This window comes from Phocoena sinus, chromosome 1 (genome assembly GCF_008692025.1).
Source record: "Phocoena sinus isolate mPhoSin1 chromosome 1, mPhoSin1.pri, whole genome shotgun sequence".
Taxonomy (NCBI): domain Eukaryota; kingdom Metazoa; phylum Chordata; class Mammalia; order Artiodactyla; family Phocoenidae; genus Phocoena; species Phocoena sinus.
The window spans coordinates 118,144,650-118,265,344 of NC_045763.1; the positions used below are offsets into that span (position 1 = coordinate 118,144,650).

Genomic DNA, 120,695 nt, shown 5'->3' on the forward strand with positions numbered 1-120,695 from the left:
TTTGCTGTGGGTTTGTCATATATGGCTGTTATTATGTTGAGGTCGGTTCCCTCTATGCCCACTTTCTGGAGAGTTTTTATCATAAATTGTTGTTGAGTTTTGTCCAAAGCTTTTTCTGTATCTATTGAGATGCTCATAGGGTTTTTATTCTTCAATTTGTTAATATGGTGTATCACATTGATTGATTTGCGTATACTGAAAAATCCTTGCATCCCTGGGATAAATCCCACTTGATCATAGCATATGATCCTTTTAATGCGTTGCTGGATTCTGTTTGCTAGTATTTTGTTGAGGATTTTTGCGTCTATGTCCATCAGGGATATTGGTCTATAATTTTCTTTTTTTGTGATATCTTTGTCTGGTTTTGCTATCAGGGTGATGGTAGCCTCATAGAATGAGTTTGGGAGTGTTCCTCCCTCCACAGTTCTTTGGAAGAGTTTGAGAAGGATAGGTGTTAACTCTTCTCTAAATGTTTGATAGAATTCACCTGTGAAACCATCTGGAACTGGACATTTGTTTGTTGGAAGGTTTTTAATTACAGTTTCAACTTCATTACTTGTGATTGGTCTGTTTATATTTTCTAATTCTTCCTGGTTCAATCTTGGAAAGTTGTACTTTTCCAAGAATTTGTCCATTTCTTCCAGGTTGTCCAATTTATTGGCATAAAGTTGCTTATAGTAGTCTCTTATGATCTTTTGTATTTCTGCAGGGTCAATTGTAATCTCTCCTTTTTCATTTCTAATTTTATTGAGTTTAGTCCTCTCCCTTTTTTTCTTGATGAGTCTGGCTAAAGGTTTATTGATTTTGTTTATCTTCTCAAAGAACGAACTTTTAGTTTTATTGATCTTTGCTATTGTTTTCTTTGTTTCTATTTCATTTATCTCTGCTCTGATCTTTATGATTTCTTTCCTTCTACTAACTTTGGGTTTTCTTTGTTCTTCATTTTCTAGTTGCTTCAGGTGTAAAGTTAGATTGTTTTTTGGAGATTTTTCTTGTTTCTTGAGGTGAGCTTGAATTGCTATGAACTTCCTTCTTAGAACTGCTTTTGCTGTGTCCCATAGGTTTTGGATCATCGTGTTTTCATTGTCATTTGTTTCTAGGTATTTTTTTATTTCTTCTTTGATTTCTTCAGTAATCTCTTAGTCATTTAGCAGTGCACTGTTTAGCCTCCATGTATTTGTGTTTTTTACTGTTTTTTTCCTCTAATTGGTTTCTAATTTCATATCTTTTTGGTCAGAAAAGATGCTTGATATGATTTCAGTTTTCTTAAATTTTCCAAGGTTTGATTTGTGACCCAAGATGTGATCTATTCTGGAGAACATTCCGTGAGCACTTGAGAAGAAAGTGTATTCTTCTGCTTTTGGGTGGAATGTCCTAAAAATACCAATTAAGTCTATCTGGCCTATTGTGTCATTTAAAACCTGTGTTTCCTTATTTATTTTCTCTCTGGATGATCTGTCTATTGGTGTAATTGGGGTGTTAAAGTCCCCCACTATTATTGTGTTACTGTTGATTTCTCCTTTTATGGTTGTTAGCACTTGCCTTATGTATTGAGGTGTTCCTATGTTGGGTGCATAAATATTTGTAATTGTTATGTTTTCTTCTTGGATTGATCTCTTGATCATTATGTAGTGTCCTTCCTTATCTCTTGTAACAGTCTTTATTTTAAAGTCTATTTTATCTGATATGAGTATTGCTACTCCAACTTTCTTGTGATTTCCATTTGCATGGAATATCTTTTTCTATCCTCTCACTTTCTGTCTGTATGTGTCCCTAAGTCAGAAGTGGGTCTCTTGTAGACAGCATATATAAGAGTCTTGTTTTTGTATCCATTCAGCCAGTCTGTGTCTTTTGGTTGGAGCATTTAATCATTTTACCTTCAAGGTGATAATCGATATGTATGTTCCTATTACCATTTTCTCAATTGATTTGGGTTTGTTTTTGTGGGTCTTTTTCTTCTCTTGTGTTCCCCACTTAGGGAAGTTCCTTCAGCATTTGTTGTAAAGGTGGTTTGTTGGTGCTGAATTCTCGTAGCTTTCACTTGTATGTAAATCTTTTGTCTTCTCCATCAAATCTGCATGAGATATTTTCTGGGTAGAGTAATCTTGGTTGTAGGTTTTTCCCTTTCATCACTTTAAATATGTCCCACCTCCCCTTTCTAGCTCACAGAGTTTCTGCTGAAAGATCAGTTGTTAACCTTCTGGGGATTCCCTTGTATGTTATTTGTTGCTTTCCCTTGCTGCTTTTAATATTTTTTCCTTTGTATTTAATATTTGAAAGTTTGATTAATATGTGCCTCAGTGTGTTTCTCTTTGGGTTTATACTGTATGGGACTCTCTGTGTTTCCTGGACCTGATTGACTATTTCCTTTCCCATATTAGGGAAGTTTTCAACTCTAATCTCTTCCAATATTTTCTCAGACCCTTTCTCTTTCTGTTCTTCTCCTGGACCCCTATAATATGAATGTTGGTGCATTTAATGTTGTCCCAGAGGTCTCTGAGGCTGTCCTCAATTCTTTCATTCTTTTTTCTTTATTCTGCTCCACGGCAGTTATTTCCATCATTTTATCTTCCAGGTCACTTATCCTTTCTTCTGCCTCAGTTATTCTGCTATTGATTCCTTGTAGAGTATTTTTAATTTCAGTTATTGTGTTGTTCATCACTGTTTGTTTGCTCTTTAGTTCTTCTAGATCCTTGTTAAACGTTTCTTGTATTTTCTCCATTCTGTTTCTGAGATTTTGGATCATCTTTACTATCATTACTCTGAATTCTTTTTCAGGTAGACTGCCTATTTCATCTTCACTTATTTGGTCTTGTAGGTTTTTACCTTGCTCCTTCATTGTAACATATGTTTTTGTTGTTCATTTTTTTTTTTTTTCAATGGGTGGGGCTGTATTTCTCTCTTACTGGTCATTTGGCCTACCAGCCCACTGGCAGGCAGAGCCAGATCCTGGAATTTCTGACTGCAGGGCTCTGGGGGTCCTAGGGTTACTGCCTATGCCCTGGTGTGGGGGGCAGGGTCCTGGACCCTCTGGTGGACAGGCCATGTCATAAGGAAGGTGTCAGTTCAGGGAGTCTTAAGGCAGCCTGCCTACTGGTGGGTGAGACTGTGTCCCCACCAATTAGTTGCGTGGCCTGAGGCATCACAGTATTGGTGGGTGGGGCAGGTTCCAGTGCTAATAAGCTAGACAGAGGATTACAAAATGGTGCTTGCCAGCACCAGTGCCCAGGTAGTAGGACAAGTTCCCAAAAATGGCTGCTACCAATGTCTATGTCACCAGGGTGAGCTCCAGTTACCTCCTACCTCTCCATGAGGCTTCCCAAGATAGGCAGGTGGCTATGAGTTATAAGCTCCTTTCAGATTACTGTTTCTGCCCTGGGTCCTGGAGTGTGTGAGATCCTGTGTGCCCCCTTTAAGAGTGGAGTCTCTGTTTCCCACGGCCCTCTGGCTCCCCCAAAAGTAAGCCCTGCCGACCTTCAAAGTCAAACGTTCTGGGAGCTCATCGTCCCAGTGCAGGGCCCCCAGTCTGGAGAGCCTGATGTGGGGCTCAGAGCACTCACTCCTCAGGAAGAGCTTCTGCAATTGTAATTATGTTCCCATTTATGGGTCATCCACCCAAGGGTATGGGTCTTGATATATCAAGACTCCACCCCTCCTACCTAACTCCTTGAGATTCCTTCTCTATATCTTTAGTTGTAGAAGATCTTTTCTGTTAGATTCCAATCTTTCTCATCAATAGTTACTCTGTTTTAATTTTGTTGTGCCTATGAAAGGAAGTAGAGCTCAAGCCACAGTCTTGGCCCAAGTAAGTCTACACAACAGAATGATAAACACAAATTCAGACAATGGCAATGTAGAGGAGCACATGGGTAGGTATAGGTTATTAATAACATTCCAGTTTTGAGGTTGGGTAGTGGTTTATAAGTGTCTAAGTCATTATGAAAAAAAAGGAAAGGGGGAGGGAGGGGTGGAGGAAAGGAAGGAGAGAGAGGGAAGGAGTTACAGAAAGAGGACCGACCTGTCTCACATGCATCTCTGCTGTTTCTTACAGCCATAAGGAAATGATCACTAATGTCACTTCATCAGGAAAACTTTCAGGTAATCATTAGTGTTGTTCACTCTGATTCAATTCACTTCTTTTTAGAGCCACATGGAAGACTGCACCTCTTATCTGTGAAGTTAAAAAGGGCCATGGGACTTGTTGTAGCCAAGGAATGTAAGCAGAAAAGGTTATTTTCAGGCTGAAGCCTTTACCAGGCAGGGCACAAGTCAACATTGCCCTTTTCCCAGCCTCAGGAAATAACTCAAATATGTAGCCCTGGCTTGGTGGCATGCTTATAGCTGATGAAGAAACTAATCTTGGAGGTTAAAGGATGGAGTTCTGTGTTCTGTTGTAGGGAAAATGTTACATGTGTTGCCTGTGGTATCTCAGGAGGTATGTGATGTACCAACTGCACTGGAGCTTTAAGGGAAGACCTCTGGGAAACAATGTGAGCACTGCATGTCAGCTGCCTTGGTTCTATATTACAAAGGACAGGACCTCAGGGAGAAAAGGTGGTCTGTTTTGCAAGCAGGAGCAAAAGGAATAACTGATTCTGGGTCTTCAACAGGCAAACAGTATGGAAAATTTTCCTTGATAAATCGTCTTCAATCAGGACACACACAGACACACAGACACATATGCAGGCACTATATGTACACAAAAATATCACTCCCAAAATCTTTGTCACCATCCACCTCAGTCAAGAGCATGTATTTGCTATGTGGTATCTCATGTGCAATATGGTAACTAGTGACACAGACCCAACCTAGCAGCTGAGGGAGCTGAGCAATATTGTTTCTACATGATATATAAAACTTCTAAAGTTTGCTTAGTAAAATTTGGGCGAGTAAAACAATACATTTTTAATTACATTCGGATTTAGTAATCTTCCAGATGTTCATTCTTTGATCATCAACATATGGGTTTATTCTCTGCTGAATACTGTTTCTAACAAAGGACTATTGAGAATATGAGGACAAATGTGTATTCAGTGACCTCTACCAGAAAAGTGTGTAACTGCTGGGTAAGACCTCAAGCAGCCTGAAAACCTGGGCCTGGTGGGGAGTTTGTGATTGCAGTACAGGTTTGGCATACGCTGACATTCTGAAATACAGAGCTCTTAAGTTCCAAAATCCCAGTATTTGGGGTATAATAAAATATGTTAGTGTTTTTCAAAAATATGAAATCTGAATGTGTATCTTAATATATATCTTGAGAAACACTTTGCATTAAAATTTCAAATTGAATAAAACTACATTCCTCTAAAAAAATGTCACTATATCCATTCCTTGCTTAAAAACCCATCCTGGTTTTACCCCAGTAAGTACACTAACATTTCAATCTTACAGGATATCACAGTGTACAGGAGTACTGAAAGCTTGTTTTGTAGTCACAACATCCTGGTGGCAGACACCGGTTTTAGGCCTGGTTATAGTCTATTCCTGCAATTTTTTTTTGTTGTTTTTTTAAAACTTTGTAACGCTAGACATCTGAGAACTCATTTCTTGCTTTAATTCATCCGAACCCTTTGAGTAATTCATTTCCTTGATGTTCTCAAAATAGAAAATATTAGCTTAGCAAACATGGGAAATCACCATCTCTCTTAATAATTGCTAAGAGAGGCAAATAAATATTTGAATGCAATGTTATCAGTTGCATAATAAAAGCTTGCCTCAGAATTATGAAAATACATAGGAAGAAGTGGTTGATTCTGTCACTGAGAAAGGGAGGTAAATATATTTTCTCAGAGAACTCATTGATCTGGGGTATGAATGATGTCAAAAGTTTTGATCATGAGAGGAGTTTTTACTAAGTCAGAGATTCACAAATTGCCCTCTAAAGATTGTGGCAGGTCATGACAGTTTCCAGGGGTTGGCATACATCATAAAATATATAAGAACAAAAATGTGGATTTTCCATGCAATTAGATGTATTCAAGGTAAAGAACTATATTTACTCTGTGATTATGTCCTTTCTATTTTGTTGTTATTAAAATACCTTTCATGTAAAATGATATTAATAATAGATGTTAATTGAATCTTAAAAACTATATCTTACTTTTCTAGCAATTCATTTATTTTTCTTCAAACTTTCTATGTAGACTTGTAGTTTCTGGTTGCCTGTACATACTTTTGAGCATATTGTGGAAATAATATGATGGTTTTATAATTTGTTTTGATCCAATGAATGGAGTGTAAATCTATGTTGAGACTAATCTTCTCATATATATATTTTTTTTTTTTTTTTTCTCTTTCCTTCTCTGTTGAGCAGCAAAGCGGCCTTTTCTACAGCTCCCTGACATTGGGAGAAGGGATAGCGATTAGTTCTGATTGCTCTTACCTCAGATATTTAGTCAATGTGGAGGGAGTCTCTTATAACTTTTCCCCACCTTGAAAATCCTGGATTTTTTTTTTTCTTACTGTGAAGTCATTTAGAAAACACACTTTGTCTTGTATCAGTGGCCTCTTGCATCAAGGTAAACCAGATTCTGCCCCTGGCATCAGCTGTTTGAGATGAAGCGGAGACCTTGATATCTTGCACGAATGGAAATTACATTTGGTTTTTTTTATGCGCTGCCTGAATTGTCATAGAACTCATACTGTATTTGCTTCACTTACTGTTCCTTAGAAACAAGAGCTTTGCAGGCTTAGTGTGGGTTCTGTTGGAGATGCAGGTAGGGCTCCAAGTAAATCCTTCAAGTAAAGTGTTGAAGTCCACCCATTTCTGGACCAAAGATTATTTTATATCTTTCTCACAGAAGCTGCTCTTGAGGTTTGGTTTTGTTTTGTTTTTAAATATCTGGGAGACTACTGTCTTCAAAGCTTCCTGAAATGTCAAAGCCTGAAATTTTTCCTTTTTTATTGATGTTTTTGACTTTTGTTTTTGTTTTTGCGGTACACGGGCCTCTCACTGTTGTGGCCTCTCCCGTTGCGGAGCACAGGCTCCGGACGCGCAGGCTCAGCGGCCATGGCTCACGGGCCCAGCCACTCCGCAGCATGTGGGATCCTCCCGGACCGGGGCACGAACCCGTGTCCCCTGCATCGGCAGGCGGACCCTCAACCGCTGCGCCACCAGGGAAGCCCTGATTTTGACTTTTATATTTAGTAAAATGTGCTCTACAAATATGTGCTCTAAATATTTAAAATATTATATATTTATAGTAAATAATAATAATGTTAAATTTTTGCTTTTTAATCTTTAATTAGCAAAATTTTAAATTTTGTAACATTATATTTTTCCCATTGAAGTAAATGAACTTTATGACAAGTTCTAAGTCTGTGATTCTCTGCTTAGCCTGAGAAAACCAAAATCCTCATCTCCATTGGGCAAAGTATGTGGGCAGAAGCAACACGGGTTTTCCACCTAAAGGACACAGCAGCAATCCCCAGAGAGTCTGCAAGACAATCACAGGATCCCAATTTAGCAGGAAAATCTGCATTCCAAGCAGCTGGTGGAAGAAGGGAGAGAGTAAGAGAAAGCTCCTCCAGCCCTTGGAAGGAAAATTCATGGGCTGTTCTTGGTTGATCATTAAGTCTCCCATCCCTTTCCCTTTGTGGTTTCATGCCTAGAAAAGAGAAAGGGAAATAAAAGTGATCACTAGGACACTTTCTGCACCTTGGTTATATTTTTTCAATGGCAATGACCAGAATCTCTTTTCTGTTGTTTTCTTCATTGCCAGGAGAGGGGTCAGTGTCCATGAGTTACTTTCTTAGGAGCAATAATTCCTTCAAGTTAGTGGTTCAATGGAGTGGAGGTAACAGAGCTGTGCTAAGATGTTCTTGGCAGCAGGGTCTACCCTGCATCAGAGTGGATGTCTCTGAGCTTCAGAGAACCTTCAGCACACTGCAGACTCCAAAACTGGGGAGATGATTTCTGGGCCTTTGCTGGAGTCTCTTTTTCTTACCCATTTTAAATGGTCTTCCTGCCAGCCCAAAGGAGAACCCAGTTTTGTGAAATTCCCTTACTTCCAGCCTGGATTTCCGTGGATAGGACACTCTAAGGACATGAAGATGTGGAGGGAAAATAAGTGGAGAAAGCAAGTGGGCACCAAACCACCCATCGGGAAAGTGCAAAGAAGTGGGGAAAATAACAGTAAATCAATCACAGGGGTACTGGGACAATTTGAAATCAAAATGGAAAAGAAAATTAAGCAACTCCTACCTCTCAATAAAGAAAAAAGTCAATTACAGCTCAACTGTAGATTTTTATGTGAAACATAAAACAACAGTGCTTTTAGAATATTACACAGGTAAAGATACCTGTGAAGATACCCCACAGGTATCTTCATGACCTAGGAATAAGGAAAAATTTATTAAATAAGACACAAAAGGAACAGGAACAGTAAATTGCAATTCATTACAATTAAGAACCTCTGTTTATCAAAAATCCATAAAGTGAAAAGGCAAGGCACAGAATGGGAAAAGAATTTGTAACACACATAATTAATAAAAGGCTTTATCTAGAGCATATAAAGAATTCCTAAAAATCCCACATGGCATTATCATTGTTATATGCACTTGAGTGGGTTATCAAAGGAAACAGTTTCAGAAGACTTGGTTATTTTAACTGTGGAGATCATGACAGGTTGGCTCCGTGTAACATCTGTCAGTATGATTTGTTGGCACCTTCACCCTACTTATTCCAGGACTGAGCCATTTTCCTCCTCAAAATATCTTGGTGTTTATAGTTTCATCATCTAGATCTCACACATTACTAGTTAAATTTATCCCCAAATTTTTTATTGTTATTGTATTGATAAATGGGATCTTTTCTTCCATTATGTCTTCTAACTTGTTACTTAAATAAAGGGGAGAGTTATTGGTTTCTGTACATACAGTTTTGTCTCATGGTCCCACTGTGATGGGTTGTAGTTTGTTCTTAGTGCTAAAGGAGCAGAAATAATGTACAAAGAAGGGAGTATTCCTCCCCTAAAATGCCAAGAGAGTGGAACCAGAAGCCCAACTCTGTTGCAAGCCTAACATATAAAGGAAGACAAAGGCATCCTACAATTAAAAAGCAGCTGAGGCCAGGACAGGATTGCAGGAAGGGAAAGGATAGAATTGCCTATGATAAGGCTTAATGTGCTGCTGAGTGAATTGTTCAGCCATATGGAGACCAAAATATATAAGGGACCTGTTATGGGTTGAATTGTGTCCCCCCAAAAGATGTTGATGTACCAATCCCCAGTACCTCAGCATAGGACCTTAATTTGAAATAGGGTCTTTGGAGAAAATCACATTAAGATATGTCATTAGGGTAAGCCCTAATCCAAGATGACTGGTGTCCTTATGAAAAAGGAAAATTTGGACACAGAGACAGACACATCACGTGCAGTTGAAGGCAGAATTCCGGTGATGCATCTACAAGTCAAGGAACGTCAAAGATTGGCGGCAAACAACCGAAAGCTAGGGGAGAGGCATGGGACAGATTCTCCCTCACAGCCTTCAGGAGGAACCAGCCCTTCTGACACCTTGATCTCAGACTTTCAGCCTCCGGAACTATGAAACAATAAATATCTGTTGGTTAAGCCACCCAGTTTGTGGTGTTTTGCTACAGCAGCTCTAACAATCTGACATAGGACCCTAACTAGGGAAAAGAAATTCTAGGACAGTGGTTCTCAAAGTGTCATTCCCAGACCAGCAGCATCAGAATCACCTAGGAGCTTGATAGAAATGCAAATTCCTGGGTCTTCCTCACTTGTTATTTTCTGTTTATTATTTTTTTCTATAAAGGCCATCCTAAGGGTGTAAAGTGGTATCTCATAGTTTTGATTAGCATTTCCCTAGTGATTAGTGGTGTGGGACATCTTTTCATGTGCTTGTTGGCTGGTTCTATATCTTCTTTAGAAAAATGTCTACTCAAGTCCTATGCCCATCTTTTTTTCCCGTTGCGGAGCACAGGCTCCGGATGCACAGGCTCAGCGGCCATGGCACACGGGCCCAGCCGCTCCGCGGCATGTGGGATCTTCCCAGACCAGGGCACGAACCCGTGTCCCCTGCATCATCAGGCGGATTCTCAACCACTGCGCCACCAGGGAAGCCCTGGAAATACTTTTTAAACACAACATAAAAGTACTAATCATACATGAGGATACAGATAAATTGCACTTCAATACAGGAAATTATGTCCAGTGGTCAAAAGGTACAAACTTTCAGTTATAAAATTAGTCCTGTGGATATAAAGTACAGACTGGTGACTATAGTTAACAATACTGTATTGTACATTGAAAAGTTACTAAGAGAGTAGATATTAAAAGTTCTCATCGGGCTTCCCTGGTGGCGCAGTGCTTGAGAGTCCGCCTGCCGATGCAGGGGACGTGGGTTCGTGCCCCGGTCCGGGAGGATCCCACATGCCGCGGAGCGGCTGGGCCCGTGAGTCATGGCCACAGAGCCTGCGCGTCCGGAGCCTATGCTCCGCAACGGAAGAGACCACAACAGTGAGCGACCCGCGTACCATAAAAAAAAAAAAAAAAAAAAAGTTCTCATCACAAGAAAAAAGAATTTGTAACTATGTGTGGTGGTGGGTGCTGACAAGACTTATTATGGTGATCATTTCACAATATATAAAAATATAGAATCATTATGTTATACATCTGAAACTTATATAATGTTATATGTCGATTACATCTCAATTAAAAAATAATAGTAACAATTTAAAAATTATGTCCACAAAATACCAGCAAAAAAGTAAAAATGCAAGCCATGGAGAAACACATCAACATACTCCATAGGGTGGGTGCGTACACAAACACACCAGGCCGTATGTAGTCTCAAAAATCACATGCTTGGGACTTCCCTGTGGCGCAGTGGTTAAGAATCCGCCTGCCAATGCAGGGGACACGGGTTTGAGCCCTGGCCCGGGAAGATCCCACATGCCGCGAAGCAACTAAGCCCGTGCGCCACAACTACTGAGCGTGCGCTCTAGAGCCTGCGAGCCACAGCTGCTGAGCCCACATGCCACAACTACTGAAGCCCGCACACCTAGAGCCTGTGCTCCAAAACAAAGAGAAGCCACCGCAATGAGAAGCCCACACACCGCCACAAAGAGTAGCCCCTGCTCGCCGCAACTAGAGAAAGCCCCTGCCTGCAGCAACGAAGACCTAACGCAGCCAATAAATAAATAAAGTCACGTGCTCAGTGTTGCAGCCAGTGACTCTCATCCCAGCACACAGGGCATTGGGCTGCTCTCTCATTATTAAACACCCTGAACTGGACAAATCCTGCAACAAATTCCCCTGGAAAAGAAGAGGCAGAAAAGGGTCAAGTATTCAAAGGAAGAACTGGAAACAGCTTCCCTTTCACCAGCACAGGGATTCCCTACACCAACAAATGGATATGTGCGGGAGCCTCTAGGATACATTTCTGACTTCCCAGGGCGTTTCTGGTTTTGGAGCCTGAAATGGACCCTGTACTCACAGACACGGGCTCTCTAGGCTGGTTCTGTCCGCAGATGGCCTGTATTTCCTCTTACACCGAGAATGGCGTCATCTACCAGACCTTCTGTGACATGACCTCTGGGGATGGCGGCTGGACCCTAGTGGCCAGTGTGCACGAGAACCCCATTCCTGAGAAATGCACGGTAGGTGATCGCTGGTCGAGTCAGCAGGGCAGCACGGCAGACTGCCCAGAGGGGGACGGCAACTGGGCCAACACGTTTGGGTCTGTAGAGGCGTCCACCAGTGATACAAGGTTGGTGGCACTGACCACCCAGCTGGGAAAGGGTGGAGAGCTGAGTGTGGCTGGAGCAGAGCATGTGGAAGGGAGGGTGGGAGATGGGGATGAGGAGGTAGGGCTGGAGAAGAAGAAGGAAAAAAGTCCATGTCTTGAATCACGACTTTCTCCCACCGGGTCTTTTTGGGCGGTGGGGCCTTATCGTCTGCTGGCGATGGCAGGTGTCTGAGCGTTGCTGCCACCTGGCCCCCTGGAGCCCAGAGCTCTCAGCTCAACTGAGAACTGCATGCGTGGGTCTTTGGTTAGTGGGACCTCCTGGGCTGTTCAGGATCAGTGTGTGTGTTGCTCTGCAGAGCCCTGGTTACTATGACATCCAGGCCCAGGACCTGGGCATGTGGCATGTGCCCCAAAAGCGCCCCCTGCAGCACTGGAGGAACAGCTCCCTGCTGAGGTACCGCACCAACACTAGCTTCTTCCCGAATCTGGGACACAATCTGTTCGGACTCTACCAGGTGTATGGGGCTGCAGGCTGTTCACACTTCTTTTGGTGAACAGAGAGCCAAGTGTCTGGGGTGAAGAGTAAGTCTTCTCTGGGTTCCGTGTCATTAGCAGGTGCCTGTGCTTGGCTGTTTCTTCCACCTGTGGGTCAGGTGAACTCATGTGCTACCTCTTTCAGGAATCTGAGCTGAGCACAGGATGAGGCCTATGGAGGAGGAGAGAGGGGGTAGAGAGGGAGAAGGACAAGGGGCTTGAAGCTCGTTAGGAACCTAGCTATGGGGTGGGGGGAGTGGGAAGGAGTCACTATTATTTAGACTGATTTCTGCATATTGACACCTGAAGGCTCTAAATCCCCAAATTCCCAATGTGGCAGCTTCTCTACTGTCCTCACACGACCTGTATCTTGGGTCCCTGCAGAAATACCCAGTGAAGTACGGATCAGGGAGCTGTCAGACCGACAATGGCCCAGCTATTCCTCTGGTCTATGACTTTGGCGATGCTGAGAAAACTGCGTCTTACTACTCACCAGTTGGTCAGCGTGAGTATCTGCTTCCAAAGCCCAGTCATCAATCCTTCCCTGCACTCTTGGGGAAAGTGTAAATAACAACAATTAACAACTGTTAGCATTTGTTGAACACGTACAATGTGCCAAACTCTTTTCTAGGAACTTGACATGGTTTTGTGTCATTTAATCATTAGAACACTATGAAGTTAAAATTACTATCCTCTCCAATTTATAGGATATAAAGCCAGGCTTCTTAACCAATACCCTGTGTGGCTCTTAAAATAGTAAAAACTAGGCTAATGTCCACAGGTGAGAACAACTTGCAAAGTGGCGAGAAATTCTCTGCGGGTCCTCTCTGAACAGGGACACTGACAGCCTTTGTTCCATGCTACATATTCAAAGACTTTGTAGCACTAACATCCTCAGAAGCCAGAGATATTAACTCTCAATGGATTGTGCTTCCTTGTGGCCTGGAGAGGCCAGAAATCAGCACCCAACCACATCTCAAGTCTACATCAGGATGTAGCCTCTGGAACTAAGAGTAAAGGGCAGGCATGGTCTCAGCCCTTTATATAAGATTCAGATTCTCTAAGCACAGAGTTCCTCCTCGTACTCAGCCCCAAGGAGAATAAACTATACTCTCTGAAAAGGTTTGTAGTTGCTTGACGAGCCCAATTTACGAGCTGCTTGGCAAACAGACTAAATCTGCAAATGTTTCCTGGCCCTCTTCACGTCACCCTGTGGCGATGGGACTCAGGGAACCAGCACAAGAAAATGCTGGTACTCTGGCTACTGCTATGAATGTGAATAATACATTTCTTTGTCTCACTGTCAGGAGTTTCATATTTTCTGCCAGCATCTATGAAACTGTGGCAGGCTAGCTCTTCAGCTTACAAGAAGGGGAAAATCTTAGACTCATCACTGCTCTGGCCGCCACCTTAAGAGTCACCAGGAACACTGCATTCTCTCTGTGTTCAGAAGATCATGTCTGCTGTGCCTGGGTGGGACCGAAAAGCCTCAAAATTCTCACTGGAAATCTCCTTGGCTGTAGCTGGAGTCAGAGCAGACAGGAGTGATGGGCACACTCCTCTTGCTGTCCATGACTGGGGTCCATTTAGCTTAAAAGTGACTCAGATGAGAGGATGCTGGGTTGGTTTATAACTCACCACTTGCTTCACCACAACTTTCTTTGATTTCCTTGATGCTTCTAGGCAGGAAAGACAGGAAAGGAGCACAGGTTTTTCTCTCCCAAAATGTCTCAGGAGAATGGGTCGCTGCTAGGGGATGTGAAGATAATTCTTATTAATAGTCTGGTACAGCTGACAGCAGCCTTCCTAGCCATCAGATCCCAGCCCCTGCCCACTTCACCAGTTCAGCACTGCGCTATGAGGCCCCAGAGGTCAGGATCCTCTCTGCTATGACTAGCTGACCCACAATCTAGTACAGGCTTAACACTTGCATTCATCTGCTCAATTAATTAAAAGTGAAAACTATCACTACACCTACTGTGAGGATGGAATTGTGAGGATGGGGACTAAAGAAGGATATTCCCTGGACGCAGCTCTGACCACCCAGCTCCCTCTGGGAATCCCCGGGCCAAGGCCATAGCAGTAGGAGTAGCTAGAAGAGAGCACAGTCTTTATCACGGCTCCCTGAGCCTCCTAAGCCACATAGAGGCACAGAGTGCGGCCCCAAGACATGCCTTAGCTTCAGACCAGAGAGGCCAGCAGTCAGCACCCAGGCCACATCTCAAGTCGGCTGCAAAGTGTGGCTTCTCTGCATCTACATAACTCCCCTCTGGCCCAGGACCTCAGCCCAGCTCTACTCCTTCTGCTCCACTGCACACCTCAGGTGAGCTGAAGAAACTGCGGCTCCTGAGTGACTGACCTGCGCTCGGCCCTCTGCTGGCCAAAGAGAGGAACAGCAGGAGGCAGAATCTGGCCCCCCGGCCCCTAAGGGGAAAGAAGAGGCACAAGGTCATTGGCTTGTCCATCTTTTCCTTCCATCATTGCTCTTTGAACTTTCTGAGTAAGGAAACCTCAAATGGAGAGTGATGGGCTTATGAGCATTCTGGAACCTCCTGGAATAGCCCCCACCTCTATCCAATGTTACAAATCCTTAAGGGGCCATGGGCTCCTTTCTCTGAAACTCCCCATCTCTGAGACCAAGACCAGACCTGAGCTGGCATCATGGCTCCCCACACACTCGGATCTTGTCTCAGACTCAGAAACATCTTCCTCACAGCACGGAGAGCTCCCTCCTTCCTTCTTCACAGATGCCAGGACCTGAGCATTCCCAGCCAAGTGGAGACTCAGAGCTACTGCCTCTGCAGAGAGTCCTGAGGTGGGTGAAGTGCTGAGCCTTTATGGGGAGAGCAAACCACGAGGGCCCTGCTGAGCCCTGCTCACTTCAGGCTGCAGGTCCCTCCCTCGGGAGTCCTTCCCTTGAAGGTCCCCGGGCCTTGAACCCTGGCAATGAGAAGGAATGTGTGACTGGCTGGAGGGGCAGGGAGCAGTGCTCTTGGTCACAGTGGTGACACTCACCGGCTGAGGAGGGGGAACCCTGCTGGGTCAGAGCACATATAGTGTTACATTCTGTAACAGACTTTCAGGATGGATGGGACCTTACAGTTCTTCCCTGCAACCTGTCCTGCTCCCACCTCAGTCAGATGCTCCAGTGTCTCACACATCTCTGTCAAGACGGCATCCTTCAAGTCTCTCCTGAAACTTCTCTGTGAAGCCTTCCCTGACACACCCACCCACAGGCAAAGCTGATGGATTTTTCCCCTGTCCTACTACTGGACTTTGTCCCAACCCAGATTGTGACATGTTTCACACTGTCATGTCATCTTTTATTTACTTTTTGGTTAGAAATAATTGAAAATTTACAGAACATTGCAAAAATAAAAATACCACAAAAACTCATATATAGCTTTTACCTAGATTCACCTATTGTTAGTGTTTTACCCCATTTGCTTTATCATGTATGCCCTCTCTCTTTATGCATTCACAAACACACTTTTTTCTGAACAAGTTGAGGTAAGTTACATACATGAAGACCCTTTCCCCTAGATAAGTGTGCATTTGTCCAATAGCGATATCCTCATATATAACCACATGCAATTATCAACTTAATACTGATAACAGATGTTCTATTTTTGCTCCTTAATCTTCAATTGGCAATTTTTTTTAATTTTGTAACTTTATATTGTTTCCCATGGAAGTAAATGAACTTCATGATAAACTCTAAGTCTATGATTCTGTGCTGAGCCTAGGCTGGCCCTGAGAAAACCGAAGTCCTTGTCTCCACTGAGCAAAATATGTGGGCAGTGGCATCACTGGGCTTTCCTCCTAAAGGACTCAACAGCAATCCCCAGGGAGTTAACAAAACAAGCACAGGATCCCAACTTAGCAGGGAAGTCCTCATTCCAAGAAGCTCATCGAGGGAGAGAGACAGTAAGGAAAAGTTCCTCCAGCCCTTGGAAGGAGAACTCAGGGGCTGTTCCGGTCTAATGATTAAGCCTCCCACCCCTTTCCCTTTGGGGCTGCAAGCCTATTGTAGAACTATCTCTCCTTTCAATCATGTCCATCTTTGCTTTATATATTTTAATGGTCTATTATTAATTGCATAAATGTTTATAATTGCTATGTCTTCTTGCTGTGTTGAAACTTTATTAGTATATAACGTCCTTTGTCTCTTGCAACTTTTTTAAATTTAAAGTCTATTTTGTCTGATGTTAGTGTACCGACCCTGCCCTCTTTTTGTTAATATTTGCATGGAATATCTTTTTCCCTCCTTTCACTTTTATTTACTTTCAACACATTTGCATCTTCAGATCTAAAGTGAGTTTCCTGGAGACAGTATAAACTTGGATCATGATTTTTTAATCCATTCTGCCAAGCTCTATCTTTTCATTGGAGAATTTAATCCATTTAACATTTCAAGTAATTACTGATAAGGAGGGACTTACTTCTGTCATTTTGCTTTGTTTTCTATATGCCTTATAGATTTTCATTTCTCTTCTCCTGCATTACTGTCTTCTTTATTTTTTTTTTAATTTTTTATTTATTTTTATTTTTGGTTGCGTTGGGTCTTTGCTGCTGCACAGGGACTCTCCCTAGTTGCGGCGAGTGGGGGCCACTCCTCACTGCAGCGCGCGGGCTTCTCATTGCCGTGGCCTCTCTCGTGGAGCAAGGGCTCTAGGCACGTGGGCTCAGCAGTTGTGTCTTGCAGACTCTAGAGCGCAGCCTCAGTAGTTGTGGCACACAGGCTTAGTTGCTCCGAGGCATGTGAGATCTTCCTGGACCAGGCCTCGAACCCGTGTCCCCTGCATTGACAGGCAGATTCTCAACCAGTGCCCCACCAGGGAAGCCCTACTGTCTTCTTTTGAGTTTAGTTTGTAAATTTTTTTGTAGTGAAACATTCAAGTTCTTTTCTCATTTCCTTTTGTGTATATCCTATGGCTATTTTATTTGTGCCTAACATGGAGGTTACATGTAACATATTGAAGTTATAACATCATATTTGAATTTATACCAGCTTAACTTCACTATCATATAAAAACTCTGTTCCTGTATAGCTTTCCACCCCTCAGTTGTTGTCACAAAATTACATCTAACATTGTGTGTCCAAAAACATAAACTAATAATGTTTTTAATGCATTAGTCTCTTAAATTATGTTTTAAAAAAGTGTACTCATAGTGTTTGAATTATTTGCTTACATGGATGTCTCTCCCTGCCATTCCCCTGACTTTGCCCTCTTTCCCACTGCACTCTACAACTCAATGAACATGTCTTTGTTTTCTTTACATCTGTTTCAGAGTTTGCCACAATGCATGGCACAATGATTCTTCAGCAGCAAAAAGGCCCAAACATGTCTTTTTAATGAGTGAGTGAAATTGAATTGAAGTAGACTTTTCAAAACTCTCAAGAATAAAATATAATAATAGCTAGTATGTATCAAGCAGTTAGCATAAGCTGGGCACTCTTATAAGGGGTGTAATGTTATTCCATTTAATTTTTAAAAAACAGTATGTGAGGACTTTACCATTATTATCTGTATTTTATTATTATCTGTATGATCTGTATTCAGTTAAAGAAACTGACCTCAGATATATGGATAACTTTCCAAGGACCAGGTGAATTTAGGGAGCCAAGATTTAGACTAAAGACATCTATAAACATTTTTGAAGTTATCTATATTGTCTGTCTGATAACTTTGTGTCAATTTTTATTCCTACCAGTAGAGATTTAAGGGGTCCATTTCTTTCTTTTTCTTTTATTGAGGTGTAATTGACATACAATATTATATTACTTTTAGGGGTACAACATATTGATTCAGCATTTATGTACATTGCAAAACGGTCACCACAATAAGTCTAATTACCATCTGTTACCTTACAAAGTTAATACAATATTATTGACTATATAACCCATGTGATACATTACAACCCCATGTCTTGCTTTTTTTTTTTTTTTTTTTTTTTTTTTTGCGGTGCACAGGCCTCTCAATGTTGTGGCCTCTCCCTTTGCGAAGCACAGGTTCCGGACGCGCAGGCTCAGTGGTCATGGCTCACGGGCCCAGCCGCTCCGCAGCATGTGGGATCTTCCTGGACCAGGGCACAAACCCATGTCCCCTGCATCAGCAGGTGGACTCTCAACCACTGCGCCACCAGGGAAGCCCTTTCTTTTTTTATAACTGGAAATTTGTACTTAATCTTCTTCACCTACTTTGCTCCCCCAAGCCCCCTCCCCTCTGGCAACCACTAATCTGTCCTAAAAGAGTCCATTTCTTGAACCCCTAGTCAAGGATTATATTTGGCTACAAATAATAGAAAAACTTATAGCAGCTTAAATAGTTCAGGGGGTTATTTATCACAAAACAAAATTTCCAGGGGTAGGCAATGGAGGACTGATGTGAGACACAACGGTCTAAAGAGGGTACTTGACTTCTTTGATGTTCCTGCTTCACCATCCTTTGTATATATATTTTTTTCAGCCTCATGAACACAGAATGGTTACTGTCTCTCCAATCATCATATCTGTATTCCAGGGAGAAAGAAGAAAAAATAATGCACAAAGAGCAATTAGACTTCTGTGAGGGGATGCAGAAAAAAGGAAAAGCAGTCAAGCAAGAAAAGTAATGATTGCTTAACAATATTTCAGCCACAGAACAGTGTTCTATTTCCTCCTCAAGGGAGTAGATAACAATCTGATGCATATCTTTGAGTTGTTCTGCAGAAACTAGGACGCCCCCCCCCCCGCCCCCGCCCCCAGGTATAGGATGGTGACTACATGCTGACTACAAGCACATAGACCCCAGACTGGTTGGAACCAGAAGGTTGGTGATTAAGATTCCTGAAACATCAGGAATTCCCTGGCAGGCCAGGAGTTAGGACTCTGCGCTTCCACTGCAGGGGACACAGGTTCGATTCCCTGGTCAGGGAACTAGGATCCTGCAAGCCACATAGAGTGGGAAAAAAAAAAAAAAAAGATTCCTGAAACATCACCCTGTTACCTCACCACCAACCAGTCAGAAGAAATTCCATGAGCTGCAATCCTCACCCCAAATGTTGCCTTTAAAAACCCTTTCCTGAAAGACATCGGGAGTTCGGGTCTTTTGACCACGGGCTGCCCATTCTCCTTGCTTGGTGCCCTGCAATAAATGCTGTACTTTTCTCCACCACAACCTGATATCAGTAGATTGGCTTTGCTGCATGGCAGGTGAGTGGACCTGAGTTTGGTTTGGTAACATGATGGCCAGATCAAATTTTAAATGTATATGTACTTTTGTTACAATATTGACAAATTGCCCTACCTTTTGGTTTGTGTGTGTGTGTGTGTGTGTGTCTGTGTGTCTGTGTGTTTTTAAATATTTATTTATTTATTTGGCGCGTCAGCTCAGTAGTTGCAGTGCGTGGGTGCCCTGAGGCATGTGGGATCTTAGTTCCCCGATTAGGGATCAAACTGTGTCCCCCGCATTGGAAGGTGGATTCTTAACCACTGGACCACCAGGGAAGTCCCGCCTCCCCTTTGTATTCACACCAACAACATACGAGTGTCTGTTTCCCCCACAGCCTTGATGATCAAGTGTATTATCAAGTGAAGGGGAGAAGAAAATGCCACCCCAAAATATGCCTTTTTGGTATTGAGGAGGAAGAAGTTTTCCTCTACCCAACTAGGTTTTTCTGGCTGGTCTAAGAAATAAATTGACATGAGACAGATTAACAGGAGAAAATCAAACAAATTTAATTAATAACATGTATACAGGGCAGAGACACAGGAAAACTGAGTAACTCACCAAAATGGCCAAAGCCCTCACCTTAAATACCATCCTCAGCTAAAGTCAAAAGAGAACGTTTAGGACGGGGGCTGTCAGTTATGGGACGTTACCGGGAACAGCACAGTAAACAAGGGTGATTGTGATGCAGATTTAAGTCATTGCCTTCTCCATTGCTAAGAGTTTCCAGAGATTTGATCCTCTTCCTGTTCCTAGTACAGAGAGGATACACCCTTACAAATGGAGATTTCCCTCACAAATGTAAATGTTTCTTACAAAAGGGCAACTCCTACTTGGTTTTCAGAGCCCTTCCCATGTCTGCTGTTCCTCAGAAAATAACCAGCTCCAAACAATAAATATGCCAATGAGACATATTTTAAAGTGGCAAATTCTGCTCCCCTACATTGACATAAGGATTATCTTGAGTTGCTTACTTTTTAAAAACAGCAGACACAGGAAAACTCTGAAAACCAAGTAGAAGTTACCCTTTGTAAGAGAAATTTGCATGTTGAAGGGAAATCTCCATCTGTAAGAGTGTCTCCCTTTCTGTACCAGGAAGAGGAGCATGACCAAGTCTCTAGAAACCTCTTATCAATGGAGATAGCACAGACTTAAATCTGCATAACAAACCTTACTCTTTTTACTGTGTTTTGCCTGAAAACCTCCCATAACTAGCTCTGCGTCCCCAACACCCCCAATTTGTATCTTTAGCTAGAGATAGTATTTAAGGTGAGAGCTTCAGCCATTTTGGTGAGTTTTCCTGGAACTCCCCCATGTGTACTGGAGGTATATATGCTATTAAACTTCTGTTTTTTCTCCCGTTAATCTTTTTAATGTTGGAGGGAGGGGGGTTCCTCAACCAAGAACTTGGAAGGGTAGAGGTAAAGTATTCTTTCCTCCCCCAAGCTTTTTAAATTTTTCCGGGGCTTCCCTGCTGAAGCAGTGGTTAAAAATCCGCCTGCCAGTGCATGGGACACCAGTTCAAGCCCTAGCCCGGGAAGATCCCACATGGTGCAGAGCAGCTAAGCCTGTGTGCCACAACTACTGAGACTGTACTTTAAGGCCCGCGTGCCACAATTACTCAAGCCCGTGCACCTAGAGCCCGTGCTCCACAACAAGAGAAGCCACCACAGTGAGAAGCCCACGCACCGCAACGAAGACCCAACGCAGCCAATAATAAATTAATTAATTAATTAATAATAAATTTTGCCAATCTGATAAGTGAAGTTAACTATCTTTATTTCATTCTTTTTTTTTTTTTTTTTTTTTTTTTTTTGTGGTACGCGGGTCTAGCTCACTGTTGTGGCCTCTCCCGTTGTGAAGCAGAGGCTCCGGACGCGCAGGGTCAGCGGCCATGGCTCATGAGCCTAGCCGCACGACGTGGCATGTGTAACCTTCGCGGACAGAGGCACGAACCCACGTCCCCTGCACCCGCAAGTGGACTCTCAACCACTGCGCCACCAGGGAAACCCAAGTTAACTATTTTTAATTCCTCATACTTAACTCTATGTCCAGGAAATCATGCTTGTAACATAGCATCACGTTTGGAAGAATAGCCTTGCCATAAGGGTCTAGCTCCACCTGGTGGTTACATATCTAGTTGCAGGAAAAGTACTGTACCTTTACTTCAGGGATATTTGTGCCTTTGCACATTTGCTTACCTCTTAAATCTCCTGCCCCTTCTTCCCTAATGAAAAAAACTTGTATTTTAACCCCTTTCCTATCGGCTACAGCATGTGCCATATGCCAAACTTTGTGAGTTAAATGACCACTAAAATAATCCACACCCACAGTTTGCTGTTTACATTAACCTGACTTCACTATGTGAAGGTCTGCATTAACAAGACCTTACTAACCCAGGAAACTCTTGCCCAGGAACTAGACATCCCGACAAAGTGTCCTTAGCGTAAAATTACTTATCAAACAAGAGTAGCTAGGAAACCCTTCCCTAGCAAATATTTCTCACCAATCCCAAATTATTTTGCCGGAGTATGCCTAATCTCAATTCAGCAACCCCTGCCTCCCCCCACAGTGAAATACCTCCTGTAAACCAGACTCCAGAATTCCCATCAATACCCTGCCTTTGCACCCCCATTCTGAGACTCTACTAAGACTTTATCAATGGCGTTCTCTCTGTTACTCCAATAAGCAAGAAACTCGGTTTTGCCTTACCAACAGATTATTTTGTGGTATTTTGGGAGAGTCAGCTTTCAATTTAAGAGAGAGAGTAGTACCTTTATCACCAAGTTCCAGACAGGGGAAAGGTAAGGGATTGGCCTTTGTCATGCCAGACATTGGGCTTCACCCTCTTACCAACCTCATTTCACAAGTACACCTGTAGTTTAGTCCTTTTGTCCATTAGACTCTTTAAAATATTAGAGGGTGCCTTGGTCCATTTAGGCTGCTATAACAAAATATCATAGACTGGGTAGCTTATGAACAACAGTCATTTATTCCTCATAGTTCTAAAGGCTGGAAGTCTGAGATTGTCACTGAGTCCAAGCTCACTCTGCCCACCTCACGACAGACCAGTAAATCAGGAGACGAGGTGTTGAGGCAAGGAATAGTGACTTTATTAGGAAAGCCACAGACTGAGAAGATGGCAGACTAGTGTCCCCAGAGAACCATCTTATCGGGGTCTGAATGTCAGTTTCTTTTATAGAGCAGAGAGGGAGAGGAGGTGAGGAAGTAAAGTAAAAAGGCCGTTAGTTTTGCCTGGCTTGGCCAGCATATGGGAGGGGATGTGTTAGTTTCTTTTCTGCAGCCATTCACAGGTAGGTAGGGTTCCCTGAGGCAGGCCATTATGTATGATTATAAATAACAAAAGTAACGAAAAGCAAATGTTAAAGTCAAAGAAACATATCCAACATGGAGTCAGATTTTGCTCTTGCCTGTTACAAGATCAGGGTGCCAGTGTGGTTGAACGAGGACTCTTCCTCATTGCAGACTTTCCTTGTATCCTGCATGGTGCAAGGGGCCAGGGAGCGCTGTGGAGCCTGTTTTATAAGAGCACGAATCCCATTCTTGAAGGCTCCACCCTCATGACTTAAGCATCTGCTAAAGGCCCCACGTCCTAATACCATCACCTTTGGGGGGTTGGCTTTCAGCATATGAATTTGGGTGGAGCACAAACCTTCAGACCATAGCGGAGGGCAACTTTAGACCACCTGGACCTTAGGCTCTTTTCTAATGTTGGAGACTAGGATTGTCAGCACCTGCTTCCCCCACTAGCCAGCTTCTTTCCCCCCAACCTATTTTCCTTTTATTTCTTCTTTTCTTTTTTTCCTTCTCTCTTCTACATGCCCAAGGCCTAAAGGTGACACTATAAGGCCCTATCTCAGGACTAAACAAGTTTTCAGTGAATAGGAAATTTGACCTGCATCCGTAAAAAATGCTTTCTTGAAACAGACTTCAGATCCAGCCCTGGATTCTGCAGGCACCACAGGGAGCCACAGGCAAGAGCCCCAAGTTGTGTCCTCCTGGTATCACTCACATTGAATTCTATGAGAGTGGCACCTCTGGCCTGCAATGCCTCCTAACATGACATCTCTTACCCGTGAATTTTCCAAAAAGCCTCTGGAGTTGTGTACTGAGTGACAGTGCTGGGGTGGTTTAGGGAAGCTTTCCAATAGCTCTTTTCCATATAGATAATTATGTTTCTGTAACCTTGGTAGAGGCAGAATAGTGAGTCTTTAGAATTTGGGCTCTTGGAGCCTGTCTGTCTGGGTTGGCATTCTGGCTCTACTACTTACCCCTATATGACCTTGGGCAAGGCACTAACTTCTTCCTGCCTCAATTCCTCATCTGAAAATGGGGATGATAACAGTACCTTTCTTTTAGGTGTGAGGATTAAATGAGTTAGTACATTGAAAGGAATAGAACAATGCCTGGCACTAATGAGAATTCCAGGCCAACTATTATTATGTAAAGCACTACACAGCTTCAGCTCCTGCCCTCCAACCAGATTGCTGCGCCCTAGGGAACAGCTTCAGCTAATTCACCTCTTCTGTGGTTCCTAAATGTGTAGCCCCATGAGGGAAAATATAAGCCTGTTTTTCACCTAAATCTGCTTATCTAGAGCTCTAAAGAATGTTCATGTTTCTCACATCTTTTTTTTTTTTTTTTTTTTTTTTTTTTTTTTTTTTGCGTTACGCGGGCCTCTCAATGCTGCGGCCTCTCCCGCCGCGGAGCACAGGCTCCGGACGCGCAGGCCCAGCGGCCATGGCTCACGGGCCCAGCCGCTCCGCAGCATGTGGGATCTTCCCGGACCGGGGCACGAACCCGCGTCCCCTGCATTGGCAGGCGGACTCTCAACCACTGCGCCACCAGGGAAGCCCTCTCACATCTTTTTTAATCTGTGATGGTTTTACCCAACAATGACATCTCTTTTCAGCCTGGACATCTTTAAGGATTTCGACCTGTGTTTTGTGGAGTACTCCTCTCCAAATATAGACATTGAAGGGTAGCAGAAAATGCCACCCCAAAATATGCCACTTTGGTATATTGATCATTTCGAGCTGAAGGGAATGAGAAGTGGATACAAGAAAAGCCCTCTGCCCTTCCCCTAGTTGCCTAAAAGCAGAACAGAAATTTGTAAAGGTGCCCACCTACCTTCTTCTCTACCAGGAAGGACAGAAGTTAATCACCAGAGACAACTCTAGACCTTTAGCCCAGAGATGGCACCAGAAGAAATCCACATAACAAACCTAACACTTATCTCGCATTAGTTTTTCCCATATACTTACTTTCCTACAATTTGCCAGCCTAGAAAGTCCTTTTCCTTTTGTCTCGTCACTTCTTTAAAAATGTATTATTCTTTTGTTATGATGCTGTATATGCCCAAGTTCTAACGACTCCTTTGAGTCACTCATCTGAGTTCTCCCTGTGTATGCATGACACACGTTAATAAAGTCTGTTTCTTTGTCTCTTGTTAATCTGTCTTGTCAGTCTAATGACGGGGCCCCAACTGGAGAACCTAGGAGGGTAGTGGGAAAAAGATATGTTTTTCTTCCCCTTCAGCATAGACTTCAGGTGTTCTGAGTGCAAACAGAATTGGAAGTCACAAGCCTTTTAGGAATGTTGCCAAAACATTGGTGGAAAAGGGTGAGAGAGAGGGGGCCGAGGCTTTAGTTGTCCTTGCTCCTCCTTTATCCCTCTGGCCACACTGCTCTTGCCAGGCTCCTTCCACAGCAGGATAAAGGGACCTCATTCTCAGCACTCAGCCTTTCCTATATGGGTTGATGTCTCCCCGAGGAAGGTTTCGATGTGTTCCTTATTGGCCACCTCAACACCTTAAACCGTGAGCTGGTCTCAGGGGTAGGAAGAGCAGTTCTGAAAATCCAGGAGCCCAGCCCACTTGGAAGGACTCAGCACACCAGAGGGAGGGAATGAGGCCACTTCGTTCGCTTCTTGGCCCAGTACCCTGTTCCACTGTCTCCACTGCCTATACACCAAGAACAAAATGCATGTTTAAAAATTCAGGGCCCAGGGTCTTCTGTCCCCCAGCTCCATTCAGCTTATTTTCATTTGGATTCCACACACAAAAAAAAGAGGTAATAATGCTGGTGACAGGGCTTCCCTGGTGGCGCAGTGGTTGAGAGTCCGCCTGCCGATTCAGGGGACACAGGTTTGTGCCCCGGTCCGGGAAGATCCCACATGCCACGGAGCGGCTGGGCCCGTGAGCCATGGCCGCTGAGCCTGCGCGTCCGGAGCCTGTGCTCCGCAACATGGGAGGCCACAACAGTGAGAGGCCCGCGTAGCACAAAAAAAAAAAATAATAATAATAATGCTGGTGACAGCCAACATAGCAGCTCCTCAGTTATCTTGACTCATTTAGATCTGGGGACACGATACTCATTCATTCACCATTTATCGATTGGCATGATGTGCCAGACACTGGGCACGTACCCTGACAAGCTCCCTGCCCTCAAGGAAGTTGGTGACATCAAACAAGGAGCTATAAATAATAATTTATTACTGAAAATGACTGTAGTATTATTTCCACATAGTTTAAGAACCAACTAGAAACAGAAACTGGATTTAAGTGTTGTTCTAAAATAGTGGGGATGAGTCTCCCTGCTAGTTAAAACACCCTCCTCCCACATCACTTCTCACTGACGTATTGGTTTTCCATTCACTCCTTTCTCTCCTGCATGCTCCAATGATTTAGCTCTTATTCTTATCCAGCTGCTCCCACTCACTCTGTTGTCTGAGTTTCTTTCTCCCCAGGGACGTTACAGACCCGGGCCAAAGAAATCTTAAAGTCTGCATTCAAAACCAAGTGAGCAGGGACTTCCCTGGTGGCGCAGTGGTTAAGAATCCGCCTGCCAATGCAGGGGAGACGGGTTCGAGCCCTGGTCCGGGAAGATGTCGCGGAGCAACTAAGCCTGTGCGCCACAACTACTGAGCCTGCGCTCTAGAGCCCGTGTGCCACAACTACTGAAGCCCGCGCACCATGCTCTGCAACAAGAGAAGCCACCGCAGTGAGAAGCCCGCACACTGCGACAAAGAGTAGCCCCAGCTCGCTGCAACTAGACAAAGCCCACGCAGCAACGAAGACCCAACACGGCCATAAATAAATAATTTTTTTTTAAGGGGATTAGTTGCTTTAACTTCAACTATGAATAAAATACCAACGGCCCTATCAGTACGTGAAAAAGTGATCTCAAATTTATGTGGAAGGGAAAGTAGACTGTGGTGAATACATGGATAAAAATAATGTGAGGTGACAAGCAACAACGGTTATAACTGATAACGTATTTCTGAGTAACCAGACAAAAGAGAAGGCATAGAGTGGATGATTCTTCTCTGGCCATTGTTTGGTACAGACTCATTTCCAAATGGTGTATAGTCTTTACAGTTTCTAAAGACACGAATTAAAATATTCTTATATATAAACATATATACACACACACACACACCCCAATTGCCAGCCCATCACCTGTTTTTGTGCAGCCGGGGACCTAAGAATGGCTTTTACATTTTCAAACAATTGAAAAAGATCTGTTACTCGTGTCACAACATGTGAAAATCGTGAAATTCACATTTCAGTGTCGACAAATGAAGTTTTAGTTGAACACAGCCACACTCATTCATTGTCTATGGATGCTTCCTTGCTACAACTGCAAAGTTGTGTAGAGACTGTGTGGCTCACAAAACCTAAAAAGTTATCCTGTAGAGGCAATTTTGAGCCGCTGGGCAGATACCATGAGCCAAGCTCACCCTCCCTATTTGAAAAAAAATTTATGGGGAATTCCCTGGTGGTCCAGTGGTTAGGGCTCTGTGCTTCCACTGTAGGTGGCAGGGGTTCGATCCCTGGTAGAACTAAGATCCTGCAAGCCGCACTGCGTGGCCAATAAAAAGAAAAAAATTTATAGAAAAGAAGTTGTCATTGAAATTAAACTGTGGCAGACATGTCTGAGGAATACTGTGGAGATCTGATCCCTTTATGAGCCCTGTGGTAGATGAATGTGTGGAGGTGTGAACAGGAAAATACCAGAATGGTGGTAATACAAATAGTATCATCATGTTAGAAGACTTCCAGCGTTTATAACCAACGGCTGTGTTCACCAGAGGAATCAATTGCTTCTACACATCCCCCATCCAGAGCAACTGTTTTCCTGATATAAAAATCGGGTTGTATATATTTTCTTATCAAACTTTCTTTTTAAAAACACCTTCCCGTTGAGGTCTATCCTGACGGGGCTTTTTCTGTAAACCTACACCATTGGAAATGCCTCATAGAGTAATGGTGTGGTTTCCTTTACTCATAGAACTACCTGTTAGATCTGTGGGAAAGAACTACAAGACAGAGCTGCCAAGTAAACTATGAAAAACCTAACAAACGTTTTTAATCTTAGGTATTGGCATATCCCAATGGTCTGTACTATTCTAGAGTGTGATGGCTTAGGAGTGAATATGATTTGAACCTAATACATTTCTAGAGGATGTCAAATTCAGAACCAGGCAGATCCATCTCCTGACTCTAAACATGGTCCTAAAGTAAATCGCTTGAGGAAATTGGATCCCAAAGATTACAGGTCGGGAATTTTGAAGTGTGTCCATATTCCACGGGAGATCAAAGAAGCCTAACGAAAAGAACTGTGGGCTGACTCACATGACAACTTCTTTTTGAAAGGGCTATTTTATGGTGAAGATTATGAGTTTGAAGGAACTAAGGTGATTGGCAGTGGAAAGAATCAGACCATGTGAAATTCCTTAAAAATTTATTGACAAATAACTTTGTCTATGTTACACATACGTTTTTAAAAAACCTTTTAAAAAATAAATAAAAAATAAAAACACCTTAGTAGGGGACTTCCCTGGTGGTGCAGTGGTTAAGAATCTGCCTGCCAATGCAGGGAACACGGGTTCAAGCCCTGGTCCGGGAAGATCCCAAATGCCATGGAGCAACAAAGCCCGTGTGCCACAACTACTGAGCCTGTGCTCTAGAACCCACAAGCCACAACTACTGAGCCTGTGCACCACAACTCCTGAAGCCCGCGTGCCTAGAGCCCATGTTCTGCAACAAGAAGGCACTGCAATGAGAAGCCCATGCACCGCAACGAAGAGTAGCCCCCACTCGCCACAACTAGAGAAAGCCCACGTGCAGCCACGAAGACCCAAGGCAGCCAAAAAAAAAAAAAAAAAAAACCTTTGTAAGTCAAAAAAAAAAAAATTATCTAGCCATTTATTAAAAGTTTGTCAACTCCTGGCCTAGAATATCCAGTTTGGAAGCAATTATGGACAGCTTTTATAATGTGAGGTACTGTAAAGTGCTTTACAGATCTTGTCTCATTTAATTCTAAAAATTTCATAGGGTGGGTATTATCACCAATTTTTTAGATGACAAAACTGAGACCCAGAGAGAAAAATTTGCCAACATCGCAGAAGGTGGAATCAAACAAGGTCTGCCTGACTCCAAAACTGATATTCTTTCTTCCACACAGCACTTCCTCCTTGAAGCTCTGAAGGGCACATTCTGAATTATAACCAGTCTTCTTAGACATCATCCATTGGTCCTAATTTTCTGCCTTGGGACCATCCACCCAGTAATCTTCAAATATCTAATTTTGTCTTGTCTGAGACTTTGATTCTCTGGGCTTGACATTGATTCTTTTATTAAGCTTCTAGATGGCTTCTAGTTTTAAGTCCCTTCACCACCCAGATCACTTTCTGTGGACATATTCTAGTTTGTCTATAATCATCTTAAAGTTTGACATCTAAAACAGAACTTGATACAGGGGTTTAGTACCATTAGCAAAGAGTATCCCTCTGGTTCTAGACATTCTACATCCTTCCAAATTTATACATGAAGAATTGGTCGTGGGAGCCCAAAGGCAGAATCTTAACACTTATTACCACTGAACTTCACCTTCTTAAATGGAGTTTATCATTCCTGCCTACTGAGATCTTTTTGACTTCTCATTTTGCAAGCTGATGAAGTTGTTCTATCTCCTTGCCATCCACAAATATGATATGCATGCCTTGTTTTTCATTTAGGTCACTGGCAAAAATGCAGCGATGTTATCCTTCACTCCAGAAGGTGGCGCTCATAGGCCCTCCATTTTACCAAGAGCTTCATAATTGCTTGTCTCACTGTCCTGTAGATACTGTTGGGGTAGTCACAGTTCAGAGAAAAACCCCAGGTGGACATCACTACTTTCAATGTCCTCTCTCCTAATTCCCACATACCTACCTCTACAGGGAAAGTTAACTTCTATCTCCAGCTCCTCCTCCGGCAGGGTCACTGTGAGCGGGACATATGCTATCCAGTCTCTCCCCAGCTGTCTTGAATCCCAGATCTACTACTTGCCTAGTACTGGTTGTGTGAACGTGGGCAGGTTCCTGAGCATTTCTGTGCCTCTTTTCCCCATCTGTGAAATGGGGATAGTAGTAATACCCAGTAAGGAAGTTAGTGGATGATAGTAATTATTCAACAAGTTACTGGGCAATTCCCTGGTGGTCCAGTAGTTAGGTCTCAGGGTTTTCACTGCCATGGGCCCAGGCAGGGTTCAATCTCTGGTTGGGAAACTAAGATCCCACAAGCTGAGCAGCGCAGCCAAAAGGAAAAGAAAAAAATTACTTCTGTCAAAAAAAGTTCCATTTCGTATTAGATTTTTACAGCTAGTACCAAAGAAGGGATAATAAATTGGAAGAGCTACAGAATTCGAGATTTTTTTTTCTTCAAGTGCAAGTTGTCCTTTTTCTTCATTTATCTCCTTTACTAAGCTGTCCCCATGCCCCCATAGAACATACTGTCCTGTCATTCAGAAATGGACCAACCCCACTTCCCACTTTCCCCTCCCCTGGCCTTGATCTGCAGATCCTGTTGAGACAGGGACAACAAATACATCCTTAATGTCCAATCATTTTATCCCTAATCAGGGTGGGTTCACGTCTAAAACACTAATCTCCATGGATTACCCTGTTCCTCAACCCCTAAGTCTCCTTTTAATGTAGGAAATGTCCATTTGAAGCATTCCCATTCAAGTACAGGCCAATGGTAAGTTAAACTGAAATCTAATTACCAGACTATTTAGAAGGATATCCCTAATCTCTTTCTTAAAAAGACTACAGGAAAAAAAAAAAAAGACTACAGGTAAGATTTTTGAATGTTCGTCACTTTGGGGGTCCCAATTCTTTTAAGCTAAAACTTCAGGACTTAAACAAACTCAATGTGAAAAATAAACATTTATTACAAAAATTAGTTGTAACATTCTAAAATGAAAGCAGACGAGGTGTTTTCCAACTCAAGGGACTGTTGTAAGCTGGAGCAGTAAAGTCCAAGGCTGGTAAATAACTGACTTATACTCCTCACAAGTCGTGACCTAGGGAGTGAAGAGCCATTTGCTTCAGGCTTGCAGGCACAATGATTCACCTCTGCTTCCCTGTGGCCTTTTCTCCACATCCCTCCCACCCTGTCCCCCAGCAATGACACAAAACTGAAACATACTTCAAAAACCTCATTCTTACTGAACCGTTTCACAATCTCTACTTTTATTGCCTAATTAGATTCTATTTCCATCTGGAAAGCTTATTTTTTATTGGTGCGTGACGATACGATTTGGTTTTTGTTTTTCCTTCTGGATCCTTGATGAAAAGAAAACTCAGTTCTGTGATGGATTGTCAGATGAGGGAACAGAACGTGGCAAAGTGGTGTTCAGTATCCTCCACAGAAATTAGCAAAATCAATCCTAGGAGACCCCTTATCTGCCCTCTTGCTAGTTAATAAATAGACTGGGGCTGCTGGGGTAGAGGGAGAAACAGATTTAAGGGCAAAGAAGGGTCAAGACGGTGGGCAGGACTACCCTGCTCGCTCCTGCTCTCCTTACACCTACCCCCTAAATAGAGAAGTAGGACTACTTTGAACTACTACTAAAGAAGTGATTCTGAAAATGATTTGAGGAATCCTGCCTCAGGCTCTGGAGCTGCTTTTCCTGTAGCCTCAGGGAAGTATATTAGTGCATCTGGCTGACAGAGGTGGCAGGGTGGGCATTTCTCCTCTCACTGGGTGGATCAGACCAAGTAGAACCCAGAGTACACCATCACTTCACCCGGGGTGCCCTTCTCCTGCCACAAGAGGACTCTGGAAATGAGGGTCCAACGTCTGCCTTGAAGGCAGGAACCAGGAAGGGGTAGGACAGTGAGCTAGGGACCAGCCCAGGTTGCTAGGAAGCAGGACTTTGGGGATTTTCTTGTTTGTACTAAGAAGGAGCCTAGGTATTTCATTTCTCCCATTCCCACAGTACAATCTCACCAAAGAGCTAAGAAGCCCTCCAACACACACTCAATTTCAGTATAGAATTGATACCACACACACACACACACACACACACACACACGTGCTCAGCAGAGCTGACTACTACACAAATTCCCACAACCCTGCAGACACATCTTAAAAGTGTGGGTCCAGTTGTTCCAGCCAAGGAAAGGGTGATGGCTTGAGCTACCAGCTCCAGCTTTCTTTTCTGTAGATCAGTGGTTTAAAAACTCTTCTGCTCCATGTGCCCTGAAAGCTTGCTATGATCTCCACAACCAAAGCTCTTGTTTTCTCTACAGACATAGTTGCTGTCAGTCTGCTTGTGTTCAGAAAGGGGACGGTGCAGGAGGATCCCATGGCACTTCCAGCGGGAAGACAGAAGAAAGTGGGCTGCAGAGGCAGAAGAGACTTGACGTCGTCACCAAACCATTTCAGCTTCTCCAGTCTCCAGTCCCCACTCTAGAACAGCTGGTACCGGTCCTCAGTACGGCAAGAAAGCACCAAGGAACCAAGCTCCAGATCCCTCCCTATGTGAGGACCGCTGCAAGCAGGAGGCAGTGAGTGCCCCGCCACCCTCGCAGTCTACTTGGAAGGGAACTAAGCAGGCATCAGTCAGGACTTCTGTCTGATCCCTCGTAGGGATGGGGGATGGGGGAAAAGAGCATTAAACAAGTCCCAGGCCACTCAGCAGTGGTGGGAAAGGAAGGGAGGCAGGAAGGTAGAAGGTGAACATGGCAGACATTATTTAAAAAACACATCCTAAGTAAGATAAAAGTGAGGGCCCCTGTGGGGGCTAGAAGACAAATAAGGCATCCCGTGAAACTACAGACATCAGGGGCCAGAGTCTGGTAGCACCTGAGTAAGGCAAGCACAGAGGACGGGAGATGAGCTGGACCAGGGTCACACCAAGAATGATGAGGTCTGTCTGAATTCCCCCTGGAGAAATAAAACATTCGAGTCAACTCTCTACAGTCTTCTTTAGCTGATAATCCCCTGAATACATATAAACACAGTCTGGAAACCCCTCACTCCAGCCAGGAGGGCCTCCCGATCCCAGGGCAGGCATACTCACATCTCTTCGAGCAGTGGGCTGGCTGTAAATCACCTTCTTATTCGAGGTCCTACGGACAAGTCAGAAGATGGAGACACTCAGTCCCCTAGTCCCTCTCCTTAACCTCTGCTTGTTAACTTTAGAGGCCAGGACTGAGAACTTAACGCGAGCACAGAGTTCTCGGTAGGGAGGTTTGGGTGCAGGGAGAAAGGACAAGCACAGGACCATAGTGGATAGGGCTAGAAATCCAGATGTTTTTTCCCTACCAGGCTAGTTGCCTTCCCCTCCAACCCCTTCCCCCGGGGAATATCTCAGCTTCAAACCATATACATCCATGTACTCAACCTTAGAGAGCTCTAGGACAGCAGCTCACTCACCCTTTCTTTGCTCCTGAAAGACAAGAAATGGGACCATGAGTGTCAGCAGGGTAGAAGACAGCATGGTGCAGGAAGATGGGGGACCTAGCGTGTGGCCCTGAGATACAGGTGACCGGTGCTCCCTGGGAGGTAACCCCAACACACACGGGGCTCAGTATCAGGTCAGAACTCAGGTGGCACCCAAGAACCAGGCCCTGAAATGGGGATGATACAAAGGAGAGTCTCTGAGGTCAAATACCTACTGTCAAAGTAGCCTCGGTTATAGGCGAACCAGATGCCAAAAATCAAGACTCCAAGGAGAATGAGTGTTACAAGGACAGCTGCCACGATGCCCCCTACATTCAGCTCCACTATGGGACACAAATGAGAGGTCAGGCACCTGAAAGCTCGTTCATGGTATTGCCAACATTGCCAAAGCCAGGATGGAAAGCAGACCCCAAACCCCACCCTGGGGCCTGAGCTCAAGCCCCAGCCACGCCCTCACTCACCAGCATCCATGTGCACAGTGTCTGACTTCATGGGTGACCCATACCCATTCTGCGCCTCACAAGTGTAATCTCCAGCATCAGAGGCCGACACGGGGTCAAAGATCTGGAGGGCAGAAGACGAATTGGCTTCCTGCTTGAAGAAGCCAAGTACCTGTCTTTTATGTCTCCTGATCCCAATGCCAAGGTTACCTTCTTGCTTGCCCTTCTTCCCCACTTTTGTGGGTTCTATAACCCTGCGACCCCCTCATATACATCTTTTACCCTGACCCCGTCCGTACCAGCTCCCCTGTCTTATGGTTCAGGCTATAGGAAGAGTTGCTGAAAGCACGGTTGTTCTTGGGTTCCGTAGGCATCAGTACCCCATCCTTGAACCAAAAGTATTCAGAAGGTGGGGAACCGTCTGTCTCTGAGCAGGTCAGCACCACTCGGGTCCCGATGGTAGCAGAGGCGGGGACACTGATTGTAGGCTTGGATGGAGGCACTGGGGAGGGAGAGAAGGTACTTGTCACAAGAGCAGGAGGGCTGCCTGAAGGCCAAGTAGCATGACACTCCCATCCATCAGCTCTAGCCTTCCTTCCTTACTACGCCCTTAGTTTCCCCTAACCAGGGGCTCGTTCTTCTCTGACAGCACCAGGACTCTGAACACCCCCCTCCCCAGCCCCACCGCCATGAGCATTTTCACCATCAGCGAGCTCCAAAGCTTAGCAGAGCCTGCTAAGGGTTTAGGGAAGCAATTGATTGCAAGCCCACACAGAAGACCTGTGGCACGTACCAAGCACAATGAGCTGGACAGTGACTTCCCCATAGGTGTTGCCGCCTTCTTCAGAGACCATACAAGTGTACATCCCCGTGTCTTTCCGGGTCACAGAATGGAAGGTGATGCCACTGTCCGAAAAAGTAACTCGGTCCTCATAGGAAGCTACCAGGACAGAGGAAGCAGGGGCAGAGTGAGCTGGAAAGCTAAGAGAAGCTGGTGACGGTGGCACCCAAGGCACAGGGGGGGCTCTCTTCTTCCCCCAGGAAAGGCGACGGGAAGGCCCTGGGGACTTCAGCCCCAGGGTGTGCCCCCTGCAACCTAGGCAGCCACAAGGAGGTGGAGCGACTCACCTGTGATCTTGTTGTTATAGCAAACGAGGCTGGTGATGTCGCCATGGGCAAACTTCCACTCCACGCGGGGAGAGGAGAAGCCGGAGTAGGAGCAGGACAACTTGGCAGCTGCAGACAGGATCAAAGTGAGTGGGAGGAAGAAACAGCAGTAAATGGAGAAGCTGGGGAAATGGCCCCAAACCACAGTCTGGGCTGGATGTTCCCCAGGGGTCTGCACCGGCTTACCTCTCTTCCCTCCAACTCCCGCCACCCTCCACAGCCCCTCCCAACTCACGTTTATTCTCAGCAACTTGGACTACTGGTTCAGAAGTTTGCACTGCACCCCTGCCCAATGCCAGTGAGCCTGAAAAGAAGAAGAGAGGTGGGTCCATCAGGAGTGGACAGAGGAATGCTGTGGAGAGGGAAGAGCATCTAGGGCTGGGACTCTCCATGCTGAGATTCCAAGGTCAAGGGATTCAAGAGATTCACGTGCCTCTCGGATCTCACACTTTCTCACCAATATTCTAAATATCTTTTAAAAATGCTTTTTGCTATAATTGCAGGCTAATCAATCAATGCAGGCTAATGATTAATGTTTTAATCAATGGAAATAAAAGATTTCCTTCTAATGCAATTTCTTTATTTAAAAAAATTTTTCCCTAGGCTTCCCTGGTGGCGCAGTGGGCGAGAGTCCGCCTGCCGATGCAGGGGACGCGGGTTCGTGCCCCGGTCCGGGAAGATCCCACATGCCGCGGAGAGACTGGGCCCGTGAGCCATGGCCGCTGAGCCTGCGCGTCCGGAGCCTGTGCTCCACAACGGGAAAGGCCACAACAGTGAGAGGCCCGTGTACCGCAAAAAAAAAAAAAAAAAAAAAAATTTCCCTCTGTGACTCCCAATAATCTAATCAGATTCCTCCTAGTCCAAGAGCAGCTTTCTAAGTGACATTTCATGGTTCAGAGAAAGCTTCTCAGCAAATAATTGCAGTCACTTGTCAGACAATCCTGGCAGGAAGCCAGCAAAGCTGGAGGCAAAGGAGGGAAGAAAGGGAGGAGCAATAATAGGATAATAATAATAATACATTTGTAGGGCCTTTTGTGCTTTTTAAAGTGTTTTCACATACAATTATATCATTTGATCCTTGAAACAAGCATGACAGATCAGCAGGACAAATATTATCATCCCAGTGTTACATGAGGAACTAAAGTAAAGAAATGTGCCTAAGATCACACAGAGGGATCTGGACCAGAAGTGGGCTCAGATCATCTCATTAGAATCTCCTTCTGCCCAATGGAGAAGAGAAGGAAAATGTGGTGTGTGGTGGAGGTGGAGAGAGGAGGTGAGGAGAGGCAAGGCTAATTAAATAACATGGTGGGAGAGAGGCAGCAGGGCTCACAGGAGGGGCCCACACATCCCAAAATAAGCACCAGTGCCAGAGGATTCTAGGATGGTGTGATATAGTTACCAACCTGTACATACACAATTACTCTCATTCATGTTTTCAAAGCTCAAACTCATGAACGATGCTTTATTTATAGCTTTAAGTCAAAGTCCTGTCTTCTTTAGATAAATGCAAGTGTACTTTTTCATTATTAAATTACCCAAGTAACTGAATATGGTCTCTTGACCCTGAACCTCCCTTTTCTTATCTGAAACATGATGGGTTTGAACTAGATGTTCTCTGAAATCCTTTAGGTTCATTTTCTTTTTCTTGTTTCTTTCTTTCTTTCTTTTTTTTTTTTAAACCTGAAATATTAAGTGGGGGGCTTCCCTGGTGGCGCAGTGGTTAAGAATCCACTTGCCAATGCAGGGGACATGGGTTCGAGCCCTGGTGTGGGAAGATCCCACATGCCGTGCAGCAACTAAGCCCACGAGCCACAACTACTGAGCCTGCGTGCCACAACTACTGAAGCCTGCGCGCCTACAGCCTGTGCTCCGCAAGAAGAGAAGCCCCCACACCGCAACAAAGACGAGCCCCAGATCGCCGCAATTAGAGAAAAGCCCACAGGCAGCAGTGAAGACCCAACACAGCCATACATACATACATACCTACTTACATAAATAAATAAATAAAATAAAAGATTAAGTGGCTGATCCAAGTTTTCATAGCTAGGAAATGGCAGAGCTGAGATTAGCATACAGGTCTCTCCTATACCTCTTTTTTTCCCTTATTATAGCATACTTTTATACACCATGTTGCTTTTCAGAAAAGCCCCTAGTGTAATGGAGGCAAACTATGTACTAAAATATGATTCTTTTAAAAGTCAGGTCCATTTTATCTAGAAATTATTTCTAATCATATTACTTTGTATCTGTATATTTGGCATTATATTTCAAAGTCAAATCTATAATCAGATGTAATAACAGATACAGAAATTAACCCAAATAGTCTTTACTAAATTGAAAACTGAGGACATGGAAGTCTCTAGCTCTCATCAAGAACGCTGACAATTAAATGCTTTGATTTTTTGCCCAAGTCAACTTTCTCTGCTTTGATGATGGGAACTTTGTTTTTTTAAGATTCTCGAATTTTACAATTTGCTACCTGTGATGTACACCGAGATGTGCAAACCAGATCTCTCTTCAGGAATGAAGGACTTTTTGTCTCAGCTGCTGGGACTGCTGCCAGAAGAAGGCCTGCAGCTATCAGCCCTCTCTGAGGATACCCAGAACACTGCCTTGCCCAGGGCCATGCCTCCTACCAGGCAGCAACAGGGTCAGGGCACAGGCATCCAATGCCTGATCAATGAGAGGGGGGGGTAGTTCCCTGGTGACCTAGTGGTTAGGATTCTGGGCTTTCATTGCCGTGGCCAAGGTTCAATACCTGGCCAGGGAACTGAGATCCAGCAAGTTCCACGGCCAAAAAAAAAAAAAAGGAACCAGCAAGAACTGACTTTTGGAAACTTCCCTGGTGGTTCGGTGGTTAAGACTCCATGCGTGCTTCTACTGCTGGGGGCTCGGGTTCGATCCCTGGTTGGGGAACTAAGATCCAATGTGCCACGTGGGACAAAAAAACAGGGAGGGAGGACACATATAAAGTCCCATCTCAAAAAAAAAAAAAAAAAAAGTCCCATCTCTATCTCCCCAACTCCCCACCTTGGGACAACATGAAGGGCTATTTCTGCTTCAAAGGCCCCTGTGCAGTAAGCTGAGGCCTTGTTGGGACTACAATGCAACTCAACTTTTTCCTCTGCCCAGTCCTGCTTCCATAGGTGTGGATCCCAAGAACACTCCCTAATAAATGTCTTGGTACAATAATTGACATCTCAGAGTCAGTTTCCCAAGAACCCAACCTATGACACCACCCAAACGAAGAACAGCTTGTAATTAAACTAAAAACTAGCCTTTGAAATAAAGGGCCGCCCAAAAGAAAATAAATAAATAAATCGCAGTCTATGAATTTGATGATTGTTTCTGCCTCACTTCTAACTTCAGCTGAAGTTATTTTTTTTTTTTTTTAAAGAAGATGTCAGAGGTAGTAGTTTATTAATTAATTAATTTATTTTTGCTGTGTTGGGTTTTCATTTCTGTGCAAGGGCTTTCTCTAGTTGTGGCAAGCGGGGGACACTCTTCATTGCGGTGCACAGGCTCCAGACGCACAGCCTCAGTAGTTGTGGCTCACGGGCCTAGTTGCTCCGCGGCATGTGGGATCCTCCCAGACCAGGGCTCGAACCCGTGTCCCCTGCATTGGCAGGCAGACTCTCAACCACTGCGCCACCACGGAAGCCCTGAAGTTCTTTTTTGAGTCCTCTCAGATTATCAGATCTAAAACATGTGCAGGAATGACATCACCACATATATATGCAAACATATTGGGCAACTGGCATCTTCCCCTTCTCATTAATTCTGACTGCTATTACCTAGTCCAGGCTTCTCTCCTCTTGCTTAAAATACAGGGCCCTTCACCTCAGGGCCTTCCCACCTTCCTCTGATGCAGGACTGTTGATGTCTGCCTGTGGCCTGACTGCAATACTCAAAACTCTCCTGTGACTGCATCTCACACCATGAGTCAAGTTCAGCCTCCCCACCATGTCCTTCCTTCCTAGTGACCCCAGGACACCTCAGACATCCTGATCCACGTTCCCCTTCTTGTTCCTGAACAAGCCTCTGGATCCAGACTGCCTGCATTCAAATCCCAGCTCTGTTACTTATAATCTGTGTGACCCAGGCAAGCCACTTAGTCACTTTGAACCTCAGTTTGCCCACTTGTAAAATGGGGATAATAAAAGTTTCTATGTCAAAGGGCTGCTGTTGAGAGTTAAACAAGCTAATACAAATAAAGTGCTTACAAGAGTGTCTGACCAAAAAAAAAAAAACAAACAAAAAAAAAAAAGAGTGTCTGACCAACAGGAAGCACCAAATAAGTATTATGTCTGTCTTATTATTATCATCATCTGCCCATAGGTCCTTCTGTACATACTTCTTTTTCTGACTTCAAAGTTTTATTCAGTAAGACATATAAATATATATAAATACTGCCGGAAAAATGCTTACATTCCAGCCCACTAAACCATCTCTCCTCTATCACTGTAATTGCCTTGGAAAGACTTGACTCTTTTCTAGAGCTTGGTGCAGTGGTTAAGAATCTGCCTGCCAGGGCTTCCCTGGTGGCGCCGTGGTTGAGAGTCCGCCTGCCGATGCAGGGTACGCGGGTTCGTGCCCCGGTCCGGGAGGATCCCATGTGCCGCGGAGCGGCTGGGCCCGTGAGCCATGGCCGCTGGGCCTGCGCTCCGCGGCGGGAGAGGCCACAGCAGTGAGAGGCCCGCGTACTGAAAAAAAAAAAAAAAAAAAAGAATCCACCTGCCAATGCAGAGGACATGGGTTCGAGCTCTGGGCCGGGAAGATCCCACATGCCGCAGAGCAACTAAGCCCATGCGCCACAACTACTGAGCCTGCGCTCTACAGCCCGTGCTCTGCAACAAGAGAAGCCACCTGTGCACCGCAAGGAAGAGTAGACCCCTCTCGCCACAACTAAAGAAAGCCCAAGTGCAGCAACGAAGACCCAATGCAGCCAAAATACATAAATAAATAATTTATAATAAAAAAAAAAACTCTTTTCTAGAACCATCATGTATAGAGCAGCAGAGCTGAGGGTTTTCTCTCACAACACCCACAATTTCCCCACCCATTCTCCTCATCTATTTTATATGTTCCCTTACCTCATCACAACCTCCCTTTTGCACTTAACCTTGGACCTATACTTGGCATACTGTACATACCAATGTCCTACTAGTTAACATGGTAAACAAAAACAGAAGGAAATTTCACCTTTTCCATCGTGATGTTTAATTTACTCCACGTTCACAACAAGAAAAACTACAAAGTCAAAGGCATCAATAGATTTTTTGGAAGGTGCGTGGTGAGAGGCTTTGTGGAGCGCGAAGGTGCTGCTATCACTTCCAGTGGGGCTGGCATGACCACTGTGGGCTCGGCAAATGAAGCTCCTGAAATTCCAGACAACGTGGGAGACTAGCTTCGGGGAGTCTACCGCTTTGCCACCGATAGAATTGACTTCTGGAGGAACTTTTCTCTTGTTGTGGAGCACGGGCTCTAGGTGCACAGGCTTCAGTAGTTGTGGCATGTGGGCTCAGTAGTTGTGGCTCGTGGGGCTCTAGAGCACAGGCTCAGTAGCTGTGGCGCACGGGCTTAGTTGCTCCACAGCAGGTGGGCTCTTCCCGGACCAGGGTTTGAACCTGTGTCCTGTGCATTGGCAGGCGGATTCTTAACCACTGGGCCACCAGGGAAGCCTCTTCCAGAGGAACTTGATCCTTAATTTGGGACTCTTTGCTGCCGGAGTTTGGCTGGCCAGGAATTTGAGTGACATTGACTGAATGGCACCTCAGCCTGGGTTGTAGCCGTAAAGATACATGGAACCCCTGTGCTGTACTCGAACCTTCCATAAACAGAGCTTCCAATCTGTGACCATCACAAGACTTGCCCTGATGGCAGCTGAAGTTTGATTCAGATGGGCACCTTTCTTTCCCTGCTTGATTTCCTTTTCTTTGCTGAGTTCACTCAGAACACCCTTTTCTGGTCAGCAGGCAGGCTTCAGCTAAAGTGTTGTCCTCTGTTCTGTAAAGTTCTGTACATAGTTCCAAAGTTTCTGCAGGGGATGATCTTTGCTCTTGTCCTGAGGAAAAATCTAATGGTATTTCAACAAATAAAGACTGTACACAAAGACAAAAAAAAAAATAGACTTTTTGGCCCTTTCATGTACAGAAAACCTTCACTCAATCTTACACCCCTCTCTAGTGACAACCCTTTCCTCCCTTTCTCTCTAAACTTCTTAAAGAAGTAGTCTACACACAGTTTCCAGCCCAACATACACATTCACTGCTCAACCTACTGAAATACGTCTTTGGCTCTCACTTTGAAATTAAAATGGATTTTACTAAGGTCACCAATCGTATTCCTCAATTCTAAGATACCCTGATTATAAGATATAACATCAATTTAATAATAGCTTCTTGGGGGAACATGATATTAAATATGTACATGGGCTGTAAGTCGCATCCCAATTTCCAAAACATTAAAGTAGTTTTATAATTAAAAATATCCAGTATTTGCTTTTTCAGTTACCTCCTGTGGCCTTTGTGAGATGTTTGACCCTACTAAGCACTTGCCTCCTCAAGCCACTCCACCCCCTGGGTTTCTGCGTTCAGCCCTTCTGGTCCTCCCCCCACCTCAGGGTTATCTTATTCACCTCCTTGAACTTTGCTTCTTCCTCTGTCCATCCCTTGATATTAGTAATCCCCAGCATTGCATGCCGTGCCCTTTCTCCTCTCCATATTCTCTCTAGGAAATCTCAAATACACAACATTCCTCTACACCAGTGTATGGCCAGCTCCAGATACTACCTTTTGCCTGAGCTGCAGACTCCTATGGCTGTGCCTCCTGACGGTTCTACTTGGACTTCACACACCCCCTCCTGCAATCTCACACTGCTCATCATTTCCCACTACCTCTCGCTTCCCCTCCTCTCTCCAGGTTGGTGGTATCACCATTTACTTGGTCACTCACTCTAGAACCTTTTAAGCCATCACCATCTTTCCTTCACTCTAGTCCAACACCAAGCATTACAAATGTCATCTCCCAAATCTCCCTCAAACTTGGCCCCTCCTCTCCACAGACCCACTGCCACTTTTTAGTACCACCGCCATCTGAAGAATTGCATTTGGTCTCTCTATAGGTTTCTCTGCCTTGTTTAATTTTGACCCACTCACATCCCTCCCTCCACCTCACTGCTAGAGAAAGAGTTGACATTTATTGAGCACTTACTATATTATATGCCAGGCACTGCTATAAGCACATCACATGGATTTAATTCCTACAACAACCTTAGGAGGTGGGTGATACTGTTATTATCACCTCTGTTTTCTACATGGGGAAACTGAGGCCCAGAGCAGTTAAGTGGTGGTACAGAGTCAAATCAAGGCAGTCCAATTCCAGAGACTGGGCTACACTGTACAGCCTTCTAAAACGTGCAAATCTAACACTTGCTTCAAGCTTCCAATGATTCCACATTACCTGTAAGATAAAATCCAAATTCTTCAGCCAGGCAGGAGTTCTAGCACCAACCGACCCGGTGATAAGTTTATCGTCTTCACCACGCTCCCTATTCTTGCAATTTACCCTCCAGCAATACAAAACTACTTACAATTCCCAGCAAAGACGTGCAGTTTCACAACCTCTGCCTTTGCTTATGCTATTCCTGTTATACGGAACACCCTGTCCCCTCTTTCTCCACCTGGTCAGCAGGTATTCAAACACATTACTTTGCGGGAAATGACTTACCCCACCCCCAATCCTCACCACAGACAAGTTAAGGTCTCTTTCCTAGGCTTCCACTACCCCATGCAAAACACTGTCAAAGCACTTCCCACATTATAATGACATCATCTATGCGCCTATATCTCTCCCTTATCAGGCAGTAAACTACCAAAGGAGCAGGGATAATGTGTCAATCTCTCATTCTGAGTTCTCAGCACTTAGCATAATGCCTGGTACAAACTGACATTGAACAACATAGAGCCTTAACAAATTAGGTCAGAGCAGACCATTCATTGTAACATCTACTTGTTAAGGTTTATCTACAAAGATAAGCCCATTTTTCAAATTGGCAGATGCGCTACACCCAAATAAAGAAAAAATAAACTTGGGACTTCCCTGGTGGTCCAGTGGGTAAGACTCCACGCTCCCAGTGCAGGGGGCCTGGGTTCGATCCCTGGTCGGGGAACTAGATCTCGCATGCGTGCCGCAGCTGAGAGTCTGCATGCTGCAACTAAGAAGTCTGCATGCCACAAGCAAGAAGTCCCCATGTCATAACTAAGACTCGGCACAACCAAAATAAATAAATATTTTTAAAAAGAAGAAGAAAAAACAAACTTGATTCAAACCCAATCTTTAAAATATTTTATTACTAGCATCAGTGTTTTTTTTTTAAAAAAAATGTTTAGTTCTCAGAAGAAAAACAAAGAGCGTTCTGTTAATCTTTTTTTAAATTTAGCTTCACAATTTAAGAATTAAGTGTTTTTAATTTGCTTCATAGTTATGAAACAGAATTAAAGTTCTCTGCACATGAGTGCTTTCCACCTGCCATTTTGCAAAAGGGCCTCATTTCTGCACCTGGGCTGCAGTGTGTCTGTAGGTGTCTGCATGCACAACAGTAGAGTCTGGTTTCTTACAACCAGTAGAAGTGTGCAGAGCCAATGCAAGGTCTGCACACATTTTAGACCTTCTAATGCAAGGTCTAAAATGGGCGGAGGGGGGAAATGGGGAAAAGATGAGAATCCATTTACAACACCCCCATTTCTTTTATGATCACAAGAGCAACCCAAGGAGACACCTGGCTAGATCACTGCTCTTTCTGCAGAATCTTCAAAATGGTTCATGGTTTTTACAGATTGAATTGTATTCCCTCAAAATTCATATATGAAAGCCCTAACCCCCAGTACTTCTGAAAGTGACTGCATTTGGAGACAAGCCCTTTAATGATGTAATTAAGTTACAGTGAGGACCTTAGGACATGTCCTAATCCAATCTGATTGGTGTCCTTCTACAGAGACACCAAGGGTGCTCATGCATAGAGGGGATGACCATGTGAAGAGGCAGCAAGAGGGCTGCCATTGTAAGCCAAGGAGAGGCTTCAGAGGAAACCATCCCTCTAGCACCATGATCTTGGACTTCTGGGCTCCAGAACTGTGAGAAAATAAATTAGTATTGTTCAAGCCACCCAGTCTTTGGTATTTTGTCATGGCATCCCAAGCAGACCAACACAAAGGTTTAAATTGGGCATCAGCTGTGGACATTCTGGTTGAATCTCCAGCCACTACAACCTTGACTCAAGTATGCACAGTGAAAGAATCAATATTCTGCACAGCAAAGGAAATCACCAACAAAATGAAAAGGTAACCTAGAGAATAGGAGAAAATATTTGCAACTCACTTATCTGACAAAGGTTTAATATCCAAAATGTGTAAAGAACTCATACAATTCAATAGCAAAAAAACCTAAACAATCTGTTTTAAAAATGTCAGAGGATCTGCAGACATTTTCCCAAAGATGACATACAGATGGCCAATAGGTACATGAAAAGATGCTCAACATCATTAATTATCAGGGAAATGCAAATCAAAACCACGATGAGATATCACCTCACACCTGTTAGAATGGCTATTATCAAAAAGACAAGAAATAGGGAATTCCCTGGTGGTCCAGTGGTTAGAGCTCCGTGCTTCCACCGCAGGGGGCACGGCTTCAATCCCTGGTCAGAGAACTAAGATCCCATGATGCACAGCACGGCCAAAAAATAAAAAAAGAAAGACAAGAAATAATAATTGTTGGTGAGGATGTGGAGAAAAGGGAACCCTCATGCAAAGCTCATGTTGGTGGGAATGTAAATGGATACAACCACTGTAGAAGACAGTATGGAGGGTCCTTACAAAGTTAAATATAGAACTATCATATGATCCAGCAATTCCACTTATGGGTAGTATTTATCCAAAGAAAATGAAAACACTAACTCAAAATGCTACATGCAGCCCCCTGTTCACTGCAGTATTACTTACAACAGCCAAAATAGGGAAATATCTTGAGTGTCCATCAATAGATGAATGGATAAAGATGTGGTGTGTATATATATATATATATATATATATATATATATATATATATATACACACACACACACACATATACAATGGAATATCATTCAGCCATAAAGAAGAATGAAATCTTGCCATTTGTGACAACAGGGTTGGACCTTAAGGGCATTATGCTAAGTGAATTAAGTCAAACAGAGGAAGTCCAATACCACAGGATCTCACTTATATGTGGGATCAAAAACAAAGAAACAAAAAAAACCCCAAGCTTACAGATACAGAAAACAGATTGGGTGATTGCCAGAGGTGAGGAGTGGGGGGTTGGGAGGCGAAATGGGTGAAGACGATCAAAAGGTACTAATTTCCAGTTATAAAATAGATAAGTCGGGGCTTCCCGGGCTTCCCTGGTGGCGCAGTGGTTGAGAGTCCGCCTGCCGATGCAGGGGACACGGGTTCGTGCCCCGGCCCGGGAAGATCCCACATGCCGCGGAGCGGCTGGGCGCGTGAGCCATGGCCGCTGAGCCTGCACGTCCGGAGCCTGTGCTCCGCAACGGGAGAGGCCACAGCAGTGAGAGGCCCGCGTACCTCAAAAAAAAAAAAAAAAAACAACAAAACAAAAAAAAATAGATAAGTCATGGAGATGTAATGGGCAGCACGGTGAGTATAGTGAATAATATTGTATTGCATATTTAAAAGTTGCTAAGAGAGTAGACCTTAAAAGTTCTCATCACAAGGAAAATAATTCTGTAATCATGTATGGTGATAGATGTATATTTATTGTGGCGATCATTCTTCAATAACTATAAATATTATATTATTATGTTGTACACCTGAAACTAAAATAATGTTGTATGCAAAATATACCTCAATAAAATAATTTTTAAAAAATCAACAGAATTCTTGAAGACTTCTCCAAGGTTTGTCCTATACTTTTAATTAATTATATCCAAATTCTAGACACATGTTACTGAGCATGACCAAATGAATAAAATAATAGCATGAATAAAATAATAGCAGCTAATATTTCTTTTTTCTTTTTTTTTTTTTTGCGGTACGCAGGCCTCTCACTGTTGTGGCCTCTCCCGTTGCGGACCACAGGCTCCGGACGCGCAGGCTCAGCGGCCATGGCTCACGGGCCCAGCCGCTCGGCGGCATGTGGGATCCTCCCGCGAACCCGTGTCCCCTGCATCGGCAGGCGGACTCTCAACCACTGCGCCACCAGGAAGCCCCATCAACTAACATTTCTTGAATACTATGTACCAGATACTCTTCTGAGCCCTTTATAGGTTTAATTCATTTAAGCCTTGTAATAATGCTATGAAATAAATATTATTATTGCTCCCATCTTACATGTGAGTTAATCGGGGCACAGAACTGAAGTAATTTGCTCAAGTTCACAAAGCTAGTAGGAGGCAGAGCTAGGATTCTAACCCAGGTAATCTGGCTCCATGATATGATACATTACACAACTATGTAAAACAAAAACAAATAAAAATAACCATATTGCCATCGCAAAGGTCAAGGTAAATCAATTTGTTCAGGCATAGAAATATGTCCAAAATGTAAAAACAATATGTAGAACATGACCCTAGTTTTACAAATAATAAAAATAACCCGAATATACACATAAAGGAATCTCTAAGAATAGACTCCAAACACTTGACAGTGCAGATTATCTGAGAGATGAGGATACAGGCAGCTTTTCTCTTCTATGTTCTACATTTGTGTAATAAACAAGTATGTATTAAGTGTTTTAATTTAAAGAAAAAAGAGTGGGAAGGGGAATAAAAAGGGGAAAAAAAATAAAGATCACAAGAAGCAAAGGAAAATAAAACAAAGCAGGAAAGGAGAGGCAAAAACAAAGGCAAAAAGAAAGGAAGGATGATAAAGAATAACAGGAAATACCCAAATACTGACACACCAGGAAGCACAGAGTGATTAAATAAGACTTTAAAGGTGAAATGAAGTAACAGATGAGTAAGAAATAGACTATTACACTATCAAGATTCTGTCTGTGAGTCTGATAAATTCCAAGGAGAGAAAAAGGGCAGGAAGAAATTAGAGTACATGCATTGTCTCATTAAAAACCCTGTGAGGAGGGAAAAAAAAGAAAAAAACAAAAACCCTGGGAAGACAAGTACTATTGTTATCATCCCATTTTATAGATGAGAACATTGAGGCTTAGCACAGTTGCCCCAAATCACACAGCTGCAAACAACAAGGTGGGAATCTTAACCCAAGTCTGCCTAACTCTGAGTCTCCAAAACTACTGCACTACACAGCGTCTTCAGCAGAGCAGCAAGGAAACACCATTCACACTTCAAGACCCTGTTCCAGTGTCCCTTGATGCATCACGCCTTCCCCCAATCAAAATTAATCTCTCTCCAACTTCTAGGAATATAGCCTAAGAAAATAAAATAATTAAAGGTAAGCTTAAAGATGTATGTTCAAGGACAATTTAATGTATTTCGTACAGCAAAGAAAAAAAAACCCTAAACGCTCAACAAAAGGTGAACAGTTAATTACAGGATAGCCATACAGTAGAATACTATAGAAGGGATTTTGTTTAAAGTGTACTTTGCTTAAAAAAAAAAAAAAAAAATACAGTCAGGACATGCTACCACCATACCAGGGCACATAGATGTTCCTATCCTCTCTGTCATAGAACGTAGTCACCTACCACATTTAAAACTAGTATTCAGTCATTAACTAATAATCTAAATGAGAAGGGATCTATAACACAGTTTTGTTTTTTCCCACTGTAATTCCTACATAATCTGACAAACCGGCCACAGCTCAAAGTAGCATTAGTACACAGTTTGGTTTAAACATTGATGTCTATGGATTTCTGTTGAGCTGGTGTGACCCTAATCAATTTCTGCCCACAGAGCCAAGACTTAAGGAAAAGTCAGTGACACCAAACGGCCATTTTATTTTTTCTGATATATTTTGCACAGGCCATCTCTACCACACATATTTTCATAGTGGAAAGACTAGAATAAAACCAGCCATCAGTGTTTATCTCTAGATAATAGGATGACATGTGATTTTACTTTCTCTATATCCCTGTTTTCCCATTATTCCACATTGAACATCTATTATTTCTTAATAAAAAATTTATCATTTAAAAAAGTAACTCTTTCCTTCTATGCTCCCCAAACATTTCGTGCTTCGACGACAGCCCCTGACGCACGGTGCTCTGTATTCTACTTAGTCAATATATGTCTGTAGTTCCTTGAGATCAGAGAAGCCAAATTATGTTTGTATCCTCCCCCGTTCTAGCACTGTGTTTTGCTGCTTTGAAGCAATGCTGTGATGAGAAGGTGGTCACAGAGGGTGGAGGCATCCAGACATCTGACAGAACCCACCAACAACCCTCCCTTGTACATGCAGGTCAAACCCACAACAGAAAAGCTACTTCCTTCTGCTGCTTTACTAAGAAATCTTTGTTTTCTCTAGGCATCCTGTTAATTATTAGAATTTTCCTTAAGTTGTTTTCGTGCAATGAGTTTGTTTTGATCCATTTAAAAACAAACAAACAAAGGAAGGAAAAGGAGGGTAGTCAGCCAGCCAGCCAAGCCAGTCTCTGGTTTTCTCTAAGAATTCATCCAAATTTCCCCTCTACACAGATGAGCCTCATAGGACACTCCCACTGTAAGGGAGCTAGAGCCTCGGAATAGGGAAGATAAGCCAAAGCCTTAGAAAGCCCCCAGCTACAGTGTGTTCACAGTTTACCTAACGTGGGCTAATTGTTACAATACCTGACTCCCCTCAGAGCTTCTTGATAGCAGATGTTGTTCATTTTTTATCCCTAATCTCTAGCACAGTGCTCATAACATAGTAAACACCAATGTTTATTGGATTAACAAATGAATTTGACATTGCAATACAATTAGAACTCGGACCCAGGGCTACCACCCCCAGTTTGCACTTTCCTTCCCACCGCTCACCCTGTAGAGACTGAAGTCACTCCTGGGGGTTGGGGTGGGACAGATAAGGAATGCGTGGGCAAGAGGAAGGCTCTGTGAGCCCAAAAACAGGCTGGGCTAAGTCTAAACAGCCAGGCTTGGCTGTACTTTCAGTAACGTCGTTCAACTGGCAAGGCCCTCTGAGGATGGTGGAAAGTGGTGGTGGCAGTGTAGGACAGGAGAGCTTTCACGCCATTGCTCCCTCCTGCCCTCTCTCAGCAGAATTTCCAGTTCTACCTGCTCAGCTCTCCTCCCCCACCCATCTCCCCATTACAAGGGAAGGCTCTGCCTGCCTGCCCGGGGCTCACTCCAGGGGGCCTGGCATCAAACTTCCTGCCAACCAGCTGCTTCCTCCTGTCCTACACATTGTAAAACAAATGACACCAGGCAGACTTTAGACAGAAACTCTGCTTATCAGGGAGTCCCAGGCAGATGAACTCTGAGTTTTCAATGCCTGGAAAACTCCAGTATGTATCCACTCACATTACATCTCACAACCCCCTGACAACACTGAAACCTCTTCCACAATTACGTTTGACAAGTGGCATCCAGATCTTCCCTGAACCTCTAGAGGAAGCAGGTCTGAGTTTAGAGATTCCCCAAGGTCTTTCCTCAATGCTAACAGATGTGAAAAACAAGCCCCATCATTTCCTAATCTCTCACATAAAATGTATATAGCTTTTAAATCTGTCTTTGATCAGGAGTGTCAGCCACTTCTGAGTCGGCAGAACAGATGCCCCTTGACCCAGAGGACTTGGGGAGGAGGGCGGGGGAGGGGTGGAATATTCTAATGGCCAAGGCCACACCACCAATATGAAAAGATCTCCAGGGTATATTAAATGAAATAAACAAGACACAGGATGAGATACAATGAATATAGTGTGCCTCTTTTTGTGTAAGAAAAAGGAAAAGAAAGAAATATATATTTATATATACTGATATTTGTATAACAAAACACTGGAAAGATGTATAGGAAAGTAGGGGAGATATGGAGTGAACAGGAACAGGGTGGGAGTGATAACCCCACTCTTTTATATCATTTTGATTCTCGTACCACACTAATGTATTAACCTCTTCTAAATAAATAAACTTTGGGGCTTCCCTGGTGGCGCAGTGGTTGCGAGTCTGCCTGCCGATGCAGGGGACACGGGTTCGTGCCCCGGTCCGGGAAGATCCCACATGCCACGGAGCGGCTGGGCCCGTGAGCCATGACCGCTGAGCCTGTGCTCCGCAATGGGAGAGGCCACGACAGTGAGAGGCCCGCATACCGCAAAAAAAAATAAATAAATAAACTTTGTTTTTTTAATTACAGCAGCTCCACCCTAAGCCAAAACTGGGTTGGAGACTCCAGGCAAGCCCAGATCACAAAGAAACTGAAGAGAAATATCACAGAGTGAAAAGTGTTCTGGAGCCAGGAGGGAAAGACTAAGACACTGGAATTCCACTACCACTCACTTCCTAGTTCCAACTTGCTGTGTCACTAGTTTCTAGGTTCTGGTTTCGAGGGAACGATTCTTTCCTGGGAGTAATTTCAACCCCCCAGTAGAGAGAGGGGAAAGGAGGAGTGACTCACCAATCTACAGTTTGAGGTAAATCTAACCCTGAACAGCAAAACTAGAAAGGCAGAAACATCAATACAAAAGAAACACCGGGACTCACAGACTGACCCAGACACAGGGCAGCAGTTCCTCCCTCCTGGAATGTTTCAGTGGGGACACTACATGAAGTAAGAGGTGTGTGTGCAAACACCAGGATTCCAACCTAGGTTTCCTCTTTCTCCTCTGCAGTTACACCAAAAAGTCATCCTATGCACACACCACCCTGCTAAGCAGAAATGCCTCTTCCTGCCTGGGAGATAGCTGGAAACTTTTCTAAGCACAGGCTCTCTACGGGGAGGGAGACTAGTACTCTCTGTCACCAGCTTTACTTTTCCCAGGCCCAGTTCTCCCAGTGTTTAGTCTCCAGCCCTGTCTCAGTAGGCTCAGGCCTTCCTCTCCACTAGGTTCCCCAGGCTGGGGTTGGACCTTTGCTTGATCCTTTCTTCTTCCTTCCAGATGGCAGAGCCCACATGAGGAGCAGCCCTGGAGGGAGGAGGGAGAACATGCAGGAATCCTACGTATGCTTCCAGTATCCCAAGGGCAGAAGACAGACTGGACACCCAAGAAAGCCCCTACTTTTTCACTCTCGCCTTTTGGAATCTAGCAGCGTCTCTCCCTGCTTTCTTTGACCTGCTCTACTATAGGCAGCATCCTTTCATCCTCACAAAATCCAAAGGGGATTAAAGCTGCCCGATAATAATCATTTCATGTATATATAATGTAGCTATTATCCCAGTTGATCCTCAGGACAAGATTAGGACAAGTATTATTACTCCCGTTTTACAGATGAAAAGACTGAGTTACTAGCCTAAGATCACAAATAAGGCAGAAAGCCAAGCCAGAACCCAGGTGGGATGGCCTTGCTGCTATCTCCATCCTCATTGTACTAACCAAATTGCTCCCCCCAGGTCTAGCCCTATTTACATGTGACAAGGTCAGTTCCTCCATCTCCTGGACTTGTTAACTTTCTAGGATCCACTGTCCTATCAAGCTAATACAACATCATCTCAAGCTCCCTCTAAACCACTGTTTCTTGATTCCCTGAACAGACTAGAGGACACTCCCAAGCTCAGACGGGTGATATCACAACTCTTTCAGTGTCAGTATGTGATTATTATAGAAAATGAGGGGGAGAGAAAAGAAAAAGGGAAGGGGAGAAGGATGCAGCTCTAGGAAGTTTATAAGCCTGACAAATACTGTCACAAACAGTTACTGACTCAGAAACTTCTAGGTTGGGGGTGGGGAGTACTGGTACAGCACAAGTGTTGGCAAAGTGTTTAGTACTGACTACCACACAGAACCAAAAAATGACCATGGGTGTCACTAGCAGTTCTAAGATACAGACAGAAGTAAATGGGGAAGAAGGGGAGGAAAAGAATGGAAACTGAAGAAAAGAGGGAAATGGAGGAATAGAATGAAAGGGAGAAGTGAGAAAAGAAAGAATCTAGTGGGAAAGAAAAATTGAAAAAGGTAGGTAAGATAGTGGACTCTGGAGCAGTATCCCAAACTGATGTTTTGATATCCTGGTTCCCGTGCCACAGGGTGCCTGAGATGCTGGAGCCAGGAGTGGGAAAAGGAGAAGTCAGTCAGGAGACTTTGGTTCCAGTCCCAGGTCCTTTTGTCAATCTGGAAAAGTCATTTCCCCTCTTTGTACCTGTTTCCTTATCTGTACAATAGGGAGAGGATTCGACCTGTCACTGGTCCCGTCCACCCCAAATGTTAATGTTTTTGTGATAAGGGACAAAGGAGTAGTCAATTCATCTGCCTTAAGACACCCTTCAAACTAAGCAAAGTGAAATTACCTTATAACTGCTAATACTGATCATAATTGTTCATTTCTTTTATTTCCTAAAACATGGATGTTGAGGGGGAAATGGAGAACCTTACAGATCCCCTATTGACACAACTATCCACAGAAGCACACACACAGACACTCAAGAATCAGACAAGTGTGCAGGTGCTGACACAGGTAGACTAAGGCACAAACCACACACTCAGCCGGGCACAAGCATATCTATAGACGGAGGCCTGCCCCAACAAGTGAGTCTCATTGTTCCACAGGAAAGGGAGTTTACAAAGGAAACAAAAACTCTCAAACAAGGCCAGGGGGGAGGGCAGAGTTCTGGCTCTGAGAAGGAACCAGCCAACCAAAAGCCAGGACCTCCCCCTGCGAATAGTCACTCAGTCAACAACATTTATTAAGGACTCTGGAAGTAGTTTTTCTAGAAAGGAACTTTGAATGCCGTGTTCTGAGAAATTTTAGGTTTCAATTTTATTTCCTTTTTTTTTTTTTTTTTTCCAGATTTTGCACCTAGACACTTTTCCCAGAGCAACAATGGCAACCCAAAAATCCGGGGAAAGCTAAAGAAACCCTTCAGCAACAGCCAGGGAAAGAAACTTCCGCCCCACCCCACCTCCATTAGATTTTCTCTGAGGACCCTTAAGTAGCAGAGCATCCAGGGGCCAAGGGAGTCAGGGTACGAGAGGCTTCCGACTTCTCTCGGGTTGTTCTCGGATGTTGGATGCGTGTTGGAGGGGCAGGATGGCCCCCTTCCCAGGTGTGTAATCCCGGCTGGGCAGGGCCCTCGCGCCCACCGGCCCTCACCAGTAAGTGAGGTTGAAGGAAAGGGGAACCAACCTCTCCCCGTTATTTCTGGTGAACGTGCGGAAAGGCAGCTCCCTCCCGGGGGATGTAAGAGGAGGGGTCATTATTCAGCAGTGTGGGGGAGGGGAGCCAGCCACTCACCAGGGTAAAGGGGACGGGAAAGAAGAGGGACGAGCCAGGGGCGGAAAGAGGACTAGGAGGGTGAGGCGGACTGGTTTCTGAACCCCTCCCCTCCCGCGGACAAGAGGTGTGGGGAGCGTCTCCCTCCAACCTCTGACCAGACCCACAGATTCCTCCAAAAGCTCCAGGAACTTACACAGGATCATCGATGTGAAGAGAAGCAACTGTTTCCTCCCGACTTTCGCCTTCGTCCCCAACATGATCAAGATCCCGATACGACAGTAGTCGCCGGAGCCCGGGAACAGACACAGCTTCGCCCAACAGGAGCGCGGGGACTAAACTCCAGCCGCCAGGTTGAACCCAGCCCAGCCCTTCCCTTCACGCCCGATTGGTCGACGCCCCGCCTCTGCACATTCCGATTGGTGGAAGAAGCCGCCGCTCCACTGAGTGATTCACCGTCGCCAGGTGCAACTCCGCCCACTACTCCCCTCTAGGGCTGACTGGCGCCTTTCCAAGACCAAGCCGCCTCTGATTGGGCCAGGAGACTGTCGCGTAAGGAGACCCAGACCTCACCTTCTGCAGGTGAGGACACTGTGATTGGGCGGCGTTCCTGAAGTAGGGACTTTCTGACTGGCTAGGTTTTGAGTTGGAGCTGGAAGATTAGAGGAATACCTTAAAGGAGGTGGTAGGGAAGGTAGTCGTACTGTGGGACTCGAGAGAGACAGGCCTGAGTTCTCTTGTTTGTGTGTTCGAATGTAAATTGCTGGGTGCTGCAGAAACCTTGGTCCCGTCCTTTGGCAAGTGAAAACCACATGTATTAATATGCAAGGGTTGGGGGAGAAGACCAGGAGACAAGTGGGGAATGATATGTTGACACTACCCCCCCCAAACTGTTTCCTCTGTCCACTCCATTCGCAGCATTCAAGGCTGCGCTGAGAGGAGAAAAGGGAAAAGGAGCGCTCAATTCAATAGTGGGAAAAGCAGAATCACATTACCAAACAAACCCAGATAATACAAACTGACCTACAGACGCTCTATAAACATCACTGAGTGACTGTGGATATGTCCTTTACATTTGTTTAATCAGTCAGCAGACCTCTGCATTTCAGAATTACTTATCTTCTCACTAACAGTTGGGTGCTGACTAAACCCTCTTTCTATAGGCTATGTTGATACTCAAGCTTTCTGTTAATATTTATACTGTTACATCATTTTTAATTGAAACTTGTGCTCAACACCTTTACTATTTCTAGTTTCTATGTTATAATGATTTTATTTTGTAATCTTAGTATATCCGCGTTGCCTGTGGGAAAACTTCCTGAGCCTTATCTCACTGCAAGTAAGAGGTCCACGCTTGTATCCAAAACAGTGGTATTCTTTGACCTTTTGCTTCTTTCACCTTTGTTCTCATTCCTTTGGGCCAAAAGTCTACTTCTGGTTTCACGCAACTTAAAGCAATGTTTATCAAGCACCTATTGGGTACTGTGGGGGAATACAAATAAATATAAACCGCAATCCCTGACTTCAAATGGCTTACAATCTACTTCCAAGACTAATACAGGAAACAGGACAAAATGTAACCAAAAGAGAAACTTTGTATTACTAAATTGAAACAAATATTTGGGTGCCTGCCACTTGGAAAGCTCTGTTCTTTACCCTCAAGGGAATTTAAACTCTTGGAGAGAGAGACATATACATGAAATTAAGTCAGAGAGTAAAGAGGAGCAGAGAGAAGAGCTTAGAGAGTCACTCTGGGCTGTGATTGTCAGAGAAAATTTTATGATTGGGGAACTTGAGCAGGGGTTTAAAGAACTCTGAGATCAGTCTTAGAAGGGTAGAAGGGTCATCTTAGAGGTCATTTAAGTCATCCTCTCACCCTTCACAGAAAGGCCAATACAAACACCAAGAGTTTAAACATCCTCTGGCTAAACTCTTTTTTTTTTTTTTTCTACGGTACGCGGGCCTCTCACTGTTGTGGCCTCTCCCGTTGCGGAGCACAGGCTCCGGACGCGCAGGCTCAGCGGCCATGGCTTACGGGCCCAGCCACTCCGCGGCATGTGGGATCTTCCCGGACCCGGGAACAAACCCGCGTCCCCTGCATCGGCAGGCGGACTGTCAACCACTGCGCCACCAGGGAAGCCCTGGTTAAACTCTTTGAATAACTCTCTCTCTCTCTCTCTCTCTCTTTTTTTTTTTTGTCTATGTCGCACGCTTGCGGGATCTCAGTTCCCTGATCAGGGATTGAACCTGGGGCACAACAGTGAAAGTGCTAAATCCTAACCACTAGACCACCAGGAAACTCCCTTTTCTTTAACTGTTAAAATATTCTTTCAACAAAACTGGAATATGTCTCCTGCTTCCAAACACTGCTCTCTGGAGTTACACAAAATGTATCATTATTCTTTACCAATGACAGCCCTTCCTTTAAGTATTTTAAGATTCTTATTATGAGCCTCCTTTCCTTCTCCAAGCTAAACTATCCTTCAAATAGTCTTCATATTGCTACCCAAAAACTGGTTTCACCTCTTGGTGGGTGTCGAGCCAATAGACACAACCAAGCCAAAGATAGGGAAAAGCAAGAATTTATTATTACTAGCAGCAAGTAGGGAGAACACCGGGGATCTTTCCCAAAGCAGCATCTCCCTGAACAGCAAAACTGGGGAACTTTTAAGCTAAGGGTACACGCATATTCATAAAGGGGCTTGAGCAGAGAACTCAGCACAGAATTGGGGCAAAGGTCAACAGAGTCCAAGCTTTAGCTAATTGAAGTCGGGAGGGTCAACATCATCATTCCATCCTCCACCTGGTTGGGGGCCTTAGTTCTTACAGAACTCAAGGATATATTATTATGTATATCCCTTGAGGAGGAACTAGGACTCCGCTTTATCACTGCACTACTGTTTGACGGCCTTTTCTCTGTTCTAGCATTCACATTCCTTTGTTCCCTTAATATCATTAATTACTGAGACCTGTTCAAGGGGCAAGAATTGCGGCCAGGCTTACATCACAAAATGGCTTAGGTCAAAATGGCTTCTCTTATGTCAAGAAAGCCATTCCTGGTCTCTTTCTCCTGGGACCCCCTAAAATAGCACAGATTTACATGCCACCCCCCAATTACTCTCACTCCTCTGGATAACCTCTTGTTTATTACTCTACCAAGAACTGAACCAGGCACTGGAGAAACCATCTCTATGGAATGGACAGGTCTCAGTTCAAACCGAGTTCCCCAATCTAGCTACCTTGGCCAGCTCACATCTGTCTGAAACTTTCTCCAACCTGAAGGTAGTTATGATGATGGTAATATGACTTACCTTATGGCAAAATAAGAATTAAATAATATAATTGATGTACTATGCTTAGCACAGGGCCTGGTACATTTTAAGTACTGAAATGGTAGCTATTTCCATCACTCTTATTATTTACAGTCTAAGAATGCATTTGCAACCCACACACTTATGGTCAATTAATCTATGACAAAGAAGGCAAGAATATACAGTGGAGAGAACACAATCTCTTCAATAAGTGGTGTTGGGAAAACTGGACGGCTACACGTAAAAGAATGAGATTAGAACATTTCCTCACACCATATTCAAAAATAAACTCAAGGGCTTCCCTGTTGGCACAGTAGTTAATAATCCACCTGCCAATGCAGGGGACACGGGTTCGAGCTGGTCCGGGAAGATCCCACATGCTGTGGAGCAACTAAGCCTATGCGCCACAACTATTTAGCCTGCGCTCTAGAGCCCGCGAGCCACAACTACTGAGCCTGCGTGCCTAGAGCCCGTGCTCCCCAACAAGAGAAGCCACCGCAATGAGAAGCCCACGCACCACAACGAAGAGTAGCCCCCGCTCACCACAACTAAAGAAAGCCTGTGTGCAGCAACAAAGACCCAACGCAGCCAAAAATAAAATAAAATAAATAAACTTTTTTAAAAAACTCAAAATGGGGGCCTTCCCTGGTGGCGCAGCGGTTGGGGGTCCGCCTGCCGATGCAGGGGACACGGGTTCGTGCCCCGGTCCGGGAGGATCCCGCATGCCGCGGAGCGGCTGGGCCTCTGAGCCATGGCTGCCGAGCCTGCGCGTCCGCAGCCTGTGCTCAGCAGCGGGAGAGGCCACAGCAGTGAGAGGCCCACGTACCGCAAAAAAAAAAAAAAAAAATGGATTAAAGACCTAGAAGAGAACATAGGCAGAACACTCTTTGACATAAATCGTAGCAATATTTTTTTAGATCTGTCTCCTAAGGCAAAAGAAATAAAAGTAAAAATAAACAAAAGTAAAAATAAACAAATTGGACTTAACTAAACTTAAAAGCTTTTGCACAGCAAAGGAAACCATCAACAAAAGGAAAAGACAATCTGATGAATGGGAGAAAATACTATTTGCAGATGATATGATCAATAAGGTGTTAATATCCAAAATATATAAACAGCTCATACAACTTAATATCAAAAAAAACCCCAATTTTAAAACAGCCCAGATAGACAGTTTTCCAATGAAGACATACAAATGGCTAACAGGCCCATGAGAAGATGCCCGACATCACTAGTTATTAGAGAAATGCAAATCAAAAGCACAATGAGATATCACCTCACACCTGTCAGAATGGTTATTATCAAAACATCTACAAATAACAAATGTTGGCAAGGATGTGAAGAAAAGGGAACCCTTGTACACTGTTGGTGGTAATGTAAATTGGTGCAGCCAGTATGAAAGTTCCTCAAAAAACTAAAATTAGAACTATCATACGATCCAGCAATTCCACTCCTGGGTATATAGCCGAAGAAAACAAAAATGCTAATTTGAAAATATACATGATGCATCCCAATATTCATAGCAGCATTATTTACAATAGCCAACATATGTAAGCAACCTAAGTGTCCACCAGCAGGTGAATGGATAAACAGGATGTGATTGATACACACATTCACACACACACACACACACACACACACACACACACACACACACAATGGAATACAACTCAGCCATGAAAAAGAATGAAATTCTGCCATTTGCAACAACTTGGATGGACATGGAGAGTATTATGCTTAGTGAAATAACTCAGACAGAGAAAGACAAATACTGTATGTTATCATTATATGTGGAATCTGAAAAATAAAACAAACAGATGTATATAACGAAACAGACTCACAGATAGAAAACAAACTAGTGGATACTAGTGGGGAGAGGGAAGGAGGACAAGATAGGGGTATGGGATTAAGAGATATAAACTATTATGTATCAAATAGACAAGCAACAAAAATATATTGTACGGCACCAGGAAATATAGGCTTTATCTTGTAATAACTTTAAATGGAGTATAATCTATAAAAATATTGAATCGCTATGCTGTATATCTAAAATTAATATAATATTATAAATCAACTATACTTCAATTTTTTAATGCATTTGTAAATATGATTATTAATATTATAGATAACAACTAACATTAATATTAAAATAACTACTAAGTTATTTATAGTCAATTTGCCGCAAACCAAAACCCATAAGCCTTTTATTTTCACTTGGACTACTATTAAATCAGGTCTCTCACATACTATATCTATACTACTGGGGGTTTTTTTGTTTTGTTTTAATATTTATTTACTTATTTATTTGGTTGCACAAGGTCTTGGTTGCGGCAGGCAGGGTCCTTAGTTATGGCATGCGAACTCTTAGTTGCAGCATGCATGTGGGATCTAGTTCCCTGACCAGGGAGCAAACCCGGGCCCCCTGCGTTGGGAGCACAGAGTCTTAACCAGTGCGCCACCACGGAAGTCCCTATACTATTGTTTTTAACCAAAGTACATTTTGCATTTATACCCACTCAATTTCATATTTTTTGTTTTGAAAATGAATTAATATACAGAAAAGTATACATGTAATAATGTTAATGATTAAAGTAAATACAAATAACATGTATTCCAGTTATTTCCATATAAAACATTTATGTATATATTAATATTTACAAAGCATGAAAGTAATTTTGGGACATGCAAATAATTTGATATTCACCAGGTTCCTTTTCCCATAAAGTTGATTCAATAAATAATAAATTTTAAAATTTCATTATCATTGACATTTGTTTTCTGTAGTCTTTTTTGAAAGCCAGATTTTGTAAACTTCAGACTGGTGAGTTTGTCTGCAAAGTAGAAAATTCTGGAAGGGACTATTAAATATAAATCTTGATTCTGTCATCCAGTATATTAGTAGTTGCACCTGAATCTGTGTTATATGCAGATTTCATACACAGGCTATCTATGACCCAATTCAATAAGTTAATAAAAATATTGAAGAAAGACAGAGTTGAAAACAGAATCCTTAAGTGACCTCTTTCTGAGCTGGTATAGTACACTAATAGCACTCTAGGTACTGATATTTCCAGAGGTTCCTGTTGAGAGATGGTGTGCTTCTGTCATATGCTGGTCATATGGATGCCTTACATTTTATAATCAATCTGGTTAGTCATTTTGCTTTACTCTCTAGGAAGACCAAGCCCAAATTTGCAATGCAAGTCCAAAAATTGACATGCATTCATTTCACCTGACTTTATCCTGACTTCACCTGACTATGCTATTCAATCTTCCCTTAGCCCTGACATGTTTTTTTTCTTTTATCCTTTTTGGAATGTAGGGTTTTCTGTACATACAAACATACTGTAGTAATGCTGACTCCCTTTCAGAAATGAAGAACAATTTCCCCAGCTGTTGGTCTCTTTGGGAATTGCCTCCACCAAAGAGAGGCACCTAGGCCAAAGACATGCCCCCTCACCTACCCAGGGGAGGAGATTAGATATGTACAGGGATTAGACATATATCTAATGTCTAATCCCTGTAAATTGTTCATGGGTCACCTTGAAAGAAGTGTCAGGGGAACAGCGGAGTAAACAATAAAACCTGTATGGAGTAGGCTGAGGAGAGAATGTAAATCGAAGAAATATAGACTATGGCTACAGGCACTTCAAGAGAGATTTTGCTGAGAAGGGCAGCAGAAAAAAGAAGCGGCAGCTGGAAGGGTGCTGGATGAAGGTAGAGCAGGTATTTTGTTTACGTGGAAATGATGTTTGCTAATGACAATGACCCAGTATAAAGGAAAAAATTAATGCTGTATGAAACAAGAGGGGTTATTTGCGGTACCAAGTTCTTGAGGAGACAGGAGATGGGATCCAGAGCCCAAGTTGAGGGTCAAAAGGGAGCAGAGACAACCATCCACCATGACAAGAGGGAAGTATATGGTACAGTTGGTACATTTGCTGGTGGGAAGATGATGAAAATTTGGTCTGCCTTCTGTTCTCTGGAGCGTGAGGTAAAGCCATTAGCTAAAAGCACAGAGGAAAAAAGGAAGTTTAGGAGATTGAAGAGTGGGGAGAAGCAGAGACAGAAACTGAACATACTAGGGAAGTGTATCAGGCCTGGTGAGCAGTATCAAGTGCCTACTAGATATTTTGGACATAAATTTAAAGAGAGACCAGTCAAGCTGGTATGAATTTTACTCCAGCTGTTTGACTGCAGGAAAAGTGTAAGTGGTTAGTTGGGTGGGACCACAGTTGGGATTTTCCTAATAAGTGGATGGAGAAAGCAGCAGGGATGCTAAAGAGGTGTTCAAGGGAGTGGCATTTTACTAATTCTCTCTGTGTCATTCCAGAGTTTCTTCTTGCTAATATAAGCAATTATAAACACGTATTCATATTATCTTACTTTTTTTTTACACTACATTTCTTTTTTCACTTGAAACATGTCTTGGAGATCCTTCGCAAATGCACTGTTTCCTCATTCTTTTTTACGGCTACATAATATTCTATCGTACGCTTATAATGTTGTTTGTTTAGCCAGTTTTAACTTATAGATACCTGGATTGCTTCCAGTCTTTTGCTAATATAAATAAGGTAATGAGGGCCTTCCCTGGTGGTCCAGTGGCTAAGATTCTGTGTTTCAACTGCAGGGGGCAGAGGTTCAATCCCTGGTCGGGAACTAAGATCCCTGCGTGCTGCGGCCAAAAAATAAATAAATAAATAAATAAAATAAGGTAATGAATAAACACATACATATATCATTTCACACGGATGCAAGGTTATTTGTCCGATAAATCTCCAGAAGTGTGAATGCTGGGTCCAAGGATATATGCGGTTATTTTTTTTTTAATATGTTTTTTCAGGTCATTGTCATTAATCAGCGTTTATTTTATTTTATTTTATTTTTTAAGAAGATGTTGGGGGTAGGAGTTTATTAAGTTATTTTTTATTTACTTTTGCTGTGTTGGGGCTTCGTTTCTGTGCGAGGGCTTTCTCTAGTTGCGGCAAGGGGGGGGAGGCCACTCTCCATCGTGGTGCGCGGGCCTCTCACTGTCACGGCCTCTCTTGTTGCGGAGCACAGGCTCCAGACGTGCAGGCTCAGTAGTTGGGGCTCACGGGCCTAGTTGCTCCGCGGCATGTGGGATCCTCCCAGACCAGGGCTCGAACCCGTGTCCCGTGCATTAGCAGGCAGACTCAACCACTGCGCCACCAGGGAAGCCCGCGGTTATTATTGTAAGGCCAACTGGCCCGAGGCAGTGGAACACAGTCAGATTCACAGGTTGCATCAGACCGAAATTCTCTGGACCACCCAGTTCCAGAAACTGCCCTGGAGACATTCCGGACCACCCAGTTCCAGGAACTGACCTGCGGACTTTGAACCCAGCCCAGCCTTCCCGCCTTTCGAGGGGCGGGACTAACGGTCCCCCAGGATACCCAAAAGACCACCAAATAAGGAATACCCTGCGCCCTCCCAGATTCACCACACCCCTTTCCCTTCTTTCCCTATAAAATCTTGCCCAACCCTCGCCCGGGTGCGACTTCTCTGGCCCCCTTTTTCTCGGACCAGTGAACCTCACCCGGGAGCGCTCCCTAATAAAGCTCACTTGAAGTTTTCCTCTGTTTCGCGGTGCCATTTGTTAAGATCCGACCTTACATTTGGTGCCGAAACCCGGGAGGGGTACCAAGCCCCGCGGGTTACCGCGCGGGCCGCTCCTTCCCTCCCCCAGGAGACAACCAGGGAACCTCTACTCATCCACCCGATCCGGCAGAAAACGGGGTAAGTCCCCCTCCCTTGTTCCCTCCGACCCTCAGAGTCCCTGCCCACCGGACTCCCTGTCCTTAATCGCGGCCGCGTCAGGGATTCCTCCGTCCTCTCCCCGGGCCTCCGGCAACTGTGGAGACGTCCCGATTGCCTGACCGCTCTCCGATGCGCCGGGCCTCGGGTGATTGTGGAGACGTCCCAATCGCCTGACCGCCTTCCGACCTGCCGTGAATTGGAGACTGAGACCAGGGACGCCTCTCTTCCTCTCCATTCACTCAGGGACAGACTGGGGGTCATGGGAACCTCACAATCGAAACCAGATTCTAAGACGCCCCTGGGGTGTCTCCTAGCCAATTTTACAGCCCTCGGCTTCACCCAAGATCTCCGTTGCCGATGGCTTATTTTCTATTCCACTGTGGCCTGGCCACAATATCCTCTAGACAATCAATCCTGAAGGGACTTTCGATTTTAACATCCTCCGTGATCTAGATAATTACTGCCGCAGGACGGGCAAATGGTCCGAGGTCCCCTATGTCCAGGTTTTTTGGTATTTGCGCTCCCGCCCCTCCCTTTGCTTCGATTGTTCCACTTCCCAGATCCTTCTTGCCAAACAGACATCTCCTGCATTCAAGCCCTTAATTTCCTTTGACGATGACCCCTCTCCACTAGCCGACCCACCCGAATCTCTCGCCTCTCCCCGCTCCAGAGCTCCTCTCCAACCTCCACCCTACCCTGAGGCGGTGCCTCCTCCTCCCGAACCCGCTCCGGCCCCTCCAACCGTTCCGCCGCCTCCCTCGACGGTTTCTCCTCCCACGCCCCTTGCTTCGCCAATTAGTGCACATACACGCCCTCACGACTCCCATTCCTAATCTCCTCTGCCCTGTGAGGGAGGTAGCAGGAGCGGAAGGACTGGTCAGAGTCCATGTCCCTTTCTCTCTCCAGGACCTCTCTCAAATTGAAAAACGATTAGGCTCCTTTTCTGCCGACTCTTCCCGCTACATCAAAGAATTTCGCTATCTCTCTCAAGCTTACGATCTAACCTGGCACGATACCTTTGTGATCCTATCTTCTACTCTGACCCCTGACGAGAGGGAAAGAATTCAAACTGCTGCCCGAAACCATGCAGATCAGGTTCACCTTGCCGACAACTCCATGCCTGTCGGAGCGACTGCCGTACCTGGCCACCGATTCAGGCTGGACTTACCAGGATGGCCAAGATGGCCGCCGTAAACGCGACCTCATGATCCAATGCCTCCTGGCTGGCATGCAGGCTGCCGCTCATAAGGTAGTCAATTTTGAAAAACTAAAAGAGATAACCCAAGAACCTAACGAAAATCCAGCTATCTTTCTCAATCGCCTTACAGAGGCCTTACCTCTCTACACCCGGCCGGACCCCGACACCCCGGCAAGGGCAGCGGTCCTAGCCACCCATTTTATCACCCAATCAGCCCCGGACATCCGAAAGAAATTAAAACGGGCAGAAGACGGCCCCCAAACCCCTATTCGAGATCTGGTAAAAATGGCCTTTAAAGTCTATAATGGTCGTGAGGATTTGGCAGAATCCAGCCGACAGGCTCGGATGCACCAGAAGGTGGCCCTCCAAACCCAAGCTCTTGTAGCCGCCCTAAGGCCGGCCATCTCCCATGGATCACAGCATCCACGGGGTCCGCAAAAGGCAACCCCGCCGGGGGCCTGCTTCAAATGCGGAAAAGAAGGCCACTGGGCTCGCCAACGTCCCAATCCCCAACCTCCTTCTAAGGCCCGTCCCAGCTGCGGGGTAACGGGCCACTGGAAGAGTGACTGCCCTACGACTGGCCCTCCCTCAGCGTCTCCACGCGGGGGGCAGGCCGACCCAACGGCATTACCACTCGAACTGCTGCGATTGGCTGACGACTGACGGCGCCCGGACTCGAAGACCCCCATCACCCTCGCCGAGCCCAGGGTAACGCTACAGGTAGCGGCTAAGTCCATCTCGTTTCTGGTGGACACGGGGGCTACCTATTCGGTCCTGCCTACTTATTCCGGGCCAGTTTCTCCTTCCCAGATCTCGGTCATGGGTATTGATGGCAAACCATCCTTCCCACTCCAGACCGGTCCACCCCCGCTGTCTGCTTCACTTACGATCAGACCCGAGACTACTGTCAATGGTGGAATGAGACCTATGGGGGGGTGCCCCTATCACTCATGTAACATCCATGTGGCAAAACTAGATACCAGGAGCTCGCTCCGACAATCCCACCTGCTCACCACAAATGGCAAGTGTCAATTATTCATCAACATCAAAGATCTCTGGGACACAAGATGGGTAAAAGGGGTACAAGGAAAAATCTACCGATGGGCAACTGATGCCTACCCCATGGGCTCTATCAGGGTCTTTCGCTCATATATCAGTTTGATTCCCAAAGTTATCTAACAGTTGAGCGAACAAGCCACTGCCATCCAGGAAACAGAACAAGCCCTAAGACACCAACTACCTCACCCCGAACACAAAGAGGATCATTTTTCTTGGTTGACCCTCGTCCGTCAAGCAGTACAGATACTCAACCACACAGGAATAGGTAACATCTCCGACTGCTTTCTATGTGCCTCGCCTGGCCGGCCACCCTTGGCTGCTGTCCCACTCGACCCGCCCTTCAATTCTACTTCCTACACCTCCCAAAACCCACCTTTTTCCCCGTTAAAATTCCCCATATTCCTTGATTCAAAAAATCTCACCATCTGTTATGGCAGCCGCCCTGATCTAGCTGATACTGGGTTTCTTTGCAACTCATCCCTCACGGTAAGCACATCAATTGAAGCATCACCAGGCACGTTTTTGTGGTGCAATGGTTCCCTCAAAAAAGAGATCAATTCTTCCTCCCCCTTCCCATGTATCCCCGTTACTCTCGTCCCACAACTCACACTGTATAGCCAAGCCGAATTTTCCTCGCTAATCACGCCGCCCTTTACCCGACGAAAAAGAGCTATCTTTCTTCCTCTGGTCGCAGGCATCTCTCTCGCCTCCTCCCTGGTCGCTGCTGGCCTCGGGGGCGGGGTGGGGAGCTCTTAACACATAGTGTTTCAACATCCCTTCGACTTAGAACATAAACTCCAGCTAGTCATTGAAGCCTCCGCCGGCTCCATCTCTCTCCAGCGCCAGATCACCTTAGTAGCCCGAGTTGCCCTCCAAAATCGACGAGCCCTGGATCTCCTGACGGCCGACAAAGGAGGTACCTGCCTCTTCCTACAGGAGGAATGCTGCTGTTACATCAATGAAACAGGACTCGTCGAAGACAACGTAAAAGCCCTCCATCACTTAAGAGAATAACTCCAACGCAAACACCAACAGTCCGCCTCCCCAATTCCCGATTGGTGTTGATCCACCCTCTATACCTGGCTAACACCAATCTTAGGCCCCTTAATTCTCATCTGTATCTTGCTCACGTTTGCTTCCTGTTTTCTTAGGTTCCTTCACAGGCGCATGGAGGAAGTCTCTCGGGTGGCCACAAACCAAATGCTCCTCGATCCTTACACCTTGCTTCCTACAGAACCCCCCACTGGTCTCCCCTAAGCCTCGGACCTCTCTGGTCGCCCAACTCCCCTTTCGATGCCCCCATTCAGCATGAAGTAGCCAGAGATCAGAACGCCGCCCCATTACACCAAAGATGTCGGGATGTAAGGCCAACTGGCCCGAGGCAGGGGAACACAATCAGATTCACAGGTTGCATCAGACCGAAATTCTCTGGACCACCCAGTTCCAGAAACTGCCCTGGAGACATTCCGGACCACCCAGTTCCAGGAACTGACCTGCGGACTTTGAACCCAGCCCAGCCTTCCCGCCTTTCGAGGGGCGGGACTAACGGTCCCCCAGGATACCCAAAAGACCACCAAATAAGGAATACCCTGCGCCCTCCCAGATTCACCACACCCCTTTCCCTTCTTTCCCTATAAAATCTTGCCCAACCCTCGCCCGGGTGCGACTTCTCTGGCCCCCTTTCTCTCGGACCAGTGAACCTCACCCGGGAGCGCTCCCTAATAAAGCTCACTTAAAGCTTTCCTCTGTTTCGCGGTGCCGTTAAGATCCAACCTTACAATTATTTTTATTGATATTGACAAATTGCCCTCCATAGAGGTTGTACCAATTTATATTTACATAATCTATTAGCATATCTATTTTCCCACAGTCTTGCTAAAAGTGTTTTATCAAACATCTGAATTTTTGCTAAAATGATAAATGCAAATTGAAACTTCAGTTTAGTTTTAATTTGTATCTCTTATGAGTAAGCTGAGCATCCCTGTAGGTTTAAGAATCATGTGTATTCTGTGAACTGTCTCTTCATTTGTTTTGCTCACTTTCTTACTGGGATAGTTGTCTTTTTCTTATCCATTTGTAAGGGCTCTTTATATATTCCAGGAATTAGCCCTTTGCGTATGCTATGAGTTGAATTTTTCCCCTAGTTTGCTGTTTGTTTTTGGCCCCGCAGCATGTGGGATCTTAGTTCCCCGACCAGGGATTGAACCCGTGCCCCCTGCATGGAATCTTAACCATTGGACCACCAGGGAAGTCCCCTGTTTGTCTTTTGACTTGACTTGTGTGATGTTTGTCTTTACCACACAGAGGCTTGCTTGTTTTGTATTTTCTCAGTCTTTTCTTTCATGGCTTCTAAATTTTGACTTAAAGTTAGAGATATCTCCCCCACTTTTAGATAATAAAATAATTCTTCTTGATAGTTTCCATTTTTACTTTAAATCTTTGAAAGTTATCTTGGTATACAGTGTGGGGTTTGGAACTCATCTATCTAATTGCTAACTATTATATATTTTAATAGCTGGTAGGGCTTGCTCCCCCTTACTGATGTTCTTTTTCTAGATTTTTCTGGCTATTCTTAATTTCAACTAAACTGATATATTTATGGAACTGAGTCTTCCTATCCAAGAACCTTTTAAGTCTTTTCTTTTGTGCAAGTCTTCTTTTAAGGTCTTTTCATCATGTTTTAACATTTTCTTCATATTGGTTTTGAATTTTCTTGATAAGCTTAGTCCCAGTTATGCAAAGGAACGATGATAATGATGAGCCATGCATGGAATCAACTAGATTAGGAGGAAAATAAAATCATGAGGAAAATAATAGTGAAATTTGGGTAAGGTAAATTAATTGGAGGACTTGATAGGTTGAGGAATATGATTAGGATGGGGAAAACTAGTGGAATAAATGAGCTGGAAGGGCTTCCCACTGGGAAATACTATCAAGTCTAGGTTCTGAAGACTCTCAACTCTGTTGACGCATATTCTCCTTAGAGTCTCGCTATGAAGCTTAACTGATATTTTCTTTTAATTAAAAAAATCTGCTTTTCTTGTGTCTAATTGTGCTTAGTGTTTTCTTCTTTGGTTAATATGAATTCCAGGAGACATGGTCTATTATTACCATGTAAACACTAACCTAAATGAAGCTGGTGTAGTTGTAATAACAGCAAACAAAATAGACTTTAAGGTAGGAAGCATCACCAGAAATAAAGAAGGACATAGTGAGAAAAGGATCCATTCCGGAGGAAGCACAGCAATCCTAAATCTGTAACATATAATAACATAGTCTCCAAATATACAAGTTAAAATGCCAGAAAAAAAAGGCAGAAAAGACAAGTTCAAATCATGATGAAAGATTTAAACATACCTCTATAAGTAGCTAATAGAATAAGCAGATAAAAAAAGTCAGTAGAGCTATAGATTTGAACAAAATAATAAACTGGCCCAAACTGACATATATAGAACACTACACCCCAAAACTATAGAATATACCCTCTTTTCAAGTGTTCATGGAACATATACAAAAATTGACCATACACTTGGCTATAAAGCAAGTCTCAACGTGGTTCAAATGATTCAAATCACAGTGTATGTTTTCTGACCACAGCAGTGGTTAAATGAGTGTGTAAAAAATCAAGCTGAACACTTATACTGTCTGACTGTTCTATTAAATATATTTTCTTTAAAAAACAAACAAAACAAAACAGTTTTGGGGACTTCCCTGGTGGTCCAGTGGTTAAGAATCCGCCTTCCAACGCAGGCGACACGGGTTGGATCCCTGGTAGGGGAACTAAGTTCCCACATGCCACAGGGCAACTAAGCCTGCATGCCGCAACTACTGAACCTGCGCTCTGGGGCCCGTGCACCACAACTAGAGAGAAGCCCGTGCACTGCAACAAAGAGCCAGCATGCCACCATGAAAGAGCCCGCATGCTGCAACTAAGACCTGACGCGGCCAAATAAATAAATAAAACAACCCCCTTGTAAGTTAACATAAATAATATTTTTAAAAAACCACTTTTCCACTGCCAGTCATAAGTTCCCTTCCATCAAGTTTCAATGATATCTATGCTATTTTATTTATCTTCTTGTGTTTACTCATATGTACATCTCTAAATCCACACGTTTTAAATGACGGGCACTTTACATATGTTATCCCAGTAAACTTTCACAACCATCCAAAGAGATAGTCTTTTAACCCCCATTTTATAGATAAGGAAAGTGAGAAGTGGAATAGTTAAAAAGTAACTTGCAGTGACCACTAAGTAGTGCTGAGTCAGAACTGGAACTCAGAACTCTGATTCATAGCCTTTGCTCTTTACATAATAACATGCCATGACACCATTCGTGAGTATTATTCCCAACTTTCTCCCCTTGCATTTTCCCCCCTGGGAATTATTAAACACCACAATAAAAATTCAACATCTATTGAGTACCTCCTTTATGCCAGGTTCTGGTTTCATTGTTGTCCATACAAAAATAAGATAAACAGTCCCTCCCCTTAAAGAGTTCAGTCTAGGGCTTCCCTGGTGGCGCAGTGGTTGAGAGTCCGCCTGCCGATGCAGGGGACACAGGTTCGTGCCCCGGTCCGGGAAGATCCCACATGCCGCAGAGCGGCTGCCCCCGTGAGCCATGGCCGCTGAGCCTGCGCGTCCGGAGCCTGTGCTCCGCAACGGGAGAGGCCACAACAGTGATAGGCCCCCGTACCGCAAAAAAAAAAAAGAGTTCAGTCTAAAGGGGAAGAACCACATAATTTATAATACAGTGTGTTAAGTGCTACATAGAGGTGTGTGCCTTATCCACCATTCTCCTGTTTCTTCTGTCCTTCATGGATCGGTTATACAATCTTATCTGGTTATTTTTTCTCCCTTTTCCTTCAGTTTACAAGCCCTCTAGATGAAGACCGCAAGCGTCCTGCCAAATACATTCTTCTAATTTTTGTGAAATTGAGTGTGGCACAAAAGAGGCTGGCAGCTTCCCAAACAGGGTAAATCTTGAGTAAAGGTCAGGGTCAGAAAGGAGTAGGGTCTACTTTGGGGCCACTAAAGAAACTAGTCTGATGGGAGCTGGCACTGAAAGATATGTTTGAAAAGGCAGGGTGTTGCCAGACCCAGACTAGAGACTGCTCGAAATGCCAGGCCAGGACGTGTGCTTGAGCCACTACGCAACAAGGACCTATTGTAAATTATCAACTCTGACTGATAAGATTAAAATGTTATTTTAAGATTGCGCAGGCAGCAATGTTTCAGAAAGACTGGCATTAGAAGATTCTGAAAGTGGGGAGGCCAGTTATGCTCAACAAACACCTACTGAGAACTCAGATCCCAGGCACTGGAGGTAAGGAAATGAAAGCCAGTTTCTTCCTTTGAGGAGTTCACAATCAACTGAGAGAGATAAACAACAAAAAACGTAATGTAGTAGATATGATGACACAGTCAACACAAACCTACGGTAGATAAAATATGGTGAAAGAGAGGAGTCTGATGTAGCATGGAAAGAGAGAAGGCAGGGGAAAGACAGAGCTGGTAAGCTCTAGCTCTTCATCCTCACCTGCTGAAATAGTTAGCTACGAGGAAAGGGAAAGAGAATGTTAAAGGGCAAGGTAATGGCTTGGCACAGCCTATCAAGATTATGAACCATATAGTCAATGAGGGAGAAAGAGGAATGTTCTCTTAACAATGATCAAGCCGGAGGGCGTGGTCATGTCGTGGGCCAGCTCAGTTTACTTCCAGGATCCTCTCTAACCCTCATCAGCTAAACTGAAGAAAGCAAGTAGTGTAGGTTGGCAGGCCAGTAAGGAAGCTAGAAAACTAGTTTTCTAGTTACAAGATAGAAAATGGTTGCCTAGAAAGAGATTAGGGATGGAACTGACTGGCAAAGCACCCTAAAGAAATGGGGGGGATTTTGGTGTTCTGTATCTTGCTTAGGATGATTGTTACCTGTAAGCATACGATTGTCAAAACTCAATGAACAGAACACTTAAGAACAGTGCATTTTAGGGAATTCCCTGGTGGTGCAGTGGTTGAGACTCTATGCTTCCACTACAAGGGGCACGGGTTCAATCCCTGGTCGGGGAACTAATATCCCACATGCCGTGTGACAAAAAAAAAAAAAACCCAAAAACCAGTGCATTTTATTGTAGGTAAATTATGCCTCAATAAAAAAAGAAATCAAATTACAAAACTTGAGGAGGGAAAAAAGAAAGTTAAGACTCAAAGAGGGAATGGACTTGAGGATATGGGGAAGGGGAAGGGGAAGCTGTGACAAAGCGAGAGAGAGGCATGGACATATATACACTACCAAACACGTAAGGTAGATAGCTAGTGGGAAGCAGCCGCATAGCACAGGGATATCAGCTCGGTGCTTTGTGACCACCTGGAGGGGTGGGATAGGGAGGGTGGGAGGGAGGGAGACGCAAGAGGGAAGAGATATGGGAACATATGTATATGTATAACTGATTCACTTTGTTAAAAAGCAGAAACTAACACACCATTGTAAAGCAATTATACCCCAATAAAGATGTCAAAAAAAAGACTCAAAGAAGGAAATTAGATCCCATGAAAAATTTCCCAACTAGTCTGAGAACCAAAGGAATTTGGGTATTTGGGGAAAGAGTAACTGATACCTATTATTTGCCAGACCCTAGACTACACTGTTTCACATATTTCAACTTCATCTCCGATCCAACAATGTCCATCTAAGCTCAGTATTTTAACAGTATTGTGACTATTTCAGGGAGAGTGAAATAGGTCTGTGAAAGGAGGTGGAGAGCTCAGACGAATGGAAGATTTCGTACAGTGTGCAGTGTAGACTGTGAGATAAAAGAAGTATGAGGGCTGGGTTCAGTCCCCCGAAAGGCAGAAGGGGAAAAGGTGAGAGAAAGGCAAGGAATACAGGAAATGTCTGAAGGAATTTCTCCAGAAACTTGAAAAATCAGAAAATTGGGTCCATCTCTGATTCAACCTTTTCTTCCACAAAAAAAGGAATAAAACTTTGGTAAATCAAATTTAAGAAGTCAAAACTCTGCCATTAAAATATTTAGAAGGGGGGGCTTCCCTGGTGGCGCAGTGGTTGAGAGTCTGCCTGCCGATGCAGGGAACACGGGTTCGTGCCCCGGTCCGGGAAGATCCCACATGCCACGGAGCGGCTGGGCCCATGAGCCATGGCCGCTGAGCCTGCGCGTCCGGAGCCTGTGCTCCGCAACGGGAGAGGCCACAACAGTGAGAGGCCCGCGTACCGCAAAATATATATATATATATATTTAGAAGGTCTGGAACCATATGCATTAAACCAGCGGTCCCCAACCCCCGGGCCACGGACCAACACCGGTCCGTGGCCTGTTAGGAACCAGGCCACACAGCAGGAGGTGAGCGGCAGGCGAGCAAGTGAGTGAATATCATCTGTATTTACAGCCGCTCCCCGTCACTCGCATCACCGCCTGAGCGCCGCCCCCTGTCAGCATTATGGTGAGTTGCAGAATGATTTCATTATATATTACAATGTAACAATAATAGAAACAAAGTGCACAATAAATGCAATGTGTGTGAATTATCCCCAAATCATCTCACCCCCACCCCTGGTCCGTGGAAAGACTGTCTTCCACGAAACCAGTCCCTAGTGCCAAAAAGGTTGGGGACTGCTGCTTTAAACCATGAACTATGCTAGAGGGAAGTTATATACCTACTGTATAGTGTTGCACTTTGTCTCAGTAAACATGTGCTTTTTCTTTTCTTTTTTCTTTTTTTACCAGTTAAATTTTGTTAAATCCACTGTGGGATCAGAGAACGGTGTTGCTAAAAACTGGGACCTCTTTCTGTTGGCACAGGAGGAACTCCTCATACCTGTGGATCTGTGTTTGACACAAGTGTAGGATTTAAGAGTGGCATCCATTCCTTCACACGACTGCCTGGGAGAGCCCTATCATTTTCTCAATCCAGTGACAAAGTCTGAGAGAAGTGAGGTTGGGGCTGGGGACCTGAAGATCTAGAGCAAGCGTGGGCAAACTTTTTCCGTAAAGGACTAGATAGTAAAAATGTTAGGCTTCGAAGAACATACAGTCTCTGTTACAACTATTCTGCCATTTTAGCCAGAAGTAGCCATAGACAATATGTGAGCAAACGGTCATGGCAGCAAGACCAAGTGGGGCCATAGTTTGCCGATCTCTGGTCTAGAGCAGTGGTTCTGGCTCCTGACTGCACATCAGAATCGTTTGAGGGGCTTGTAAAACCACTAATGCCCAGCTCCCGCTGCCGAGACTCCAAATCTGATATGGGGCCCAAGACATTTTTTTTTTTTTTAAACTACCAGGTGGGGACTTCCCTGGTGGTGCAGTCGTTAAGAATCCACCTGCCAATGCAGGGGACACCGGTTCGAGCCCTGGTCCGGGAAGAGCCCACATGCCGCGGAGCTACTAAGCCCATGTGCCACAACTGCTGGGCTCACGCGCCTAAATCCCGTGCTCCGCAACAAGAGAAGCCACTGCAGTAAGAAACCCACGCACCACAACGAAGAGTAGCCCCCACTCGTGGCAACTACAGAAAAGCCGGCGCGCAGCAGCCAAGCCCCAATGCGGCCAATAAATAAATAAACACACTACCAGGTGGTTCTGAATTATAGTCTCTCGGCAAACTGCTGGGCGTTTCCATTTTCGTTTTGGTTTTGGTGTGTGAGGGTGCAGGAGCAGATGAATGCTGGAAGAAGAACCTAGGGCTGAAATGAAGTCTAGATTAAGATTAGAACTGTTTTCAGTCCACCTGACAAATTAGGTGCTTCCAATACTTTAATTAACTGCTCTTTATTTGTTGCTTTTGGTGCACAGCACTATAAGAAGTTGCCTGACCCAGCAAGTCAGCCCCTTCATCACTCCCAGTGAAGGAGGCCATGGGTGGGTGGAGGGAGCATCCAATAAGCCACCCTCTACCTAACCTTCTTTCTGGAACCATTCACTATAGGCCCCTTCGTAGTTCCGAGCCCTGTGGAGAGAAAGAGGGGTGAGGGAAGGACAAGCCCAGGAGGCCGTGCCCAGGAGGCAGTCCCCAGTCACGCCCCAGCTAGCAATTCACACCATCCCCATACCCTTTGTATCCAAGGCCCCGGGCCAACTGTGTGGCCTGAAAGCCCCGCCTGCCCTTCTGACAGAAGAAAATGAGGTTCTCATCTTCCAGCTTTGGTTTCTCGGTGGAGTACAAAGCCTTGAAAGCAGCGGGCTCCATCCTCAGAGCAGTTTCCAACTCTGACACTGGCAGGAGGAGTCGAGAGGACAGAATGGAAAGCCGGCAGTTTGGCAATCTCAGGCTCTGAGGCTGGGCCTGGAAGGACTGGTCCTGCGGTCGAACAAATCTCCAGGGGGCCCCAAAACAACACACGGTGACCACCACCCCCCAACCGCAAGGACAAGATACAGCCTACCTGCACAGGAAGTCAGCCACACAACCTTTGAAGGGAAGCCACTTCCCTAGTTTGTGAGGAGCGGGCAAACTCAGGCATTCAGCCTTGGGGAGATCGAGCGTGTACAGAAGCTGGCCTGCCACTTCCATGTCGCCTGTTATCCCCTCAAACTTGAAGGGCCAGTTCCGCGGCCAGGATCCGCCTCCAATCAACCCTTCTTAAGGGAAGTTTGCGGAGCTACCGAATACCGGAGCCCCGTAACCAGTGCCTTCCCCACACCATCCTAAGTGAGGTCCCATGGGCTGCGACACTCCTGGACGGCCTCTCTACTCCACCACCAGGGCTTCCCCTCTCAATCCCATACCCGGGATGTTGAGCGCCCCAGGGATGGTGCCAGCTGCCGCCTCCTCCCGAGATCTCACGTCGATGAGCCGGGCCCGGCCCGAGGCCAGGAGCGAACGGAGTTCAGGGAGCAAGACCGTGGGCTCTGAGGCAGGGGGCACGAGAGCCTTGAGGGGAGCAGGACTGCTAGGCCCGGCTGCAGCGGCACCCCCTCACCTGGCCGCGCCCCTACCCGGCGGGGGTGAGCGAGGACGCCCTCCGCCACGCCCCTTTGCGCCTCCCTCCGCGTGCACCTCCACCGGGGGTCTCCACGCGCAGCCTATACGAGATTCCAGGTCTCCCCTGCAGGTACCTCCAGCCATTGTGCGCGCCGCAAACGCGAGTTTCAGGAATGCGGCCCCGGCCAGCGCCCTGGGCGCCCGCAGCATCTCCCCCGCCCTCCCAGAGCCGGAGCCGGAGCCAAGCCGAGACCGGAACCGGAAGCGAAGGCACCGCCTCTCGCACAGCCCCCTGCAGCACCGGTTCCCGGTGGCCCTAACACACGCCCGCTAGAGAAATCCTCGCGATTGCCGGGCGTGGGCGGGCAACGACACACCGGTCTGGCCCAGGTAGTAGGACTCAGAGTCCAGGAGCAGCACCCCACCCTAACCTTGGCCCAACCCTTACTGGTCAAAGCACAATGTGCCCCCTCCCTCCAGCCCTGGGGCCCATAAAAGGAGAAAAAACGGAGACAGTTGTGGCTCTGAATATTTTATCTTAAAAAAAAAAAAGGAAAGAAAGAAAAGGGAGGGGGAACCGTCCCCACAAGAGGGTAAGGCCCCCAGTGGGCCCTGCCTGTTGTTCTCCCTGGCTCCAGAGACTTCTGCATAGGCCTTAGCTGCTTGCCGGCCAATCTCCTCTTCCTGGGGCAGCAGCCACTGCTAAGCATCCTATCCCCACTTCTTGCTGAAGCCTGTTCCCCAGAGTCCTCAGGTGCACATCTGAGCTCCAGGGAAAGGAAGAACCAGTGGAAGCACCAGTGTCCTGGGGCAAGCCAGAGCTTTGCTTGTCAGCAGACCCTCTGCTGACACTCTTAAGCAAGCACAGGGCAAGCCCCCCAGTTCAGTGTGTCCAGTGTCCAGCATGGAGACAGCACATGCATTGTGCAAGAGGAGCACAAGGGCCCAGGGGCTGCACGGTGGGGTTGGGCGAGGAGGTCAGCACACATCCACGTGTGTGTTTCACACCACTGCAGGCTGCTATATCACAGGGCCTCAGTTCAAAGACACGCCTTCTGAACTCCCCCCAGTCCCATGCCAGAAGTGGGCAGTGAAGGAAAGGGCACGGGGTTAGCCTGTTGCTCCTGGGCTATCTGCAGTTCTCTGAAAGGGGCTGTAGGGCCCAAAGCCTCTGAATCCCCAGAATTAGTTGCTATCACTCTTGATGACGACCTCTACTCCGTGGTGCCTCAACTGAGCTCGTAGCAGCAGATTCTTGTTTTTAAGATCTTCCACCTACCACGGGAAGGAGGCAGTAAGGAAAATAGGTAGAAAAGTTGGCACAGCCAAGTCCCTGAACTTACCGGGACACCCACCGGTGAGGAGGAGGAGGCCCAAGCTGGGTTAGTGGTTAGGGAGGCTGAGGACAGCTATACTGAGGGTGCGGGGGTCTGACCTGCTGTCGAAGCACATCATTGTCCAACTGCAGCTGGTCAAGCCCCTGCAGTTCTTCAGACAACCTGTGGTTACTCTGCCGAAGTTCCTGGATATAATCACAGGCTTTGGATAGAATTCCACCTTTACTCTGTAAGAAAAAGCCAACAAAATGAGGACTAGGATATAAGATACCTGGCTTGCTTTCCAAAAGCATGTTTACACTTTGGACCTCATTTTCCCTTAAGGATGGTGAAATAACATCTCCCAGGGATTCAGGAACCTCAGAGAGAGATAGGAAAAGACTACTGCCATGTGTGCCCACTCTCTACCATTTCTGGAAACAATACCAGGAGACAGAATTCAGGCATCTTGCCCACTACCAGGGTCTTTCCATGACCTGGCCAGACTTGGTGCTCTCCATGGAGCAGTCTGGGATGATCTTGGACAGCTGTACAATCCAGTTGTTAATCTTGTCTCGGCGGCGGCGCTCCACTGTGGGGCAAAGTAGAGGACAAGGTGACTCAGGGAGAACTCACCAAAGGCCCCAGGGTAAAATTACCTAACCTCTCCCCTCAACATCACGGCTATCCCCCAATCCCACCAGAGAGCTCCAAGCTTCAGACGCAGATCATACCTACCTTCATTATGCTGAGCCCTGCGTTTCTCATCCCGAGTTGTCCGGGGAGCTTCTGACTTCCTAGCAACAGAGCCCAGAGTGGCCAGAGTGAAGGGAGGGTCAAAAAAATGAGATTGGAGTTTGGGGTGAGGAATTACACCAAATCTGGAAAGAATCAAGACCATTTCTGGTAACTGAAAAGAAACCGGGTTACTCACGGGGAATAAGGGTGGGTCCTGGGGGCAATAGAGCGCTGGCTTCCTCCTTGCAACACTTCTTGTGGTGACATCATCACAAAGAACTGACCTATGAAGATGCACGGTAGGTTCTGTCAGGACATAGGCCTAGGAACCTCACCAAGCTCTAAGGCCAAGGCCCTGGGACCCTCCTCTAAGAAGGACATACTGCCTCCTGCTGGAAGGGCAGTCCCAGACTCACTGCCTGCCCACGTCTTTGTGATCATTTAAGGGATCATGAGTGAAGGCCCACTGCCCACCAGCCATGTCCCACAGCCTATCCTAGCCCCTCCAGCCAGCATCCTCACATAATATCTCACCAGTGCCAGGAGGGGTCGCCTGCCCCAGTAGTGCCTCTGAGCCCTGGGTGGTAACAACAGCTGCTGTACTCCCCGATGTGGTACCCCCTGCCCCATCTCCCACTGCAGTGCTGGGGAAGTAAGTATAGTGCGTCTCAGCAGCTGTCCCCTCTGTGTCAACTGCATCATCACTCGTGAACGCACCCTGGATCACAGCCTGGGAAGGGGAGCAAGAGAACAGAGACAAGTGACAGTTAAATACTTCCCATGAGCTACTATGCAGCTTCTATCCCTTGGGAGGAGGGAGGGAGAAACATCCAGAAAGGGAGAGCCTAGTGCTTTGGGTCAAGGCAGCCCTAGATGCTTCCCTATCCCTAGCCACACCTATCCTATTGGTTCCCTTCTTCATGTTACTACTCAGAGCTCTAGTCCCCTCTGCAGCCCATACCCCTGTACCTGGGTCATGGATTGAGTGGCAGGGTAGCCACTGATGGCGCCAGTCCCCTCAGTCTGGCCATCCAGCTGCCCCTCAGACACCTGGATCACCCTGTACATCACCTAGAGGCAGGGAGGAAAGGGGAAGGAGGGGAAGAGGGAACAACAGAGTAAGTGCTAGGGATTCCAGGGGCCCTCATAAAGCTTCTCTTGGTTAGGGCCTCCAAACAAGAATCCTTCAGAGACCCCCATCCCCTTCCCCCCAAACAGTCCACATCTTCACCTCATCCTCCAAACCAGGTTCTACCCATGACAGGTTCAATTACCTCCCTCAATCCCAACCCCAGGTAACACCTGCAGCCACCTGGCCCCCTCCCTTACCTGGCCCCCATTTTCAGTTCGGAAGACGTACTTGACGTTGGGGTCAGGGAAAGTGGCAGCTGACTGGATGCTGGCGATAGCCACACTGGTTGGGTCCTCCCCAGTTGCCACTGCACCTGAATTAGGAAAAGGACAAGTCTGTGAGTTACTGCTGTTCTCCCTCTGTTGCACCTGCGTGTCATTTAAAAGGAGTAGCTTGCACAGGCGATAGGCCCGTGGGGTAGGGGGAGAGGCCACGATGGGCTCTCCGTCTCAGCTCAGTTCCGTTTCTCCCACTCACCTTCCTGAATCTGCACTGCCCCCTCTTCCGTTTCAGCTGTTTTCTGCTGCCTGTTTGTGAAGGGACAAGAGGAAGAATAAGGGAAGAAGTGAATTCAAAGCTCACTGGCCCAGTAACATATGGCTCCCAAACTCACTGGCATTCCCAACAGGTGCTAGGTTAGGTTAGAATAACAAGAGCTAGTATCTACTGAGCACTGAGCTAAGCACTTAACAGGCAATATCTTACTTAATACTAAGAACAGCACTATGAGTAGGTAGCACTACTTGCATTCTATAAACTGGAAACCAGATCACATAGCAGGGTGATGTAGCTGGGACCTAAATCTAGGTCTGCCTGACTCCAGAGCCAGTGCGCTTAGCCATTTTGCATTCTCCCAGGCCTCCCATCTCCCATCCCAGACCCTACCTCTTCTTCACTCACCCCTTCATCTCTCTGTGAGGGGGCACATCCGAGGAATTGGTCCTTCTTTGGAAGTCTTCGTATCTCCTGCCTCACAGGCCTGAGTGCTAAGTCCTGGTAGGAATCAGGGAGTCTAGTGAGTCTAGGAAACTGAAAGCTCCCCTGTTTCTAGAACCTAGGCTCCCTGAAGACACATCCAGGAACATAAACCAGTCATCTGCAGGCGACAATCAGCTTTCTCTATTCTGATACTGAGGGCTGGCTACAGTGATTGAAAAAGCAACTCTACAAATAGTGCTCCGTGTCTCTCCAATTATCACTCCATCTCCTGATGGAGAGGGAATAATTATACTGCAAGACTGAGAAACAACATATTTCTGGATGGATTATTATTAAAGCTATTACGATCTGCCATGACATGGGGATTAGGAAGGGCCATGTTTAGACCACAGCTATCAAAAAACACAGGGCCGGGCTTCCCTGGTGGCGCAGTGGTTGAGAGTCCGCCTGCCGATGCAGGGGACACGGGTTCGTGCCCCGGTCCGGGAGGATCCCACACGCCGCGGAGTGGCTGGGCCCGTGAGCCATGGCCGCTGGGCCTGCGCGTCCGGAGCCTGTGCTCCGCAACGGGAGAGGCCACAACAGTGAGAGGCCCGTGTACCGCCAGAAAAGAAAAAAAAAAAAAAAACAAAACACAGGGCCATGGATGCTGACGCTTCTTCCAGCCTCTCAGGCACATATTGTACACCGAGAAATTCCCGTCCTCAAATCTAGGAAAGGGAAACCTGAAACCCATTGGAAAAACCTCCGGAACCATAAAGACCAGACTTGGCCCTCGGGCCCCTTTCTACTGACAGGGCTCTTGTTTTGGGGAGTCCAGCTTTATGTCATTCATTAAAGACCCTAAAGCCCAAGTGTATCATCTTCAAGCTGCTACAATTTTATTCACCAAGCCTTCCTGTAGAGCAACACAGTTGCTAAAATGTTGCCATGACAACTCCAAATCAACTGAGCCTCAGCAAAAAGGGGCGAAACTCCAGGTTCGGGGTTCGGAAAGAGAAGAGACAATGGGGGAGGAATCCATCTACGAGGTGCCTGCCTTAAGACCGTTGACACCCGTTGCGGGGGGCGGCGCGGACTGGGGAGGCGGGCAGGAAAAACAAAGGGCCAAGCCGACAGATGCCTCCAGGAAAAAAACAGCTACATTGTACAAAGCAATAAAATAATCCCGACAGGAAAGGGGTAAGACTTTTGTAAGTTCTCTACCCATAAGGTCCCCCAGACCTTTATCTTCAGCGAATTAGCCATGGAAAGCTTGTATCCAGTGTTAACCAAAAAAAAAAAAAAAAAAAAAGGAACTGAAAGTGAAACTGTCCGGAGGAAGTAGCGCTGCAAGAAGATCCCAGTCCCTAAGGGAGAAGTAGCACCAGAGTTTCGAGACCACCTACCTCTCCATCCTCAAACCTGCGGAGGAAGTGCCCCTCTGAGGCTTGCAGCGCTGACAGCAGAAGGAAGCAATGAAACAGAGGCCAGGGCACAGGAGGCGTCTCTATGGCCCACAGCTGTCAGACAGGGGCAGCCTCTGAGGACACCCAGCAACGGGATCAGGCTACTTATTCAAATCTTATTTGGACATCGGGAAGCATTTCCTGAGCATTAAGGGTATGCGACACGGAAAGCGGCTAGGATGTTGTTGCGTGCACGCTCAGGGAACGAGGGCCCTGCAAGAGCCCTAAGTCTCGACACAAAGGGAAAAAGAATCAAGTTCGCAAAGAAGTCAGGCGCCTAGACCTTGCCTGAGAATGCGGCGTCTCCCTGCAGGCCCACCAACCAGTAGGCGCTCAGCAGCTGAGCGCCGGCCAGGCGCGCGACCAGGAGCCCGCGCGGTGACCTGGCCAGCCCGGCCGGGCTCACCCCCAGCCTCCGCTGATCCGCAGAGGTAGGAAAGGACACCGGGAGCTCAGCGGGTCCCGCAGTGTCCGGCCCATCGGCTCGCGGATAGCAGCGCGGGAGGGCGGGGACTTGTGCGCCCGGGGGCGGGGAGTGAGTTCGGCCCACAAAAGGGGGAGATAACGAACCAGGCACGGCCCCCTCCCTCAAAACAAAGGCTTCCGCCCCAGGAGTTCCTGAACCTAAAAAACGGAAACAAAATAGAGGCTGCTCTGCCTCGCCGGCGCACCCAGTCTCCAGACTCCCGCCGTGTCCTGCACTCACCGGCCAAGGCAGCTTCAGCCGCCGATCTCCCCCAACCGTGTTCTCCCTCTCCGGACTGGGGTATCTCCAAAGACAGCTGATCATGCGCACTGCCGGCCCGCGCCCATGTTGGTGAGGGGCGGAAGTGTCTCTCTGGACCCGCCCAGCTTACTCAGCCTCTGAGTCGCCCCACTTCCGTTCGCTCCATCTTGATGAGGGCTTGGATGGGGGCGTGTTGTGGGTGTTGCTGGGGCGGGGAAGAAGCAGTGGTCAGGGATCTCGGGAGAATGGCTCTGAAGTCGTAGTCGCTTTCGTCCTAGTCCAAGAACGGGAGAAGGACGACTAACTTGGTGCTACCATTTTTCTGCTGGACAGTGCCTTTTTAGTTCCAGGAGAAGGGAGTGAGAGAGGCCAGCTTAGATCAAGAGAGGGACATCGGATGGAGGCGCCATCTTTAACAAAGGACATCTTTTTTAAGTTTTCTAATTGGAGATTAGGACATATCTGGGCACACATAGAATTTGTATTAGCGTTAGCGGTCACCCAAAGACCCCCAAGGCTTATGGTTTTTGTGAGGCTCAGAGTTTCTGTGAGAGGTATCTTGATTCCCATTCGTTTCAGTCAAGACCTACCCTTAATGGATTTGGAGTAGTGTGGTGTGATAGGAATAGTTCACACTCTGGAGCCAGACAAACTCGGGTCTCAGATCTAACCTCTGCCACTTCTTAGTTCTGAGACTTTTGGCAACGTTTGACTTAACATTGGTTTCCTCATCTGTAAATGGAGATTACAAATACCAACCTTATAGAATTATTAGGTGGACCAAATAAAATCAAGAGCGTAGATTCTGTGCACATAGAATACCTAGCCTTTACTGGCATATAATGAGCATTATGTAAATATAAGTTTCTCTTCCCCATTTCCTGACCACCATGAACCCAGCTCTAGTTTCTAGCTACAGGTCTTCACGACAACAACTGAGGAAGAGCGCCCAAACAATAAAAACAGAAAAACACAACGTTTGGCCAAACGTATCACTCAAGACTTTAATAAGAATAATGAGACACCACAACTACTTATGTGTAAAAATACAACGTTTATTCTGAGACATTGCCCCTTGGGACGTGTGGCCCCAGCCTGTCGGGAGCAGTCCCAGGGCCTGAGTGACGCCATTCCCCTTCCCTAAAATAGGAAGTTATTCCAAAGGAGAAAGGAGAGGCCAGAGAGATCTATACAAGACCTCTCTTCCTTGAGATGGAGGGAGGCAGAGGGTGGGGGAGCTGGGAAGGGAGCCAGTCCCTCCAACAAATACTCCGCATTCAAAGTTTCCTGCACATTTTCCTCCTAATCTGGAGTTAAGAGGAGCAAGAGGTGTCCCAGGGCCCAAGAGTAGAACAAGGATGGGTAACTCTAAAAGTGTTTGTATGTAATAGGCTCTGATCTGGCCCTGACCCCTGGCTGTACTCTGGACTTCCATGAAGAGAAGTTCATTGCCTAAGAGGGCCGGAAACTTGGCTGGAGTTCTGCCTTCATTCTTCACGTTGAGAAATCGTTAAGTTTGCCGCCTACTCTTTGTTCCCTTTGGCCAGTGACCCCACTCTCTGGGAACAGGATCTCGGTGACTTTCTCTGGAATCTTGTAAGGGATAAGTGCTTTGTGTCTGAGACAACCTCAGGTAAACGGACCAAGACGTGCCTTCCACAGTCCTAAAGAGAAGCCGGAGGGCCAAAACCTATAAAGTTGGGCACTAAAGCTGCTCAGGCTGCCAAAGAGACAGCAGAGAGACCCTGGAGACAGCTACTGTCCCCTGTGCCCAGTGGTCTGGTCCGAATCACAGTCCCTCACCTTTCCCAGAGTTAGCCTGTGTTTCAAATGCATACGATCGGCGCTGGGGCGACTCAACAGGGTCAGGGAGCTGGGGTTCTCTCGGGGGCAGACTAAACCGACTCCGGGGTCCAGACCCTTCTGTGCCTTCAGCTGGGAGCTCCAGGCAGCTAAGGGGCCGAGGACAATAGGCAGAGATCATGCTATATGGGGAGGTTTTGGGGATGAGGCTGTAGTCCCCAGCCCCAGTACAGGTCTGGGTCCGCCGAACTGCCTGAGCTTCAGTCCTCTGGCGGTCCCGGGCCAGGGCCACAGCAGCATCGAAGGAAAGACTGCCCCCGTTCCTCCAAGAGGAGCGGGAGGCTCGGGACCCCCAGGCCCGTTCCCCAGGAGTTCCATCAAGCCGGCCAGGCCTTGGGCATGGGTTTGCTGGTGCCACATGGATCTTGCCACACATTGCACCGGGCATCTTGGCAAACTGTGGTTTGGGGGGCACCACAGGCACAGAGCGGACCTGTTGGACCTGAACCAGGGTGGAGGCCAGGCGCATGCCCACACCACCAGCTGAGCCAAGGGGACTGGGCTGCCCCTCTGGATCCATCTCCTCTGGACGGGGTGGCTGTGGGGCTGCGTGTTCTGTCTCAGAGGGCTGGGCATTGCCCTCTTTGGCACTGTCAACCTCCAGGGACTCTACATGTGGCACTTCAGGGAGGGAGCCCTCTTCTACATGGTCACCTCCAGCCCTCTGGTCTCCCTCAGCTTCTCCGTCTCCACACTCCCGTTCCTTGCTGACCTTCCCTGCTCCTCCTTCAGCTGCTGCTTCTGGGATTCTGCTATCTTCACCATCTCCTTGGTCTTCTCTTGCCTCTTGGTTCTCATCCCCCCTCTGCCCTTTGACCTCATCTTCTCTGCCTCCTTCAGCCTCTTGTTTGTGTACAACTTCCCAGCTCTCTTCAGCAATTTGGTTTTCCTGGGCCCCATCCTCTGGGTCTCTCCCGGCTTCTCCCTGGGCTTCATCTCCTTCCTCCTCTTCTTCTCGCTCGGTCTTTCTTTCCTTCCCCTGCTCCCCTCCTGTTTCCTCCACACCCTTAGCTTCCTCTGTACTCTCATCCTCCTGCTGACCTCTGGACTCCTCTCCCTTGGCCTCTGTCTCCTCTCTCTCTTCCCCACATCTTTCGCTCAAACTGTCAATCACCTTTTGGCTTCCCTCAGCCTCCACTCCTTCCTCACTGGCCTCTCCACCCTCCACTCCACTCTCTGGACTCCCCTCAGCCTCCTCCCTGATGTCCCGTCTACTTACAGGCTCAGCCTCCTTGCCCTTCTCAACTTCCCAGAATACCTGTTCTCCCTCCGCCTGTCCTGGAGCCTCCTGTCTTCCAGACCCTGTTCCCTTTTCCTCTAGACTGCCTGAACCCTCCCAGGTCGGGAGTTTGGGCCCCAGAAGGGGACTTAGGTCATCATAGGCACTCAGGAAGACTTCCTCCCCACTTTCCTCCTCTGCTTCAGGCCCGGAGCCAGGAGAGTCCAGGGAACAGCAGCTGGGGGCCAGGACAAACTGAGCCTCATCCAGAGACAGGTCATCCAGGGGTGGCTCCACAGAGAACTCCTCCACCTGTAAGCACAGCATCGTGGCTCAGGACCAGGTGGCCCTGTCCACCCTCTGGATTCCTTAGCACCCCCAAACCCAGCACAGCGCCTCCTTACCTGAGGCCCAACTCCCAGGAGCTCCTCCAGGTAGCCCATCCCAGGGTCGTCCTCCCCAAGGGAGAAGGCTGCTCCTGCTGGTCCTGCCTTGGCCACCTCCCCATCCACCACCCCCACCCACTCAGGCTCTGAGCTGCTTGAGTCCTCTAGGAAGGAGAAGGAATCCTGCACCTCCTGGGACAGGCAGTCCTCCAGGGCAGGGGTCATGTCCGCTGGGCCTGAGTCAGCCAGGGGACCTGGGGCTGGACTTGCCTCCAACTTCTCATCTGTTGGGAGAAAGGTAGTCCCAGGAATACAAAGGTCAAGACCAGCCCTGACCCTTTCCAATGTGAGTCTTCCTAGCATTGCTACAGTATGGGCCCAACATTCCCAGCATAGATCCTCCATGTGGCCGATCCTCTCAGACCCATATCCCTAACCATTGGCTTAGAGCCACCTTTATTGAGCTCCTACCAGGTGCCAAGCACTGCGCTATACATTTTATAATGCATTATCTTATTTTCTCCATAAAACAACCCTATAATGTAGGGTATTTTTCCCCATTTTATATATGAGGAAAGTGAGACTCAGAGAGATTTGTCCATGGTCACACAAACAACGAGTGGCACAGCCAAAATTTGAATCCAAGACTACTTAACTGTGTAGCCCTTATCCTTATCCAGTACCTAGTGCTGCCTCAATACTTCTCATTATTGACACTTCAGGAACTGGAGTCAGAGCAAAGATCAAATCCCAGCTCTGCCACCTCCTACCAAATTGCTTAACCTAAGTCTCAGGTTACACTGCTGTAATATAAGGATAAAAACAATACCTGTGTCAACATTATGAGAAAATGAATGAGCTAATGCCTTCAAAGTCCTTAACAAAGCCCATCATAAACTCTCGACAAATGTTAGCTATTAGTATTAATATTATTATTATTACCATCATCTATGATATATTCCCACTTTGTACTTAGTAATCCCTGCTGTATATATATGACACAGATCCCCATTCTTGGATATATCAGTGATCTAAGCCTGCCAGAGATCCTCTCTGCAAGAATTTCACACAACCTGATAATATTACTGGATTCCCCCCATCTTGAACCCGGGGAGGCAGCTAAAGATAACCAGCCAAAGCCCAGAGCAGATCCCCAGCATCGGAGCCTCAGCCTAGAGTTCCAGTCCCCTCTCCCAGCCCTGGGAAATCCTTGAATCCTCACCTGGGGGACCAGGGCCAAGGCCAGGGCCAGAGCCAGGGCCAGAGGCAGGGCTTGGCCGGGGCTGTAGGGTGGGGTACTCAAGACCACGGGCGAACCCGGCCAAGGAGACGTTAGAGATGATGTTCGGGGATATGTTGAGCATAGAACTGATGTGTGGTGGGAGGTTGACATCGTAGGGCTCTGAGATGTGGACGCCAGCACGGCGCTCTGCATGGCTGCTGCCCCCAGCACGGATTGCTGACCGCCCAGGTCGTGGTGTGCCGGGCTCAGAGCTCGTGCCAGCCAGTGCTTCTGCCTCGGGCTCCTGTTCACCCTCTGCTGCTTCCACAGAATCATTCTCCAAGCTCGCCAGCAACAGTGGGCATGGCCGAGGACTGCTGCGTCCCACCAGCCCCTCTGGCTCTGTGGAGGAGAGAGAGGTAGGCAACAGCCTCTGCAAGGGGCCTGGACACCTCAGAAAGGCTCCAGAGAGTGCTCCCTGTTTTCTCTAGCCTGGAATACACCAGGCCCATCTTCCCTTAGCCGCTACTGCAAACCTTACAGTCAGCAGGTCAGACGTCACCCCACCAACACCTACTTAGGAACCCCCTTCCCTCCCTGGAGGTACAGTCACTAGCCATCACTACCCGCACCCCGCCCCGACACACACACACAGGACTGCACACCTATACTCACCATCACTGACCCCAGCCACAGCACTCAGTGAGTCCATGCTCTTGGCTGGCCGCAGAGTCACCTTATCAGATTTGTCCTCTGCAAGACAGGGATGCGCGTAGAGCCAGGGCCTGGCACACCCTCTGCAGAGCTCCCCCTACATCTCCCAGACTTACCCCTGTCCTCAGCTCCCCGTGGAAGTTTACGCTTGGTCTCATGGCCAGAGCGACCCAGATTGAAGATAGATCTCCACTTCCTGACCTTCAAAGACCCCTTCCTCCTGGAGGGGATGGAGAAATCACTGCAGTTGGAGCCTGGTGGCCAGTGCAGGGGAGGAGGGCCCAGGAAGAAGGCCTTACTTGTGCTCTGCAATCTCTATGATAGTGTGATAAGGCCGCATCTGTGGGGGTCCATCACCAGACTGCAGGATGCTAGGCAGGTGGTAGGGCAGGGATGGGGGCATAACGTCCTCGGGGCCGCCTGACACCCGGACCCCTGGAAGTGATCGCCATCCACTTTCCACCTCACCACCTAGGAAAAGAAGAGGAATTGGCCAGCCAGGAACAGAGAGAGGGCTTTGGGTACGGAGCTCCTCACTGCACCCTCCCACTCACCAACTACCATGCTAGGGATATACCTGGAGGCAGACCCTCTGTGTCTAGCTCCTCAAGAGGGAGTCCTCAGGGACAAAGGGGGCCAGGAGATCCCGGGACATTGGCCCAGTGGGCCGGGGGTGGGAATGATCCTTCACTAGCCTCGAGAACCAGGATGGATGGTGATTCAGAGGCCAAGTTATGCCCTGGACGGAGAGCAGAAGAGGCCTACTCAAGTCCTGACTGCACCATTCTCTCTGCAGGGTCTTCTCCACGTGACCATAAGCAACAATACTTTATGAGACTCAGTTCTGTCATCCACAAAGCAGGGAAACTGAACTAGATGATCTTGGAGGCTCTCTATAACTCTGACATGACTCCCAGACAGAGGATGGTGATTTGGTGAGTTGGAAGGGCACTGACCAGAGAGAGCAGCACCCTCAAAGAGCTGGTCCACATGTGTGAGGATGAACTCGACGACAATGGACTGCACCCGCACCTCCATGAAGGCTGCTGTCCCATTGAAGCCTGAGGCCTCTATGTCCTTAGACCTGTGGAGGTGTGGAGTTATTCTCCCCCAGCCCCACCACACTTCCCCATTCGAATTCTCCCTAAAAAGATCTTACACCCTTTCCCCTGAATGCCATTAACCCCATCTCCACCTCTTAATCTACATGCATGATTCAAGTCTCAAATGGCCACTTCCTCCAGGAAGCCTTCTTGGACACCCTCCTCAGGATTAATGTCTACCTCCTCTGCAGGGCGCCTTGTGTATAGCGAATCTCAGGACTTCTCATAGTCTGCCTTGCACCACAGGGAGTGACATGCAACCCACTTCTCCAAGACATTTGCTCAACAAATCCTTTGACAAGGATCCCCTCAACCCCTTCCTGCTCCAGTCCCTGAGCTAAGTGATGCAGTGTAAGAAAACACAAAGGTCTGGGAATTCCCTGGCAGTCCAGTGGTTAGGACTCCGTCCTTCCACTGCAGGGGGCACGGGTTCGATCTTTGGTCAGGGAACTAAGATCCCGGATGCCCCTCAGTGTGGACAAAAAAGAAAAAGAAAACACAAAGGCCCTGTCCTTAGGGACTTTACTCAAGCTCAGAGAAGGGGCTCACGTGGGTGAGCTCCATCACACTCAATGTGATCCTGAAACTTCCTGTTCTCACTGGGTGAGACCCCTCTTCCAGTGCACCCGCACGGCCACAGTCCCTCCTCGAGCAGCTTCCCAGGGGCTAGGCTCTGCCAGGATCCCCACACATGCACCCACCTCAGCAGGTTGGGGGCCCACACGATGGCCAGGTTGCGGGCGTGCATGTTGGTCTGGGCACTCAATGAGGCCATGTGCACCAGGTGCCGCATGAGGAACTCCAGGGTCCTGCAGAAAGGGGGCGTTGTGGGGTAGAGCTCACAAAGGGAGCGCTCAGGCAGAGGCAGGATTGAGGGGTGGTGCAAGAAGAGAAGTGAGCAGTCAAGGCCCCAGGTGGACAAAGAGCCTGGGCTGAGCGGAGTGAGTCGGGACTCTGGATGGGGAGGAGGCCCACACACCTGTAGTTTGGGACAGGGAGTTCTCGAAGCACCTCTAGGATCTTGACCAAGCGCTCAGGTTCCAGTTGCACTGCCACAGCCTCCTGGTTGAAATCAAGGAGCAGGAGTCACTGACCCAGCGCTGCCCCTGCTTCCTCCCCAGAGTTCTGAGCCAAACTCTCAGAAACAGTCTGTGCTGTACCCCACTCCATCCCCCAGGTTGAATCTTCGAAGTACAATGACGTAGAATCTGGGCACCCCAGGACCTGCAGATGAATCTTGGCTATGCCGCTTACTAGCTTTGTGACCTTGAGCAACTCACGGCCACTCTCTGCCTTAGCGTCCTCATCAGTAGTGCTCTGGCTCTGGAACACATCAGGTTCCACCCTGTGGGCGCCCCAGGGGCCACGGAGTTGATTTCAAGGTGTCCAGGAAGGCCCATGCCCACCCATTCTGGCCTGTATGGGCTGAATGGCATACCCTGGTATTCAGGATCTCTAAATGATGTCATGCTCAATAAAATGCAACTTAATTTAGAAGTGTTACTCAATTCAAGAGAGCACTTTTGTCATGTATTTTCTTATTCAAAAGATGTTCAGCACACGATCACAGTTCATGGAAGGGCGAGCTTGAAAAACAATTGACTTCCTAAAAGGGTTCTCATTCTCTTAAATGTAGGGAAGCTCCCGTCTAGGTGATTTCCAAGGGCTTTCCAGCTTCTGCTCTCTCTCTGGCCTCTACTCTCCCCCAGTCTCACCCTGCACGGTGTGCAGTTTGCAGGGAAAGGAGAGACAAGGAAGAGCAGAAGGACAGGGGAGAGCAGAGGCAGCAGAGCTAGGAGATTTGTAAGGGACGGGGCTTTTCATTTTCATGTGGTCTCTGTCACGCAGGATCCCTAGAACTCGGTCTGCATTGGACACATCTGGGATGTCAAAACCACAGAGGTCACCACCCTCAGCCTTCTCTTCTCCCCCGAGCCCGCTGTCATTCAACTCACAGCAAACTTGTCATAGAGCCGGTAAGTGAGCAGGGGGTCTGGCAGCTCTCTGAAATAGGCCTTGCACAGGGAGGAGACGCAGTGAATGTCCTGAAGGTAAACATCTCGCCGCAGGTCTGGCTTCCGCTCAGCCTCAAACTCCTGCCTGGGGAGGTGCAGAGTGGTCAGGAGTGGTGACAGTCTGAGGAAATGTAGGGACCCTCACCTACATTAAACCTATGATTTGAGGGACCCTCACCTAGGCAGAGCTGTAGAGATGAGCTCCAGGCAGGGTCGAGGGTCAACATGTATGAATCTTGGAAGGAAGAGGTTGGGGCGTGTATATACGTGAGGCAGCAAGTATAAGGCGTTGTATCTGTCAACGTGCAGAGTGGATGTTGAGATGGGTAAGTGGATAGGTAAATGGGTCTATGCATGAACAGGGGTACATATCAGGATGTAGAGTCGGTGTGAGTAGCAATGTAGGGGTATGTAGGAGTCGGTAGAAGTGGGAGGATGAGCCTAAATGTGTGTTTCCGGGTATGTGTAAAGATGGAGGAGTGTAACTTTCAGAAGGAAACATAAGTGTAAATCTTCAGGACCTTGGATTAGGCAACAGTTCCTTGGATATGACGTCAAAAGCACACGCAACCAAAGAAAAAAATAGATAAATTTGACATCAAAATTACAAACTGTTGTGTACCAAAAGATGCTATCAAGGAAATGAAGACAACACACAGAATGGGAGAACATATTTGCAAATCATAGATTTAATAAGTGTCTGATATCCAGAATACATAAAGAACTCTTACAACTCAAAAGACACAAATAACCTAATTATTAAATGAGCAAAGATTTGAATAGACATTTCTCCAAAGATACACAAATGGCTAATAAGCACACAGAAGGTGTTCGACATAATTAGGTATTAGGGAAATGCAAATATAGATGAAATATCACTTCATACACATTAGGGTGGTTATAATCAAAAAGACACACAGTAACAAGTGTTGGCTGGGATGTGGAGAAATTGGAACCCTCACACATTGCTGGTAGGAATGTAAAATGATGCAACTCCTATAGAAAACAGTTTGGACATAGAGTTACCATACGACTCAGAAGTTCCACTCTTAGGTATATACTCAAGAGAACTGAAACCATATGTCCACACAAATACTTGTATACAAACGTTTATAGTAGCATTAATCACAACAGCCGAAAGGTGGAAACAACCCAAGTAGCCATCAACCGATGAATGGGTAAACAAATGTGATAACGCCACACAATGGAATACTATTCAGCCATAAAAAGAAGTGAAGTACTGGTACATGCAACAGTATGCATGAACCCTGAAAACATGCTAAGTAAAAAAAGCCAGACACAGAAATGTACAATTATATGATTCCACTCATGTGACAAGTCCAGAATAGGCAACTCCATAGAGACAGAAAGTAGACTAGCGGTTGCCAGAGGCTGGGGGAGAAGGGCAATGTGGAATGACTGCTAATGGGTATAGGGTTTCTTTTGCGGTTGACGAAATGCTCTGGAATTAGACAGCGCTGGTTGCACAAACTTGTAAATGTACTAAAAACCACTGAATTATACATTTTTTTTGAATTACACATTTTTAAATGGTGAATTTTATGGCATGTGAATTGTATCTAAATTTGTTTTTAAAGCTGGGTGGGTGCATGTGGGAGGGGAGGAGTGTTTGTGTGTGTGTGTGCACGTGTGTGTGTACATGCATGTGGGCACACACATGCCCGCGTGCAGGCTAGCCTGTGGGGAGTGCGGGGCATGGTGTCAACCTTTCCCGAGGAGACTAGAGCTCCTCCCTTGGACAGTATCTATCATCTTTGTTTCCTTCTCCCCACATCCCCTCACCCCTGTGATTCCTGGCCTCCCGGCCACAGAGCTCTCCCCTCACTGCCTGACTCACCGGAGCTTCTGGATGTTGGAAGAGACCCCTGAGAGGCGGTAGATCCCATCCACCACTCCATACTCCTCCACAAACTCTGCACAGCTCCTTAGCACCTGGGGCACTGGGAACACAGATGGGGCAGAGAAAGAGAAATCAGAAGGTCTGGGAGGTCAGAGACTACAGGGGGTCTGAGAAATGGATGCATCAGGGAAGGAGGCTTGGGGAGACTTGAAGGCAAAGCTCGTGGAATAAAAACTTGTCAGGGGGCTTCCCTGGTGGCGCAGTGGTTGAGAGTCCGCCTGCCGATGCAGGGGACACAGGTTCGTGCCCCGGTCCGGGAAGATCCCACATGCCGCGGAGCGGCTGGGCCCGTGAGCCATGGCCGCTGAGACTGCGCGTCCGGAGCCTGTGCTCCGCAACAGGAGAGGCCGCAACAGTGAGAGGCCCGCGTACCGCAAAAAACAAAACAAAACCAAAAAAAACCCCAAACTTGTCAGCAAGATTATTGCAGGACATCAGCTCCAGCCTGCCAACCCATTACAGTCTCTCTGCCCATTGGGCCTAGAGTCTCGGCATAAACTCCCCCAGTAAGGGGGAGCTCACTGCCTCTCCAGACTGCCCATTCCTGTTAGAAAGTTCTGCCTTTGTTGACCTGAAATTCTCTCTCTCTGTAATCACTAGTTGCTATTACAGAAATTTTAAAGGGACAGCAATGCGATTGGAAGAGGACTCAGGGTGAAGGACTGGTCTTGAAAGTGCGTTTACATAACACTCTACATAAGATGAAGGAACATGAGCTCTTGCAACCAAAGTGGAGCAGAGCTGATGGGCATTACTGTGAAGCACCTCCTCTGGTTAGTGAATGCATGGATCTTAGATCTGCCATAGGAAGGTACATGAAGTTGCGACAGACCTTCAGACGGGTCAATTCAGGAGAGAAGCACCTATATGCCAAGCACTATGCATTAGACATGAAAATCGAGGATCATAGAAGTAATGAGTGTGCAGTATCATCCAGCTAGAGCCAGGATTCCAATCCAAGAGTGCAAAAAGCTGTATTCTCTCTCCCTTCTTCGGAGCCCTCCCCAGTTACTAGACCGTAAGCTCCTTAAGAACAAGATCTAAGTGTGACCCATCCTACTGTTCCTCACCTTATCTGTCATGGTGTCTCTGTCATGGTGTCTCAGTCATGGGAAATCCTCAGAAACCATGTGTTGAATCTCATCTCCACAAGGCCACATAGTTACCTCTCTAAAGCACTTCCATGCTTTACTTTTTTTTTTTTTTTTAAGCACTTCCATGCTTTAAATCCTTTGCTATGTACACACTCTGCTCCACCCCAATCTTCAATGCTTAGCTTACAAACACAGAATAAAATAGAAACTCCTCAACATGGTATACTGTATAAGACCTTTCACAAACCAGGTCCAGCTGCCATTCCAGCCTTAGCTCCGGCCAGCTCCTCCAATAAATCCTATGATCCAGCACTTTCCTACCCCCTGAACAAGCCTTGATACTATCACTCATGTTTTCCCTTGCCTGGAAATGCCCTCCTCTCTGTGTCTGCCTGGTGAGTCCCTATGCATTCCTCAAAACACACTTCAGACATCACTTCCAATTCTGAACCCTTTGCTTACATCCGTATTATACTTCCCAAGGTCCTTTGTTTATATCTGTCCATAGCACTTATTGTACTTTTTTATGATTGGTATATTTTGTATCTATACCTTCTGACAAGTAGTGACATCCTCCCCAGCGTCTAGCACAGTGTTGAAACAGAGCAGGTGCTCAACAGATGTTTATTAAATTACTCAATGAATTGGAGCTTTAATAGAGAATATTGCCTAAGACAAAACATTGAGTCCAATTAACTGAGACTCACCAGAGAAATTCCTGTCATGTGTTAGTGTCAGAAAAAGCTGTGCTTCTCCTAAGCCACCTATTTTTTTCTTATGGGCTTTATGAATTTCATACCTGATTACGTTTACCTCTTTAACTACCAGGAAGCTCAGAGCCCATATCTTGGAACCATATAGAACCACCTGAAATGCATTTCTAGGTACTGATTTTACCCCTCCTGTTTTCCCTTCAACTCAATTCCTTCAGTCATTTATTCTTTTTTTTTTTCAGTCATTTATTCTTTTTGTAAAGTTTTGGGTTTTGGAAGTCATCCGTCTCAAGCTCTTTGTGGAATTAAGTAAGTTAGAAATACAGACTGAAGAAAATCAATAAATCCATCAAACACTATTTTAAACCCTCTTTATGTGACCCGGAGTCCATACCCTTTACCCTCCTGCACCCCAGAGCCAGGATTTGGGTGAGACAAGGAGAGCATCAAGGCTGCAAAATTTAAGCACTCACTCTTAGGGTCGTGCACGTGTCAACTGTGTACATGCACGACCTTGAGAGTGAATGCCTCCTTAAGAAAGAAGCACCGGGCTTCCCTGGTGGCGCAGTGGCTGAGAGTCCGCCTGCCGATGCAGGGGATGCAGGTTCGTGCCCCGGTCCGGGAAGATCCCACATGCCGCGGAGCGGCTGGGCCCGTGAGCCATGGCCGCTGAGCCTGCGCATCCGGAGCCTGTGCTCCGCACTGGGAGAGGCCACAACAGCGAGAGGCCCGCATACCACAAAAAAAAAAAAAAAAAAAAAAAAAAAAAAAAAAGAAAGAAGCACCTAGGGCTTCACTTGCCTGGCCCTGAGAGTGAGAGTTTCCTTACATTTTGCACCCTAGTCACCTCTCTTGTCTCAGCTTAGTACAGGCTCTACAGTTCACCATCCACCCCTCCAGGACCTCTGCCCATTTGCCAGGGTCCCCTGACCTCAGGTTCCCAGCACTGAATGCAGAGATGAGGCAGACCCTCCTGGGTCAAGCTGTTGCTCTACTCTTGGGTGAATAATGCTACCCCAACTCTTTCGGCCATCACTCTGTTGACTCATAAATAGTTGGCTGTCACCTGAACCCCAGGTTGTTTTCACAGTAACTGCAATCAGTCCAGGTCTTCTCCATCCCATCCTTCTCTGTTGATTTTGAGTCTCCACGGGAGGCCTTTGAGGAAGGCATACCTTTAAAGAAGGCATTTGAGAGCCTAAGGAGTCAGAGCCATAGAAGAAATGGGTCAAGGAGATGGGGGAAGAGATAATAGGATCAGAGGGATGGAGGAGTCAAGGAGACAGAGATAAGAGAAATGGGGTCAGAGGTAAAAGTTAGAGACATAGTCGGGGTGGTAGAGTCAAAGGGTGGGTCAGGGAGGAGGGCCTGAAGCTTAGGAAGCTGGAGAATCAGAAACCTGAACAAGATCTCAAAGAGATAAATACTAGGAAAAGGAAGAACTCAATTGATATAAGGGCTCGGGAAGGAAGAGACCCACCTAGGGCAAAGAGCTGAGAGAGGGTGCTGAGATGGACCGAAGCTGCAAGGATGGGGGAAACCAAGATAATCAGGGAGGATAAGTTAACCCACAAACACAGCTCTCCTGGCCTGGGCTTTCATTTTTGCTGGATCTTGGCTTAAAGAGAGAAGCCATCACTGGCCTCTCTCTGTCCTTCCACTTTCCACCTGTCTATACTAGGAGGAGCTGGGAGAAGGGGAGAAGGCTGCCACTGCTTCTCTGGTGCCCAAGATACTCCTCCCGCCTTGGACTCAGGTGAGGTTCTTGTGAAGGGCAGGAGGGGCTTCTCTCTCTCTCTCTCTCTCTGGGATTCACTAGGATCAGGACCCAGCAACTAGATGCCTATCCCTTCCAGAGAACATGCCCCTCACCTTCTGGGAATGCTGACAGTTCAGTGTTTCAACAGGAGGTTGGCAGGGGGTCCACAGGGAAGGACAGCGCCAGGATGAGGATGCTGAACTGAGGGTTTGCAGAGAACTGGAAGAACGTCAGCCCCAATTAAATCATGTGGCCCTCACCCAAGAGCCATCATTCTCAAGAGGCATCCCTTGTAAAGGAGTCAACCCCACACTGGCGGCTGGGCTGTGCCCTGTTAGAAAAGAAAGAAAGGCACAGAGAAGCCACTTGGGCTGTTTAACACCCTTCCTTGGGGCCCGGGCTTTCCCTTAACTGAGGCCAGTGGGATGGGGGCCTCTGGGGGAGGAGAAAAGGGGAAGGAGGTGTCTGGGGACACAGGGGCGGGGCTAAGAGCAGGAAATGAGCTGGGAACCACCATCACCCTCCCTCTACTGCAGGCACACAGAGCAGCAGCCCAGAGCAGAGAACAAAGAGGAAATGACAGATTGGGGTGGAGGGGGGGGAGAAATCATGCCCTTCTTTGGGAGGAGGTCGAAGTACCAAAAAACAAGCTGGGCTGGGCAGTCAGGATACCTGCGTTCAATTCCAAATCAAATCAAGAAATGTTTCTGAGTGTCTACTCCACACCAAGCACAGTTGGGAGCCAATGTTGTCCCTGGTCCTGCTCGTTTCCAAGCGCCCTCCAAGGTAACTCAGGGAGGATGCTTTCCACAGACAGTCCTCACCCCCATCCTCCTTTGTACCCTCTACCCCCATCTTCACACCAGGCCTCAGACCATCTCTCTTACTGTTCTGGTGTTCCCATTTTAGCAGCTTCTCCCCTCACCTTCCACTTTGAACCTGTTTCTCCTTTGCACAGGGAAAACCGGAGAATCAGAGAGACTGGGGGAGGAGACTGTCCCCACCCTGCATCTTCACCTGTGGCCCAGCAAGGCTGCAGAGGGATCAGAGCCCCATAACCTCGTCTCCTCCAGCCAGGAAACACCCATCCTCCCCATGTGCCATCCTCAGGCTCTCCAGGGGCCCTTCTCCTGTCTTTTTTCATTCAGACCTAAGGACCATCCATGCCCCTTCAGCCACTCATCTCCTGACCCTGTCCCTTCAGCCTTCCTCTCCTGTCCCCCAGCTGTCGTCTCCTCACCTCTGCTTCTTCTACCTCTCCTGGGTCTCCAGTCTCTCCCTCCTCTCCTCTCAGTGCTCCCTCGGTGCCCCCATTCTCATCACCAGTCTCTTCACCCCCAGGCAGTCACTGAGCCACATTTCCTGCCCTGCCTGCTCATCAGCTGCCTGGGGGTGACCCCAAGCCACTGCCCGTTCTCCATGAGCTCCTGGAAGCTGCTTCTGTACCCTCAGCCTAGATCAGGCTGGAGAAGCTCCACGCCTCCCCCTCCGCCCAGCAGCAGCTCCGGGCTGGCCTCCTTACCCTCCTGGCCCGAGTGCTGAAGGTGGTCCTGCAGGTCGCACCCAAACACCCGCTCCTTCGAGCTGCCCTTCTTCTTCCCTTTCTGCCGAGACTTCATGGCCGGAGCCCCAGGGCTCTGGCCCAGCCACCTCTGTCCCCTAAGACCTTTGCCCTACTAGTCCCCCATGGGATCCCAAGCCAGCCTCTGGGCTTGGCCTGGCCCCAGGGGGGCAGGGCTCAGAACTGGGGGTGGAGGGTGGCCTGGGCAACGGGCAGCAGCTCCTGCCTCTGGGGCCCCGGCCACACGGAAGTGGCTGTGGAAGAGGAAGCTGCCAGGACCCCGGCAAGAAGTTGTGTCTCGTGGCCGGGCCTGGCACTCGCCCTTCTCGCCCTGCTCAGCCCTGGGGGGCAGGAAGCTGTGCAGCTCCTTAAACCCGCTTCCTGTTAGAGCATCTTTGCAACCACAGAGCTGGGGTGGGGGAGGTAGCTGACATTCACATCCTCACCCATTGCTGGGCCTCCACTCATTGGTCAACAGGAGGTGATGTCAGAGCCCTGGGGTGGGTGGTAGCGCCTGGGGCGTGAGCAGGTGACTGACACCCTCGGAGACCAGAATTCTGGGGTCTGAGGTGGAGACCCGAGACTTGCCTAGGAGCAGAGCAACACAGGGCTGTGCAAGGCATACCCAGGAGGGAGGACGGCCAGGCTTTGGCCCTGACCGGCCTGTAGTCTCAGTCAAGTCACATTACTTTGCTGAGCCTCGGTTTCAACACATATAAAAAAATGGAGAGTGGACTAGATGATCTTTAAATCTTTCCAACTCTAACATTCTGTGGAACTCATTTGAATTTTGGGTTCTTTGACTGTAAAAAGTTACACTGTTGTCTACTTTCCAGGCCTGCTGTAGTGAGACTCCAATACAATACAGGATATAAGATACTGACAACTAAGGCACTGCCTATCTTGGAAGGGCTTATAGTTCCACTGCCGACCTCGACTCTCAGAGATGGCTGAAGGTCTTGTGGAGGCTGTTTCTTTTCCCCCGTCCCCCCTAGTTCCAGGCAAACTAACTCCTCCCCTACTTGAGACCACAAGGAGGATGGTGCTGAGACGGAGAGCACTGAGGTTCAGGACTTACACAGTCCAGGGAGCAAGACAGGAACCGGAAAGAACAGGTTTTATCTGTTTATTTAAAAACAGAATATCTTTTTTATGTACAAATATGAACATATTTACACGAAATATACATACTAGAGTTCCATGTCTTCAGGTTCCGCATCCAAAGTCCTGGGCTGGCTGGAGAGCAGGGGATGAGAGTCTCTCCTTTGGTCCAGAAATCCAGCAGAGTTCAGGCTGAGCAGGGTTTGGGCACTAAATCTAGATATTCTGGTTGAATGTATTTGGGTGGGGCAGGCAAAAATGGACCTTATCTAATCCCAACCAGAGAAACGGCTGGAAGTTAGTGATCCAAGTTAGTAACCCTGAGACCCCTGGGGAAAAGGAGACAGTCTTGCTCCCAGCAGCTCCTTCACCTCCCTTGGTCTATAATCACTATTCTCTCTCCCCTACACCACAACCAAACCAGGAGCCCTTTTTCACCAAGTCCTAGCAGCCCCCCACCAAGGGATCACAAACAACTGTGGATACAACTAAGAAAACATGAGGCTAGGGGAAGAGCTAAGGAGCCCCTAGGGTCAAGGACTCTAACTACCCTCCCATAGCCAGTAACTGAGGGGCGCACACCCCTCCTTCAAACTCTGTCAGCTCTTAGGCTCCCTCCCAAGAGCCTGCCTAGATTAAGATGCCTTAGATGGAGCACCTTTCAGAACCACAGGAATTAACCCCCTGGGGTAGGACCTGAGCAAGGTCTAGCTTTGCTGAATTCTTGTGTAGGCTGATGTCACTTTAAGCAGTCCTTGCAATAATTAATGTCCAGATGAATCAAAAGGTTATAAAAAGTCTTTTCTCTTATTAATGCATTTGGGGCAGTAGTCCTTAAAGAAGCTCCACTGTGCAGGTTTATGTACAACAAATATGTACATGCAGCAGGCCCAGAGGCCACCAGAGGGCAGAGGGTTTCTTCTGTAACAGTTTGAGCCTCTGGCCGACCCCTAGGCCCGCTGCTTTACACTTGCCCTGACAGCTCCCAAGTGGTGGGAGCCCGGCTCCCGCACTCAGGAGGCCAGATTCCAGCTCCAACTATGCCCGCACACCTGGACCTGGCCCACAGTCTCCACCTCCCGCCTCCAACCTCTGCATCATTAATACTGCTCTGGGGTCTGAGGAAAACACCTGCGTTTTACAGGCAAAGGTCACACAGCCACACGACACATGCACCGATCCCCTGTGGCGTTCCCCATGCAGCCACTGAACCCAGTGGCACACACACCACGGTTCACTTGGACTCTGACGTGACAACACAACGCACACTGTGGGCACGGTCACCCCTCCACGCACACACAGTGCACACCCAGACAAGCACTAACGCACACACAGTGACCTGCACACACTGTGGGAGGGACTCAACAAGCAGAGCCCTTCCGTCATCCAACAGAAGGACCGGAGGAAAAGGTCGAGCAGTCAGTGGGGTGGGGAGCATCTTCCTCAAGAAATGAGGTGTGTAGGGAGGCTCCCCGGGGATGAGCTGAAATCTTCCATGTCAGCAGAGGGAGCCAGGCTTAGGGGACGGAGGCAAGCCTGGGTCAGACCAGGTGCCCCCGCCCATTGATGTAGATGCCATTGCCCGTGGGCTTGGCCCGCAGGGTCCCATTCTCCTGAACAAAATGGTTCATGGCCTGTTTGATGCCTTCATCCTGATCTTCCTCCTCCTCTGTCCGCCCAGAGCCTGGAGACAGCAGTTCAGTCTGTGTTTCAATCTCCCTCACTGTGGTCAGCGTGGAGTAACTGCGGCCCTCTGCCTCTTCGCTCTGGAGACCAAGGGCGGAGGGCAAGTCAGGAACCAGGGCGGGGCAGCCAGACGTGAGGGGGTCGACTGAGGCACGCTGGGGTCAGGGGTCAGGCACAAGCAGGGGTTATGGTTGCTCAACGGCTCAGAGATGGGGGGCCAGGAATGAATGTTAGGCCTGGAGAAGGGGAGACTAGAGAGCAAAGGTACAGCGGGGCGGGGAGGGGATGGGATGGGGCAGCGTGAGTCTGAGGTATCAGGGACCGGTGAAGGGGCAGCTGACGCACCACATCTGGGACCCGGAGAGGGGCCTGAGGAGAGTGGTAGGGACGCCGGTGGGGCCGGGGGCCTCACCATCACAGAGCAGCTACTGTTGTCCTTGAGACCATCAGGGTGGCCCTCGGCTCTCAGCCCTACACTCTCCTCCGGCTGCAAGGCCCGCACATGGGGGAGGAGTCAGAACAGGGCTCAGCCTCTTCACTTCTGTCCTCCCCCAGCCTCCCCCCAATCACCTCCCCCCCAACCTGACCTGTCCATTCTCTCCTCGATGCAAACATCCTCACTTCCCCCACCCCTGCCCTCATCCCACCCTAATCCCACCCTGAAACCAGTGCTGATGGTGGCTTCCCACAGCAACCTCGAAGGGGGTTGCTGAAGGGGGCCTTCTGAAGGAGCCCAGCAAACCCAGAGCATCTCCAGACCTGCCGGGGCTGAGTCAGCGGCCAGACCTGGGGGCGGCTGCGCGTCTGGTCCGCAGAGGGGCCCCGGCCCCAAGAATGCATCCAACCTTGGCACACACCTGGTTCCTGGGGTCCGAGTGATGGGAATGCAGCCTCCGGATGGAGTTCTCCCTGGTCAGGGTCAGCTCCTCCTCACTGGGAAGACACCCCCTGGTCAGGAGCTGAGGGTAGTGGTAGCCTCCCAAGGTGAACCTAGCCTGGCCAAGCCTATGTGAGCCGGGGCTGGAGGGTGTGGGCGCTGGGTTGTCCCTGCAAGTGCGAGTGAGTGGCTGTAGGTGGCGGTGCGGCTGCAGAGCGTGTGTGTGCCCCTGTGATACACATGCATGCGGATCTGACCCTCACTCAGGCAGTGTGGCTCCCCTCATCCAGCTGCGACCCAGGCCCCAAGGCCCTTCTCACCTCCCAGAAGACTGGCTCTGCCTACCTCTGGTCCACAAGCTCCTCAGATGTCAGGCCGCCCAGTCTCCTCTCGCTCCTCGGTCCTGGCCCACCTCCTGCTTGCCTCCCCTTTGTTCCCTGCTTACCTCTACCCGCCCAGGAGTGGCCAGTACTCACTATTTCTGGGTCATCTGCTGGGCCTTGCGTCGATGGTATCGGGACATGAGCACCACCACCACCACCAGAAGGCAGAACAAGAGTGCGGCGATCACACCCACCACCACCACGGAGGCCGACACCAGATCCACCTGCTTCCCCGTGGTATCCTGGGGGTCTGCTGGAGACAGGCCACTGTCTGAGGCCGATGCCCAGATCCCTGACCGGCCCCCGGACTCCACAGCCCCCCACGCACTGTCCTCCCAAAACACGTCCCAGGACCACCCCCTCAGCCTGGCCCTCTGCAAAATACATGCAGTCCAGCCCCCTCCAAATAAATACTCTCCCAATTCACTCTCTCTGTCTTGCTCCCTGTCCCCCCACCAGGCCCTTGGCCCAGGTCCCAGCCTCTGCCCCAGTGCTTACCAAGTACATCCACATCCACCTGAGAATCCCTTGAGGAGAACTCATTGCTGACGTGGCAGACGTAGGTGCCACTGTGCTCAGTGGTCAGCGGGGGGAAGGCCAGGGTATCTCCTTCTGCTTGTACCCCACTGGGCAGAGGCCCGTCCAGCCTGGAGGACAGGGAAGCTGATGGTTGCTGGCTGGGGAGGGCTGAGACTGCCACGACCCAACGTGCCCGGGCAGCTCTCCACCTCCCTCCCCCATGACGTCACCCAGAGCCACCGGCTGTTCCCACGGTGCCCCTCCTTCCCCTAGGCAGGTCTAAGCAGAGGTCCCTTCTCCCTGCCGCCCAGCCTGACCCAGGCACCCACACACACACTTGGGGAAGATCCACACGCGTGCCGTCCCACAAGCTCCATAGGCATCACGTCATCCCGCACTGGGTACCAGGTCCACACGGTATATAAAGTCCACACAACAGGACTGTCCCTTCCTATCGGGGCTCAGATGTACTTGGACAATGTGACTGCATGCCCCAGCACCCACGATGTTTCATGGCAGGATACATGAACACAGCCCCAGGCACAAGGCCACATGCGTGGCTCATCTTCTCACATGTGAGCCTGTCATGGGCTCACACACATGTGTCCCTGACCCCTCCCTGATTGTCTGGACATCTCAGACCCTGAAAAAAAGTCAAAGAACTGGCAGAGATGGGTGGGTGCTTCTGAACTGGCAGAGATGGGTGGGTGCTTCTGAGGTGCTAGCAACCTGGTAGTGACTATAAGAGTGTTAGTTTCACAACAGTCACAGTCAGCTGTATCTTTTTGTCTTATTCACTTTAGGCACTTACATAAATATATAAAGTATTAACGTTGAAATGCTGTATTATATTTCACAATTTTAAAGTTAAGGAAAAAGAAGCCAAGGACTTATCGGCTAATTTCCTGCCGATTACCATGTATCCTACACTCCTAGGCGCAAGGCAATAACAATGTTTGGTGAGCATGCATATTCTTGTATCGGTTTGAACATGTGCCCTAATTTATTTGGGGTTCAGAATATATTGTCCCAGCCCACGGTGAGTATGTGCTCGTCCTGAGGGAAAGACCCTGGTCCCAAGATAGGCCCTTACCGTGTCCAGTTGTACGAGGGAGGAGGCTGCCCTTCACTCAGGCACTTGAGCGTAGCTCCTTCTCTGCCAACCTGCCACAGCTTTTGGTCTTCAAGGCCCCTCACAGAGGCCTCAGCAAGGACTGGAATGAAAAGTTGGAGGAGAAAGAATGGAAATGATACCTTTGATCACGCTCTTCCTCAAAGGGCCCCCGCCCCAGGCCCCACTTTGCCTGGAATAGCCTCCCCCTGCCCTTCTCCATCTTACTCATCTGCGGCCAAAGCTAGCCCAGCCCCGCCTTACTGACAGCTCCCTCCCCTCTCTAAGTTCAGAGAGTCCACATGGGTTTACCTGTGCAATGAGCCTATAAGTCCCTCTGCACAGCAATGTGGCACACCTTTTCTGAATCCCCCGTGGTCCGTAGCATAGCGCTAGTCACAGAACAGGTGCTCAGCAAACACTCCCTGATTCATCAAAGGCTTAACCATCCTACTAGTTCATTCATTTCTTTTTTTTTTTTTTCTTGGCCGTGTGGCGCAGCTTGTGCGATCTTAATTCCCTGACCAGGGATCGAACCCGGGCCTTTGGCAGCAAAAGCATGGAGTCTTAACCACTGGATCACCAGGGAATTCCGGTTCATTCACTTCTTTCACAGACACTTGTTGAGGACCTACTTTGTGCCAAATGCTGGGTTAGTATGAGTAGAAAACATTGCTATCCTCCAGAGAGGCTCAAAGTCTAATGCCAGGAAAACAGTATCGACTGTCGACCGAGCACCTTCTATGCGCTAAGTGCTATGCGAGAGGCTCAGCATTCGTTCAGAGCCCTGTAAAGTTGACATAATTATACTCCTGCTGATGAAGAAAATGAACCTTAATAAGATTGAATAACAGCTGGTAAACAGCAGAACTAGGGCTCATCCCAAGTCTATCTGTCTTCAAATCCTAAACTGTCTATTTTACAAAATGCTTTTAATTCCATGTTTATATCTGACTCTCCCAACAACCCCTGAAGCAGGGCCAGCTCCTTTGTAAACAGAAGGACACAAGGTCAGAGTGATTTGCCAAGGTCACCTGGGATGCGCTCCAGGTCTTCTACCTTGGACTGGTGCTCTCTCAGCCATACAAGGTGGCCTCCAGGACCCAGGCTGGCCAGACTGGTGTGGCTTAGGGTCTCTCACTATCTCACCAATCCCCTTGGAGCCCATGGGGGCGCCCTACCCAAGATCCAGGTACTCACAGGCCACTTGGAGGATGTGGGTGATCCTTTGGTCCTGGAGCAGGCCAGGGTGCGACACCACGCAGGTAAGTGGCTGTCCATTCATGCTGCGGCTGGGCACCAGATGGAATTCTGAAGTGACAGCAGCTGAGCGAGAGTGCGTGAAAGAGCGGCTGGATGTTGTGCCCTTGACCTCTGTGTCCCAGGTCACGCTGGGGGCCGGGCTACCCTCTGCTGTGCAGGAAGCTGCCAGTGTCAGGCCCTGGCCCTCTTCTAGTGCTGGACCAGGATTCAGTGAGGGCAGGGGAGGCACTGCAGATGGGGGGGAGGCAGAAATCACAACCTTCACAACCCCTGTCAGGAGGCCCTGCCCCATCCCAGTTCAGTCTTGCACAGGTGCAAAGTTTCAGGCCCCTTTTTCTTCTTTTATTTCATCAACAAAGATGCCAGGTGAGTGGTAGCATTTCAGCGGACTTTGTACCTTTCTCCAATGCTTGAATTTTTTACAATGAGTACGGGTCATTTTTTAAATAAAAATAATGAAGTAATTAAAAAACTAACCAGATAACATCTATATAATAATAATAACAGCCATCATTTATTAAGCACTTACTATGTGCCCAGAATTGTGCTAAACACTTTACAAACGTTGTCTCTTTTAATCCTGTCAACAAACATGAAGTAGGTGTTACTATCTGTATTTTACAGCTGAAGAAACTGAAGCTCAGGGAGGTTTAATGATTTATTCCAGATCAGTAGCTATTAGGTGGTGAAGCCAAGAGCCACACCCAGATTTTTCTACCAAGGCTGGTATTACTAACTTCCATGTAGATAAAGGGAAACTATAAAGGCCTTTATTTATTTTTATCTTCATAACATTAACAGTCCAAGCACAGAATGGAAAAGACTTAACTTGACCATAAGTCTAGGGCATCCGTGGAAAGTGGTGGTTTAAAAGGTGATTGTGGTCTCCAACCACATTCACTGAAGGTCCAGATCAGGAAAGGTCTCAGCCCCACTGGTCATAGCTGGGTCTGCATGTCCACATCTAGGCACCACATTCTAAAACCATGGAGCCCAGGGTGGTGAGGGAGGCTCTGAATGAGTGTCTTTAGTAGAACTATTGCAGAAACCTGTAAGTTTAGCTTGGAGAAGAAGAGACTTGGGTGGGGCATGGCAGAGGTCCTCAGCTGGTGGAAAGGCTGTCGTGCAGAAGGGAGAATAAGCTTGTGCCATCTTGCTGGGGTGGGTGAAAGCAACCGAGAGGGAGATTTCAGATCAGCAGAAGGAAGAACAGCCTAATACGTGGATTCTTCCCCAAGCCTGACCAAGCAGTATCAAGCTTTTGGGGTCACTTGGAGAGAATTTCTGGATTGGGGTGAGGGGGGGTGGCTAAATGAAGCTCCCTCACGCCTACAGGACCCCACCTCTTTTTCCTGTTCCGCTTCTGCCCGCTCCATCTCTGCATCCCCCCGCCTCCAGCTTCTGCCCTCCAAGACCCGGGGCCTGAGGACCCGGTGCTTCTGCACACACAGCACCCCCGCCCCCATGCCCAACGGGCCTCACTTACCCAGCACGCGGAGCCGAAGCTGCGCCTGGAAGCTGCCGGCGGGGAAGGTACTGACGCGACACTCGTACTCGCCCTCGTCCGCCTGCACCGCGTTGCGCAGAAGCACCGCACCGTCCAGGGGGTTCCTTGGGGGAGGCGGCTGTTCCACGCGGCCCTCGTAGGCTGAGCTCACGTACAGCCCGTATTTAGAGTTCAGAAGTGCCAGCTCCTGGCCGCCCTCGCCCTCGTGCACACGAGCCCATGCCACTTGCTCCACCTGCTCGCCCGGGTCCCCTCGGTAGAAGCAGGGCAGTTTTGCGTCCTGGCCCAGCACCACGGTCACCAAGTCCGAGGTCTCCAGCTCTCCCGCCGGGCACCGACCTGCAGGGGGGCAGACAGAAGCAGCCAGGATTAGGGGCGCTGCCAGAGCGGGGGGAACACTTAACCACAATGATAATGTCCGCAAAGGCAGCCCGGAACTCCTGGAGCACTTTATGCTTGCAAAGCACGTTCAGTCCGTTACCTCATTAGATTCACAAAACATTCCCAAGAGGCAGGTGTTATTATCGCCGTTTAACAGATGAGAAAACTGAGACCCAGAGACAGGAAGTGACTTGCCTAAGGCCACACAGGTGGTATGTGGAAGAGTCATACCCTCTCTCAGCCCAGGATTGTATCCTGAGCAATTGTAAGGTGGGGGCTATAACAGGAGGAGAGACCCAGCCTCTGCCCTCAGGGAGCTCCGGGAAATGGATTTTGTGCACACAAAGACGGGAAGCCATGGACAAACTTTCACAGAAGGCTCAACCTACCAAGGGGGGGAAAAGTGAATGCTTTCAGAAAGTGTGGCCAGGAACCAAGGCAAGGGTCGAGAATAGTTGGTGTCTGGGATGGGGCATGTAGTGTAGGAAGGGTCCAAACCAGCAGGCCCTTCGGAACAGTCTTTTCATGGCTTTAAGATGAGAGACCTGGATTCCCAGAGAGAAGAAGGTATTCTATGTGGGAGGAAGGGCATGAACCAAGGCTCAGAGATAGGAATGAGAACGTCACCGAAGACAGAAAGGCCCCAGGTCAGAGACCCAGAGATACGAGGTCAGCACAGACACACATGACAGGGTCAGAACCGTGAGCCAGAATCGAGGACCAGAGATAGGGACCAGTGACAAAAGGCGAGTGTTTTGTGCCTCGACAAGGAGCAGTATGAAGCACTCAGGGGTATCTATCATGTAGCCTTATCTGCAAAGAAGGATGCATTTCCTGCACTCACAGAACCTGAGCTCTGTTCTGGAAGAGGAGATACGTGTGGAGACACTTGTGATGGTTTCTGATTTAGCTCTTAGTGGTGTGTTGCAGGTTAGTCGTGGGATGGGACAGTCACAGTGGTCCCGAGTCACACAGGAGGGGCTCATGCATGAGTTGGGTAGAATCAGTAGGGGATGAGACCTGGAAAGGGGTCCCAGGTAAGGGACCAAGGTGGGCGAACCCCAAGGAGGTGGAGAGGCTGGCTGGTTCAGGAAGCAGAGAGGAGAGGACAGAACTAAGGCAGAGCAGGAAGTGGGACATCTGGTCAGAGGAAAATCACCCAGGACCTTTCATACCAGGCAAAGGAATTCAGATTTGGCCAAGATGACACAGGGAGTCCCTAAAGTATGAAGCCAATGGGCATGTGCCCTCAGACTAGAAAGTAGGGAGACTGGGGACAGGAGACCCACTAGGACCCTGCAGCTGCCATCCTGCACCGTGCTGCTGAGAGGACGGGACAGTTCCAGGGGAAGTTTGGCAGGATTTGGTCACTGACCAGAAAGAGAGAGAAAAGTCTCAAAGACAACTCCTGGGTTTCTAGGATAAGTAACTTATGAGGGAGGCGTGGCCGGGCAATCTCATGGCTGGGAAGAAAGAAATTTGGAGTTGTGGAATAAAGCGTGTGAAACACAGGGCTGGGGGCTGAGGCTGCAGACAGAGTGAAGGCTCTCTGGGATGGCAAGAGCTCCTTGCATTGGAATGCATATCCAGCAATTCCCAAAAGTTCAAAGCTCCTGCCTCTGGCCAGCACTTCACACACCCTGCTGGCCCTCACCTTGCTCCCACCTGGAGCTCCTGTTGGAATGCCCTCCTCCCTATGTCTGGCAGTTCCTAGTCATCACTGTCTGGGTAACTCCTACTCATCCTTGAAGACTCTGCTTAGACATCACTTGCTCCTGGAGTCCTCCCTCCCCCCACCCCCACCTCAGGCAGAGTGAGGTGCCCTTCCTCTGTTCTCCTCTAGCACCCTGCTTTGACCCATCGTAGTACTTTATACCACAGATTGTATTTGCTATTTTCTTGTCTGCCTCTTCCACCAGATTGAGAACCTCAAGAGTATAAACTCGGTCTCACATCACATATGGAAACACGGTTTCCGATTTAGTGCTCAGTGGTCTGCATTCCTGGCACATAATTTGTGCTCAGTTAATGTTTATTGACTGACTGACTGAGTGAATGGGTGCGTGAATGAATGAATGCGAGAGACAGGCGGAAGAAGGAAAGGGTAGAATGAGGAGGAATGTGCAGTCTACGGTTGGGCTGGGCAGGGAGGGGGTTGGCATGGCAACCTTAGGCTTGCCTTAGAGACAACCTTAGAGACAGGATAGGCTGGCTACCTGGGTTCTCTGCCAAAGGAAACACCTCCAGACTGGACCTAGGGAGAAGGAAGGGGATGCAGGGCGTCAGGCGTGGAGGGAGAAAGTGAAGCCCCGCTAGAGTGGACCAGAGGGGTCCAGTGAGGCAGAGCGTGGGACAGAGGAAGGGGGTCCCATGGCCCTGCTAGCAAGGGAGGAGGAAGGGAGGATACTCTTGGGAGCTGGGAGGTCCCAAACGGGACAGGACAGACCTGCAGGGCCAGATACCAGGGCCCTGACCTGCCTAAGCTGATGTTGGTCCCACCCAGCCCAGCCTGGGAGTCCAGCTAACCATCTGCACCTCTCCCAGACACCTCCTCCTGGCGCCAGAGGGAGCAGGGCTGCCAAGGAAGGGCTGGAGGTGGGCTTGAGATAGGGGCTTCCCAGTACTTCCTCTGCTTCGAACACTGGTGTCCATGCAGGTCACAGGGAGTCCAAGGCCTGCTCCACTGGAACATTCAAACCCTTTCAAAGACTATTTCTAGGACAATGTCAGATGGCATATTTTCCATCCCCATCCCTACACTTGCTAACCAGCTGGCCCCTCCGCAACACGAATCACTCACATTTCCCCCCCAAAAAAATACCTTTTTTTTTTTTTTTTTTTTTTTTTTTTGCCACACAGCGGCATGCAGGATCTTAGTTCCCCAACCAGGGATCGAACTCACGCCCCCTGCAGTGGAAGCTCGGAGTCCTAACCACTGAATTGCCAGGGAATTCCCAAAAATACCCTCTTAGGGTACAACATGCATCAAGTCCCCAGCACATGTCTGAGTCCAATCTTCCACATCCCTACCTGTGGGTCCAAGATCCCCATGATCCCAAGTGATAAGCCCAAGCTTTGTAGGATGAGGAACCCAGTAAAATCAGAAAGTCCCTTCTGGGTGAGCTCCCCATTGTCCTAAATCCACTGTTTAGTGGGAGCATATCAGCTTGAGCAATGCCTTCCTTCACTTACACACACGTGCGCGCCCACACACACACACACACACACACACACACACACACGCTGCAAGAGAAGGAAAAGAGAACTTGGGCTTTAGAATCCCTGTCCTGGGCTCAGTGGACCCAGAAGCTCATACTCCCAGGGTAAGGTAGGCCAGGACTGCCTCCCACTGCCCTCCCCCACCCAGTGCCCACCCAGCATCAGCATGATGATGTCACCAGAGCAAAGGAGACACGCCGCCTGCCTGGTGAGGTCACCCTGCGGGCATGTAGTAGCCAGGCCAGGCCCACGGACCCTGCTGCTGCAAATTGTTTCCTGAGCCTGGTGGACTCTGCTGGCTGGACACTCCTCCCTCTGACCCTCCCCCCCCTTCCCTCCCCTCCCCTCCCCTCCCCTGCTTCTGGGAGTACCAGGATGCTGATCAGGAGCCTTGGTGATTCAGCCGCTGCTGCACAGCAGGCCCAGCCTCAGTCACCACCAGCCACCACCTTGCGCAAGGGAGAGAACAGGCCCAACTGGCCAGACGGGATCCCTGCCCTCAGCCTCCCCCACCCCGGGCCAAGCCCCCACGGGCCTCTTTGGGGCCCTGCCCTCTGTGTACCCTGCCTGCTCCCAGACAGGCCCTCCATTCCTGGCTTGGGCTGGCTGCCTGCTCCCCACCCTGTGCCTGGGTCCCAACTTTCCTATCTGTGTGAGGCCTGGCCTCTGATCTCCAGAGGGGCAACAGGCTGGCAGCTGCCGATGACAGCATCTCTGGGGAAGGAGGCTTTTCTTTCTGAGGAGACTGTCTCCTTCAGCATCCCCTGCTAGTACATCTAGGGGTACGCAGTGGGGTCCTAGAGATGGGCCCGTGAGTAGGAAGAAGGGAATAAGTGTGAGCCTTTTGCGTCTGAACGTACATCTTTGGGTGAGGGTCTGGTGAGTCTCAGTGCTGGTTAACATGCAGGAGAGGCTGTCTCTTTGCATGAACTGGGGGGCGTTTTGCACATATATGTGTTCGTGTCTTATCTTCAGGAAAGCGTGTGTGCTTGTCTGCATCCAGAGGGGGCTATGAAATGCGTGTGTGTGTGGATGTGCACACATAGTAAATATTTTGATGTCGGTTTCTCTTGGCTTCTGCATGGCTGTCTGTCTCAGCTGCCTTAGGCCAGTGGTGTGTCGCTCGGCGCCTTCGCCTCTGCACCCGTTTGGAGTGTCGCCCAGGCAGCCCTCCCCACCCCACCCCAGACTTGAGGGCAGATGCATCTCAGGTGGGGGGACCCAGAGATGAGGTCACTGTCCCTCCAGGGTGATGGGAAATAGCCATCAAGGACTCCCCAACAGAACAAAACAAAAGCTCTCTCTACCCTTGCTCCTCAGGTTCCTACTAGAAGGACCCCGCCACACTTCTCACCCCCCAGCCACGCCCCCAGGCCCTCCAGCACCTCTGGCCCCCCAAGGAGGCCTCTCCCTGGGAATCTCCGTCAGGCCTCTGCTGCTGCCACCACCAGAAAAACCAGCTCTAGCTCCAGGCCTGGGGTGAGGGTTGTCTGGTGTAGGTTTGGTGGGAAGTGGTGGGGAGAGACCCTGCCTGGGGCTAGGGGGAGGGGTCCAAGCTGTCTAGGGTCTCACTCTCCTTTGTTAACTCTTGCCTCCCCTCACCCCACAGAAGCAGCCTCCACCAGAGACAGGTGGAATATGTGGGTGAGTTTGGGATAAGAAAGGACGTGGGAGGGGAGCCCTGAAGCCCCCCATTCAGGACAGGTGATATACACAACGCAGCACTTTTTTTCTTCCATCCTTCCCCCCATAGCCTTGGCCTTGGAATGCTAAGGAACTTTGAAAACCAGCAAGATTCTCCCTCTGCATTCATCCACCTCCCTCATTCACCCCACATTGTCCTAAGCCCCCCAGCTTAGTGAGAGCTTCCCAACCCGGGCAAAGCGCCCACCACAGATTAGTGGATGGGGAGGGGGGCCACACCAATCACAAAGGGAGGTGAGAACAATGGGGGAGGACAGGCCTTGAGGCAGCCCCGGCTCTGGTCCAGACACAGCTTCCAGCACAGGTAAGTCCCCTAAACCCCCAGGGAGCCAGAGTCTGAGCCCGGCTGAGTCACCAAAACAGCCACACCGTGGGTGGGAGACCCAGAATTCCGCTTCTCCCAAACTCCTGAGATCCTGCCAGCCAACCACAGGACATTTCCCCCTTCTGTCACCCCAGTCCTGCCAGCCAACCACCCCCCTCCCACATCTCTGCAAGTGTGGCCAGCTCTGCTCCACCCCAAATCACAACCTCAACCCAGCTCTCAGGACACGCCAGCCAGTTTTAAAGGCTAGAGGGGAGAAGGGTGGCCTGAGAACTGTGGGTAAACTTCTGAGGCCAGAGGCCTCCTGCCTCAATGAAAGAGTGACCCCGACCCCGTCCTGCACAGCCCTGCTCCAGGGGGCTTTGTGGCTTGCCCCCAGTTCTGAACTTGACCTTCGCATTTTAGATCCTGTTCCCAGATCCAACCCCTAGGTTCCTCTCCTCCCTTCACTCCTGACTCAGCTCCCCACCCCACCCCCATCCCTTCTCTCTGTCCAGACTTTGGTTAGCACCAGGGCAAGTTTGGAAGGCCGGAAAGCCCAGGCGTTCTCTCCTCACTAGGCTGGCTCCCCACGGTGGCTGACCCCCCTTCACTTTGCCTGGAGGACCCCAGGATCCCGAGGCTGGGGTCTAGAGGCTGGGACTGTGGACTCTACTATGAGCCCCTCACTGCCATCTCTGTGGCTGGGGTTCCCTTAGCCCAGCTCCCTGAAACACTGGGGTGGGACCAAGGTCAATGGGACCACAGGGCTTCCCTGGGATTCCCCCTAGTTCTCCCCACCTTGGGCAGGGAAGCTAGCCTGCGTTTCTGCCTTCCCTGGCTTTGGGTAGATCCTACAGGAAAGGGCCTGCCCCCCTCTGTAAACAGGAGTAGAAAAGCAGGGATGGGGCCCTTCCCTTTCTAGGAAACTAACTTCAGACAAAAAGCTGGTCCTAACCCTCAGAGGAGAGACCTCAGAATTCAGAGAACCCCATGCAGGGCTCAGTTGGGCCCCAAAATAGATCTAGGAACTAGGATCCTATTGGAGGGGTATCTGTAGATTTAGGTCCCTCAGCCCCAGGGCAGGAGATGGGGAGGGAGAAGGGAGGGGACCTCACCTGGAAACTCATCCCATTAAGGAGAGACAAAGAGCTGTGGTGTTGAGGTGCCTCCCTAGCCTGGGCTCCTTTCCCCAGTCAGGGGTGGGGCAGGTCCCTGGGGCTCACAGCTCTAATGCCCCAGGACTTGGTGGGGGCACTAATTTGCAGCAGTGCAGGGGCAGAAGGCAATATCCAGGGTAAAGCTACCCTTGGTCTCCACTGAGAAATGGGGTCAGGACATTTCCCCCTTCTGTCACCACAGCCAGACTCACCACCTCTTCCAGCACCCAGCACCCACCTTCAGTTCAGGGCTGGATATTTACGCAGCCACAGGCTTTCAGAGCTGGAAGGCCTATAGGGATCATCTGGTTCTACCTCTTGGTCTGCTGAAGTCTAGTTTCTTAGTTGCCCAAGGTCGTGTAGCAAATTAATTGCAGGAAAGGGACCAGAACCCAAGACTCCTGACTTCCCAGTCCAAGGCTTTTTCAGAGACAAGAAACACTCTAGTTTCCTGGGGGCCATTGAGGAATGCCTACAGAGGAGCCAGAATGGGGGTGGTAGTTAGGTGGACGCATCTGATCCTCAGGCTAGGAACCTGGAGTCTGAGTTCCAGCCTTCAGAGCACCCTCCGGCTCCGTGCAGGTTATTGCAGTAGATCATGGCTCACTGGGCACCAGCTTCCCTGGAGCCGGGTAGCCACAGCACCTGTCCAGGCACTGGGCAAGGTTGGGGTGACGCCCTAACTAGAAGGGGTGTCCTCTACCCTTCCCTGGCTTCTCTGAAAGAAAGCGGGGATTTTGTCTTGTTCACTGCTGCATCTCCAGCATCCAGCACCCTGGCTATCCCTAGTGTGCACTCAGAGGCACTATGCTTTAATGAACTAGGAACTGGGAGACCAAGACGCTAACCCTGGTTACGCTTCTAACACTGAGTAATATTGTTAGCTCACTTGCCTATCTGTTTCTTTCAGTTTTCCCATCTGTAAAATGAGGGAGTTGAATCGATGATCTCTTTGGTAACTTCTGAGTCCTGAGACATCATGGCTCCATTCTTTAGGTGTGGGTAGATCCTACAGGAAAATGACTGCCGAGTTCCCTGGCCCCAGCAACCAGGCCCCACCCTCTTGGCCTAAGCGAGTGAGAGGGTTGTCTGGAAGATGGGAATTAAGATGTAGCGGGTAGGGGGGATGGCAGGGCTTGGAGTTTCAGTAACCTGCGATTGGAGGCTGGGCCAACAGCCTTTCCATTATAAGGTCAGAGCAGAAGCAGCCCCTACCCATCCACACGTCTAGACCTCACTCTCCTCCACACAGCCTTAGCTGGGGATGGAGGTTGGGGGACATCACTGCTAGGCCCTGCTGGACAAACTGAGGCTCCGTCACTACTGATCCTGGGACTGGGAATCAAACTGTCCCATATAGATAAGGCCTTGTCTTTCCAAGGAAGGAGAAAGATTTCTCAGTTGCCCATTATCCTGGGAACAGCCTACAGAATCCTACCTACCGTGGACTCATTATGTACACGCACGCACACACACACATATACTCTCCCCCACTCTGAAGATTATAAATTCCTATAATTTTTATCTTCTGTATATACATTACACGAGAGCAATACAAGGCATCTAGTTGAGAAAATAGGGGGACGGGGATAAACAAAAGAGTGCCCTAGGGTAGGGCACTCTAGAAGGTGCCCTACCCTAGACCCCCCACTCTTCTGCGTAACCTCCTGATTCCCACCCTGGCACCTTATAGTGTGCTCAGGGACAGAGGGGGCCAGAGAGAGAAGAGCTTCCAGCTCCCCTGTAGTCACCCTACAGTATTCTAGGATATCGTGAACAGAGGAGAAGGAGATAGAAAGACCCTGTCTGCTCTCTGGGCATCAGGCTTCCCTCACCCTGATGACTGGGGAAACCAGCTGCAGCCCCAGTCAGCAATTCTGGGGTCCAGGGTGTAGGCGAGGGAACCTCCAGGAAAACCTGGGGTGAAATGATCCCCACCAGTTCTACCCCCCTGGCCACCTGCAACGGGTCACCGTGTCTCTTCCCCAAGAGACAGCTCCAGCCCTTTGGCTGAGGTGGTCAGGGACCCCAGACCCAATGACCTGGCCTGGGGCTGGAAGGGGACATGAAGCAGGAGAGCTACAGTGGCTCTTCTGGGGGCACTACTAACCGCTGGAGGTGGGAGAGAGAGATTGATTCCTCAGTTCAGAGTAAAAGGAAAGGGAATGTGTATGTGTGCGTGCGTGTATATGTGTTTGTGTGTGTGTGTGTGTGTGTGTGTGTGTGTTGGCTTGGGCTCAGAAGCAAGGATCCTGAAGCAAGTCCTACCTGTAAACGATGCCAGGAGCAGTAGTGGCAGCCATGCCTCAGGCCCGCACATTTCGGCTCCCAGGGACAGAGGCATCGGTCAAAATGCAGAGCTGCCTGGTGTTTCTGAAGTTCCACCGAGTTCTCCCTGGGAGCCGGCTCTAGAGCTGGATCGGGCACCGACCCAGAAGACAGGAAGTCACGGAGTCCTCAGGCACTGCCGCGCCTGCCTATCCCACTAGGATCTCCACTCGGGGACCCGGCCCCGTTCCACCCACCCAACCGTAGCTACCCGCAAGTAGCCGTGATCGGGATCACCGAGCTCCCCCAGAGCTGCTTCCCACGCCGCGGCCAACAACGACAGCAGAAACTTGGGAACCTGCTCAGCAGGTCAGAACAGGTGCGTCTTTGGGGGCTGGGCCTGGCGCGGAGACACGGCCGCCGCCACCCCCACAGCCTGTGCTGGCTAATGGGTGCCAGAGAGGGAGGGAAGGAGGGAAGGACCTGGGAGGTGGGATCCCATCGTCAGCTCCAGGCTTTACCTGGCAGTGTGTGGAAGGAGCTGTGACCGGAGAGGAAAGGTGGGGGGGGGGGGGGCGGGGGGGGGGGATAGGGGCTGGGTAGGAGAAGGCCTGGTGTGGCTCAAAGAGGGAGGCGCTAGGCCAGGAGGAACAGGGGCAAGGCCCTTGTGGGTGGAAAGGAACCCAAGCATCCCACACCCCAGCCAGCCTTGCTGCCTTCCCCCCGGCCTTGCCGAGTTCCCCAGTCTCCCAGAAGGGTTCAGCTTGGGAGCCAGAATCAGAGAAGGCCAGAACTGAGCACAGTACTGGCCCAGATACCTCATCCATCAGATGAGAAAACAGAGGCCCAGAGTGAGGAAGGGGCTTGCTGGAGGACACACAGCTTAGGTGGTATCCATACATCCCTATCCCTGAGGCAGGGAGTTAGTTCAAAGACCCCTCAGATGGACCTTAAGCGACCCCCTCCGCTTCACCCCTACCCCACAGAGGATAAGCCAAGGGATTGACCGAGGAATTAACCCCACAGATTCCTGGCCTCCCTAGCAGGACCCTCTCTCAGCATCAACACCTTCTCATTACTGGCCAGAAGTCCCCAAAGTGAGTCAGCACTACCTGAGTGGAAAGGGGTTCCTTTCCACCATCTCCATGGTCATTTTATCCATTTATCCCATGGTCATTGGAGAAGCCACATGTCCGGACTTTGCAAGGACAATCTTTTTTTTTTGCGGTACGTGGGCCTCTCACTGCTGTGGCCTCTCCCGTTGCGGAGCACAGGCTCTGGACGTGCAGGCTCAGCGGCCATGGCTCACGGGCCCAGCCGCTCCGCGGCGTGTGGGATCCTCCCGGACCGGGGCACGAACCCGTGTCCCCTGCATCGGCATGCGGACTGTCAACCACTGCGCCACCAGGGAAGCCCGCAAGGACAATCTTGATTCCAAATACTCTATCCTTATGTCCCTATAGGTGTACTCAGACCTGTAAGACCACACGTTTCCGTGTTGGATGCATATAATGTAACCGCCAAGTTACACAAAAACTTATTGGCCTAGCTGGGATAGCCAGAGGAGGGGGAAGACTCTGAACTCCCTGAAAATTGAGGGATGGGGAGGGGCAAGATTGCTGACATACTGGAGCTAAAAATATATATACAGGTAGACAGGAGAGAAGAGAGGATACATACGGGTTAAAATCTTGCAGTGGGATCCTTTTGTCTGGAGAGGGGCAGGAAGGAGGGGCCGGGAACAGCAAGGTGGGAGGTCATTTCAGGTAGAATATTTTCCACACACACACACGCACCCCCGCCTCTACCTGTCAAAATCTTACTCATCTTTCAAAACTGACCTCAAGTGCCACATCTTCCATGAAGCCTTCTCAGCTCCTCCCACCTAAAATTAATCTTTCTCTCTTCTGTTCTTCCTCAGCCTCTGCTAGTCCCTTTATTATAGTCTGTGTACTCATAATTTGTGCACATCTTATCTCCTTAACTAAATTGTAAGCTTCACTTCAAGAAGCAACAATTGAAGCCTGCTGTGTGCCAAGGATTCGGTAAATGTGTTAAATTGAGGGACAGGACGAGAGCTGTAGTCTGTGAACTCCTGGAAAGTCAGGCTTGTTTTATAATCTTGTCTCAGTCATCCATGCTAGGACAGTCCACAGCACTTAATGGAGACTGAATACATTTTTGTTGAAGGCATGATGTTATGAACGGAAAAGGCGGTCAGATAGAGGAGTGGAGATCCTGACTCTCCTGAATCTGGTTAGTGACCCAGACTTTAACCCTGCCTCTGGACCGTGACCCCAACTCTCTCTCTCTAGATCCCAAATCTCAGCAGTGTCCATGGTAGTGACCTCTTCTTGGAGGGCTGTTTCCCACAGGTCGGGGCCAGGCCGAATGCCAAAACTCCTGTTTCTCTCCACCTCCACTTTGGTGAAACCCTTCCCCTCTTCGGGACTCACATCCCACCTGTGCCAGGGAAGCAGCCCGACCCCTATGCTGCTTTGAGATCCACCGTGGCAGGGGTGGGGTAGAGCAGGGGGGAATGGGAGGGAGGAGCGTCCCGTGTTGTAATTATAATCATCAAACCTTGGATCCTATCGCGTGATTTCAGAGAAACTCCCTTCCTTCCCACAGATTCACCCCTCCTGGTCCAGGAAACCACAGGAGAAACTGAGGCACGATGGTAGGAAAGCAGTTAGATCAAAAGGTGGGTATCCAGTTCCTATATCTCCTTCAGCCTTTTAGCTCAGAATACATCTCAGTACTGCCAGTCAGGAAGTCTGTGAGCCTCTGGCTGGGACCCTCAGTCACCCACCCACAACTCCAGCCATATGGAGCATGGAGGCTGGACGTTCCAGAGGTGTTAAGTCCAGGCTGTGCCAAATATTTTTTCATGGGTATGTTCAGGTCCTATTAGACACCAGAGGTGTCCTTGGAGGGAGGACTATGTGTACCACTGGGCCTGAAAGGGAGCGCTTGGGCCAGGCAGTGATTCCAGCCCTCTGCTCGAGGTAAGGATCTTCCTCCCCCTTATCTAACAAATATCGGTCTCCAAGTCCCCCTGGCCCCTGTGCCCTCAGTCCCGCACATCTCACAAGGGCCATGCTCTTGGGGAATACGCCCTCATCCTTAGGCCTTGCCTTCGCTCTTCTGGGATGAAGCTTGCAGAAGGCAAATGCCAGGGTTGGGGCTAGAAGGAAATACTGGCTGGGGAAGACTTTCCAGACCAGTGCCTGGTCTCTCAGGTTCTGTTCTTTCTTCCTCAGTGAACCCCCATTCCCCTCATGCCTCACTACCTACCCTCGTCCTACCTGCATTCTGGGCCCTAAGAATGGGAACAATTCAAGTCAAGACAGAATCCTTAGCATGTAAATTGTCTGAGTGGCACCACTGCACGCAGGCCTGCATACCTGAGTTCATTCGACAGACATTAGGTAAGCACCTCTTCGTGCCAGGCCCCAGGGAGAGGACAGAGACACATAATACATGGTCCCTGCCTTCAAGGAGTCCTCAGTTAGGACAGGCAGACACATAAACAACTATAACATGCTATGTCCCTCCATCATGTGTTGCCTATATGTCTCTGTATGTATATATGCCGTGTCCATACCCGGGGCTGTCTCTATGAGCATGACCGCAGATGTTCATCACCTGCGTGTATCTGATCATCCGCTTGTAACCTGTGTCTGTCCCCATGGCAGGCTGCACACCTCAGCCAAACCGGTTGGAGTGGGTTGTGCTGAAATTTTTGTTTGTGTCAATGGGACTTGGAGGTGAGTCAGGGAGGGACAAGGATGGGTGGGGTGGTGTGGGGGAGAAGAAGAGTGAGAGTGAGGGTCAGAGTGAGTGAGTGGGGGAAGGAGGGAGTGGGTCAAGGTGGGAAGGGCTGGGGGCGGGATATCAGGAGGATGGGTTGGGGGAAGGAGCAGATGAGAGAGTTTCTTAGTGAGTAATATCGTATTTGTCTGCAGTGAGATCCCAGGTCAAAGAGTCAGAGGCTGGCAGGGAGACCCTCGGGCTTTGGGAGAGACAAGAGTGGATAATAAATCAGAGTGGAACTCATTGGAAGCATGGATGTGGACCAAATGTCTGTAATCCATTTCTATACAGCTTTGTTTCTCTGTGTGATATTAAGCTATTCTTGATCTGCTCATTGCCTTGGCTTCTTTGTACAGAGAAGTGTTGGGAGGTTGACTGACCTTGTAGTAGAAGATTACTGGTAGGGGACTTGATTCCATCCCCCAGGACCAAGGCTATTTCAGGTAGAGGCTTCAAGGTCCTTCTTCCTGCTCCTCAGGACTCTCCTCACCCACGGAGGGCTGGGAAGCGATCCCCACACAGAAAACAGGTACTCCGGCAGCTTTTCCTCCACTGCAGGTGGAGCTCCCCCCCAGCTGGAGCTTCACTGTGCCCAGTATTAGGATGGTGGCATCCTGCTTTCCAAGAGATTCCATCTAAACATTGCCATGTGCTGTGCTGTTCCTATTTGCCTATCCTGCAGGCCCACTGATCCCCAGTACCCAGCCCCATCCCTTAATGACAACCACACTTCCTGGTTGCCTAACAACATCACTTACAGTTCAGGAGGCTGGATTTGCTTGTTCCCTAAAGAGTCCTGAAGCTAGAGTGAGGAAGTAGCTGAACATACGGCACATTTGGGCCCTGTATCTCAGTAGGCCACTGTGTGCAGAGCCCCCTCCTCCTTGCTCTCACCCCATGGACTCCCCAAACTTCTGTAAACACATGGTCATAGAATCAGGGACCAGGGCATGGGTAAAGAGAGAGATGCCTTATTCTTTGACCCTGTGGTCTCTGGGTAGGTTAGCACTTTTAGAAGGCTCTAGAAATAGGTCCTGGCTGGCCCAGGACAAGAGTAGGAGCCCTCGTGGAAATCAGAGTCTTCCAAGTGCTGACAAAAGCAGCAGAAAATGCAGTGGTTAGGAGGAGGTAAGAGCAAAGTTTAAGTGGGGTCCTAAGAATTTGATGAGAGAATGGATTCTAGTGAGGACCCCAAGCTGTGCTCCTCTGCATTCTCCCCATCCCTGTCCCCACCCCTGACCACAGAAAGAGCCAGGCTCCTCCCAGGGAGCTCACCTGTTGAGGAACATGCATGTAGGCAGCCCCCAAGGGCCAGCCCAGCCTGCAGAGCCTGCACCACCAGGGCATTTTCAGGTAACACCTGGCCTCTGTAGTTTCTCACACTCATCTCCAGGTATCCAGCTTAGATGCTGTGGGTGTGGTTCCTCTCTAAACCAAAGACTGCCACTTCCTGGCCATCAGCTTGGGCTCCTGCCACCGCCCAACTTGGCTTCCCTAGGGGAAAGCCTCCTGAGGCCCTGCGATCAAACATCACCCTTGGAACAGGCCCTGGGGGAGGCAAGACGGCTGCGGAGCAGAATATGGGGCCGCGGATGGAGAAAGACACCATGAGACCCAAGGGCTGTGGAAGCCTGGAAGAGGTGGGATCTTAGGGGGAAGAGCGCAGAAGACCCCAAAGGGAGAGGGCCAGTGTTGAAAGGACTCTGAGGTTAGACGTTAGAGGAGAGGGGTAGAAGCTGAGAGGACACAAGCAGCAGTTGGGAATCGGGGGAACCAGTAGGACCTGGGGATTCTCGTAATTAGAGAGTAGATTTTCTTTTGAAATTTGTTAGCAGAGTCCTCCTTCTGTATGGCCCAGGAGTATTCACCTTTCCATCACGTCAACTCTAATTCCCTCCTTTCTCTCCACACCAGAACCCAAAGTTACCTCAAACCTGCAGCTCTGCCTGTTTCCATTATCAGTGCTCAGCACTCAGCAGGCAGGTGTAGCTGCCCTGGTCAGAGGCCAGGATGAGGTGCAGCTGTAGAGGAGCCCTAGTCTCAGTGCCCTGGGCTTTCTCTGCCTCATCCTGGAAAGCAGGGGCTTGGTCTTCAGGTTCCAAGACACCCCCAAAGCCCCAGTGCTGCAGGACTAGTTCTTGGCCTTGGTCTCACTGCACTGAGACTCGGACCCTGTCCTGCATCTGTTTTCAGTCCTAGAGATAGCAAAGTTGGGAGCCTTTGAGCTGAGGATGGAGGAGGTAGGTCCCAGGCTGCGGGAGAAGCAGGGATGGAAGCCGAGTAGAGCGTGCCCCTGAGTCCCTTCTGAGCATCTTCGCCATACATCCCCAGATGGACTTCATGCTTTCCTTGCAGGAACCCCTGGTAACTGCCCTCCAGCTTCACCCTGAAGCCTTCCTGAAACTCAATTTTTCCATCAATTCTAGAAGTAGCATGAAAGAAGAAGGGCTAGGGATCAAGACACAGAGCAAGAGTCCCTTGCTAATGATAACTAGTGAGATAACTAACTAGTGATAACTAACTAGTCCCTCGCTTATGAATACTAGCGAGATCAGGAAGCATTGGTCCATGGGCTATAAGGAAAGGTAGAGGAACCAAGACCGGGGTCTCATCTCCCCGTGCCAGCCTGCTTCTCTCCCTGGGCCCAGGCCTCCATGCTCTAAGGTCCTCAGTGGGGAAATCCTACTCCCTGAAAAGGCCCCTTTTGTTGAAGCTCACTCAGGACCTCATCAGTAATCAATACCCTGTGACTGTGCCCAGGGACCCCAAACTGGTTCTATAGTTCTAGCATACAGCCAAAGGGGGAGAATCCTGGCCACTCCTAGAGGGTTCCAAAGCTCCTTGCAGAAAAGTCAGATGGTTGGCTCTGTCAGGCAGGAGAGAGAGGGCAGGGGCGACAGAAGGGCAGAGACCCAGAGAGAAAAACACAAAGGAGATATGGTGAGAGAGATCTCAAGGCACCGTGAGACAGGTCGAAACCTAGAGATAGATACAGAGAGGGAGAAACACACAGACACACAGACACACACACACACACACACAAGTTATTGAAGGGGGGTAATTCAAAGAGATAAGAAACTGAGACAAAATCTGAAACA

At 47.9% G+C, this 120,695-nt stretch overlaps 6 protein-coding genes and 1 non-coding gene across 33 annotated transcripts; 2 read left to right on the forward strand and 5 right to left on the reverse strand.

The window, feature by feature from the left end:
* The first annotated feature begins 11,370 nt into the window (after nucleotides 1-11,370).
* LOC116764425 (intelectin-1-like) lies at nucleotides 11,371-12,810 on the forward strand. Its single transcript, XM_032653080.1, is given in 5 exon segments — nucleotides 11,371-11,378; nucleotides 11,460-11,508; nucleotides 11,510-11,734; nucleotides 12,066-12,224; nucleotides 12,628-12,810. Coding segments are annotated over 5 exon segments (624 nt in total).
* A 14,866-nt stretch (nucleotides 12,811-27,676) lies between these two features.
* LOC116745531 lies at nucleotides 27,677-27,807 on the forward strand. The gene has a single exon (XR_004347452.1). It is a non-coding gene; the product is annotated as a small nucleolar RNA SNORA18 (small nucleolar RNA).
* A 2,860-nt stretch (nucleotides 27,808-30,667) lies between these two features.
* Nucleotides 30,668-74,603, reverse strand: F11R (F11 receptor). Of its 11 annotated transcripts, none has more exons than XR_004350408.1 (11): nucleotides 53,342-53,521; nucleotides 35,053-35,121; nucleotides 34,779-34,886; nucleotides 34,444-34,590; nucleotides 33,950-34,152; nucleotides 33,672-33,774; nucleotides 33,422-33,533; nucleotides 33,184-33,196; nucleotides 32,828-32,876; nucleotides 32,611-32,691; nucleotides 30,668-32,145 (listed from the first exon to the last, which is right to left on the reverse strand). XR_004350408.1 is itself a non-coding variant. In XM_032635240.1 (11 exons), the coding sequence occupies exons 1-10, from the start codon at nucleotides 53,403-53,405 to the stop codon at nucleotides 32,656-32,658; spliced, it is 900 nt and encodes a 299-aa protein (XP_032491131.1). In that variant the 5' UTR covers nucleotides 53,406-53,521; the 3' UTR covers nucleotides 30,668-30,823; nucleotides 32,611-32,655. The 11 variants fall into 11 exon arrangements, 8 of the variants coding, with proteins under 8 accessions (XP_032491131.1, XP_032491121.1, XP_032491140.1 ...); XM_032635240.1 differs by having other exon boundaries at nucleotides 30,668-30,823; nucleotides 33,426-33,533; XM_032635230.1 differs by having other exon boundaries at nucleotides 33,426-33,533.
* TSTD1 (thiosulfate sulfurtransferase like domain containing 1) lies at nucleotides 73,257-74,673 on the reverse strand. Of its 2 annotated transcripts, XM_032635309.1 has the most exons (4): nucleotides 74,563-74,661; nucleotides 74,233-74,355; nucleotides 73,557-73,719; nucleotides 73,260-73,453 (listed from the first exon to the last, which is right to left on the reverse strand). In XM_032635309.1, the coding sequence occupies exons 1-4, from the start codon at nucleotides 74,636-74,638 to the stop codon at nucleotides 73,402-73,404; spliced, it is 414 nt and encodes a 137-aa protein (XP_032491200.1). In that variant the 5' UTR covers nucleotides 74,639-74,661; the 3' UTR covers nucleotides 73,260-73,401. The 2 variants fall into 2 exon arrangements, with proteins under 2 accessions (XP_032491209.1, XP_032491200.1); XM_032635318.1 differs by lacking the exon at nucleotides 74,233-74,355 and having other exon boundaries at nucleotides 73,257-73,453; nucleotides 74,563-74,673.
* A 272-nt stretch (nucleotides 74,674-74,945) lies between these two features.
* USF1 (upstream transcription factor 1) lies at nucleotides 74,946-80,919 on the reverse strand. Of its 7 annotated transcripts, none has more exons than XM_032627213.1 (11): nucleotides 80,290-80,499; nucleotides 78,515-78,607; nucleotides 78,092-78,141; nucleotides 77,843-77,927; nucleotides 77,452-77,553; nucleotides 77,017-77,212; nucleotides 76,679-76,766; nucleotides 76,483-76,541; nucleotides 76,242-76,336; nucleotides 75,864-75,992; nucleotides 74,946-75,703 (listed from the first exon to the last, which is right to left on the reverse strand). In XM_032627213.1, exons 5-11 carry the CDS (start codon nucleotides 77,548-77,550, stop codon nucleotides 75,614-75,616), a joined length of 756 nt encoding a protein of 251 aa, XP_032483104.1. In that variant the 5' UTR covers nucleotides 77,551-77,553; nucleotides 77,843-77,927; nucleotides 78,092-78,141; nucleotides 78,515-78,607; nucleotides 80,290-80,499; the 3' UTR covers nucleotides 74,946-75,613. The 7 variants fall into 7 exon arrangements, with proteins under 7 accessions (XP_032483104.1, XP_032483122.1, XP_032483068.1 ...); XM_032627231.1 differs by lacking the exon at nucleotides 80,290-80,499 and adding an exon at nucleotides 80,708-80,764 and having other exon boundaries at nucleotides 74,947-75,703; nucleotides 77,812-77,927; nucleotides 78,500-78,607; XM_032627177.1 differs by lacking the exon at nucleotides 80,290-80,499 and adding an exon at nucleotides 80,708-80,919 and having other exon boundaries at nucleotides 74,948-75,703; nucleotides 77,812-77,927.
* Nucleotides 80,920-81,762: 843 nt separating this feature from the next.
* On the reverse strand, nucleotides 81,763-96,654 carry ARHGAP30 (Rho GTPase activating protein 30). 6 transcript variants are annotated; one of them, XM_032627148.1, is made up of 14 exons: nucleotides 96,260-96,653; nucleotides 94,851-94,956; nucleotides 94,045-94,153; nucleotides 91,109-91,211; nucleotides 89,191-89,335; nucleotides 88,215-88,297; nucleotides 87,937-88,044; nucleotides 87,089-87,216; nucleotides 86,432-86,603; nucleotides 86,249-86,352; nucleotides 86,094-86,171; nucleotides 85,419-85,820; nucleotides 84,215-84,480; nucleotides 81,763-84,122 (listed from the first exon to the last, which is right to left on the reverse strand). In XM_032627148.1, the coding sequence occupies exons 3-14, from the start codon at nucleotides 94,100-94,102 to the stop codon at nucleotides 82,518-82,520; spliced, it is 3,252 nt and encodes a 1,083-aa protein (XP_032483039.1). In that variant the 5' UTR covers nucleotides 94,103-94,153; nucleotides 94,851-94,956; nucleotides 96,260-96,653; the 3' UTR covers nucleotides 81,763-82,517. The 6 variants fall into 6 exon arrangements, with proteins under 6 accessions (XP_032483039.1, XP_032483024.1, XP_032483055.1 ...); XM_032627133.1 differs by having other exon boundaries at nucleotides 86,249-86,349; nucleotides 94,045-94,956; nucleotides 96,260-96,654; XM_032627164.1 differs by having other exon boundaries at nucleotides 84,386-84,480; nucleotides 94,045-94,956.
* Nucleotides 96,655-97,407: 753 nt separating this feature from the next.
* NECTIN4 (nectin cell adhesion molecule 4) lies at nucleotides 97,408-114,111 on the reverse strand. Of its 5 annotated transcripts, none has more exons than XM_032642641.1 (9): nucleotides 113,782-114,111; nucleotides 104,725-105,084; nucleotides 103,176-103,466; nucleotides 101,958-102,078; nucleotides 100,844-100,992; nucleotides 100,439-100,595; nucleotides 99,943-100,018; nucleotides 99,498-99,572; nucleotides 97,408-99,165 (listed from the first exon to the last, which is right to left on the reverse strand). In XM_032642641.1, exons 1-9 carry the CDS (start codon nucleotides 113,855-113,857, stop codon nucleotides 98,941-98,943), a joined length of 1,530 nt encoding a protein of 509 aa, XP_032498532.1. In that variant the 5' UTR covers nucleotides 113,858-114,111; the 3' UTR covers nucleotides 97,408-98,940. The 5 variants fall into 5 exon arrangements, with proteins under 5 accessions (XP_032498532.1, XP_032498526.1, XP_032498525.1 ...); XM_032642635.1 differs by having other exon boundaries at nucleotides 100,439-100,598; nucleotides 113,782-114,098; XM_032642634.1 differs by having other exon boundaries at nucleotides 98,989-99,572; nucleotides 100,439-100,598; nucleotides 104,725-104,886; nucleotides 104,981-105,084; nucleotides 113,782-114,098.
* Nucleotides 114,112-120,695: the final 6,584 nt, after the last annotated feature.

Excerpts from the sequence above, each read along its gene's own strand:
- F11R (XM_032635240.1), bottom strand. The coding sequence starts at position 53,405 with ATGTTGGGGACGAAGGCGAAAGTCGGGAGGAAACAGTTGCTTCTCTTC. Across the intron at positions 35,122-53,341 it reads CTTCACATCGATGATCCTGT|GCTCACTGGCATTGGGCAGG; the intron begins GTAAGTTCCTGG and ends TCTTCTTTTCAG. Across the intron at positions 34,591-34,778 it reads CTATAACAACAAGATCACAG|CTTCCTATGAGGACCGAGTT; the intron begins GTGAGTCGCTCC and ends CTGTCCTGGTAG.
- ARHGAP30 (XM_032627124.1), bottom strand. The coding sequence starts at position 94,168 with ATGCCTTCTTTAAAGGTATGCCTTCCTCAAAGGCCTCCCGTGGAGACT. Across the intron at positions 85,821-86,093 it reads TGTGGCTGGGGTCAGTGATG|AGCCAGAGGGGCTGGTGGGA; the intron begins GTGAGTATAGGT and ends TCTCCTCCACAG. Across the intron at positions 84,123-84,214 it reads TCCTGGGAGTTGGGCCTCAG|GTGGAGGAGTTCTCTGTGGA; the intron begins GTAAGGAGGCGC and ends CTGTGCTTACAG.
- TSTD1 (XM_032635309.1), bottom strand. The coding sequence starts at position 74,638 with ATGCTGCGGGCGCCCAGGGCGCTGGCCGGGGCCGCATTCCTGAAACTC. Across the intron at positions 73,720-74,232 it reads TGGGGCGCTCAACATCCCGG|TGTCAGAGTTGGAAACTGCT; the intron begins GTATGGGATTGA and ends TCCTCCTGCCAG. Across the intron at positions 73,454-73,556 it reads CGGGGCCTTGGATACAAAGG|GGCTCGGAACTACGAAGGGG; the intron begins GTATGGGGATGG and ends TTCTCTCCACAG.
- NECTIN4 (XM_032642616.1), bottom strand. The coding sequence starts at position 113,857 with ATGCCTCTGTCCCTGGGAGCCGAAATGTGCGGGCCTGAGGCATGGCTG. Across the intron at positions 100,599-100,843 it reads GGTGGATGTGGATGTACTTG|CAGACCCCCAGGATACCACG; the intron begins GTAAGCACTGGG and ends GCCTGTCTCCAG. Across the intron at positions 99,573-99,942 it reads ACTCGGACCCCAGGAACCAG|CCGGAGGAGAGTGTAGGGCT; the intron begins GTGTGTGCCAAG and ends CGGGCCTTGCAG.
- USF1 (XM_032627177.1), bottom strand. Across the intron at positions 76,767-77,016 it reads GGCGACCCCTCCTGGCACTG|GTCAGTTCTTTGTGATGATG; the intron begins GTGAGATATTAT and ends GCATCTTCATAG. Across the intron at positions 75,704-75,863 it reads ATGATGTGCTTCGACAGCAG|GTGGAAGATCTTAAAAACAA; the intron begins GTCAGACCCCCG and ends TTCCCGTGGTAG.